Genomic DNA, 105,427 nt, shown 5'->3' on the forward strand with positions numbered 1-105,427 from the left:
GCGGGCTTATACCCCAGAGGTGAGACAGCGACTCCTACTTATGTGGCTGTCGCGACAAACCGGGGGAGACCGATCGTAGCAGCGTCCGTACGCACGACTTCAAGTGCCACGGCGGAATCCGCGGCCATAGCCCTAGCCATCCGAGACGCTGAGGCCAAGAGCCAGTCGGCTTATATACTCACAGACTCGCAAGACGCCTGCCGGCTCTTCCTTCGGGGAGTTCTACCGGCCGGGGTCCTTCTCATACTAGGACCAAGCCTCCAAATGGACCACGGGATAACCTGGTGTCCCGCGCACACCGGAGTGCAAGGCAACGATCGGGCGGATCGTCTGGCTCGAGGTATAACAGGCCGAGCCGCGATACATACCGCTCGAACGGACGCCTCTCTGACACCCGGCAGCACACCGAGAGACATACTTGAGGCACAACGACTAGGAAGACGAACCAAAGCTCCACCTCACCCCAAGCTAAACGGGCGACAGGCGAGGGACTGGCGCCGAATACAGACAAACACCTACCCACATTTACATAGACTGCACGAAATATTTCATAACAAACACAGCGACAGATGTCCATGGTGCGACTCCACCCCGACACTAGAACACATCACTTATCAATGCACGCAGCGTCCGGCAGACGCCGTCTCGCCGCTACTTGACGATACACTTAGCAATTGGTCGTGGGAGAGGCGACTCTCCGAACTGGACTTGGGAAGCCAATTGGCGACCCTCGACCAGGCCCGGCGCGCCGCAATAGCCAGTGGGGCCCTGGAAGAGGGGCTCCACCCACAGTGACCAAGCACGGTCTTAATTTAAATAAAGTTGTTTCTCTCTCTCTCTCTCCATCGCTACACTAGCTGAACGATCTACGCGACGGGGTGAGCGCACCGCTTGCGTCGAATCGGTGTGGAAGATCACGCTTCTTGGGCGTTGCACCTTTGCGATTGGCAACAGAGCGGTCAGGCCATCGCGGAGTGCAACTAGCTCTGCCAGTGCCGAGGCAATGGGTGCATCCAACTCATAAGAACTCGTCTGGTTTACATATGGATAAGAAGGACACACCAAGGAAGTATGAAGAATTGCCGAACTCGACCCGGCATCCACATAGGCACTTAGGTATAGTTCCTGAACTCCAAACAAGAACGCACCAGCACGGTGGTGCTCACGGAACTTGAGTTTCAATTAGTCACCTGCCGAATGCAACAAAGTGGGTTGTTGTTAGTACCCTGGATGCTAGCGGCGATAAGGATTGGTCCATTAAGGGGAAAGTCAGGTCCATGTAAAACGCCAAGACAGCAGCCGCAGGAACCCTACTGTGTTTTATCGCCCTCGCTTCGCATCTTTGATGAATGAGCTCATCAAGTGTGTTCACCTGAGCTTCTGCCTGAAGTGTCGTGATAGGTGTGAGCGTTGGAAGGCCTGTAATCACACGCATGGCTTCGCGGTTACGGTTTTCCAGTCGAGCCCATTCTGCTTCGGTGAGGCACTTTGGTAAGATCAAGCGAGGCTGGAATATGGTGCAAACCAGCTGCCGAACAATAAGAGTGCGAGCTCCACCCGATCTCTGGGCGATGCGACGAAAGAGATGAATCATGCTAGAAGCGGATCTGTGGGCAGAGCGTAGCCAGGGCAATTCCGATCTAGATGCAGAAAAGTCCACTCCAAGCACTCGAACTGTGGTGACCTCTGCCAAGACGCGACCATCGAGCGCAAGTAGAAGAGGGGCTTGGTTAAGCTTTCGACGGCCCCAGCGGTTAGTAATGCTTATGTAGGAGGTCTTTTCAGTTGACATCGTGAGCACCACTGACATGCACCAAGCAAGTGTTGTATCAAGTGCTGCCTGCAGTGCCCGCTCTTGATGCTTCAAAGAGTGATGGGCGGCCCATACCGTCAATGTCACAAAAGAGCGCGTAATCAAAGCACGCTCCGTGTGTCACGCAAGCCAGCGAGAGAAGCACGCCGGTCCCGCGGCAGCTTCAACAGAAGGGGAGAGCGCATACGCCTCAAACAGCCGACGCGACCAACGGAGTCTAGACGTCTAGAAGCATCGACGAGGCGACGGTAACCAGAGAAAGAGAGAGAGAGAGAGCGTGCGCGCGCCGAGACACCTTCTCACCCGTAGAGTCGAGAGAGAGATTACTAAAGCGTGAGCGTGCGCCAAAAGGACGAGTCATCACCCCCCTCGACGACGCGCCGACGGCGGCGGTTGAAGATGCGAGAACTGACTAGAAGATTCCCAGGCTTAGGCCATGCTACAGGATCACGACTCCGATAGGAAGGTTCGAGAACCCCCGGCGGAGACTATATAAACGCCATGCGGGAATCAGAACGGAGAATCAGACCGCGCCGGTGAATAGATGTAACGTGAAGACTGACTGTCTGCGGAAGAAGGGGATTCCCCGGCAAGCTAGTCGACGAGTTCATCGAGCGTCTGCATTTCCGGAAGTTCCTTTTTCGAGATTTGCCTCGAGCTACGCTGAGATCGTCCGGCTCAAGACCAGCACGGGTGAATACGATTGTACGCTTAGTGTTCCTATTCGTTTTGTACTTTTCGTGTTGGACTCTTAGTGCTTGTCGTTAATCATTTTCCTCTGTTTTGTGAATATCCATCTGAATTGCATTGTGATATGTCTAGCCTAAGTGTGCACGTGTGTGTGTAACTGCCTTGTGGGAAGAATATATTTTGTTCTGTTTGGCAACTCTGGGCTCTGACTCGGTCTTTCGACAGCAACCGGCGTTCGCTGGCGCTCCAGTGGCCCATTACTAATTGTCCTTGCTTTCGTGGGATTATTTTCCGAAGCTGATAAGTCGGTTTTAGAATTTTGTCCGGCGTCTGCGCCTCGTTCACGGGGTCTGTGACAGTCACATCATCAGCATACATTAAGAATCGTACGTCCAGACTATTTGACAGCTCCCACACTATCGGAAGTAGTGCAACATTAAACAATATCGGCGCAAGAACGGATCCCTGCGGCACTGCACGCTTCGTCGTAAACTGTCCATAGTTCTTTCCGAGAAGAGGACGGAAAAGGAGTGCTCACAAAGAAATAATTGTATGAATGCGCAAGCACGGCAAGGCAATGGAATCCACTGCAGGATCTCAAGTAAAGCCTCATGGCTCACGTTTTCATATACACGATGTATGTCCATGGCATAAATGACCGCACAAAGAGCGATGAAACGAAAAATCTTAGGCCTAACGTTAATAGACAGGAAGAGAGCGATGTGGATAAGAAAGCAAACAGGGATAACCGACATTCTAATTGATATTAAGAGAAAAAAGTGGAGCTAGGCAGGGCATGTAATGCGTAGGATGGATAACCGGTGGACCGTTAGGGTGAATTACAGAATGGATACCAAGAGAAGGGAAGCGCAGTCGAGGACGGCAAAAAACTAGGTGGGGTGATGAAGTTAGGAAATTTTCAGGCGCAAGTTGGAATCAGCTAGCGCAAGACAGGGGTAATTGGGGATTGCAGGGAGACGCCTTCGTCCTGCAGTGGACATAAATATAGGCTGATGATGATGATGATGTACATTGCAAGCAGCGCCCGCACGTGGTTGGCGCAACCACGAATGAGTACCGCAGTGGAAAGGTATTCTAAGCCGTCTTCAGTGCCTAGCTTAGGTCGAAATCCAATCTCTGCTGGGTGATACCACCGGAAATGCTCAAGCCACCACTGAGGCGCGTCGCCACCATTCGCTCCAGCAGCTTACATAGCGTCACGGTAAGGGCGATCGGTCGCAGGTTCGCGAGAATTCCAGGTGGCTTTCCCTGCTTCGGAATGGCCACAACAGCCACGACGTAGAACCACGATGGCCACGACGTAGGAACTCCTCCGGAGTTCCACACAGTACTTATATTGTCAAGAAGCCACTCAATAGCAGGTCCCTCCATGTTTTGTACACTTCGTACGGTATCCCATCAGGTCCAGGGGCAGTCTGCGGTTCAGCCTTGTCGATTGCCGCCAATAGTTCAGCCATTACGAACGATGACTCCATGCCATCAACGTCTCCCTTGCAAGGAACTCCTCTCACATAGGCCGGAATGGTGAATGAGCGGGTAAATGTGGGAGGCGCCCTGTCGAAACTTGGATACAAAGATCGCGCTACCTCCAGGGTGAATACCGCTGGGTCCAGTCCTGATCCAAGACACGCACTGGAGACTGAATCAGGAATATGTGGACCTCGCTCCATCGCCCGGAAAAGCCGCCACACCAAAGCTGTAGTAGACAAAGGTCCAAGCGACGCACACCATTCCATCTAGTTGCTCCGGGAAAGTCGCTTTTCATGTCTGCGAGCCACTGCGGTTGCGAGGTTGAGATTGTAACGAGCAAAGCTGGAGTATGGAGAGCGAGACGCAACACTCTCCGCCCGACGACGCTCTGCCCACAGACGTAAAAGTTGTAGATCCGGTGCTGGACGGGACCCATTGACCCATGTGCACAGTGTAGCACTGGAAACTAAAGTCTTAATGATGTTCAAGGGGTCCACATGAGCAGCGTCAGCGTTTGACGACAACCACACACTTAGTTTAGCACGGAATAGATCGCAATTAGTTACATGACACTTAGGGCGTAGGTGCCGAGGATAGTCTGGATGTATGCCTATATGGTATAGTGGTCACTACCACAAGAATATGGTTCCCGATTCCAGCTGACTGATGCATGACCTAACCACCTAGTAAGCTCCGGGAAGTAAGCAGGGACGCTGGCGTGATCCCGACGACGAGTTGATGTGGTTGGGGCGTTAAGAAGCACGAACTGGGTGTATACAAAAGTTTCCATGATCATTTGACCCCGGGCACTAGTAGCGAGATACCGCCATGCCATATGCGGTGCATTGAAGTCACCAGACACTAATATTGGGCGGCCGGAGTACGCGTGACGCAGGTGACGCAGCCATCCTAGACGGATTTGGGTATTGCTGCCACTGTACGGCCGCACATAGCAGGATATCAGAATGACATCTGTGTGAGGAGGGCGAATCAACACGGCAACCACTTCCCGCCACTGAGTGCACCACTGTGATAGTGGGATAGGTATATGCTGATATTTTCTATTCGCATACACTGCCGCTTTGCCAGGAGTACAGAGGCACCAGAGCGTCGGTCCACAATAGAAGGGGTAGCATATAGGGTGAAAGCATAGAGGCATGGGAGTGAGTTAGTCTCCTGAAGAATCAAAGCGCAGACAGAAAGTTTGTTCATGCGTATGCACTGGTTGAGCTCACCAACTTTTCCTGTCAAGCCTCGACAGTTCCACTGAATGACGCGTGGAAGTTACTGGCTGGTGACGAGGCCAGCTACATTCGAAGGTTAGCGGCTAGCACAGGCGAGAGAGTTTGCAGCTGTTGAACTACAAATTGGAGAAGTTCTGTTGTAGACCGAGCACCAGAAGAGGCAGGCACAGGCTGGAATGGCAGGGATTCCTGTTCACACGTATTCATGCTTGATCGAGTGACTCGTTGGCGTATTAGGGCTCGACGCTGCGTTAGGCGACGTAGTTCTTCTCGCAGCGATGCTAGGCGTTGCTCTAGCTCAGCTGAGGCAGGCTCCATGTCAAGTTCATTCATCGGTAGTCGTGCAGGCATGTCAGATTTGTCTTTTCGGCGGCCCCGCTCAGCTACCTCACAATCAGTTCGCCGGCTAAGAGTCGGAATGGTGGTTTCAGCTTGTTTAAACGTCAGTATCGTCTTCCTCATGTACTGCTAAGCGATTGGATGTGAGAACGCCACCAGTCGGTGTCAATGAGTTCGCCGCCTTGGTGTTTCTCCGTTGACTCTTACGCTTAGCCTCAATCGCACGTCGCTTCGTGGGGCAGGCCTTGTCAGCGATTTCACGGTCATTCGATTTACATAAGCCACACTTGCGCGTGGTGGCTTCTTACGGTGCCATGCTGGAGTCTAATGCGCGTGGACACGAGACACACATGTGTACCGGTCGGAAACACTTGTAGCAACGGACCACTGCTGGTCGATACGGGCGGAACTGTAGAAGACAGCCGTAGTAAACAACGCACTCAGGAGGCTCTGGAGGACCCCGAAGGGTGACTAGGTATGTGCGTCTTTGGGCCATGTAACTGGCACTAACCACCTAATGCGAGTAGCAAATTAGGTCCTTCACCAAGCTCTTTGGGTTTTCTCCAGGGTCCACACCGGCCACAACATAACGCCGAAGGTCCGAACCAGATGTCAGATAAGCTTGTACGGATATTGAGGATGTTTCAGAAGTGGCCACAGCCGGCAGCGACCATATACGTTCCACGTTTTGGAGGGAGCGTACCCAAACTGATCCAGTGTTCGTGGCTCTGTGGATGGCAATGCCTTGAAAGTTGTTTGTCTTGATTGATACGACCAGCGCAAAAACTGACACGAAACACGAAAAGGTCCAAGCGCTTGTCCTCGTCACCTCTTTTTGTGTTTCGTGTCTGTTTCCGTGATATCAGGATATCACGGACGCCGAAACAGTGTCCGCTTTCAGTGCAAAGTTAGAACATACATCTAACCTCTAGTACCACCCCCATTGCCACGCACACTCTCTCATTTGAACGCTAGCTCCGTCTTCTTAGATTCCTGCACTTATACCATGTATTTCCTTTCCTAATATTTGCTGGTGATGGCCTATGAAATGTGTACCGGTTTTCTTGGTGAAAGGGATGGCTTATGCTGTTGCACATAACTTCGTTGTTATACTATCGCTTGCTTGCTCCTTTATTCCATTCCCCTTTTTTTTAACAGATTGCAATCCTGTGCCTGGTTGTGCTTCGCGTTTTTTTTTTCAGTATTAGTTAATGTTTCCACATTGCGCATGATCAACAAGGCGTTGATTCTCTTTGCTTGACAAACTGGTTGTAATCCTTCATCGTGGTTGTACTTCATTTCGTGTGCGCAGCATGCATGTTTTTGAAATGTTAATTTGAATTTGTGCGTGACTTTTGCTTTAAATGCCTTGTACAAGAGCGCATGTTTACAAAATGTCATTTTTCTAACATGACTGTCTCTTTGTAATGCCCACCTGCTATGCTCTCAACTGAGAGTGGCAGTATTGAAAATAAATAAAAATAAAAAATATGGAATACCAACTAGCACGGTCTCACACCTTACTTCAGTTTGTCTTGAGGCAGTAATTCAGGGCATGTTAGAGCGCCCGGTTAGAGAACGACGTAACGTCAAAGCAAGCCAGGGGCTTGATGGACACATTGTAGAGGGGTTCCGACGCACGCAACGAGGGGAACTCTTCTGGAACGCCAGTAGATCCCGCGTAGACGCCGGGGGCGCCCCCGATGTGGCTGATGCAGGAGACGACGCGTCTATTTGGCGTTTGCCAGCGCTGGTAGAACCTGGCGCATCATCCGTCGGCACAGAAATGTCCATGTTGGTAGGTGTTGCAGAACAGTCCTGAGACACTGTTTGGCACTGCATTCACGGCAGCCATAAGCGGCGACACTATCGAGCACTGTTGTAGAATCGCTGGCGCGCACGAAGCGAACGCACCTTGTTGTATTGTCGTACGCGGGACCGAGCGACGCTGCTGGAAGTCAGGCCTAACTCCTGCCTCTGATACTCAGAGGGGCCGGGGCTCCCCCTTAGCTCAGGCCTTGAGCCGGGCTGTTGACCACTCGACGAGGTGCCAGGAGGCGTCTTGATGCCGCACAATGCAATGAACTGAGAATACAGGGGTATAATCCCCCCAGAAAGGTCAAAACAAGAGCTCAGTGAAACGCAGGCTGCTCTCCGCGTTGGCTTGGCTTGCGGCTTGTTCCGGTTGCAAGTTTCACTAGTTGCCAATTTCGCGGATAGAGGCCTCACCCCCGCAGGTCGCTGTTCCTAGTTTTCCAGAGACGGGCTGGAACCACCGCGGCCGACGAAATTGAAGGGGGTAGTGTTGCGGCTAGGGGGCACAAAGCGTCTAGGACTCGGTGCTCGAGACTGCCGTCGCTGTGGAACCGCAAGGTGATGATGTCCTGCCAGATACGCTTCGATTTCCCGAGGGCGCTCGCCGTAGCCGTGGGCAATGCGCGTCAGGGTGAAAGCCGTGAAGACCCTTTTGGCGGAACGTACAGTCACGGTAAAGGGGACCGGCTTCCCCACAGTGGCATCACAGTGGACGACTATTGGCCGTGCGCCACACCTTCGTCTTCCTCATGTTCAGTCGTGGGTTACTGTATTTAGCCGTACGCGGAGTTGCGGTGCTTGGAAACCGCGGTGCTGCCTGTCCCGTTGTAGACGAGAAACCGACTGTAGTTGTCACTGGCGCGCACACCGCTTCGGCATAAGTGATCAAGGGCGATGCGACAGGTTGCATTACCTGTTGAATTTTGTCACGAACCACATCTGTAAGTGCGTCACATTCGGCTGGGGACCCGCTTCTTGCAACACTTGGAGTTCTTCCCTCACCACACGCCGTACGAGGTCTGTGAGACTCACTTTCGTTTCCTGTCGCGAGGGAGCAGGTGGTGGTTGTGAGACGCTCATATTGCGACGACCACTGCCGAAGCATCCTCTTCATGGTTGATGCCTCACGAAGGAACTCCGCTAAAGTGGCAGGAGGATTACGCGCAAGGCCGGCGAGAAGCTGTTATTTGACTCCCCGCATCAAGAGCCGCACCTACTTCTCCTCGGACAGCCGAGATATTTCTTCGACGAACATAGCAACGCCCTCGTTTGGCGTCTGGTTTCGTGACGCGAGGCTTGTTCTTTCCTTTCAGCGCTGCTGTAGGTGTCGCGAAGCTGGCGCCGAAATTCCTGCCAACTCGTCAGGGAAGATTCCTGGTTCACATCCATATGTGCGCTGAATCCTTGAGTGCAAAGTAGACGTACCGGATCTTCTTGGTGTCGTCTCAATTTTTGAAGCTGGCGACTCGTTCGAAGTCATCGAACCAATCTTGAACGTCCTCGAATGCGTCGCCGTGGAAAGATCGAGGCGTGCGTGGTGCATAAGCAACCCACGGGACAGGAGCAGTTTGGGTCTCTTGCGTCTGGCCTGCCGTAGCGGTGGACATTCTTCTCGATGGACTTGCTAGCAGATCGAACTCAGGTGGCAGTCCTTGAAGGCGACGGTTTCTTCGGGCGACTTGGGGTGCGAAAGCTAGTGGCTTCTGCACCTTCGGGTCCAGATCGCCCAGGGTGTCGCCTAGGTCTACCCAGCACCTCCACCAGTTTGTCGCGAGAGGAAAGCCGAGGGAAGTCCGCCGGCAGCGAACGGCACCTCTACTGAAGCGGCCACAACAACCAACGTCGTTCACGTCGTCTCCTCCACACACCCAGTCCGAAAATGGGCACCCGATCTGCTGATGATTATGAAATGAACATGTAAAACACGCGTGGTAATGGGCGCCCGATCTGATAATGATGATCATGGAATGAACATATAAAACACGCGTGGCAATATAAAACCGACTAGCTCTATGAGCCGTTCGAGCGTGGGCGTCACGGGCCAGTTTCTCGTCTTCTTCCCTCGTGACAGCTCACGCTTTGAGACACTGTGTTAGAGTGCACCGTCTATACCGGATCGGTCCACGTTCCCCAGTACTTTCCTCGTATCAGCTAACGATACAGAGAAACTGCGACGCTGCACCGCCTTCATGATTGGTCCAAAAGGTTTTCATCGCCGGAATGCAAATGCCATCGTCGCTTTAAGTACGCCACATGACATGGCCATAGCGTCCGACTGTATAGACCGTTTCACTGATTACAAACATAGGCACGGCTTCCGGTTTCGCCCACTGACGTAGCTGCTGAATGTAACTGGCAAAGAAATGCGTTTTAAAGCATAATCCCTCAGATTTGCAACACTTTTGGGCCTCGTGTCGCAGAAAATCCGGCGAAGGCGTCGGCATTGGCGCCCGCGGCCGAGAAAATATTCCCCAACCACGTTTAGGTATGGCACACCCTTCTATCATTAATGTTGCTCACACCTTGCCTTGCATTCTTGGCAAAGCTATTCCTCGGAATTTTGAGAATGACAATCCACAAACAAATGTCATGAAACAAAACACCCACAGCGCCTGCCTTTTATGTTAAATCTTCTCAGACTGAAATATTAAAAGTGCGAACCAAATACGGAAACCTGAAAATGGTGTAATTTCTTTGGTGCGGTTGTGCACTATCTCCGGGATCGGCCCACGCAAGAGGCCGCGTTTCCACCAGAAAGCTCGCCTACGTGCATAGCGTTCGCCGCCAGTGTTCGCCAGTAACCACTACGGTTGCATAAGCTGCAGTCGTCGGGAACCATGAGTAGCAGTCAGGAATCTTTTAATGCTATCGCGTTCCACTCTTAAAAGCGAAGCTTAAGCGTCCTCCCAATTTTTACCATCTATATGCATAACCACACTTTTACAAGTACAGTTTCCAGTGAGTTGCACGAAAAAAAGTATTATGCTATGTTCAGACTACGTTCGTAACGTGCGTAACAGATCTTTCGGCGTATCGAACATAGCGGCTGTAAAAAACGTTTTGGCAGTTAAGCCGACACCTTTGTTCACATTTACTGCTGCGTGAATTATGGATTGTACGACAGGCCAGTCAAATTGGGAGCTGCAGAATCGACGTCACCAGCGGTCCAATATAACTCCTGTCAACATGCGAGCGCTGGCCGAGATCGAAGAAATTCACGCTCAAAACGCGCTTATAGTCATGTACTCAATCGCCTGAATACACGAAGACAATGCAGAAGGGTTTGGGTGTGGCAAGTATTTCTCGACAGGGCCGTGGACGGCAACTTTCACAACCTTTTCGCCAAGCTCCGAGTTGGTGGCGCTGCGATTTTTTATAACTTCATGCGCAAGTCGCCGCAGAAGTTCGACTTCCTTGGGAACCTATAGTGAGACCACTCATCGAGGTTCGGAGCACGCATCCGCGGCCATCGACTTCCTCGGCGGAGCGTCTTGCCGACGTTGTTTGTCCCTGAACGTTTTCAGAGGCTCAAAACGTCACAATCCGTGTTTCGCTTGCGCCTCGTCCCGTACCCAAGGTAAATACACGTGGTAGCGAAGCTTCCATAGAAGCCCATACGTTCAAAACATGGCGGCCTATCGGTGGTTCATGGTGCTTAGCGCCATCTGTGGGAGAAGGGAACACTTCCGGCAGAAGAAAAAAAAATCATTTAACGTCAAGACAGAAGTGATGTCATTTTGTTCTCATAGGCGCGAAATTTGTTTTCGGAGGCCTGCCATTAGAGCTGTATATTCAAATACCCCGCCATTCGACTTGATGGGCGTTCCGAGCTTTCTGTGCGGAAAGCAATGCAGGAAAAGGTCAACCGTACGGGTGTCGAAATCGCATCGCTGCACAGAACATACTTTCTCTGGAGGCCGACGAACGCTTTAGGCGTAGATTGGGTAGAGTGTTCGTCCTTTCGTCACACGCCAAGCCCGTCGGCCAGCGCTGTCCCACGAAAACAACTAAAGTGAACAATTATCTGGCAGTCACAACTGACTACTTTTGATTGAATAGGTTAAGAAACAATGAAACTACAGGCGTCAACAAATTCAGACAAACGTCGACAAGCAAAGCGTGACAATATGTGACGGGGGCGTTTTGTAACAGGTGAACTTTACGAGTGCCCCTTTCTGCCCACTTCAAGAGCTGCATTGCATTGCAAGTGATAGCGGCGTCAACGCCCGCCGCTATCGATGGGCGCTCTCACGGTGGCCGCTGAAAAAATGTATTTATTGATAACGATCAAGCAAAATAGAGTTGTATCTTCTTTTCTCGCCATGCATATACAGAATGGATTAGGAATTTTATTTTCCTTGAATGAATCTAACTGCGTCTCGCTTTAATTAAAAACGCTTTTTTCTTTCCCAGTGTTTATTCCCTCTAAACATAGTCGCGCTTCAATCGCTGCTCCCATAACCACCCTTGCTAATGTCGGTGACAATTGGTTCTGAACCGCTTTTCGCCCGAAGCTTCGCGACCTATGTGGATCGACCTTGCCGTACCTATGTAGAACACAACAAGCGGCATGTCGTAATCTGCGTTGAGCACCCGCAGTAGAAATCACACGATCGTCGTCACCGTTGTCTGGCTGCTATCGCCCCGCGCGCTTGCTTCAGACACATAGTTGTTCGTCTTACACAGATACGTTGGTCCTTCTGGTAATGCTTTGCGTAATCCCAAGCAGTACAAGGTAGCAAGCTACCAGCACTACGATTCCCATAACATCGATTCCCACATTGCGTGGGATCCGCTTCATTTTTCTTTTTGGTGGCCTTTCGTAGCTAAAGAGCGCAGTTCGCAGACATCTTCACCAGTAGCAGCGTCAACAAGTTTATGTCTCCAAGAGATACTGCGAAAGTTAGCTATGGACGTAATATAAAATAAAGGCCTTTGCGCAATAGAAAAGCAATTATCCTCACCCTATATGTTACGCCCGCTGCGGGATGACGGCCTCTCCCAGCGTACTCCGGTTATCCCTCTCTTCCGCTAGTTGATTCCAACTTGCACCTACACATTTGATAATTTCATCGCCCCACCTAATTTTCTGCCGTCCTTGACTGCGATTCCCTCCCCTTGGAACCCATTCTGTAACTCTAACGGTCCACCGGTTATCCATCCTACGCATTACATGGCCTGCCAAGCTCCATTTCTTGCGCCTAATGTCAGCTAGAATATCGGCTATCCCCGTTTGTTCTCTGATCCACACCGCTCTCTTCCCGTCTCTTAACGTTAGTCCTAAGATTTTTCGTTCCATCGCTCTTTGTGCGGTCCTTAACTTGTTCTCGAGCTTCTTTGTTAACCTCCAAGTTTCTGCCCCATATGTTAGCACCGGTAGAATGCAATGATTGTACACTTTTCTCTTCAACGACAGTGGTAAGCTCCCAGTCAGGATTTGGTAATGCCTGCCGTATGCACTCCAACCCAATTTTATTCTTCTGTGAATTTCTTTCTCGTGATCAGGGTCCCCTGTCAGTAATTGACCTATATAAACGTACTCCTTTACAGACTCTAGAGGCTGACTGGCGATCCTGAATTCTTGTTCCCTTACCAGGCTATTGAACATTATCTTTGTCTTCTGCATATTCATCTTCAACCCAATTCTTACACTTTCTCGATTAAGGTCCTCAATCATTTGCTGTAATTTGTCTCCATTGTGCACAGCTGTTTAGGCGTTTTCAATTCTCGATATATTGTGGCAAAGAATTTAATTCTGAACGACAGGGCCCACTCGGTGCCGGCGCTGAGCCTCTGCTCGGGCAGCTCGTTTAGCAGCAGCGGCAGACGAAGCATTTCCACCGGTTGCGTTGCTCATTGTTCAGAAAGAAAGCGTGAACACGGGAACGCGTGGCTCGCGCGAAGCGCACTCTCTGGCGGCGTGGGCGAAGTAGCGCATGCTCAGGGTGGCCGAAGCCCATGCCTGGTCACCGCAGGCACTCCGCTGTCCTCCTCACCCTTTCGCCACACTCCTCCACTACCGCCTCATGATTCCGCTGCCACCTACTCTTCCGCTTTCCTCTTTGCGCTCTCTTCACTATCACGGTCTTTCATCTCCCGCTGCGCTCCACGTTCGCTTTCACCCTTCGCTGCGCTCGTTCGCTCGGTTACGAGGGACAACGCGGACGCTCGCCAGAGGAACGGGCGCCTAAGAGCTGCGCTCTAAAATTATGCGGAGCCCACGCACTGTGGGAATCGATCTAAGCGAATCTTTCTGCGCTGTTTGCTTTGATTGACAATAATTAACGGTGATGTTGACGGTGAATGTTTAATTTTTTCAGCATTGAGTCCAACACCAGAGTGTTGAGCTGATGTTAAACGTTATCTTGCGTGCACCACTTCTGTTTGTCTGCGTAGTACGCAGAACACACAGCGAGGCCTGAGGCGTTGTTGTGCGCCATTGTTCAAAACCTATGAGAGAGTTGAGCGTTGTCATTGCCTCACACGGCACATCGCGTCGTGGCAGAAGTGTTAAACTTTAACTGAAATATGGACGTACAAAAACCACAGTCGGATTATGAGGCGCAGCTTAAAGGCGGACTCTGGATTATTATTGACCACCTGGAGTTCATTATCTAAGAACAAGTGCAGTTTTGTATTTCGCCCCCGTCGAAATGCGGCTGCCGCGGTCGGGATCCAACCCGCGATCTCGAGCATGGCCGCCGCGGCGGGTACAGAAGTGTTGATTTGACGTGCGGCCACTTCCGTAACGTCGCTTAAACGCTACGCTGATTTTGATGCGGCTTTGCGTCTGTACATCGTGCGTCATTTGTCCGCTTGACAAATTTTGATGGTGTTTAATTTTAGAAACAGCACAAACACACCGTACCGCACCTTGAACTTAAATTTATCCAGTTTGTCCGCAACCATTGTCGTGTCTAGCAGTAGCATTCCCTCGCCTTCTCACGTCCCCTTTTTCCTCTCCTCCCCTCCCCCCATGTATGGGAACTGAGAGCGAAGAGTGGCAAGCCTGTCATGCACTCGTTTCATGACTGCGTCGGTTCTATTCATTCTCTCCCTGCCACATCTCTACCATTCTATCTCCCCTCTGGAGTGCTGCACGTTAGTAGAAATGTAAGCGCTGCAGTTTCTTCAATGCTTTTGCTGGGGGTCACAAATAATTACAGCTGTCAACAGGGTATTGTGGCGACGCCAAGGGAGCTCCAGAGGCCATTGTGCACATGCGACGCGATGGAAAGATCCAAACAAGTTTCTTGCGTCGCCTTTCCTCTGTGCCACGCTCCTGCATGTATATGCATGCTCTGAACCACCTCCAGACGCGGCGTGCAAGGCAGCGACATGAAGCTAAACATTTAGACAGAATTGCTTGTCTGGTTGGGAAAATTTATTAAGACTTAGAGAGTGACTCGAACCAAGTAAGGGAATTTATTAGCTCGACGTTTCGGAGCCAATTCGGCTCCTTCTTCTCTTCAGGGGGTATTCTTTGGAGGTGGCGGTGTGCAGCTTTTAAAAGGTTCATCGTAAGAAAAGAGGAAGGGCACCTGTTCTTGACAGACGGAAAAGGCGAAAGGGTGGGGTGGCTGCGGCGTTGCTGGTCGGCTGGGATGACCGATGCTGGGGGCGCTTTACCCGCGGGGGAACTACAGAATGAGTTCAGGCCAGGCAGACGCTTAGAGGATAATATGTTTATACTAACTCAGTGCATGAAGATTTCAGTAGCTCAGAAAAAAACCTTTATGGATACCATTTCTAGATATTAAGGGAGCCTATGACAGCGTAGACAGGGAATTGTTATGGGATATTCTTCAGCACGAAGGCGTAGATGACGATTTCGTGGAGCTGCTGAGGGAGATATATAGAGACAATCGAGCACAAGTTGTATGGGAAGGTCGAAAAGGCAATGAAGTGGTGGGAATTCACCAACGACTGAAGCAAGGATGTTCTCTGTCTGCATTGCAGTTCGCGCTTTATGTTAAGAGTATAGAAAGACGACTGGAAAACAGCGAGTTAGGGTTTGATTTATCCTACATGCGTAATGGGCAAATGGTGCAACAGAAGGTCCCTGGACTGATGTACGCAGACGACATTGTGCTACTAGCGGACAATAAAAAAGATTTACAGATACTTGCGAATATCTGTGGCAACGCAGCGACAAATCAATGCCTTAAGTTTAGCACAGAGAAATCGGGAATTATGTTCTTTAATGAAGAGACAAGTAATTACGGGGTTCCAATTCAACAGCAAGTCATACCCATAGTCAAGCAATATAAGTACCCCAGCGTACACATAAACAAAGGAAAGAATTACTCAGGCAACCACCAAGATAATCTATAAATAAAGGGGAAGCGGAATGCAGCAATAATGAAAAACAGAGCAACAAGTCATACCCATAGTCAAGCTATATAAGTACTTCGGGGTACACATAAATGAAGGAAAGACTTACTCAAACACCCACCAAGATAATCTGAAAATAATGGGGAAGCGGAATACAGCAATAATGAAACACAGAGCACTGTGGGGCCACAATAAGTATGAGGTGGTGCGTGGAATCTGGAAAGGAGTAATGGTGCCAGCGCTAACGTTCGCAAATGCCATTCTATGCTTAAAATCGGATATCTTGTCGGGGTTGGAAGTTAACCAAAGATCAGTAGGCCGGTTGGCTTTGGGAGCGCACGGTAAAACGACAAATGAGGCAGTGCAGGGTGACATGGGTTGGGCCTCTTTTGAAGTCAGAGAAGCACAGAACAAAATTAGCTTTGAAGAAAGGTTCAGGAACATGGATGAAAATAAATGTGCGGCTAAAGTGCACACGTATCTGTACGTGAAAAGCGTACAGATGAGGCATGTGTATCTTCAGTAAAGATCCAGAAACCATTCAGCACATCCTAATGGAATGCGACGTGATTCACCCAGCGAGAACCGTAGGTAACGTACAACTTCCAGAAGCGCTTGGGTTTAAAGTGGAAGGAAACATCAACCGATCAGACGTAGAGATAAGCAAGAGACGATTAGAGTACTGGTGAAAAAAAAAAAGCAGAGAAGAGATTGATACGAGCTGATCTCTTAAAAGCATAGGCAGCGGTACAAGGTAGATTTTTGGGGAAAAAAGACAAAGATTAATGAGAGGTATACAAAAATGCGAGATAAAGAACGCGCATAGTATACCTGAATAAATCAAGCAGGCTAGGTGACTATTTGTCGCCGCCCAGTTTCGAAGGGGATGCCATTAAATCATCGTCATGCCGTTGAAGGAGGGGTGGTTTTCAGTGGCATTCCCGCGGGTAAATCGCCCCCAGCATAGGTCATCCCAGCCGACCAGCAACGCCGCAGCCACCCCATCCTTTCGCCTTTTCCGTCTGTCAAGAACAGGTGCCCTGTCGAGTGTATCCCCACCTTCCGCTCTCTCCCCCTTCCTCCTTTCTTACGATGGAGCTTTTAAAAGCTGCACACCGCCACCTCCGAAGAATACCCCCTGAAGAAGGAGCCGAATTGGCTCCGAAACGTTGGGCGAATAAATTCCCTTATTTGGTTGGAGTCACTCTCTAAGTCTTCAAGGCAGCGACAGCAGCAGCCCTGGGAAAGTCGAAGGAAGAGGCAACGAAAGCTTCGCTTTCACGCCTCTCCCATCTTTGCATAAATCGACTGTTATTCCAGCTCCTGCCGCTTTGCCCCTGCACGTGTCTTGCAAGGCTCTTCTAACTTCATTGCTAGTAATAGAAAGAGCCTCTGTATCCTGTTCATCACTTCTTCCAATGAATGTTGCGTGGCTGCTCTGGGTACTTTACAGGTTAGCACAGATTTTTCTGCTGCTTTTACTATATCATCGAAGTTGCTGATCATATTGCGCTGCTTATCTTTCACTGCATATACGATGTTTAAAGCATTGTAACACGCTTGCATGAAAAACAGGAACAGGCGACGGTGCCTAACAAAAGAAGCTGTAGACATGAGCGAAAAAATACACTTTGTCGCCAACTCGCCTGGTCGTCCATCATCTTTAGGTGCTTCTCTCGTTTCTCCAGCTCATCGGACAGAGCTTTCGCCTCCTTGCAGTACCTGAGCACGAAATATGGTCCAAGTGTCAACATGAATGCCAAAGGCAGTGGATGCGCTGCTCCTATCATTTAGCTGGCGATAGACGCTCCGGATTTCAGAACGTGCTCTCATGCGTGCTGTCGCTTTGCGACTCTTTTCCGCCGCCAACGGAGGGCCGAATAAGTGAGCAGGAGAGGTGCTGTTGTTGTATTTATACAGAGTTCATTTCCTGCACGCCTAAATGCGAGTGCCCAAGGTACGGACGTAGCTTCGCTTCCAAACCGTGCTGCACAGGCTGCTGTGTCGACGGCGGCTATTCCATTTATCTTCTTCAAAGCAAGCACGTGTCATGAAATCACATGAAATCCGCATTGAAGCAGAGTTGCAATACTCTCTTTTCGCGACCCACTCAGATCTCTCGATTGCGAACTTGAATGGAAAATAGTAACCTTAGGCAGCGTCTTATGGAATTCGTGCCTGCGCCTCATAAAAGCTTACATCAGCGACTTAAGTGGATTACAGCAGAACTGTCTCCACAGTCTCTGTGGGATTGTCATAAGCAAGGGACTAACCCCTAGAGATCAGCTGTTATGGAAGAAGTTGAGCAACTTATTTGTTAAAGATTATGAGACAGGCATACGGAGTCGCTGCGGGGGTAATCTTAAATATGTGTTTCATATATGTTTTCTCCTGCATATTTTAACTTCCTTCCAATGTAAACCTACCCTTTAGCTTTACCTTTATGATCCGATAGGCTATATAGGTGCTACGAAGACATTTCCGCAGTGAAATTAATGTTTTGAAATTGTAACTCATCGCACGATTACCTGTCCAGCTGCTGTTCGCTGTGCGCTAGCTGAAGTAGGAGTGCGTCCACCCTCGAGGCGTGCTTCTCCTCCATGAGCGAGGCGTCGTTGCCGAGTTGCAGCCGACGGCTGCCGTGCAGCTTCTCCTCGTAGAACGAGCGCAGCTGCATCAGCTGGCCCTCGAAGTGGACGCGCATGCGTTGGTTCTCCCCGGCGAGCCTGCATCCGCATCTTTCATGTCTCATCATCCAACAGAGCTTTCAACTTGCCTTGTAAGGAAATGCTTAATTACCATACTAGATGGTAATAAAGTAGTAGATGGTATATATATATATATATATATATATATATATATATATATATATATATATAGGGAAATCAGAAGCACAACTTCGCGGTTATCTAGGGTTTATTATTTTCCCAACAGTTTCGGTCGGTGGACCGACCTTTTTCAAGGGGTCGGTCGGTCGGTCCACCGACCGAAACTGTTGGGAAAATAATAAACCCTAGATAACCGCGAAGTTGTGCTTCTGATTTCCCTAAATACGCTTGGCCCATTGAAAAATCCAGTTACTATATATATATATATATATATATATATATATATATATATATGTATGTATATGGTATTACCTCAGATGGTTACTTCTCATAAAAATATTTCCGTGCATCTTTCACAAACTCACACTTGCACATGCATTCAGAGTGTTAATTGCCTACATAGGAGGAGCACGCACAAATTAATCTGGAATAAAGAACGCCTAGATACTGATTCATGGATAACACATATGTCGAGTGTGCGGCATGTTCTACGAGAACCGAGTGAAAATGCGAACGGCGGAGCGCCTAGCTAACGATTAGCAATGAGCATCCTTTAAAATTATGGGGTTTTGCGTGCCAAAACCACGACCTGAATATGAGGCACGCCGTAGTGGGGGACTCCGGAAATTTTGACCACCTGGGGTTCTTTAACGTGCACCTAAATCTAAGTACACGGGTGCTTTCGCATTTCGCCCCCATCGAAATGCGGCCGCCGTGGCCGGGTTTCGATCCCGTGACCTCGTACTCAGCAGCCCAACACCATAGCCACTGAGCAACCACGGCGGGTGCAATGAGAATCCTTTACCAACTCGTAGCTGTCACTACATTTGCTTTGTAAATCGATGCTTTAGGTTGGCAGCGTTCCTTGTGCACCTTAAATGACGGGTTGATGCTTGCGTGAGCGGCGTTCGCCGGTACACAACTGTTCTGCCACCTGCGCATTATGCCTCTCGATTCTGTACGAGATAAATCTTAGGAGATTAGTTCGCTCGCAACGAGAAATTCGGCGTGCAAGCAGCTGGCCGCTTCGGCCTATTCGCAGGCTTCCTTTCAAAAGAGGACAATATGCTTTGCGAGCGAGAGCCGCAGGCAGTTGATTCAAATGCGCTCTAAGCCATTGGCATATTAGCTGTAAAGTAAGCAATTGTAATCAGCGCAACTTCGTTGATTCAAGATAACAGACAAAGAGACAGCAGAATTCAGCGATTGCATCGGCTCTGAACTCACTTACTGCGACAGCAACACACTCCCACAGTGTAGACCACGGTCTTATTTTTGCTTGCCTGATTCAATGCGAAGCCTTCTTGTCCGAATCAATGCGGTTTTTGTCGTTTATGTGGCTATTTTCATCGGCTGATCTCGCAGGATAGTTTAGCCCAAAAAAGACAATCAGTAAAAAGAAAGAAACCGCGGTTTGGATAGTTAACACACATGACTTCTACCCTAATTGAATTACGAGCTTTGTGTCACGAAAGAAAATTCGTAGAACTTCATTGCGATGATGCCATTGCGCCTCTTGAGAAGCGGCTTTGCATCAAAGGCCGGGCGTCCCTTGCTCCATGTTTGAGGTCGCACTTATAATAGTACGAACTTGCGCTTGAGTGCGGTCTTATTTTGCTTAAATTGTCATAGGATTGCTCTCTGAACGCTCTAGAGGCGCTCACTGCGCTCGCTCCGCCCCAGGTTCCTGCGGATTTCTAGAGATGCTGGGTACATACCCAGGCCATACATATAATGTGGGCATTTATTATGCGTTTATTCCTCACCTGTATGTTCTCATCGTCACACCTTTGGGTTGACTCGTCGTCCTCGGTGTGTGCTCACAATCACAGTGTGCTGCGTTAGGTCTTCGTCGAGGCATCGGGCTGAATAAACGTCGTTCCAACCGTGACGTCATAAGTTTTGGAGGTGTTCCTCGGCTCTCCGTCCTCTTCCCGCTCAATCTATATCCGCACAGGTCACCGCTTGCGCCCACTGTCCGCCAGCACGTCGCAGGACGAGCAGCCCTACCCTCACCATCCCGACATCGAAAGATGCACCTTCTCTGATCATCAGCGGCCACCCAGCGTGATCCCAATTTGTTCGCTGTTAATCGGGGTGAAAATGTCGAGTACTGGTTGCACGATTACGAGTGCGTAAGTTCTGGAAACCAGTGGAACGATTTTCTCAAGCTCCGCCATGTCTCTTTCTATCTGACGGGTGGGACGAAGGCCTGGTTCTTCAACCATGCAGGTCAATTTCAGAGATCAGACCAGCTTCAAGCAGCAGCTTCGGCAAACTTTTGCCACGCCGACGTTTCGTTCCACCCTTGCGAAGAAAACTCTCATTGTTAGCAAGCTACGTGAGACCTACACATCGTACATCTAAGACGTTGTTGCACTCTGTCGCCGCGTCAATTCTGCAATGACCGAGTCGGACAGGGTACGTCGCGTACTATATAGGTGTTGGGACTGTCGTCTTCAACGCGATTGCCATCCAAAGCCTCGCTACCGTTTCTGACATCGTCATGGCATGTCAGCGCCTCGACGAACTCAAATTTGTATGCTTACAGCCGGACTTTTTTGAAAGCCGTTGTACGGCAAACCCTGAGCTCCGTGTCATGATCCGGGCGATTATACGCGAAGAGTTGCAGTCTCTTGGCGTGAGATTGCCTTCGGTGTCTCAAACTCAGCCTCCTGGTACAGCCTTGCGCGACGTCATTAAGGAGTAGATGGGATCAATGACCTGCTCTGCGCATGCGAATCCACTTGCCGCTCTTCAAACGTACGCGCAAGTTGAACCAACGTCCGCACGATGCCGTTCGAGCCTTCGTTGAACCGACGTCCTATGTGGCCACACTACCTCCCGGCGAACACAGCCCTGTTTACTACCAGCCTTGTCGTCTACGTCGTCCTGTGTGCTATCACTGGGGCTATCCCAGCCATGTATCACGTTTCTGCCGCAGGCGCCAACGTCGTCGGTATGATTTGTGTGAACGCGATGAATTCGCTGGTGGGGCCTCTTACCAACCCCGGCGTCCGCCTCGCCTCCGCAAATCTCCGCCCGCATCAACCAAGAGACAAAATCGCTACCATTCCACCAGGCGCTGCTCAATTTCTTCCTTTTGCCGCTTCTCATCATCACTTAATTCGGCACGTCTCACTCACTTCTGACCTAAAACTAAGCGATTCAGTTTTCGGAGGAAAAGCTGCGCTTATCGACACAACTAAAATTTCTCTAGCGCGCCCTTACAATATATTATCCGTAATCCTTGAAGGCATGCACGTCTTAACTATGGTACACCCTAGAGCACTACACGGGCCGATTTTTTCAGCCCAGGCCCGGCCCGGACCCGTTTTTACTTTGGGCTGCCCGCCCGAGTCCGATCAAACCTTTTATGGCAAAACCCGGGCCCGGCCCGGGCCCGGAAATAATCTACGTTACCCGCCCGGCCCGGCCCGCCACCCCTTTACCTTAGACCCGAGCCCGACCCGAGCCCGGCTCGAAACCGGCCCGAACCCGGCCCGAGACCAAAAAATCCATGTTTTTCAGAGTTCAGACGCCCGAGAATAACTCACTGCACGTTACATGCACACCACCAGAAAGCCCGAGCCCGACCCGGGCCCGCGTCAAAAACCCTGAGCCCGGCGCGGGTCAAAAAGCACACGCCGTGCCCGAGCCCGGCCCGAGCCCGTGAAAAAACGGCTCTACCCGGCCGGGCCCACGGGCCGGGCCGGGCCCGGGCTTTCGGGTAAGCCTAAGCCCGTGCAGTGCTCAAGTACACCCTATCGCGACTTTGGTTCGCACACGCAGTCATTTCAGTTCGCATCTCAAGAAAGTCACAGCGCCTTACGATGGACCGACGCTATAGACAGCGCTCTGAACAGTGCGCATGTTCAGTGACGGTATCCGCCATCACGTGCAATTTTCTGTGTGGCCCCTGTGCTCTCACCAGCTCATTTTAAGATGAGATTTTATTTCTTCTGCTTCCACCGCTATCTGCTGTCAGCAACTGTCGTTCACATGACAGACACCGACTACATGCTTGACAATGAGAATTGCAACCCGCTTAGCCTGCGGAACCCGCCGTGGTTGCTTAGGGGTTATGTGTTGGGCTGCTAAGCACGAGGTCAGGGGATCGAATCCAGGCCACGATGGCCGCATTTCGATGGGAGCGAAATGCAGAAAACACCCGTGTAGTTAGATTTAGGTGCACGATAAAGAAGGACAGGTGGTCCAATTTTACTGGAGTACCCCACTATGGCGTGCCTCATAATCAGATGGTGGTTTTGGCACTTAAAACCCCATAACTTAATTTTTTTCTCACTGCGGTACATACAGAACTACCTACAGGCCGCGAGCGAATACGTCCCCTTACGTCCAACGACATCGACCATGGTGACGTCTTAGCGTTAGAGCGCTGCACGGGCTCGGGCTTACCCGAAAGCCCTGCCCGTGGGCCGGGTCGGGCTGGGTAGGGCAGTTTTTTCACGGGCTTGCGCCGGGCTCGGGCACGGAATGTGCTTTTTGACCCGGGCCTGGGCCGGTCTCGGGTATTTTGACGCGGGCCCAGGCCGGACTCGGACATTCTGGTGGTGTGCACGTAACGTGCAGCGAGTTATCCTCGCGCGTCTCGACTCTGAAAAAGCTGTCGCCCCGGCGCAGCTGGAAGCTCGCAGTGCTACTCCTGTGTACTTCCCTTTTCTTCTGCCGCCGTATTTTGCGCTGTTTGAACAGAATGTAAAAGTCCAGAAAGACCGAACTCGCCTCAAACCAAAGGATGCCATTGTATTCCTTACCTAAATCAATGTAATTAATGCTTTCAGCGCGGTGCAAGCGCGTTCGCGACTTGCTGATTCTTCAAAGGCGAATTGGTAAAACGATAACTGGTAAGATAAGATAATTCGTCACGCAGCTGAAGTATGGCACTGCGTCCATCCATGATTACACGCATGTTCTCAACCGGTCGCCTAGTCGCAGCGCATTACGCTGCACCATGGAGGAACGAGAAGCTTTCTGTCTCCATTGACTCCATCCATGCGCTGCTGCGCTCACGACCGGTCATGGCTGCGCTTTGGCTAGAGTGTACTAGAATACGGTTGAGTGGGACGAGCGGCTGGGGCGGCGCATTCTCTGGAGTGAGGCGCCCGACGTGGAAAATACTGTGGCGGCGCTGCGATAGAAGTGGATTGGGCCGCATCAAGGTCGCGCCGTTGAAAACTGCTGGCGATACTGCTCGGCCGGGTAAGTCGTACTACTTTGCGCGCTGGTATTTGCGTTCAGACCGCTCAAATGGTGTTCATAATTGCATATGACATGTATTTATGCCTTAAGAATAAATTCCTTTCATTCTTTTCCTTATTTTATTTTTTTAAATGCCGCTGGGTGGTCTTTTTCGGTCTCGGGCAGGGTTCGGGCCGAGCTCGGGCCTAAGGTAATGGGGTGGCGGGCCGGGCCGGGCGGGTAACGTAGGTTAATTCCGGGCCCGGGCCGTGCCCGGGTTGCGCCATAAAACTTTTGGTCGGGCTCGGGCGAGCAGCCCAACGTAAAAACGGGCCCGGGCCGGGCTGAAAAAATCAGCCCGTGCAGTGCTCTACTTAGCGTTCCTTTCTGCCTGCTGCCTTACTAAAGGCATCTCATTTGCGTCTCATGTGGTCCGATTGAACAATTGATATGCTCTTGTCTCAGAGAGCAAACGGGAATAGCCGATATTCTAGTTGACATTAACAGAAAAAAAAAATAGAGCTGGGCAGGCCTTGTAATGCGTAGGGTAGATAACCGGTGGACCATTAGACTTACAGAATGTGTGCCACGGGAAGGGAAGCGCAGTCTAGGACGGCAGGAAACTAGGCGGGGTGATGAAATTTTGCCATTTGCAGGCGCAACTTGGAATCAGCTAGCGCAAAACAGAGGTAATTAAATATCGCAGGTAGAGGCCTTCGTCGTGCAGTGGACTTACAGACAGGCTCATGATGATGATGATGCTCGTGTCTCAGCACCAGAGGAAATTCTCCTTCTGTAAGGCACTACAATAGCTTTCGCTACCGCTCCAGAGCCAGTATTGTTGTTCCCCTTGAACCTGCATCTTCGAATAGCCCTTCTTCTAGTCAATCCAGGACTTTCCTCCACCTTTGCAACAGCCATCAACAGCGACCTGGCAACTTCGCAGCAGCAACAGCTACTTTGCTTTGCGGAAGAAACTTGAGTATTTATTCGGTGCCCATTCTTGTATTACAGACCACCTCTGAGGAGCTTCCCGACAACCTAATGCACGGCTTCGTAGACAACTTACGCAGTACAAGCTGGACAACAGCGTTCCATGCCAACGCGCTAACCGTCCTGAAGGTCAACGCTGGGTACCCGTTCTTCCAAGATTCCGTCGAACTCTCATCCTAAAGGCCATTCACGACGATTTGACTGGTGACCATCTTGTTTTTTACAAAACCAAAGACCGCATTCAAGGTCGTTTCTAATGGCCTGGTCTTTAATGATCTTTAAAGATTTGAACATTATGCCATTCATTCAGACTCGTAATAATAATACTGCAGTTCTAATTTACAACATAGCCTGCACTAGCATACCCTTTCCGTCATTGTACCTAAAGTGGGCCCGTAACCCAAGATAGGCGAAGTGCATGAATTTAAAGCCCATATCCAGAAAACTAAAAGCAGAAGCCGGTGGAGGTGCGGTTCCTATTCGTCGAAATGCCTACGATCCGCCGCCGCCGACGACGACGTTGCAAGGAACACCTCGACGATGCCGCAAAAAGAAAAAAAAACGTGGCCATTCGTACGCCGCCTCGAAGCCAAGCAGACGCCCAACGCTCTCAAAAAAGCCCAACGAAGCGACTGTCACAGCACCGGGACAAAGCGACGCAGCCGTGATCCGACGCCACGGCCTAACCGCAACGCCAGGCCGAGAACCACCGACCTCCACGTTCTTATTTATGGCCAAAACGTCATCACCGCCCTAGTCGACACAAGGGCCGGCTACTCTGTGGTCAGTGGACAGTTGGCCACCAAATTGAAGAAAGTAAAGAATGCTTGGGAAGGCCCCCAAATCCGGACAGCTGGAGGACACCTCATAACTCTGATTGGACTCTGCACGGCAAGAATTACCGTTCATGACCAGACCTACCCTGCGACCTTCGTTGTCATCCAACAGTGCTCGCGAGAGGTAATTCTCGGCATGAGCTTCCTGAACCAGATGTGGAATGAAGCTCTGAGCCGACTAAGCGACGTGTACAAGGCGCGCGTCCTGCCGCCGTTTACAGAACGTTCTACGGGTCCCGCCACTGAGATTTCCCTCCTCCTCCCCAGCGCCGCCGTTGTCCTTTCCATCAACGCCATCCCGCGCCACCACTGACATTTCTCTCCTTCTCCTCCCCAGCGCCGCTGTTGCCCTTCCCCTCAGATCGCGAGGGGCAGTATAGGAACGCTGGCATGATGATCGGCGTCGGAGCAAGCTGTGGAAGAAGAACGCGCGAGCAGTGGCACGAGCGCGAGGTAAGCGCCAGGTGAGCTCGCTCACTTTTTCTGTACCTCACAGCGACCTTGAAACATAGAGATTTAAAGCTTAGAAAGACTACGATAGCATGACGACAATGGTATGAGGACGCTGAAATGACGATGATGCAATGATGACAACGGAATGAAGACGACGTATGACGTCAGTCTGATGACACTCTGGAATGAGGACGATGGCATGACTACAACGGCGTGACGACGAGGGCATGACGACAGATAATAAACTTTATTCAGGTCCTGAGGAGCGACCCCCTTACGGGGGAGGAGCCACCGCGGGCCACTCCCACGTCGGGACGGCCTGAGCGCCCTCTGGATGGCGACAATGGGTCGATAATAAAAGGACGGCATCACGACAACGACCACGTATGTATGACTGTATGACGACGTACGATGGCTGGCGACGACGGTATGATGACAATGGAATGAAAACGATTAAATGATGATGACAGTGTAAAGACGGCATCATCATTACGACAACACAGTGATGACGAGATTGTGAATACGGCGTGACAATGATGACGGCATGCCAGCGAAGTAATGATCACAGCGTAATATAGGCGATGAAATGACGACGATTGAATAACGACGGCATGACGACGGCATAATTGCGTTAGAGCTTACGTCCGTGCTTCCGTACGTCACCTGCCAACACCGTGCCGCCTCGGTTTGCTCTATATCCGGGGCTGATTTCCACTACGTTCGGTATACAGGCCAATACGGTGCGCGGGCCTAAGACCCGGTGCGCGGGTCTCAAGTCCAACCTCCATGGAGCGAAAAAGCGACGAACTTTCGGCAGCGGCCGCTCGGCTACGGCCGGCCGTCGCCCGACGTCAAAAAAAAAAAAAAATGACTTCGCCGCCGATCCACTCTCTTCAGATATTCGCCGCCCAGCGAACCGCCGCCGCCGGAAGTCGTCGCGCGCGGCGGAGAGCATGGACCAATCGGGCCACAGCGCAGAGTTTGACTTCCGTCGGCCGCCCGTCGACGGGAGTTTTGGTTGTTGACGCTTGGCTACTGTTCGGCTATTTCCTACCTTCGTTTCAAACGCTTGTTTTCCAGCGCTGTTTCACCTCCTTGTTGGTTGTTCTACCTCAATGTTCTAGTGAATAATATATGGTCACTGATTGCTTTGTGTAGTCTATGTAGTTAGAGGCTTCGCTTCCCGATGATGCTCTGCCCATGCATACCCGCAACATGATGCCTTGCGTACCGCCGTGTTGTGGAAAGGCGTTTGATTGAAGTTTGCAGGGGGTGAGGGAGAGCGAGATAACACGTGTCTTTCAGTGAACCTATCCCCTTGCGTGTTGTGGATTGTGCCGTGGTTTTGACCAGTGCAATGTCCGTCACGAAAGTTTTGGTGCTATTGGTTACGATGGTCTGAGGCCTCTGTGTGATTGGCTGGTTTGCGACTCTTTGTGCAACTGAGGGTTTAAAGAGTCGTCTTTTGGTGGTCTGAGAGAGAGCAAGGAGACAGCAGCCCACGGCGCCATCTCACCACTGCAGACCAGGCCAGGCAGGCAGGGTGCCGACGAGTAGTATGACATCATTTGGTATGTAAGCGTGCACAGTGTAAACTTAAAGCAAAAGCCAAATTAATAAAGCCAGTTATTCCTCTCATCGTCGTCGTGCCTGCCGATCTGCACTCGCCTCCCCCATCATCGTCGTCTCCCTGGTGCGCTGATGCGTCTGAATGTTAACAGCTGCGTCACTTCGCTACGACATGCGAATCTCGGACGCCGTGAGACACGTCGATGCACAGCTCTCGGCGCGATCTGCACCGCACATGCTGGCGCTCATAACCGGGCTATTATGACCCGACCTTCTTGCGATTTGTTTAAAAGTGCTTACTAACAAGATACTATCCACCAGGAATAATCTGGGATTTCGTGAAGTTGTTCTTAATGATGAAACTTTAAAACCTCGAATTAATGATATTCGCGATTTAACGAAGTTTTTCGCTGCAAGTACAACTTCGTTATATTGAGGTTCGACTGTATTTCTTTCCCATGCCTCCTACGTTGCATGGAGATTTGCATTAAGACTTAGAAATTGACTCCAACCAAATAAGAGAATTCATTAGCCCGACGTTTCGGAGCCAATTCGGCTACTTCTTCAGGGGGTATTCTTCGGAGGTGGCGGTGTGCTGCTTTTAAAACGTCCATCATAAGAAAGTAGAGGAAGGGGGAGAGAGCGTGAGGTGGGGAGACACGTAAGGTGGGGAGACACAAGTGCCATGTCAATTGTCTCCCCACCTCACGCTCTCTCCCCCTTCCTCTACTTTCTTATGATGGACGTTTTAAAAGCAGCACACCGCCACCTCCGAAGAATACCCCCTGAAGAAGGAGCCGAATTGGCTCCGAAACGTCGGGCTAATGAATTATCTTGTTTGGTTGGAGTCAATCTCTAAGTCTAAATCAATTTTCCAACCAGACAGGTAATTCTGTCGAAATGTTTAGCTTCAATGGAGATTTGCGGCACTGCCGCCTTAAACGAATGCCTTCTTTGCCACTGCTGCGCCGGCAAAGCCTGTTTTCTTTATGTCATCCAAAAGGGGTCCGGCCTTCATAGGTACTCACTGGTCACAGTGATCCCGGAGGAAGTCGTTCTTGCGCAGGATGCAGTCATCTTCCCCTTGACCACCGACGATTGCACGGCTCGTCATTCCAGGTACACCTGCACTCACCGGCGAGCCCTCCAAAGCAAGCTGCAGCAACAGAAGCGCCACGAAAAAGGTTGTGCAGCCCGATCCACATGCTCTGTATTTGATAGCTCTTGGAATATAGGGAAGTGTGTTGAGTCGCGTCACAGCAAGCAGCAGTGAGTGAACATATTCACCGTGGTCGGTTAGGCCCGTGTACATTTGCTGTAGAGTGCAAGTGTACACTGACATCTGCAAACGCGCAGCGGCTGCTTCCGTATTGAATCTGACGTGGATTGTTTGGGCAATGTGCGACTTGCTTACCGCGCAAATAAACTGGCAACCTTTGCACGTCTGTGATGAAACGCAAACCGCTAGCGAAGCTGCTGTCACTGCGTTGCCAGTGGCAAGTGCCCCTTTTGTCTAGAAAGCGACTCACCGCTACGTGCAGCTGCAAGCGCTCGAAGGCATCCAGCTTGGAGCGCAGCACGATGCTGGCGTCGCGCATCTCGGCACAGAGTGTCACCAGATGGCCGGCTGGCACCAGCTGCCGATGGAGCTCGCCTTCGAGGCGGCAGCGTTCCTGGCGCTCGCGCACTAGCGCCCCTTCCAGCAGCGCCACCTGCCTGCTCACCTGCAAATACCAGTGGCAGAAGCTTATATCGCTGCTGCCGCTTGCGTTGTCACAGCGATTTCCCAGTTGAGAAAGCTTTCGTGTGCCTCGGCGACGGCGCGATTTCCGTCGGAGCGACGCCGATAGTGGCGCCTCTGCGTCTCAAGGTATTCACGCGCCCCCTGCATGGTTACGATAAAACAATCGATAAAACGTCAAATGTTTACATTTTGTTATCTATTTAAAAGTGGAATAAGTAGCAGGCTATATGCGTTTTCAAAAGCGTTATACCTTTAGGATTACTTAGTCCACATCGGCGGAGACGCTGCCACAACACTTCGTAAAATAGACGTTGGGCAGAAAAGCCCCTATTTCGATGGCGTTTGTTGTCGCCCTACCCAAAATTGCTCCGGTGTCTACCATTCCCCGAACAACTTAGCGGAACCCAGACGCGGGAAGCTGCGCCTATCGCGGTGGTCTCGGAGTCAATGATTTTTCTTTTTTTCGCCGAGTGGAAATTGCGTCATGTGAAACAGCCTTTACCCAAAAAGCTAACATGCATGTTCAGAAAATAAATTAAATGTATTATAAGACCCAAAACAGAAACCACACTGAGTAGGCTCATGAAATAAACACCACGTTATATGGGGCTGAAACAGTTTTATGTTACAGCAACGTGCTTAATTCTTTCTTTACCATGAAGAAATGGCCGCTTCATGTAAGCGTTAGTAAAGATATTTAATTGAATTTACCATCAGGGTTACAATAAGAAGCTACTTATAAATAGGAAGCTCATCAAAGCACTTTCCAAATATTTAAATTGCAAAAACGCATTTTAGGGTGTACGATGACATATAATTTATTAAAAATTAACTCTACTGAAAACACAGGAAATGTTTACGATTTGGTGCTTATAACATAGAAAATATTGTACCCCGCACCTCCACCACAATGTTACGCGAAGGACGAGTCAGTAAGACGAGCAACTATTTACAGGTTGTATTTACAACAGCGGTTGCAGCGCTGACCGGTAGCTCGTTTTTCCTCTTCTTTTCTCGAGTGATGGCCCCAGCGCGCCTCGTTCAAACAATCAAATATCACACGCGTGTAGCAATATAAAAGAAGAGTTCCGCCAGAACAGGTCAAGTCCTTTCTCATGAATAGAACCGCTACTATTCAGGTAGGGCAGATTCGGTCGAGCGTGTACGAACTGGGGGCTCGGAGTACCCCCCAGGGTTCAGTCATCTCACCACTGCTCTTCAATATAGTCATGAAGGGTCTTTCAGAAAGGCTGGACGGCCTCCCGGGCATAGGTCACGCTCTGTACACAGATGACATCACTATCTGGTACTCATGGGGCTCCCTAGTGCAAATGGAGCAAGCTCTACAAGCAGCCTTGGACTAGACAGAGGCTTACCTCACGGACACAGGTCTCAAGCTGTCTCCGAGTAAGTCGGAGCTGTTACTTTACAGACCGGCAAGGCAAGGGGTTAAGGGTCTGACACCGCTAGACTAGCTACCCGTGGCATTATACGCGAATAATGGGCAGAAAATTCCTAGAGTCGACTCAGTCAAGATCCTAGGCCTGCTCATAGATGCCAGGGGCTGTAATGCCAGAACAATTACCCACGTTACAGCCAAGACGGAGAACATGTTGAGGTTAATCGCTAGGGTGTCCAACCGAAAGAAGGGGTTAGGTGAGAACAACCTCCTTCGGATGTACCACGCGTTTCTGATGAGCCATATTAACTATGTGGCGTCAGCTATAGTAAGGACCAAAACGGAAAAGACCAAGTTAAATACCCCCATGCGCAAGAGCATCAAGAAAGTGCTAGGCTTGCCGATTTCCACGAGCTCCGACAGGCTAGATCAACTCGGAATGCACAATAACATAGACGAAATCATAGAGGCGCAGGTAACTGCCCAGGTTGTCAGGCTGTCGTCGACCAAGGCTGGCAGGCAAATAAATCCTTGACGAGGTTGGCATGGCTCCTAGGATAATGGAGGAACGGCGAATTACACTGACACGGGAAACGAGAGAGGGGCCCTTCCCGCGAAATGTACATCCACATCATAACGAGGGTAGACGTAAAGCCCGTGCACGAGCCATCTTGAAGAGAGTTAGGGATGACATAAACTCTTCGCTCTTTGTCGATGCGGCGCAATACGGCAACAGGAGAATTTTCGCGTTGTCGGTTATAGACGGGCGGGGAGTGCTTCGCTCATCCGCCTCGGTAAGGGCGGCCACCCCGGGTATAGCAGAGCAAATCGCAGTTACGCTGGCCTTGTGTGACCCAGAGAATTTCTACATTTACACCGACTCGAGAGGCGCAATCGGAGCATTCGAATCGGGTAACCTCGCACGAGAGCCGGCCTCTATTCTAGAGAAGAGGGCTTGCCCCGGTTATCATTATATTACATGGTTCCCCGCCCACATGGGGACGAACGTTCTCGAGGGCTTCCCAAACATCAACGAGGTGGCCCACGACCGTGCGCGAGAACTCACGCGCCGCGACGGTCTGGAGGCTCCGGAGGGGCAGGAAGGGACTCAGCAGAACGATCCACTTCTCACATTTAATGAAATTACTAAACATTACCAACTTGGCAGGAGAGTCTATCCTCTTCCTCACCCGAAGCTCAGCAGAGGTCAGTCAGCTACTCTTAGAATGTTGCAGACGGGATCTTTCCCGTCGCGGGACTTCCTTAGTAGGACATACTCAGACGTGGACCCTGGTTGTCCCGACTGTAATGAAACCTTTTGCTCTATGGCTCACATGCTCTGGCGATGTCCCGCGTTACCTAACGACCTACTCTCCAGCGAAGCCGAATGGGAGGAGGCCATCAGAAGCACGGTACTCCGAAAGCAAGTCCAGGCTATCCAGAGGGCCCAGGAAAGGGTGGAGCGTCACGGCGTTCTGTCCTCTACGTGGGCGTGTCTGTCTGTCTGTCTGTCTGTCTGTCTGTCTGTCTGTCGGTCGGTCGGTCGGTCGGTCGGTCGGTCGGTCGGTCGGTCGGTCGGTCGGTCGGTCGGTCGGTCGGTCTGTCGGTCTGTCGGTCTGTCGGTCTGTCTGTCTGTCTGTCTGTCTGTCTGTCTGTCTGTCTGTCTGTCTGTCTGTCTGTCTGTATGTCTGTCTGTCTGTCTGTCGGTCTGTCTGTCTGTCTGTCTGTCTGTCTGTCTGTCTGTCTGTCTGTCTGTCTGTCTGTCGGTCGGTCGGTCGGTCGTTCGGTCGGTCGGTCGGTCGGTCGGTCGGTCGGTCGGTCGGTCGGTCGGTCGGTCGGTCGGTCGGTCGGTCGGTCGGTCGGTCGGTCGGTCGGTCGGTCGGACGGCCGGCCGGCCGGCCGGCCGGTCGGTCCGTCCGCCAGAACACATCTGATCACTAGAGGCCGGATCTTTAGGCATTAAAAAAGCGCGTTTTAGGCGCCAAAAATAGGCAGACAAAACAACGTTTTAGGCCTCCAACGTCGTAAATATAGGCACAATAAATTTTTACATAAATGCAAATAATTTCAAACGAATACGTGTGCGGCCTATATCTACAATAGGAAATCAAGAAATGTTATTGTCTACGATAGCACAAAGGCGCCAACAGTTGAACATAGCCATGTAATTGTCCCATAAAACTACTGAACTAATGTCGATCAATTGGCTTAATTCAATAAGCACACTGCTCATATTCATGTTCAATGGCCACTGTACTCGACCGTCGCATATAGTGAAACAGGCATGAAAGAGAATACTTGAAAGCTGGGAATACTGATTTAATAAACCGATACTTAATCTCTGTCTGAAGCAATTAAATTAAAACACAACAAAAACAGACGAATAACAAATGCAAGAGAGACTACGATTTATTAAGAAATTAGCATGTTCTTACATGAGGACTGTTAGGTACAACTCTTGGCAATTTTCTCATATACAATGACATAATCCGAATTGTACAGGCCAGACGTCCCAACACTGCCAAATACACCTCCGCCCATTTGAAGTGCACATCTTGAAGAAATCGGTTTGGAGAGCACGCGGAACGTAGTCTAAGAATCACTGTTTAGATTGTGGAAACAATACCAAACTACCACCATCTCCAGATTTTTGGATTCAAAATTGTGCCTGTTGTCACTGAGAATGATCTCGTACGCTGAGGAGGAACGCCCGACGGCGGTGAACACCTTAAAAACTAAATTACAAACAAAACAAAAGCCGCGTGCACATCACATTTTCCTTTTGCTGTTCACACTCCTTTCCCCTGACGGCTCTCCGCGGTTTCGCATTCGCCAACCGCTCGCGCAATATCAGCGCGTCGGCGTATGCTGGCCGGCACGTCTCATTTCAATGCTGCTAGCAGTTGTCTTCCGGGAGTTGGTTGAACTAAATAAAAGACTAGGTTGAACCCCATAGAGTTCCGAACAGTCAATGGTGCCCAGTAACATGAATAACCGTCTCTAACTGCACTCGAAAGCGAAAATTGAGGCTAAATAGTGTTCATATAGGCGCCGATATTGAAAATAGGCATTTATAGGCATTTAGGCACAAACGCCAAAATAGGCATTTATAGGCACTATAAAAACACTATAAAAGCCCTTCTTAACCTCTAATTCATGCTCATATATCAACGTGGGGCGATAGGAGCGCATTGGACAAAAAAGGCATTTGCCTAAAATCCGGTCTCTACTGATCACAGTGAATGTGGACGTTATCGCGATTTGCATTGAACCACTGTAGCGACACACCGTACTGGCAACGCCTAAACGAGTCATGTATGAAGCTTATATGCGGCCGGGCTCTTTTCTCGCCATTGCGATGATGATGATGACTTATTGGCATCCCCTTTGAAACGACGCGGTAACGAATCGTCATCTAGCCCGATTGAGCTAATCAGATAATCTCTAAATGCTTATCAGTCCAGCATTTCGCCTACATCTCCTTAGTATTTTCTCAATTAGAACCTGTATCTACCTTGTACAGTTACCTGAGCCTGTAAACTATTCGGTCCCATGAATATCTTCTCTGCACTTTTCCCCCAATACTCTAAACGTCTCTTGCCCATCTCGACTGCTGACTAGTTAATGCTGCCAACAGCTTTTAATACCAGCGGTTCTGGAAGGAGGACGTCACCTACGGGTCTGGCTGGGTGGATTATTCCATTATGATGTGCTGAGTGATCTCTGGATATTTACTGCAGCATACACATGCCTCATCTAGTTCCGAATATTGGCTCCGGTATGTTTTGGTCCTTAGGCAACCAGCTCGAACCTCAAATAGCAAGGCACTGCCCTTTGTGCTATCGTACAGATTTTTCCTTCTAATTTCTTTCTTCTCATTCTTGTAAATCTCCATGGTCCTTTTTGTTTTCATTCTTTGCATCCAATTCACGCTCTCTATTTCTCTCACTTTCTTTCTGATGACTCCTGGTTGTTTATTTACAGTTTCGATTATCCTGTACTTGGTTGCCAATTTCCTTGACATCTTCCTCCCTTCTGTGTCCACGCTTTTCACGTACAGATACGTGTGCACTTTAGCCGCACATTTATTTTCATCCATGTTCCTGAGCCTTTCTTCAAAACTAATTTTTCTCTGTGCTTCTCTGACTTCAAAAGAGGCCCAACCCATGTCGCCCTGCACTGCCTCATTTGTGGTATTACAGTGGGCTCCCAAAGCCAACCGGCCTACTGATCTTTGGTTAACTTCCAACCCCGACAAGATATCCGATTTTAAGCATAGAATGGCATTTGCGAATGTTAGCGCTGGCACCATTACTCCTTTCCAGATTCCACCCACCACCTCATACTTATTGTGGCCCCACAGTGCTCTGTGTTTCATTATTGCTGCATTCCGCTTCCCCTTTATTTTCAGATTATCTTGGTGGTTGCTTGAGTAATTCTTTCCTTCGTTTATGTGTACGCCGAGATACTTATAATACTTCACTATGGGTATTACTTGCTGTTGAATTGACACCACGAAGTTACTCGTGTGTTCATTAAAGATCATAATTCCTGATTTCTCTGTGCTAAACTTAAGGCCTAGATTTGTCGCTGCATTCCCACAGATATTCGCAAGTATCTGAAAATCTTTTTATTGTCCCCTAGTAGCACAATGCCGTCTGCGTACATCAATCTAGGGACCTTCTGTTGCATCATTTGTCCGTTACGCATGTAGGATAAATCAAAACCTAATTCGCTGTTTTCCAGTCGTCTTTCTATACCCTTAACGTAAAGCGTGAAGAACAATGGTGACAGAGCTTGAATCCTTGGTGAATTCCCACCATTTCATTACCTTTTCGACCTTCCCATACCACTTGTACTTGATTGTCTCTATATATCTCCCTCAGCAGCTCCACGAAATCGTCATCTATGCCTTCGTATTGAAGAATATCCTATAACAATTCCCTGCCTACGTTGTCATAAGCTCCTTTAATATCAAGAATTGCTATCGATAAAGGTCTTTTCTGAGCTATTGAATCTCTATGCACTGAGTTAGTACAAACATATTATCCTCTAAGCGTCTGCCTGGCCTGAACCCATTCTGTAGTTCCCCCAGTACATTGTTTTTCTCCACCCACTTCGACAGTTCTAATTTTATGGCTTGCATTGCCATTCTATATATCACCGACGTTACTGTAACTGGCCTGTACGAGCTGGTCTTATCCTTATCTCCTTTGCCTTTGTAGATGAGATTCATCTTGCTTTCACGACATCCAACGGGAATTTTCTTGGTTCTAATCAATTGCTCTATGACATTAGTCAGCAGTACCTTGCTCTTTGGACTAAGGTTTTTGATTATCTGTATTGGGATTTCATCGGGTCTTACTGCCGTGATATTATGGGACATTTTCAGCTGCCCTTTTCCAGTAAAAGCTTTCTATGATAAATTTTGATCTCTCAGGCTTCTCTGTTGTTGCCGGATCTATTGTCTGAACTACGCTTTCTTTCGTGCCGAAGTTATCCCTAATAAAACATGTGATGTATACTGCAGCGCATTGTCTCATTCGTAGATGTTACCGTCTTCATCCCTTATCGCACTTATCACACTGGATACGCACGCGCCATTTAGTGGCCCCACAGCAAAGGTCGTGCGCGGCGCGTGTGTAAATATATACGGTGTTTTTTTATATTATTATTTTGTTTGTATTATACATACTTTTTTTTTACAAAAAGGCAATGAACGTTGCGAACATTACTTTTTCGCAGATAGTTCTTCGGCGAAGCCGTTATACTTTGCAGCTGATAATGTATCAGAGGACAATTTACAAAAATAATAATTAACGTTTTAAATTCGAACCTTTGGGGCAGTTGTTTGAGTGGGAAGTTCGGAGACAGTCACATTTTATCGCAACCCCATCTTTTTTTTTAATCTTCAAAATCACACCTCATTAAAGAAATTCATCATCGAATTTCGAAGCTCAATCCAGGTAATACCGAAACCGAGCTCGTCGTGTGCGCAGAAAAAGCGGCCCCGACATCCGGTGACGAAAAGCGCGGCGAAGCTTGAAACTGAACGTCGCGGCCATTCGCGGTAGATTCTGACACGGCGCGTTTTGCCAGGCAAGCATCGAGATTCGTCTCAAACTTCGACCCGGGGCGTTTCCACCTGACGTAGCTGCGGCACGGTTTCAATATTGCTTGGAATGAGTGTTGAAATTTGCTGATCAATGTCACGAATTAGGCGCAATTTACAAGATTTTAAAAAATAGGGGCGCATTAAAATGTCTGCCTCTAAATGTGCCATATAAACAACTGCGTCCAAGGCTATCTTAAAATAGTAATTAAAATTTTTGATTAATAAGTCCTTCGATACTCACGTTATTAAGCTGCAAGGTGTCCGCCTCACCGAATAACTTATCTTCAAAAACGCCCGTTCGCTACGCTAATAGCCTTTTTATAATAAATCTGTATAGTCTAAAAAAAAACACCCTGTATATGACACGGGTTCAATTCCGCTCAGCACCGGATAAACTGGAAATCATCATTATGTCACTGAAGAGCAGCACATGCCCCAAGTTGGTGGCAAAGAGGTACGCTGAAGAGCGGCACACCCAGTGACCCAAGTTGGTCCGACGGTTGGTTTCGAACCTGGTTCTTTGAGCCAGAGTGTCGAACCGAAACTTTTTTTTCCGGTTTTGGTTCCGGTTCAGCGAAAACGGTTCAGTTCTAGTTCTACTCCGTAGATGAAAAAATAACGGTTCAAACCGGTTAGAAACGATTCAAGTTCGTTTGCATAACAGAAGGATATTGACAAGAAAACAGCCTAAACTTCATTTGTACAGAAACCCGACAAGAGAGAGAAATAACATATATTTCCACCAGCCAGTTAACGCGCAGAAGATGGTCTTTCTCCGCAGCGCCTCTATCCGTCGGCCGGGATCGCGAAGGACTCAGCGGCAGCTAGAGCTTGGCTGATGATTTCGCGTTGAGTCTTGCTCTCCGGATTGCGCAGTAAGGCCTCCCAGGATTCCATCGTGTTTGAGCTACCATATAGTGCTTCGCACGTCCACATCATGTGTACGATATTCGCTACTACATTGCAGAATCTGCACTGTGGTTTGAAGGCTTCTGGATGGAATTTACTGTATAGCGCGGGAAGACCCCTGTCTGCAGCTTCCGCCATGCTACTTCATCTTTCTTACTGAGCATGCGGTCCGCCACCGGAAAAGCCTGTCTGCTCATTCTGTGATGCGTCGTGATTTCCTGATAGGTTCTCTGTTCCTCAGTCCTGTCTACGTCCTCAGCGGGTGGAAGTGCCCCAGGGGCCAATGGGAATGTGAGACGGCGGGCGACCTTGTGGGCTTCTTCGTTTCCCCTGAGACCCTGATGCACGGGCGCCCACACGAGCAGTAGTCGCTCCGTGGGCCCCCTCGCTCCATTTAATACTTGGGCGGCGGCTGCCGTAAGCCGTCCTGATTCGTAATTTTCGATCGCATTTTTGGAATCGCTGATGACCACCTTGACCCCCGGGTCAAGCCTCTACGGTTGTGACCCCGCTGAACCTACAGCGCGACACCGGGAATCTGTCCTCCTTGACTGCTACCGCCACGTGGCAGTCCTATCTCTATATTTCGCCTCGTCCACGTACACGACGCCGACCCTGCCTTGGTACTTCACCTGTAAAGCCTCCACTCTATTCTTCCTTCTACCTTCGTGAAATTCTGGATTCGTGTTTTTAGGTAGTGGCGGAACATTAAATTTGTCCTTGACGTGCCGGTCTATATGCCGCGATCGTCTTTGCTCCTGCTTGGGCTGATATCTCAGGCTCTCCAGTACCCTTCTTCCTGTCTTTGTCCTGACTAGTCGGTGATGCTGCGGCGTGAGCGCCACCTCAACGAGTTCCTCAAGCGTGTTACACACTCCGAGTTGCATTAACCTCTCCATGGACGCGTTCGGAGGAAGACCAAGCGCTACTTTGATGCCTTTCCGTATTATGATTTCAATTTTCTTGCGTTCCGATACCCTTAGTCTGAGATAGGGAACAACATACACCCCTCTGCTGCTGATGAAAGCTTGCTCTAGTTGCCGCAGATGACCTTCATGCCAGATTGTCTGTTTGAGATCCTTCTTATGAGGCGACACGTTTGGTTCGCGCTGGTTTCCACTCGCAATATCATGTCAAAGTTTTGACATCCGCCTGAATAATTAGGCCTAATACCCGAATTTTTTCTACCACGGGGACCTCTTCTCCGTAGACATGGAGGTGGATGTTCGCCTTATCGATCCACCCATAGCTCTTCTTTCCAGGTGGTCTTAGAAACAGAACTTCCGACTTTTCTGCCGAGCCCCTAAGCCCCTTTGGTTTCAGGTACTCTTCTATTTGTTCGTATCGCAGCTTGCAGAGATTCCTCAATCTCTCCGTCACTACCTTTGCCCATAATGTTAGGTCGTCGGCTTGTATGCTGTGACTGATTCCTTCAATCGCCCTCAGTTTCTTACGGAGTTCCATCATCACCACATTGAAAATTGTCAGCGATAGCACAGACCCCTGGGGCATCCCTCTGTTTCCTAGTTTTATCTTCTCGATAGACTCTTCCCCCATTTTCAGAGTCGCTCTCCTAGCCGTGAGGAAATCCCTGACATAGTCGTATATTTTCGTGCCCACATGAAGGGGACTCAGGTTCTGTAATATAGAGACGTGCCTGACGTTGCCAAAAGCTGCGCAACATTGAATCCCAAGATGACTCTCGTGCCCCTTGTGTCTTTATCTAGGACTTGCTCTTTTAGTTGTAGCATTACATCGCAGGCCGACAGCCTCAACCTAAAGCCAAACATGGTGCCCGCGCACAAACATCTGTCCTCCATGTACTTATTGAGACGTGTTTGCACCACGTGCTCCATAAGTTTGCCCACGCAGGAGGTGAGTAAAATGGGGCGTAGGTTTTCAAAACCCAGTTTTTTGCCAGGCTTGGAAATAAAAATGAGGTCCGCAAGCTTCCATTCCTGTGAAATGAAGCCCTGCTTCCAACATTCCTGCATGTAGGCAACCAAATTTCTGATCGATCTGTCATCCCGACAGAAAGCGGGCGCGAACAAACGGCCGAAGTACCTCTCACTCAGTTTCACGTATACCCGCGAGCGCCGGGAGGGAGCATAACTAACCCAAGATGGCGGTTCCTAATCATAGGACGACAAATGCGCTCTCGACTCTCCGCATATGGCAGTGGAACTGTCGTTCCTACCGACTACGGCATGCTACCTTACAAGAATTTCTCAAACAAGACCCACCCGACCTCATAGCACTGCAAGAAACAAATACACAAAACGTCCGGCTACAAGGGTACAACGCCCACGGACAAACAAAATTCGCTGGAATCCTCATCAAGAAGAATCTCACCGTACAGGAATTGGAACCAGTCAACACACCGATCGAACACACCTTAATAGAAGTCATACCGGAGACGAAATCACACAAGAGCCTCTTCCTAGTGATTGTGTACAGCCCTTCCAGAGGCCACCTTTCAGACTTCGATCACCTTGTCCGAGAAATTAAGAAACGCACCGACGGTCATCAACTCGTTATAGTGGGAGACTGCAACGGCCTGGGGATACCAGACCACCACGAAGAAAGGAGCCCGAGTACACGACACTGCACAACAGCACAGACTCACCATCTGGAACGACCCACTCCAAACCACGAGGATAGGCATTAATGTCTCCAGAGACACAAACCCAGACCTCACATTCACGCTAAACGTGCCCTTGGCAGAATGGAGCCGACTCCCAGAAACCCTGGGCAGCGACCACCACATCCTCCAACTGACCGTGGCCCACACTCGCAAACCCGCCAGGAATGTAATGGCCCGGGTAACGGAGTGGAAGTCATTCAGAGATGGGCTAAATGTCGAGACCACCATCGAGAACATAGATGACTGGCTGAAGAAAGTCCTCGACACGCGGATCGCCACAACAAGAGAATACAGCTTAATGAAGTCGCGCCAGCTGTCGATACACACCTCCTTCACCTCTGGGAAGCCAGAAGAGCTCTCCTCAAGAGATGGAAGAGACAGAAGCTAAACAAGAAATTATAGAAGCGAATCACCCTCCTCACCGAGCAAGCGCAGCCATACGCGGAGAAATTTGGAACGCAGAACTGGCGCGCATTCTGCGACAAACTCCAGGGAACATTGATCACAAAGACGACGTGGCACCTCCTGCGCACCCTTCTCGATAATGGCTCTACAAAGACGCAGCAGCGGCAGCACCTCTGTAGGCTCGTGCACAACCACGCCGGATCGGAATAGAACCTCCTTCGAGAAATTCAGAAGAAGCTGTGTGGTGACCCACCCTGTAATACGACGGCACAAGGCAAAGCCTTACGGTGGAAAATCAAACCCCGAACTTGACTAACCCTTTACGCAGGCTGAACTATCTGCAGCACTATCGACGCTCACCAGAAACACCAGCCCAGGCAAAGATCGTATCATCAACAAGCATCTCCGGAACCTTCCGCAGCAGGCCACTGCAGCCTTACTCCAGTACTTTAATGTATGTACTTCAATGTACTTCCGGTACTTTAATGTAGCTGCCTGGAAGCACTCGGAGATCACCATGATCCCCAAACCAAACAAACACCTAAGCATCGAGAACTTACGCCCAATTTCCCTTACCTCGTGAGTAGGGAAAGTTTTCGAGCACATGATCCACAACCGGCTAACCGCATACCTCGAAGACAACGCATATTTTCCGAACACTATGTTCGGATTCAGGCAGAACCTGTCAACGCAAGACTTTTTCCTTCTACTCAAGGAAGATCTCATCGACCACCTGATCACCCGAAGCAAATCCTCGATCCTAGCTATCGACGTAAAGGGAGCTTTTGACAACGTCAGTCACGAAGCTATCATCTGCTACCTTGAAGACCTGGGCTGCGGATCGCCGACATACCACTATGTCAGGAATTTCCTCAAGAACAGCACGGCCACAGTGGGAATAAACAAGCTCCGCAGCAACAGCTTCCGACTACCGAACAAAGGCACCCAGCAAGGGTGCGTCATATCGCTGTTGCTCTTCAACGTCGTCATGATCAAACTACCCAGCCTCCTCGACGCCATACCAGACCTACGACACGCTTTTTATGCAGATGATATCACGTTATGGACAAGGGCCTCGAACACCGGAACGCAAGAAACACGCCTACAAGAAGCAGTAAATACTATCGAGAGCTACTTGCAAAAATCCGGCCTTCGCTGTAAAAGTCGGAACACCTCGTCCTGAAGCACGGAGGAAGATTATTTAGGAGTAGCTCCCGTCAGCGCGGGCGCTCGCGTGCGACCAGATAACGTCACATTAGTATGCGCCGACGGGGGCGCATGCAGTGGCGGCGCGTTGCGGCGCGTCATGCAAACAGCAGCGAAAAAAAAAAAAAGAAAGAGAGAGAGAGAGAGAGGCCAGAAGCCCGGTGGTGCTGCTCGGGCGCGTTCTCTTCGGCGGCGCCCGTGTCTCCCGCTCCAAGCAGACGACACGGCGTTCGCTTCAGCGAGCACGCCTTAACGTTGTTTTTGTGGGCTTTTAAGTGAAACAGCAACTGTTCTTGTCGGTGTCTGTTCGAGGGCCGTAATACTTACAGCGCTGATACATGCAGTGTACCCTTATTCGGAATTTGCAAGCCTAAGATGGGGACGCAGGTGGGACGCCTGAGTGCCCTCAGTAGAACTTGTGGAGGCGCGCGGCCGAACGGGAGCAACGTGCGCGGCCGTGAACGGGAGTAACACACGTGAACGGTTGCCCTGGCAACCAAGACGGCAATAATTTCTTTCTCGGCCGCCAGGTGCCGCCAGCATGATAGTGGCTCCGCGGGCTTGTGACATTTTCTGGTGGCCGCAACTGGCGGAGTTTCCACTCCTAAAGGTTTCTTGCTCCGTGTCCTCAAGTCAAGAACAAGAGGCAGACCACCCAGCTACGATGAACCTGATCCCAGCGTCACCCTCATTGGAAGGCCCATCGCAAAAGTTGAAACCCTACGAGTGCTAGAGATACACATCCACAAAGACGGGTCCGGGGTGGCCGCCCTCCCGCGATTACAACGAACGATGTCACAGCTCACGCATCTCGTCAGGAGAGTTGCAACCCATAGAAGTGGCCCTAAAGAACAACACACGCTACGTGTGATGCAAGCAATCCTGACCAGTCGAATAACATACGGCACGCCCGACCTCGTGCTGAGGAATGCAGAGGTAGAAAGACTTAACATTATAATACGCAACGCCATCAAAATCGCCCTGGGCCTCCCATCCACGGCTTCAACCACGAGACTTCTCAAGATGGGCGTACACAACATCTGGCAAGAGCTAGCTCAAGATCACAAAGCCAGTCAATTAGAACGACTGAAGCTCACACCCACCGGAAGATCAGTGCTTCAACGGCTAAGCTACGGTGAAACCTTCATAGCCGCCATGGACCGAAAAGAAAGAATTCCCCCGAACATCCGCGAATCCCTGCACATAGCACTAATTCCACGCAACATGCACCCCACGTAACATAAGGAAAGAAGTCAAGCCCGAGTGGATACCCTAAGGTGAAGACAAAGGCAAGATCCGTACGCCAGATACACCGACGCAGCCAAATACCGACAAAGAAACGCTTACGCCCTGTGCGTAGTAGATTCCCAGGGCAGAGAGCTAGCGTCTGCCACAGTTTGCGCACAAAACCCTGAGACTGCAGAGGAGGTGGCGATCGCCTTAGCAACTACAAGGTGTATGGACGCAGCTAGCTGTCGTCTTTTCCGACTCTCAAGCAGCTGTCAGAAACTTCGCTAAGGGTCGCGTGTCGACAAAAGCCCTAAAGATGTTCAAGCGCCGAAGCACTCCGATCCCGTACACCTGCGTGACATGGGTTCCTGGGCACGAGGGGCTGGAGGGGAACTAAGTGGCACACACCGCGGCCCGCGATCATGCCTGCCGGGCCAACCCTTCCTACTCTCGAGACGCCCGGCCAGCGTCAGCAGGGGCAGAGACCGTACCTATCACCTACTCAGCGATCCTTCAACATCACAGGTTGGAACGCAGGCTGTACCCACCACCTCATCCAAGATTAAACAAAGAAGAAAGCACCACACTCAGAAGACTGCAAAGTAACATTTACATCCACGGCATACTCATGCATAGAATCTACCCGACACTACAAGGATATATCTGTCCAATTTGCGGCGTAATGTACACCTTGGCGCACCTGATCCTTGAGTGCCCATGGCACCAAAACACAGACGCATCGCCCTCACGAAAAGACTGTAACGCCAGACAAGAAAGCGAAGACCTCATCGAAACGTGGGATGCCAAGTTCGTCTCCGAGGACCTGGAACAACAACGACGCCTCGTCGCCAGGGCCAAGGAGGCAGTGAAGGCCAGAGGGTTCCTGGAATGAGGAGACCTCCTACCAGGAGTATCCCACCCGGGATACTGTTTCGAAATTAAACGTTTATTTCTCCTCCTCCTCCTCCTGTCATCCAGATTTCTCAACACCTTGTTAGATACCTTGTGAGGCCCTGCCACTGACTTGGTTCGGAGTCTATTTCAGCCCTGACCACCGAAATAGATTTAAAAAACTCGAGAAGCGAGCGACTCATCCAATACCATCAGAATTGGAATGCGCTTAAGCTTCGCCTTTAAGAGTTAAGGGCGATAACATTCAAAGATCCCTGGCTGCTTATCAGGCTTTTTTCTCGTGTATTCAAATTACAATCCGACGCTATCATGTCTATAGGTTGTAATTAAGTCAGACTTTACAATTTTTCTTACGGATTTTACTTTGAGAAATTCAATTTTTTTTTCACGAACCCCTTGCGCCACGTGGAGGGCCTGTATAATCGGGGTGGTTCGGGATGAATTTCTCCGCCGCGGATGCCTCGGACGCCGATGCTTACGCCGAAACCGACACCGACGCCGACACCAACGCCGGATTTTGTGCGATACGGGGCCCTTAACGCTATCGCGTTAAAAAGAAACATATACGGGCTCTTCAAGCCACCAGTAAATAACAAAAAATAAGCAGATCTAAGGCAAGTGTTGGAATCTATTTGAACCGAACCACTAGCGCGGCGGTTCAGTAAGTGCTTTACAATTAACTACGGTGCGTACAATTCTCTTTTACGTCGACTGTCACGAGGAGAGTGGTGATGAGAAGGTGGGTGGGCGTATGCGGCATAGAGTAGTTCGACACATACGTATGCAAATATATTTAGGCATTCCATACCTCTTGAGGCACTTAAACATACCCATTCTGTGGAAATGACCAAGAATAGGCCCATCGCCAGTGGCACATATCCAACGGACCAGGAATCCATAATTCAAATATATTAAGCTTAAGAAAGTCAAATGAGCCGTTCCAATTATTAAAGCGTCTGAGCGTTCTAGAGATTCCTAAGAGCCGTCAATGTAGTTACAGGTTTTATTGCTGTGATTTATGTTTTTATGTTACGTAGAGCAGAGGTGTCCTCAATGGTGCTCAGTGCCACTCGATAAGAACATGAAAGTATGCCGTTGGAAATAACGCGTTCTTCCACTAAGTGATCTGTGTGCTTTAGAGATCCATAATAGCCAACATGATGACGCAGTGAGGGTAAAAGCGGACCAATTCAGGCTGGTTCTCGCAAACAAATATGCAGCTTTCGAACAGAAGGATGAAGATAACGTAGCGGTAATGAATGGAACCGTAACTAGGCTGATCTCAGAAGCAGCAATTGAAGTGGGAGGTAAGGCACCAAGGCAACCAGTACGTAAGCTCTCCCAAGAAACAAAGGACCTAATAAATAAACGGCAAAACATGAAAATGTCAAACGCGAGAGATCAGATAGAATTCCCTGAACTATCAAAACTGATCAAGAAGAAGAAAGTAAGGGATATTCGAAATTATAACGGGAAAAAGATTCAGGAAGCAATAAAATATGGACGCAGCATTAAATCAGTGAGACGAAAACTTGGCATAGGACAAGGCAAGATGTATGCACTGAAAGATAAGCAGGGTAATATCATCAGCAATTTCGATGACATAGTAAAAGCAGCGGAAGAATTCTATACTGACCTGTACAATTCCCAGAGCAGCCAAGCTACTTTCATTCGAAGTAGTGATGAACAGGATACAGAGGTTCCTTCTATTACTAGCGATGAAGTTGGAAGGCCCTTGCAAGACATGACCAGGGGAAAAGCTGCTGGAGAAGATGGATTAACAGTCGATTTAATCAAAGATGGAGGAGATATCATGCTTAAAAAACTTGCGGTCCTTTATACGGAATGCCTCACGACTTCAAGCGTACCAGAGAGCTGGAAGAACGCCAACATTATACTAATCCATAAGAAGGGAGACCTCAAAGAATTGAAGCATTATAGACCCATTAGCTTCCTCTCAGTATTGTATAAAATATTCACCAAGATAGTTTCCGATAGAATCAGGGCCACGCTTGACTTCAGTCAACCAAGAGAACAGGCTGGCTTCAGGAAGGGATATTCTACAATGGATCACATCCATGTCATCAAAAAAGTAATCGATAAATCTGCGGAGTACAATAAACATCTCTATATGGCGTTTATAGATTATGAAAAGGTATTTAATTCAGTAGAGATACCAGCAGTCCTAGAGGCATTGCGTAATCAAGGAGAACAGGAGGCATACGTGAAAAGATTGGCAAATATCTACAAAGATTCCACAGCTACCTTGGTTCTCCACAAGAAAAGTAGCGAGCTATCTATCAAGAAAGGGGTCAGGCAAGGAGACACAATCTCTCCAATGCTATTCACTGCATGCTTAGAAGAAGTATTCAAGGTCTTAGACTGGGAAGGTTCTTAGGCAGGGAAGGCAGGGAAGGCAGACAGGCTCAGTATTCAAAATTATCGCCCCATATCAATTTTGCCGCACTTTTCTAAGCGACTTGCAAAAATAATATTGATTCAGTTATCATCCTTTTGTGATAAATATCGCATTATCACGAAAGCTCACTATGGCTTTCAAAAAAAAATCAACACAGCACTTCTAGACCATAAAGACCATATACTGCAAAATTTTGAAAGGAAGCTACTGACAATAGGTATATTTATAGACTTTACTCAGGCCTTCGATAATATTAACTATAACTTATTATTAACAAAGCTTGAAACTTATGGTATCAGGGGCCTCCCACTGCAGTTAATTAAGTCATATTTAGAAAAAAGACGGCAATATGTGCACATAAATAACTTTAAATTGTTTTCTGGAGAAATAAAAACAGGACTCCCGCAAGGAAGTATTCTTGGTCCGCTGCTTTTCAATTTATATATATACGATGTTGTTCTGATCTATCCGAAGGCAAAATTCATCATCTATGCAGACGATACTAGTGTGTTTATTTCATCGGCATGTCACTAGCTTAATAAATAGCGCAAACGAGTTACCCCAGAACGTATCCACGTGGTCTACAGAAAATTATCTAAAAATAAATTCAAATAAAACAAAAGCCGTCATTTTTTATGCGAAAGGCACAAAGATTCTACAAAGCCACACATTAAAGAAGAACAAAGGGAGCATAAAAATAGTCAATGAAATTAAAGTATTAGGCACATACTTCTCTAGTACGCTACACTGGGATCGACATGTAGACTCTGTAGTCAAAAGCTTAGCCGTATCACAGGAATGCTAAACAGGAACAGATATTGTCTACCAACATCCGTAAAAATATTAATTTACCACTCATTATTTGCATCACACATTAATTATACACATCTTGTGTGGGGCACAACAGAATCTAACCTAAGGAAAATACACTTACTACAGAAAAATATCATACGTATCATAGCAAACGTGCCATATCACAATCACAGTGAGCACCTCTTTAAAACACTACAACATACCCACAATCTACTCCCTATACAACCGCTCTCTCCTTCGTATATGGCACTCAAACCCAAACTCTGAAAGCAGCGTATTTAATGAAATTGCTTGTCTGCAAAAAAATACAGCTGCCTATATTACCCGTCATGGACAATATTGGTCTATATACCCCCTTCAAGAACGAACTATGGCTTGCAAATGACGAAAAATAAATTACCCCGACTGCTTAATTCATTTCATGACGCCGGCAGTGACATCATTAACCTAACATGGCCAGAACTGTTGTCACTTATCCGAACCTTCTCCTAATTAACTAATCAAGCGTAATTTCTTTTTTCACCTGTATTCATATATGCGTATTGTTAAATTTTTGTAATGGCACAATTTTTGCTCATCCTATTCTTTCTCCTAATCATTCCAATAATTATCTAGCATTCACCTTTAATTGAGCATCGTCAAGTGTACGCAATTTTCACTTTTATTTACGTATTGCCAAGTGTATGTAATGTGGTGGTGTGTACTATTTGCATTGTTTTACTTGCCATTGTGCAATTTCCTTGTTCCCCTATTGAAAACTCTCTTCAATTGATTAATTATTGTACTTTACCATTCATATGTAATGTTTCTGCATACGGTTGATTGCGCGACTCACTGCCACCATCTAACAGGGCACCTCAAGCTGCCTCACTGCAGCTTTTATCTTAGCCCCCGCCATTGTATCTTTAGGAATGGAAACAAATAAATAAAGAAAGGCTTAGGAGTGAGGATCAACGGCGAATATCTCAGCAACCTATGGTTTGCAGATGACATTGTACTATTCAGCAACAATGGGGACGAATTACAACAAATGATTGAGAACCTTAACCGAGAAAGTGTAAGAGTGGAGTTGAAGATTAATATATATTATGGGGTTTTACGTGCCAAAACCACGATCTGATTATCAGGCACGCCGTATTGGGGAACTCTGGAAATTTGGACCACCTGGGGTTCTTTAACGTGCACCTAAATCTAAGTACACGGGTGTTTTCGCATTTCGCCCCCATCGAAATGCGGCCGCCGTGGCCGGGATTCGATCCCGCGACCTCGTGCTCAGCAGCCCAACACCATAGCCACTGAGCAACCACGGCGGGTCAGGTTGAAGATTAAAATGAAGAAGACAAAGATAATGTTCAATAGCTTGGCGAGGGAACAAGAATCAGGATCGCCAGTCAGCCTCCAAAGTCTGTAAAGGAGTACGTTTATCTAGGTCACTTACTGACAGGGGAGCCTGACCATGAGAAGGAAATTGACAGAAGAATGAAATTGGGTTGGAGTGCATATGGCAGGCATTGCCTAATCCTCACTGGGAGCTTACCACTGTCGTTGAATGAGTGCATATGGCAGTGCATATGGCAGGCATTGCCTAATCCTCACTGGGAGCTTACCACTGTCGTTGAAAAGGAAAGTGTAAAATCATTGCATTCTACCGGTGCTAACATATGGGGCTGAAACTTCGAGGTTAACAAGGCAGCTCGAGAACAAGTTAAGGACCGCACAAAGAGCGATGGAACCAAAAGTGTTAGGCTTAACGTTAAGAGACGGGAAGAGGGCGGTGTGTATCAGAGAGCAAACGGGGATAGCCAATAATCTAATTGACACAAAGAAAAAAAATGGAGCTGGGCAAGCCATGTAACGCATAGGGAAGATAACCGGGGGACCATTAGAGTTACAGAATGGATACCAAGAGAAGGGAAGTGCAGTCGAGGACGGCAGAAAACTAGGTGGGGTGATGAAGTTAGGAAATTTGCAGGCGCAAGTTGGAATAAGCTGGTGCAAGACAGGGTTAATTGGAGATAAGTGGACATAAATATAGGATGATGATGATTATAGCCAACATTATATATACAAGTTTTTTGTCGTGATTTCATGTTTTATTTAGCAAAATACAGGTGTTCTCGCTGGCAGTATATTTTTTTCGGTCAACATTCAGTTTCAGTGAACTGTAGCACCGCATTCTACGGAAAAGAACCATACGACCGCACAAGGCCCTGATTCCACATTCAGATATACGATAATCACACTAATGGCACCAGTACTCATATCAGAAGAAGAAGACGAATAACATCACAACATTGTGATAAGGCTACCATAGCAAGAACAACTTTGTAGGAAAGCAAAGTCAGAACTCAATGAGGCACTGGAAAACTTAATGCCCAAAGAAACGGATCATGTTTCGCAGGAATACGGACAAGCGGCCAGGGTGGGCCCGGCTGTGACAACCGCGAGGCTGGCACTCCCTTCCAAAAGGAAGAATGTCGGTGCTGTTGAAGCAGATGCAACTGGAAATTTCTTTCGAGGTGCAGCCTTCTTGTGTGGGCCCGCACACCTAGCACCGACTCAAGATCATAGTCAGGCTATACTTGATGTCAATAAACAAGGCCACGAAGGAAGGCACAGCACAGAAAGAAATTCCAGGACTCTCTCCTTAAGAATCTAGACACAGAATCAATCGAATATCTCACTAAAGAAATCAACTCAATTTGGAAGCAGGGCAACATCCCCCCGAGTGGAAAACATCCCTTATCGTCCTAATACCCAAGCCCGGCAAAACCCCCAGCATAGATAATCTAAGACCGATCTCACTCACATCGTGCGTTGGTAAGGTCGCGGAGCATGCCATTCTCAACCGCCTTACCAAACACCTAGAAAACAGTGGGATCTATCCACACGCTATGATTGGCTTTCGGGCAGGGCTATCCACGCAGGATGCTATGAAGCTCATCCGGCATCAAATCATCGGCAGCAATTCCAGAGACCTGAAAGCTATCCTAGGACTCGACCTCGAGCGGGCATTCGACAACCTGTCACACGAATACATTCTCAATACCATCTCCACCCTCAACCTGGGCCCCAGATTACACGCATATGTCAGCTCATTTCTAGTCGACAGGACAGCAACGCTTAAGGTTAGCGGACTAACGTCGCAGCTTCTAACGCTAGGCAACAAGGGGACACCTCAGGGGTCCGTTATCTCTCCTACCCTCTTCAACCTAGCCCTAATAGGCTTGGGCAGGGAGCTCAGCGCCATCGAAGGCATCAAGTACACAATATATGCTGACGATGTCACTATATGGTGTAACGGTGGCAGCGACGGCCACATTGAATCGACATTACAAAGTACTCTTAATACGATCGAGGATTACCTAGAGCCAACGGGACTTAAAAGCTCCCCAACGAAGTCAGAGCTTCTCCTTTATACACCAATTAGACCTGGACCCAAACCAAAGGGCTGGGTCTACGCCAAAGACCGAGACATCAAACTTCACACTAAAAGCGGAGGAGTGATTCTCATAGTAGAGTCAATCAAAATTCTAGGTATGACAATTGAGGCCAATGGCGCTAATACCAAGGCGATGAAGAAGCTTATCACTAAGACAGACAACGCCATGAGGCTAATCAAAAGAGTCGCCAATAGACATCATCATCATCATCATCATCATCATCAGCCTATATTTTATGTCCACTGCAGGACGAAGGCCTCTCCCTGCGATCTCCAATTACCCCTGTCTTGCGCTAGCGTATTCCAACTTGCGCCTGCAAATTTCCTAACTTCATCATCCCATCTGGTTTTCTGCCGACCTCGACTGCGCTTCCCTTCTCTTGGTATCCATTCTGTAACCCTAATGGTCCACCGGTTATCCATCCTACGCATTACATGGCCTGCCCAGCTCCATTTCTTCCGCTTAATGTCAACTAGAATATCGGCTATCCCCGTTTGTTCTCTGATCCACACCGCTCTCTTCCTGTCTCTTAACGTTAGTCCTAAGATTTTTCGTTCCAACGCTCCTTGTGCGGTCCTTAACTTGTTCTCGAGCTTCTTTGTTAACCTCCAAGTTTCTGCCCCATATGTTAGCACCGGTAGAATGCAATGATTGTACACTTTTCTTTTCAACGACAGTGGTAAGCTCCCAGTCAGGATTTGGTAATGCCTGCCGTATGCACTCCAACCCAATTTTATTCTTCTGTAAATTTCTTTCTCGTGATCAGGGTCCCCTGTGAGTAATTGACCTAGATAAACGTACTCCTTTACAGACTCTAGAGGCTGACTGGCGATCCTGAATTCTTGTTCTCTTGCCAGGCTATTGAACATTATCTTTGTCTTCTGCATATTCATCTTCAACCCAATTCTTACACTGCCAATAGACAACAAGGTCTCAAAGAGGACAATTTACTCAGGCTCGTACATGCATTCGCCTTATGCCACTTCACATATGTGGCGGCGATGCACAAATGGAAACCCTGTGAAAAAGAAAAGCTAAATATCCAACTTAGAAAGATCACCAAGCAGGCACTGGGTGTCCCGAGTTGCACGAGCACGGAACGCCTAATGCAGCTTGGCACACATAACACACTTGAGGAGATCGCAGAGGCACAGGAAAGAACTCAGTTGGCTAGACTGGCGGGTACCAGGTCGGGTCGTGCCCTGCTCCAGGAGTTAGGCTTCGACGAACCTAAAATCAACTCACTAAACACAGACATCCCGTTGGACACGCGTCAACGCTTCGAAGTCAAACCGTTACCTCGCAATATGAATCCGGAACACAACACAGAAAGGCGACTATACCGGGGCGCTAGTCTTCTCCGCAAAATTCATAAAGAAAAGCAGAGCGCTTGTTTTGTCGATGCAGCAAGACATACAGACAGAAAAGCTTTCACGGTAGCTCTCGTGGACAACACGGGCAAGACCGTCAACTCAGCCACGGTTATCACAAACAGCCCAGAAATTGCCGAGCAGACAGTAATCGCCTTGGTGTTAACGGATACCCGGAGGCCATACATATACAGTGATTCTCGTAGTGCAGTCAGAGCCTTTCAGAAAGGTGTAATCTCGCAGCAAGCCTTACATATCATACAAAAGAGCAAAATCCACTTTCATTCAATCTGCTGGTTCCCTGCACACCTGGGAAACATAGAGAAGGCCCCCCTGAATCTCAACGAGATGGCCCACAAGAGCGCGCGAGAACTAACCCTCCGCAGCGCCGCCCTCACGGGTCCGGACCATTTCCAAGAGAACAGGGACGCGCCACTGACATATAACGAGATCACTAAACACTTCTACCTCAGCCGAAGGGAATTTGCTACACCACATCCCACACTCAAGAGACCACAAGCACTCACTTTGAGACTACTTCAAACCAATACATACCCCACACCCAAACGCCTACACTACTACATGGCGGAACGATTCTCCTGTACACAGTGCGCGAACTGTAATGAAACACTTGACCTCAAACATATGCTCTGGCCATGCGACCGAACTACCAATGCCGATTACACTCAGGACCTGGCCAAGTTCGAGGCTGCCATTCGCAGTCCGGATCTGGTTGAACAACTTTGGGCAGTCCAGCAAGCCCACGACGCGGCCTCGAAGCTCAGTCTTCCGGTCCCGACGTGGGATTAGCCCTTCTATGAGTCACCCCATAGCCTTGCAGGACCAAATAAGGTTCTCCATCCATCCATCCATTCTTGAGTAGATCATTCTAGAAGGGAGCCAACCGAGCAGACTTACTCTACATGTGCTCCCGATTCAGCTTGCAATTCCCTGCGGATCGCCCCCTCGCAACGCCTGACTGTACGCAGCATTCGACTCAGCTCAAGAAACGCCATTTAGACAGACCACGCGCACCGACGTGAGTTTATTCTTCACGCAAGTACTAATCCTGAAACTTGCAAGGCGACGGCCGCGCCCAGCCAAGCCTACTGACGATTGCCGAGCCCCGCTGCCCGAGGCCACGCGCCTCGCGCCTCGAGATCCACGTGCACGCGGGGCCGCCCGCCAACTGCTTTCTTATGTTTTTTCTCTCTTCAAACATAGCCGCAACCTAGCGTTATGGATGTTGACCGAACGAACTCCATAGCAGGAATAACAAATATTGAAACAGAGACGAACGACACGGAGCCGACGTTCGACAGCAATAGCGGAAAAACACTATGCCAGACCGGACCTTGGGTGATGCTACTAGGGCGACATCAGAAGAAGAAGGAATCCATCGCAACATCGAAGACGCAGAAGGAGTTCTCATACGACCACAGCAAGGGACAGAACACGAATAATGGAAAATCGCAACAAGCTCTTCAAAAACCATGGGGCCACAACAACGCAAGCAAGCCACGTCCTTGCTGGCCAACGACTCCACCGCTACCAGAAAACCATTACAAGATCGCTTACAGACCTAAAGCCGGTGTGAAAGTATCAAACTGGAAAGACGGAGTGATAGCAAGAGGATTAGCCCAAGCATGCGGAGTCACACCCCAGGAGCTCTACGCCAAAGTGATCATACAGACACAATGGCAACAAAACTTAATTCTGGCAAGTACCGAAGAAGAGGACTGCGCACTTAAACGAGCATAAATAACAAGCATCGAAATAGGACAAGCTACATACGAAGTCACACCATACCTCAAGCCAATTCCGGGCACTGTACGTGTCCTTGTTCACGCAATAGAGGAAGGGACCACCGACGAGCAGCTAGTAGATCTACTAGCAACGACCAACAAGTGCAAAATCATGTACGCTAGAATGCTGGGAAGGTCGACGTCAGCAGGGATCACCTTCGAAGGCCCGCACGCGCCGTTCTATGTTAAAGTTGGATGTACGCTCACCCGCTGCAGACCCTACAGAAAGTCAGTCCAGTACTGCAGATCCTGTGGGGAGATAGGACACAGACAAAACGTCTGCCCTAATCCAAACGACGAACTATAATATGTGACAACTGCGCAGAACACAACGCTGATCTAAACAACCACCAATGCGAGCCGAAACGTAAGCTCTGCAGAATGCCCCATGAAACGGCGAGTAGAGATTGTCGAAGGAAGCTGAAACCGGCCCCGCCACCATTGAGAGTCAAGGAGCGGTCAAGATTGAGACAGAGAAGCTTCTGGTACCAGGCCAGCGTAGTAACTACGAATGACAACGAGCACATGATTACCATGTCACCATCGCCACAGTCACCGAATGAGACCGAACAGACAAAAAGATCCAGATCCAAGTCGAGATCGAGATAGAGGGAAAGAGAACAGAGCGTCCCCCGGATAACGGCAACCGGCGTGGAATACGACAACACCCAGCGCAAGGTAAGCTGGGCCAACGTCGTCACAGGGCACAATCATACGTCGAGTGAAAGTAATGGCGTGCAAACCACAAGATACTCGAGGTACGAAGACGCGATAATGATTATCCGAAGACAAAACGTTGATTAATTGAAGCGAGAGCTAGAACAGCAAAAGAAGGAGGCACAAGAGAAGGGACCCAGCACAGAAAAACAGCTCGAATACCTCATGCGAGAAATACAACTACGGAGAGAACAGATCCCGCAATCGCAAACACCACTACCGCGGCCTTCATCACCACCACCACTATCATGACCAACACGACCAGAGCCAGCAACACTGTCTAACCTAGCGGTGATAACCCAGAACGACCTCAAGACACTTGAAGACCGCATTAACGCCAACGTGACCGTCATGATGGAAACCATAATGTCCAAGGTAACGCAGCTTATGCAAACCACGGTAACACAAATGATACAGACTGGGTTCCAATCTCTCAAGAGCGAAATGGAGAACCAGATTCAGGCATTACAGACCAAAATTACACAATCGGGAGAAAGTTTCAGTCAACGCATCCACATGCTATAAAAAAGAGATAATGCTCGCAAGAAGCCTACAGACCCTGCGAGAGAAGCCAAGATCATGCAGACCCTAAGCGAACAAGATGGCGAGGCTAACTAAAGATAAAGATGACTACAAGCAACACCTACGGCTCAAAATTTGGCAATGGAACTGTCATTCTATCCGTCGTAAGAGAAGAAACCTTGTACAATTCTGCACGCAGTTTGATCCAGATAACATAACCTTACAAGAAACCGAAGCTCAAGACTTCAAGGTCAGTGGTTACCTCACTCACGTCACCAACGGTAAGACGAGGACAGCAATCCTGACCAAGATGGCCATCAACGCTCAACGAAACGACATCCAACACCGCATCGAACACACCCTCGTCGAAATCTTACCCGAGAAAAAAACAGCAGCAAAGCCTCTTTGTGTTAAGCGTGTACAGCCCGCCAAAGGACCACCTAAAGGATCTAGACAGGCTAATGCGAGAAGTGAAGAAGCTGAGCAAGGGTAATGGGCTGATAGTCGTTGGTGATTTTAATGCTCTCCATGTGGCCTGGGGTTATGCGGCCTCAACGAAAAAAGGAGAAGATGTACACAACGTAGCCCAACAACACCTCCTCACGCGGCTCAACGACCCGCAGACACCCACGCGCATCGGCCACAGTGTATCTAGAAACACTAGCCCCGACCTCACGTTCGTACACGGACTCAAACAGTATGGTGGAGCTGCAGGACGAGAATCTGGGTAGCGACCATTATATAGTGCAAACGATCATCCCGCACCACAAAGCGGCGATGAAGATCGGAAAAGCCAAGATCACGGACTGGCAGGCCTTTCACAAAGACGATAGCGCCATTAATGCGACGATAGACGACGAAGAAATATGGATCAGAGGAGTCGTGGAAAGAGCCGAGAAGCATACGAGGACAATCCAACTGTCGCAAGACACCCCCGTGGTCGTCCCCCACTTACTCCACCTGTAGGAGGCGTGGAGGGGACTCGCGAAACGCTAGCAGCGTAACAAGTGCAACCGGAAACTGAAAAATTCGAATCTCCAAGCTGATCAAGGAAACGCAAGAATACTCTGAACAACTTGAAACAAAGAACTGGCGCGAAACATGTAACAAACTTCAAGGAACTTTAAGCACCATGCGCACTTGGGTGGTACTCAAGGCTCTCCTATCAAAGAAGGAGGACAAGAACGCCGCAAAACAGAAAGTGCACAGGCTCATACAGAAGCACCCGGGGAAAGAGGAAGCCATTATCAAAGAAGTGCAGGAGAAGTTCCTCGGTTCGGAGCGGAACATAACTGTAGATTCGTACTTTTACGAGTATGGAGGCAACCCAAATATAGAACTGGATCGGCCCTTCACAGAAGCAGAAATCGAGAAGGCCTTGAGCAAGCTCACCCGCAACACGGCGCCGGGGTACGACAGAATAAACAACAAGACACTCCGGAACCTTACGGATCCTCTGTAGACGCACTCTTAAAATACATCAAGGAGTGCTGGGAACACGGTAAAGAACCACCGGAATGGAAACATGCCGAGATAACCATGATCCCTAAACCCAACAAGCCCATCAGCGTGCAGAACCTTCGACCTATGTCCCTCACCTCGTGTGCTGGAAAACTCTTCGAGCACATGGTGCACAACCGCATGATCGAACATCTCGAAAACAATGGACACGTCCGAAACACCATGTTCGGATTTATAGCTTACCTGTCCACGGAAGACGTGTTACTGCAGATCAAGGAAAAAGTCATCGACAAACTGGACACGCACATCAAAAGAGCCATCCTCGCACTTGACGTGAAAGGGGCTTTCGACAACGTGTCACACGAAGCCATACTGCAACACCTCAACGTATATAACTGAGGGGGAAAATATACAATTACATCAAAGCTTTTCTGAAAGAACGGACAGCCACAGTGGGGATAGGCAACTTACGCTCTGAGAAATTTGACATACCGTGAAAGGGAGTGCAACAAGGCTTTGTCATTTCGCCGATGCTTTTCAATCTGGCAATGAGCTCGCTACCCAAACAACTGAAGCAAATAGAAGGGATTGGTCACGCAATGTATGCTGATGATCTCACCATCTGGACTACAGGAGGGTCGACAGGTAAACAGCAAGACGCCCTGCAAGAAGCGGTTGACACAACGGAAAACTACCTGGAAGCATGTGGACTGACGTGCGCACCAGAAACGTCGGAGATCTTGGTGCTAAGAAAGCGCACAAGAGGCCGACAACCGCAGCAGATACCAGACCCGGAAGTAAAGGTGGAAGGCGTCATGATTCCACAGGTTACAGCGCTCCGCATCCTCGCACTCCTGATTCAAAAGGACAGGGCCTGGGGAGAACAGTTGGAAAACATCCTGAGAACAGTGCAACAAGTAACCCACCTTATCAAGAGAGTGACGAGCAAAAGTCACGGACTCAAGGAAGAAGACTGCACGAGAATGATACAAGCGCTGCTCACGAGCATCGTCACATACGGGACTCCATACGTTGACATGAAGAACAGTGAACGAGACAAACTCAACGCCCTCATCAGAAAATCCTACAAAATTGCCTTGGACCTGTCCCCTTCCACGTCCACGGCGAAACTACTACAAATGGGAGTCCATAACACGTGGGAAGAGCTCGTGGAAGCGCACAACGTCAACCAACTGGAGAGACTAAAGCTGACAAAGACGGGAAGAGCCCTGCTCCAAGATCTGGGCTAGCAAGTCGAGGATGAGAGGCACCTACCCCAGCGTATCCCACACGAGGTCAGAGACCAGCTACACAAAAGTGCCATTCCCAGAAACATGCATCCAGAGTACGACAAGGAATGGAGACAGGCGAGAATACAAGCGCTCAAGCAAATACTCGAACGCACCAACAGCAAAGAAGAAAATGTGAGATACACGGACGTCCGATTTGCAATCAGCGTGGTCGACGAGAAGGGCAAAGAACTTACAGCCACATCCATACGTGCCAAGGACGCGAGCACAGCGGAAGAGCTGGGCATAGCCCTGGCCATCGCAACGTGCAAGAAGACCCTGGTTACCGTGGTGACGGACTCGCAAGAAGCATGCAGAAGGTATGTGAACGGAAGGATCGGAAATGCAGCACTTGAACAACACCGAGATAGAAGCAGCACACATCCTCTGGACACCGGGACATGAGTCTCTCGCGGGGAAAAAGGCGGCGCACTCCGCGGCTCGAGATCATGCACGCTGAGCCATCTCTGACACGCAGAGAACACAGACCAACGACTGTGACGATGATAATGAACGGATATCCAAGAAGTACTCGGATATCTTGGCGCACAACAGGAAGCAGAGGCGTCGCTACCCGCCCTTGCATAAGACGATGAGTAGGAAACAAGCGGTGACCTGGAGAAGACTCCAGGCTCGAACCTACCCGCATGGAACACTGCTGCACGCCATTTATCCGGGCACCTACGGAAGAGACTCCAAGTTCTGTCCGCCGGACACGCCCAACACCTTGCGCCATATGGTGCTGGGGTGCAGAAATAACCGAGAAGTACCACCATCATCATCACCACCAGGCGATAACATGCAGGAAGAAGCGGATTCAGAGGAAGAATCGGAAGACATCTGCTGGTGCCACAAGACCCTGACAACCAGCTACGGTTGGTGAACAGGGCTCGGGCGGCGGCAGCGAGCCATGGCTATCTGAACTGAGAAGGCCACCCACCTTTAGGCTCAAGAAGCCTGGTACGTCGACCAATAAAGTTTATTTCTCTCTCTCTCTCTCCTTGAGTACCCTTGAAAGACGTCTTTTTCCGCGCAATTTTAACTCACCCTGTCCAATTTCCCCTTCGTCCTCTCCTATCTTCCCAAAGATTTTCGTGTACCAAGCGGTCAGGCCGAACCAGTTTATTATAAGTAAACATTTGGAACACAATTTAAGAATAGTACACGGAGAAACCTTCGCTTTAAAAATTCAGAGCCCTTCCGCTACTGTGAATCTGGAAGCCAGCGAAGCTCTATGGTGGGTCTGCTGTAGTGAATATTGCCCCCACGATGAGTATGGGCGTATCCTCGTTGGGCATTGCCCAACTGTACATGTCTATCATGAACGTTCCGATTTCTTTCGTAGGAGTTGCAGGGGGAGCGTACACAGTCGGGATCATCATACCGTCAAAACGTTTTATTAAGACGGCTACGCCAATCGCGACGCGCTCACAAGCGCTAACGCACTGACGTGGTCGGCAGGCTGACCTACATCACGTAATGAAGAAACAAACGTAAGATGCGGCGAAAACCGCTGTATAACGCACACTTTTTTTTACAATCCTAATTTTGATAACACCACTCACCCGGCGTTTTCATACGACTCCACGATGCGGCGCTGAGGGGGAGGGACGCATAAAGCCCCTTAATCTTTCAGAAGTAGCGCAATTCTTTGATCTTGCGGCCACCGTTCTCGCCCCGACGTTTCCTCATCGCCGCCTCCTGTCGCCCCAGCCTCTTCCGCTCCCCCATTGGCCAATCCATGTTACGTGGAAGCACGCGTTACCCTTTCGTATATTTTTTTTCTTTCCAGCGCGCTTCGACCGCCATTCTCAGACATGTGCGATGAAAGTGCTGAACGCACAAACAGATCAAACGTGTTAGGGACAAGAACTTCATTGTCATGGCATGCTGCTGCGCCTACAGTTGCCGCAACCGACAAGGCGAGGGCAAAATGTCTTTTTTTTTTTTTTTTTTGCCACACGGCGAGCGCAAAATCTTGCTGCAGACTTGGTAATGAGCCGTCTCTCATCGTCGCGTTGCTGTTTCCAAAACGGCATTATTAAGGCCAGTTACTGACTGACGAAAAAATCTCGCCTCATAAATTGCTCCGCAGGGCTCGAACGAAGCTTTCCACGTCGTCTGTTACGAGTTTCCCGCCGTCTGTTTCGGCAGGCTCGACATTGGCGGCGCCACTGTCGAGATCACGCTAAAGCCCCTATATATAAAAAGTAGCGCCATTCTTAGATCTTGCCGCCACCGCGCTCACCCCGGCGTTTCCTCCTCGCCGCCTCCTGCCGCCTCAGCCTCCTCCGCTCCCCCATTGGCCAATCCATGTCATGTGTAAGCACGCGTTGCGCTTTTGTATACTTTTTTCTTTCCAGCGCGCTCCGACTGCCATTCAGGGGCCTGTGCGATGAAAGTGCTCTACGCACAAACGGATCAAACGTGTTAGGGACAAGAACTTCGTTGTGATAGCATGCTGCTGCGCCTTAAGTTGCCGCAACCGACAAGGCGAGGGCAAAAGGCTTTTTTTGTTTACCATCCGGCGTGCGCAAACGCTTGCTGCACACTTGATATTTGCGCCGTCTCGCATCGTCGCGTTGCTACTTCTAAAACGGCATTATTAAGACCAGTTACTGACTGACGAAGCAAAATCGCGCCTCAAAAACGCCTCCGCAGGGCGCGATCGAAGTTTTCCTCGGTTCCTCTGGTAGCGCGTTAGCTGTCGTCTGCCACGGCTGGCCCGACGCAGGCGGCGCCACTGTCGATATGGCGCCTCGATCGCGCTGGTCGCACCGAGCGCGATAGTACACCCTATTCTAGCCACTGTAGCGATAGTGGAACGGAGGAGGAGGAAAGTGGATGACGCTACTTTTTATATATAGGGGTTTTAGATCACGCTGCCCGTGCCAAGCGGGACAGTGGAACGGAGAAGGAGGGAAGTGGTCGGCGCTACTTTTACATTGAGGGACTTCAGGGACGCATAGAATGCATAAAGCCCCTTGATGTTTGAAAGTAGCGGCGCTTTTTGATCTACGCCGCGACACCCTCGCCGGCGTCGTGAAACTCCTCTTTTTCTCCCCCTCTTTCGCAGAGCCAGCGCATCCGCCACGCTAAATGGCTGCGGCGCGCGATACTACCCCGTCAGGTGACCCTGACATCATGAAAACGGCGAGAAACTTGCTTTCGCGTGCTTTTAGTTTCTCCCGGCCGCGTGTTTCTATTTGCGCCCAGGCCCAGCGCTCTACTGCTGGCGCCGCCATGCGCCGCTCGCGCGTACCATGTTTCTACCCGCCGCCATTGGAAAGGAGAACACGCTGGGCTGGTGGTGACTAGGTACAACTGTGGCTGCTGTTAAGGGATCGATGGTATTCCTAAATAAACGCATCACTGTTTTGATGATCCAAATATAATCTCACTATCAGGGAGGGAGCAGTCTACCTGACCGGAGCAGTATGTTTTATTTGGGGTGTTGCTACGCTGCGCTCCGCAACCCACCAACGACCGCCGCTTCGCATTGGCGCCCGGCACCGCGGCTTCTGCCGCGGCACCGGGGCACTACCGACCGCGCCGCCAAACTGAGAGGAAAAAAACAAAATGATGATACTGTACTGGAGATTATCGGTACTGGCACGGTAAAGTGTGAAAGAGGAGGTCGACGAACTAGGAGTGCGCGCTCGATCGGTGTCCAGCTGAGACTGCTCCGTCTTCTTGTACATCAGTCAGACGCCCTGTGGACTTGCAAGAACATCCCGTGACATTTGGTGGAAGTGCTGGGTTAACGTTTTCCCCGACCTGGAGCTCCGCAGCCGTACGTTGCCATCTGCGGCCACAATGACCGACGACGCCGGCCCTTAGCAATCCGCTCCCGCCCCCCCCCCCCCCGGCTGTTGTGTGTTCTGGTGCGGTACGTCAGCGCGACCCTGCCATCTTCAGCGGCACCGACGATCACGACGTGGAGGACTGGCTTGCAGAGTATGACCGCGTTAGCGCGCATAACAAGTGGTCTGATCGCGACAAGCTGACCAACGCCATCTTTTATCTGACTGATGTGGCACATCTGTGGTTTAGAAACCACGAAGCCGAATTTCCAACCTGGTCAGCTTTCACCGAGACCCTCACTTCGGTCTTCAGCCGTCCCGCTGTGCGCAGACTCCGTGCTGAACACCGTTTGCGTGGTCGCGCTCAACAAAGCGGTGAAACCTTCACGAGCTACATTGAGGACGTCATCGACCTCTGTAAGCGCGTGAATGCGTCCATGACCGAAGCCGATAAGATAAGGCACATTATGAAAGGCATAGACGACGATGCCTTCCATATGCTCGTGGCCAAGAACCCTACGACAGTTGCACAAGTAATTGAGCTCTGTCAAAGCTTCGACGAGCTGCGCAAGCAGCGCCTTTCCACCCGTCGCACCAGTGTGCAGTCCGCGGACCTCTCGGCCTTGGAGCCTGGATGCCTTGGCGCTGATCACTCTGGCTTGCTGCCGAAGATTCAACAATACATTCGGGAAGAAGTGGCTCGCCAGCTCTCTCTTGTAGCGTGTGTTGCTGAGCCTGCTTCCACGCTAGAACCATCGCTCCGTCGTGTCATCCAAGCACAAGTTTCTGAGGCGCTCCCACCTCCCTCTCCACCGCCGCCTGTGACTGCGCCTCTGACTTACGCTGCCGCTCTCAGCCGACCTCCTCCGCGACCGCTGCCTACTACCTCCCGACCCGCCGCTAGTTTCTACTCGTCGCCACTTCCGGTACGCCCGGTCCACGTGCCCTTATCGTCTTCCGGACCTTCTCTTAACCCTTGGCGTACTCCGGACAACCGCCCTATCTGTTTCGCGTGCGGTATTCCGGGACATGTTGCGCGTTTCTGTCGCCGCCGTGGACTTTATTTTCGTTGTGACGTGCCGAACCTCGGCTACCTTCCCCAAGAGCCTTCGCATCGTTCTATCCCTGATCCCTCGGACTCGTATTCTCGTCGCGCCACCTTCAACTCTCGTCGGTCTTCTTCCCCTCGCCGCCGTCCCCTTTCACCCATGCTTCGCCGTTCCAGCTCTGGTCAGGAGGAAAACTGACAGCCGCAGTTCCCGAGGCAAGAACTGCGCCATCGTCGAAAATTTCAAGGCCTCGTCTTTCTCCTCCTAACGAAATCGCCGTATTTGTGGAAAGCGTCGCGACAACAGCTCTTGTCGATACGGGGGCTGCCGTTTCTGTCATAAGTGAAGACCTCTGCCGCAAACTCAAGAAAGTAACGATTCCTGTACCAGATATTTCCCTACGCACGGCAAGCTCGCAGCAAGTCAAGCCTTCGGCCGCATGTACGGCTCGTGTTATGATTCAGGATGAACTATATTTTGTAGAATTCGTCGTTCTATGCCGTGCTTCGCATGACGTTATTCTGGGTTGGGACTTCCTTTCCGCACATCATGCTGTTGTCGACTGCGCTCGCGCGCAACTGGCTTTGTCTCCGTTCCGTGACACTACCGTCGACCTCCCGAACCGTTCTCCTAAAGTGATCGTCACCGCTGACGTCATTATCGCTTCTTTTTCTGCCGCCTTGGTGCCCGTCTCTTGTGACTCTGCCCCCGCCACGACAGCTCTTTTTACACCATCTGAAGACTGTGCGCGTCGACCGAACCTTCTACTCCCGTTTGCTGTCGTCACACTCACCGATGGTTCCGCTGCCATTTATGCGTGCAATCCATTTCCATGTCCTTCAACTCTCTTACACGGTGAATGTGTGGGGCGTCTAGACACTGTTGACGTCATTAGTCCATTTGACCTAACTTCCGATAGGTCGCCACTGCCTATCGGTGCCATCACTTCTGCTACCGCACCAGCCTCGCGTTTCCCCAATGTTTTCTTGCATACCATCGACGACGCGCTTACGCCCACTCAACGCAGTGAAGTTGTTGAACTTCTTGAACGTTTTCGTGCTTCTTTCGACCTCGGCCAACCTTCCTTGGGGCGCACGACAGCGGTTGTTCACCGTATTGACACCGGTCACCATGCTCCGCTGCGCCAACGTCCATACCGTGTTTCCGCAGCCGAACGCCGTGTCATTGACGAACACGTTGACGACATGCTGAAACGAGGTGTGATCCAGCCCTCCCACAGTCCTTGGGCGTCTCCGGTCGTGCTGGTGCGGAAAAAAGGATGGCTCAATCAGGTTTTGCGTCGATTACCGCCGACTCAATAAGATTACCCGCAAGGATGTTTATCCCCTACCACGCATCGACGACGCCCTGGATTGCCTACAGGGGGCTGAGTTCTTCTCTTCACTGGATCTGCGCTCCGGGTACTGGCAAGTGCCGATGGCTGAAGCCGACCGCCCAAAAACGGCTTTTGTAACTCCTGATGGATTATACGAGTTCAATGTAATGCCTTTCGGCCTTTGCAACGCACCTGCAACTTTCGAGAGAATGATGGACGCTATTCTCAGGGGTCTTAAATGGCACACATGCCTTTGCTACGTAGACGACATTGTGGTCTTTTCTATCGATTTCGATACGCATCTCGCCCGCCTTGAGCAAGTTCTTGCCTGTCTCACGTCAGCTGGGTTGCAACTCAATTTAAAAAAAAAATGTCATTTTGGTGCCCGTAAGCTTACGATCCTAGGCCACGTCGTCTCCAAAGAGGGAATTCTGCCTGATCCTGCCAAACTTCGCGCCGTTGCTGAGTACCCCAAGCCCACTACTCTAAAGGAACTACGGAGCTTCATCGGTTTGTCTTCCTATTTCCGGCGTTCCATTCGTAATTTTGCCTCGATCATCGCTCCCTTGACGCAGCTTCTTAATGGCTCGTCAGACCTGTCGGCTTGGAACTCGGAGTGTGACGAATCATTTATGAGGCTCCGCCGGCTCCTCACGTCCCCTCCAGTACTGCGCCACTTCGACCCCAATGCGCCTACTGAGATACATACGGATGCTAGCGGTGTCGGACTTGGCGCCATTCTCGCCCAACGCAAAGATGGCTTTGACGAGTACGTTGTCGCATATGCCAGCCGCACCCTAACGAAGGCAGAATCCAACTATTCTGTGACGGAAAAAGAATGTTTGGCGATTGTTTGGGCAATCAGCAAATTTCGTACTTATCTTTACGGCCGTCAGTTTGACGTTGTCACTGATCACCATGCCTTATGCTGGTTATCGTCCTTGAAAGATCCCAGTGGCCGCCTCGCTCGTTGGGCCTTACGGCTTCAAGAGTATGACATACGTGTCATTTATCGCTCTGGACGCAAACATTCAGATGCCGACGCCCTATCCCGTTCTCCGCTACCTCCTGCCTCAGTTTGCTCCTTACCTCCCACCTGCGATTTGTCAGCTCTTAGCTTCAACGACATGCCGGCCGAGCAGCGTAAAGATCCCTGGATCTCTCTACTGCTGGACTTCCTGTCTCACCGCTCACCTGCGTCTCTCTCACGCGCCGTGCGTCGTCAAGCACACCACTTTGCCATCCGCGACGACCTTTTGTATCGACGGAATTACCTCACCGACGGCCGTCGATGGCTGCTCGTTATCCCCAGTCACCTGCGCTCACACATCTGCGCCGCTTTCCACGATGACCCCCAATGTGGCCACGCCGGCGTCTTCAAAACGTATTCCCGTCTTCGTCTTCGATTCTACTGGCGAGGCATGTACAGATTCGTTCGCCAGTACGTCCGTTCATGTGCAACGTGTCAACGCCTCAGAGTTCTGCAGGTCCCCTGCAACCTTTACCCTGCCCTGCTCGACCATTCGACCGTGTTGGAATTGATCTTTACGGCCCCCTTCCAAGCACTCCGGACGGTAACCGGTGGATCATTGTTGCCGTAGACCACCTCACACGGTACGCCGAAACATCTGCGCTGCCAGCGTCCACCGCGAAAGACGTCGCTTGCTTCCTTCTTCGCAACCTCATTCTGCGACACGGTGCTCCACGTGAATTATTAAGTGACCGTGGGCGCGTCTTTCTCTCCAATGTCATCGCGGCCCTGCTAAAAGAGTGCAACATCGTTCATCGCACCGCTTCCGCCTACCATCCACAAACTAACGGCATGACGGAACGTTTCAATCGTACGCTTGGCGACATGCTTGCCATGTATGTGTCTGGCGATCACTCCAATTGGGACCGGGTTCTTCCTTTTGTCACTTACGCCTATAACTCTGCCCGGCAAACTACCACCGGCTTCTCTCCTTTCTTTCTTCTCTATGGCCGAGAACCTTCCTGCCTCTTGGACACCATTCTAACCTACCGTCCTGACGCTTCTGAAGTGACACCTGTTTCAGAAGTAGCTGCTTATGCTGAAGAATGTCGCCAACTAGCCCGCTCGTTCACCGCCCAAGATCAGTGGCGCCAAAAATCTCGCCATGACGCATCCGCTCCTAGTGCCCGCTATTCTCCCGGAATGCTTTTTTGGCTTCGGGTCCCGGCTACTTCCCCCGGCCAATCCACTAAGTTTTTGTCCAACTACCACGGTCCCTACCGCGTATACTGCAGCAAGCATCACCTGTGAACTATGTCATCGAGCCGCTCGCGCCGTCTTCTGATCGCCGTTGCCGAGGGCGCGAAATAGTTCATGTAGCACGGCTTAAACCGTGTTACGACCCGCCGATGCTGTCTTTTCCCTAGGTCGCCAGGATGGCTTCTTTCTGTGCGGGGGGTGATTGTACTGGAGATTATCGGTACTGGCACGGTAAAGTGTGAAAGAGGAAGTCGACGAACTAGGAGTGCGCGCTCGATCGGTGTCCAGCTGAGACTGCTCCGTCTTCTTGTACATCAGTCAGACGCCCTGTGGACTTGCAAGAACATCCCGTGACAATACTAAGAAAAAAATAGCCAAAGCGGGATTCGAACCAACGTACGCCCGGTCTCAAAGCGAGCGTCGTAGCCACTTAGCCATACAGCCACTTTTTTTTTTCCTTGTCACATGGAAATATTAGTATTTATATGCGAATAGTTGCGTTACATTTATGTACACATAAAAAACAAATTCACACACGCTAGGCAGTCCAATGAAAGTTCAAAAATCGGGCAAACAAACAAAAGCGTCCATATACGAATTCCATTCAGGAACGGGATCAAATGTTGCAAGTTGCAACCACACTCCGCACTTGAGCAGCCTCTTCTCGAAAGACAGACCATACAGCCACGCCTCCAGAGCATGCATTCATGCGAACCAAATGATTGCGTTCGAGCACCCTCGGCGAAAAAAAAAAAAAAAACACCTAGAAACATGGTACGCGCGAGCGGCGCATGGCGGCGCCAGCGGTCGAGCGCTGGGCTTGGGCTATATTGAACTAGAATATACTATTCTAGTTCACTATAGCTTGGGCGCAAATAGAAACATGCCTCCCGGCCGCCTTGTGCTTGCCAAGCGGTGGTCGCCTTGCCGCTGCGAACATGTGTTTCCTAAGTTTTTCAGTCTTTCGGTAGGAATCTCAGCTTCCTTCTCCGTGGAAATGCCTTGCTGCAGCGCGTTTCAATACAGCAGCAGGTCAGAGAAAGGGCTAGCCTTATTTTCTATCCCCCGAGGAGAAAGGAATGCCGCGCGCCGGAAGCAATGGTTCCATGACATCGGGAGAAAGGATTTCGCCCCTTACAAGCATGTCGTTCTTTGCGAGGTGAGTGTTACAGCTTTTCTTATATTTGTCGGTCAAGTTGCATGGAGATTTTAAAGCACTTTGCATAGCCGGACTCTTCGTTCAGTTCAATACTGAGCTCCTATAAGTGTGCATATAGTTTTTTTGTTGTTATTTGTTTTTTTGTTTTTTTTTAATGAGTCGCTGAACTTTTACAGCGAAGCTGTTAAGAGATAGGGTCCCCAGAATCGTGTCCGCGTGTAGAAATACTATCATCATCAACATTCGCTTTGGCTCCATGTGCATTGCGGTTTCCCGCCAGTTGTGCCCTAGCACAGGTGTCAAAACGGATGATGGATGGCCCATTGTTATGGCCCTCGCCACCGCCGATGCCTCTTTCACAAGTGTCGCGATACTCGGCGGCGGCACGTCCCACCAATCATTGTGCCCCTTCGTCTGGTGACGTAAAGATCGCGCTAGCGTTGTTATCAGCAGTTGCCCTTTCGGCTCGCTATGGGACGGACGCTCGCTTAACCACATCTTCCAGGATCCGGACGTCAGGATCCTGATGATGCCGTGCAGTATGCTGCGGATGTCATCGCTGTGGCTCATAAGGTAGTCTATGACGATGGGGCTGACTTGGCGCAGCAAGAGCATTACTTGGCCATCGCGCCGGGCGAAAACAAGACGCCGGTGTCCTTGCTCTGACGAACATGCCGAAGACGCTCAATATAGTCAGTAATGATAATACATAAATTCACTGTAGCAGACCCACCATAGTCACAGCTTCACTGGCTTCATTCTTGACAGTAGTGGAAGGGCTCTGACTTTTTTTTTACTCTTCGTGTCATGACAAAGCTTTTTTAGTGTTCTTGCGCATGCGTTTGTTTTCACATGTATGTAATTTATAAGTTAATGCCTGTAACTCCTATTTTGTAATTGTGTGCATGTGCGCGCGCGCGCGCGCGTGTGTGTGTGTGTGTGTGTGTGCGTGTGCGTGTGCGTGTGCGTGTGCGTGTGCGTGTGCGTGTGCGTGTGCGTGTGCGTGTGCGTGTGTGTGTGTGTGTGTGTGTGTGTGTGTGTGTGTGTGTGTGTGTGTGTGTGATCCTGGCGCCTGGTACTTGTGAACCAAAGGATCTCTTTTACTCTTGCGTGCTGCTTGTATCTTTACAAAGTTACAATACGGCGAGCATTTTTTGTTTTGGTGTTTACGTACACCTTATGTTGCGAAGGCACGACCCCCAATATACCGGGTGTTCAAAATTAAGCTTTAAGGAATTTTTTAAAATCGCCTGTGACAGGTAGCACAATTCTTATCGTTGACCTGGGTTATTCGATTAGGCGGACATTAGTAGCACGAGAAACCAAAACACATATTCAACTAATGAAAAAATGAGTAATTAACTTCTTAGTTAATTACTTTACGACACATATTGCAATTTACGAATTGTAGCTGGTGAGCTTGTCAGGCGTATCCACTTAGAATGAATCTCCAGAATGACACCAGGTTGGAGATATGCGCCATCAAACTCGCCGTAAAAATGCACTGTTGTTTACTTACTTTTTTACGAAAATGCTGTTTTATACATTGAAGCACAAAAGTAACTGGAACGCCCCCATGTATTTCGTCCCACACTTTGGGAAATATCTCGTAACTGGTGTCATCCTGGAAATTCATTTCAAGTGGATGCGTCTTGCAATCTCACCGGCTACAATTCGTGAAGTGCAATATGTGTCGTAAAGTAATTAACTAAGAAGTTCATTAGTCAATTCTTGTTAATTAAATGAATATGTGTTTCGATTTCTCGTGCTACTAATGTCCGCCTCTTTGAGTAACCCAGCTCAATAATAAGAGTTATGCTACCTGCCACAGGCGATTTTTAAAATTCCGTAAAGCTTAATTTTGAACACCTTGTATAAGTAAACAAGTGGCGTTTTCTTTTAGTTACATGTATAATAAAAATGTGCATGCTTGTGCAGTCTTCATTTCCAAGAGTGCAAACAAATTCAAATGGAAGAAATTTGCTTCTTACCATGCGTATACTCAGAGATCACGGTCATGTTTCAGTTCCATTTTACGAACCATCAGTTTTAGCCAAAAATATTGCAAGTATTGCAAGACCAATGCAGTTCCTACTTTGTTCTCGCATCGGCCACACCACGTATTTTGCACAGTAGCATTAGCACAAAGGTTTTTAGCCCACTCAATCGCTTCGGCAAATTCACTTTAAATAAACTATCATATTTCTTCTTGGTTGCCTTCTGTGAGCTTTTTTATGAGCCACGATTATGAAACAAATTCTCGTGTATAGCATTGATTCTAATGCGGCTGCAGCGAGCCACTGGAGGGTAAAGCGTGCCGTGCGCACCGCGCCGGCCCGGGGATGGGAGAAATCCGATGATAATTGAGGAGGAAAGCGCGTGCGCGGAGGAGAGTGTCGCTACTTTCAAGATCAAGTGGTTTTGGGGTTCAAAGAAGGAGCGCCGCCGGCCTAGCCTCCCAGCAGGGCTCAACTCTAGTCGGGCGGGGAACGCGGCATAAAAAAAAAAAAGGTCGACTGGCGCAAGAGAAGATAGCGGGGGCTCAGCCGGCCCGGAGGGAGGAGGGGCCGTGCGCTCAAAAAGACGACGACGCTCGAGCCAATGCTGATGATGATAGTTTTTTTTTTTTTTTTTACACGCGGACACGATCCTACGGGACCCAAGCCTTTAACAGCTTCACTGTAAAATCACGTTGCTGAAGCGCAACTCGTAAGCAACAAGTAATTTCTATCGCACCTCCTTCAGTTTAAATATCAGTGTGGGCAAAAGCGACTGCCCAGCTAGAATGCGCTTCTTAACATGAAGTCAGCTGAACATCATCCATTTCAAGCGTTCACGATTTTATTATTAACGCGTCTGCCTCACAACGCGACACGTTGAAAACGGCACTAAAGCGGGGCTGTCACTTGTAAAATCATGGGAAGCTCGCATGCGTTTATAAATGAGACAGTGTAGCTGAGCATATAGTCGAGCCACAAGTGCAGGCAATGCATGGATGAAAAAGCTTCAAGGAGGTGGTCTACCTTACACATAAACCATATTTTATTCTTTTTGGTTTTGCTCCAAAGTGAAAAAAAGAATTGCCTTCTGGTACAGTACCGGTTAGCATAAAAATAAAGTTGTTTTCCGGTTTTCTGTTTTTCGTTCTGTTCCGGTTCGATACCCTGCTTTCAGCACATCATCCAGATGCTCTAGCCATTGTACCATAGACTGCCCTGTGATCGGCGAGAAAACGGTTGGACAGATCGCTAACGCAAAGCGCATGAAGTATCCTAATGGCATTAAAGAAATGTTCAGAAATATACAAATTCCTTCCAGTGCGATTTCGTGCAACCGATGAAGGTTGCAAAGTTCGATCTCATAAAAAGAAATTCTGGGGTTTTACTTGCCAAAAGCACAATATGGTTATGAGGCACCCGTATTGGGAGACTTCGGGTTAATTTTGGCGACCTGAGGTTCTTTAACGTACGCCCAATGCACGGTAAACGCGTGTTCTTGCATTTCGCCCCCATCGAAATGCGGCCGCCACGGCCGGGATTCGATCCCTCAACCTCGAGCTTAGCAGCGCGACACCAAAGCCACTACACCACCACGGCGGGATCTATTTATTTATTTATTCATTCATTTATTCATGATACCTCAAAGGTCCCATTACATGAGGGGTGGGCACGTAGAAAAATGGCGGGAGAGCTTAGCTGGCGTGACTTGAAAGATGGTCTTCAAAAGCAGCTTTGAAACGGGAAATGTCGGTGATGAGGGAGATGTCAGAAGGAAGGGTTATCCATTCTCGGGCTGTATGCAGAAAAAAAGAACGCTGATATGTAGTGGAATGGGCGCGTGGTAGATACACAGCATTGGGATGCGTATGGCGGGAGATACGATGCGCTGGAATGATGATTTGGTTACCTATGGGCAGCGAATGAAAGAACCTAAAAAATAAAAAAAGACGAGCACTATTGCGGTGGGAGGCGAGCCAGGGAGGACACAACCGGGATTTTAAGGCTGAGACACTTGTATTATATGAGTAGTCAGAAAGAATGAACCTGGCAGCACGGTTCTGAACCGATTCAAGGGAATAAATCATATTAACCTGGTGGTTGTCATAGATAGCACAGACATATTCTAGTTTAGAACGGATCAGGGTTTTATATGCAAGTAGTTTAATTGAGGGAGATGCTGAAGACAAGTTACGGCGTAGATAACCTAGTAATCGACTGCAGGAATTAGTTAAATGATTAATATGGTGGGTCCAAGTTAAATCACTCGATATATGCATTCCTAGGTATTTCAATGTGTCACACTGTGTTAAAGTACAGTTGTTATGGCAGTATGAAGGCACTACATAATTATGACGTCGATGAAAGGACACGTGGGAACACTTACTGACGTTGAGGGACATGAACCATTTGCTGCACCATGCCTGGATTTGGAGGAGGTCTACCTGAAGAGCGGAGCAGTCTAAAGCATTTGTTATTTGACGGTATAAAACGCAATCATCCGCAAAAAGGCGAATGTTCGATGATAAGTGGAAGGTCATTAATGTATATGAGAAAGAGGAGAGGCCCAAGAACAGAGCCTTGGGGCACACCAGATATAACAGGGGATCAGGTTGAAGAGATCGAGTTAGCGGAAACAAAGTGAAGGCTATGAGTTAGAAATTCACGGATCCAATTAACAATGTCTGGTTGAAGGTTGAGGTGGGAGAGTTTATGCAGAAGAAGGATGTGTGACACTTTATCGAAAGCTTTCTCGGAGTCCAAAAATAGAGCGTCAATGGGGATGTTGCGATCGAGATGAGAATGTAAATCATGTAGGAACAGAGCAGGTTGAGGGTCGCAAGAATGAGCTTTGCGAAATCCGCGCTGGTTAGGATGAAAGAAATTCACATCTGACAGAAAAGTGGCAATGTGTGAACGTGCTCCATGAGAGTAGAACACTGGTGGATCGATCTCATAAGCGATGTGTGCTATATAAAAGAACGTTTGCCTCCTTCCGGTAGATGCCACATATATTATAGGCCTGCATTATGGGCAACAAATCTTCACTGTTTGTTGTACACACACTGTAAATAAAGTATGTAGCCATACTGCAACCTTCTTGCTTTACTTGGCTACATACTTTATTTTTTGTAAACAAAGTATGTAGCTATATTGCAAACTTTACAATATATCGACCGGCACAAGAAATTATTATGAAACTCACTGCGGAACAATTCGTCCGAATTAAAGTATATCATCTTCAGACTCCCTGCCAGGATGGTAAGGTGCGCCCCTCTGCGCGCTTGTCAAAGATCACTGTCCCTTATTGGAAAAAAATAAAATACTCAGAAAATGAGTTTGCTCCTCAGACTACGCTGTATTCAGTAAGGGCGCCTTGAAATCGGCCCAGCAGCTTGTGACTAATGTTTGATGGCCGGGGTACGGAAAGAGCAGGCCCGTATTTAAACATTCGTTTGACAGGAAAAAAAAAGTTGCTCATTTCTTGCTAAAAAAGGCCAAAATTGCCTTTTGTCTTGTTTACGCACTGAGATGTACTTATGTAGCTTGGTATCGTTCTGTATGTGCTTATTTTTTGTTTCTCTTTTCCTGTTGTACATCGGAAGATGCGGCCCTTTAACCTCGAAGTACCTAGTCTAGCTAAACTTAATTAATGAAGTTATGGCGTTTTACAGGCCAAAACCATGATTGGATTAGGTGGCATGCCGTAGTGGGGACTCCGAATTGTGTTTGACGACACCTGGTGTCCTTTAACGTGCACCCAATGCGCGGTACGGTTTTTTTTTTTTTTTATTCTGCCAAATGCGGCCAGGATTGAACGTGCGACCTCGGCAGCAAAAACACCATATCACTGAGCTACCACGGCGGTGTAGGTAATCTATATAAATCTTGTCAATTTTCAGATTTATTAGGGTACTGCATTGATACATGCTATACTCTATGGCGGCGCATACCTGGCTCTGGCAGTGGGCCATCTTCTCGTTGGCGTCTCGCGTGACGCGCTTCACATCTTCCTCGTGCAGCTCCTTCATGGCCAACATCAGTGCCTCCTGGTCCTCCGCACGGATGTTGAGCGTGTACACAACCTGCACACAAAGCGCCGTGCCACCACTGGAAGTAACCAGGAAATTCCATTTACCAGGAATACGAAGAGCAAACTTAAGCCTCATTAAATCATTTCAGTCTCAGCCGTCAAATGCTCCATCGTGTCACCGTCACGGTTTTCGTCAGGGGAGGGGGTTTCCGAGTCGTTTTCCCCTCAAAAACGGGTCGCCGGTGACGCAGAGCGGTGCTCTGTATATACGTTTCCGCCGCCAGCACGGTGACGGAGCCCCGCCCCTACAAAATTGACCAATCAGAAATTAAGAAGCCGTCGCTAAATACAGCCATTTTACAAAGCTGAAGCTGGCCACAGCAGCGGCTGGTAGTTTGTTTACATGCGTTCCACGTCTGTCACACCGAAAACTCAGCTGTGCGTCTCGTTGGTGCTCAAATATGCAACATGGACAACGCCGAAGGCCGAACTTGCGATTCCTGCACATGTTTCGTCGCCCCCACGTACTTCTTCGTCGCCAAGCTTTGCGCGCTTGTTGCTGTCTCCGTTTGCAAAGCCAGAACAGCAGCAGAAAACCGCTCAGCATCACGAAAGTAAACCCGTGGTATACAGTGTACTAGAATATAAGGGTAGTGGGCTCAGCGGCGCCGGGAGCGTGAAGCCGCCGATGTCAACTTGTAAACGGAGCTATACATTGAAATCAACGGGGGGACGCCTGCTGCGCCACAGGGAAAGCGCATGTTGCCACACATTCAAACATGGCGGCGTCGTAGATCAATGTAGCGTCCTTTCCGTTTGTGTTTCGACGCCGCGGTGCTCGCTGTGCATGTTCTCTTCGTCGCATGTGTAGCAATATGCGCTTTCCCTGTGGCACAGCAGGCGTCGCCTCGTCGATTTCAATGTATAGCTCCGTTTACAAGTTGACATCGGCGGCTTCACCTCGCCCCGTTGCCGCTGGTGCGCAGTGATACCCTTTTATTCTAGTGCACTGTACTTGTGGTTGTTGTGGCTCGCCATTACACAATTTATTCTTAGTTTATGCAGACATTACACCGACATCAAATTATTTGACAGATTCAACGCATAATGTAGATTATATTTTTCTAGGTTTAGGCGAACTTGGGACCGGTCAGTCAACACTGTAGAAAACCGTGCTGCTGTAGACGTCGCCACCGTCGTTGCCTCTTCGTACGCTGCTCCGTCGCGCCTGCTGTACGTTATTTTTTGTTTTGTTTTTTTTTTGTTTTTTTGTTTTTTACGTGGCGGTGACGCGACGGAGCGTTTGACGGCTGTGTGAATGAAGCCTCAGGCATAGACTTGGTGTGGTTGTGGCTAAAAAATGAGCACGTTTGTTCCGCTGATTCTTCTTGGTCACGGCAATTGCAGAGATCACAGCGAACGCGAGTGCACATAAAACACACTACAGTTGAGCAGAGTACAGAAATACACAGGCACAATGGCTATATTAATAGCTCCCCACAAATTCTGGGCAGCGCTTAAATATCTGAAATCCGTGTCCTAGTTTCGCTCAAATACATTATGGCAATACACTGTGGTCTCGTTTAAAATATTGTTACTGATGAGGCGTGTTTATTTACAGATGATGGATGAGAGTCTATGAAAGCAGTCCAGCACCGGTTTCGTTCTACGCTTCCCCACCCAAAAAGATCCGTCGTCCTCCTCTTCTTCCTTTCGCCTCAACCAAGGCGTTACATTCCCCGTTTCGCAGACGAAACCCACCATGGGAGTTGGGGCTGAGTGATAGTGTGATATCACTTGAGGCGCGTAACATGCGCAACTTGAGTAGCGCTAGAGCGGCGTCCTGGTGACCTTACACGGGTGACCACATACGTTATATCACTAATGCGGTCAATGATGCTGAAGGGACCGGTACACTGAGCCAAGAACTTTCGGCATAACCCGCCTCTACGCTAAGGGGTCCACAGCCACACCAAGTCACCTTTTTCGAATGAAACTTTGTCACCGCGGTGGTCATACCGCTCCTTGGAGCGATCTTGTGATGCTAGTGTACGCGTACGAGCAATTTGTCGGATTTCTTCAGCACGGCACGAAGTTTAGGCAACTCAGTCCTCTGTATGGAGTACGTGTAAAGGGTAAAATGGTATCGAGACAGGTGCGCGGTACTAGAGCGTAGAGCAGCTAGAAAGGTGTCAAGTCCGTAGTTTCGTGCTTCGCTGTATTGTAGGCATAGGAAATAAACGGTAAGATGTCATCCCAGTTCTTATGATTGGATGATATCGTACATACATAGCCAGTATGTTGGTCAGGGTGCGGTTGGTTCGTTCGACAAGGCCATTCATCTGGGGATGATATGTTGTTGAGTGGCGGAACTGCGGAGTGCACAGTCTAAGCAATTCTTCCACGGGGTCGGCGACAAATTGGCGACCACGGTCGCTGATGATTACACGAGGCGGATCGTGGCCAAGAATTACGTAGCGTAACAAGAAGGCACCGACGCAAGCAGCTGTGGAGGAAGATATCGCAGCGGTTTTCGCATATCTAGTACGGTGATCGACACAGACGACGACCCAGCGGTTGTTGTTCGAATATCGTGGAAACGGTCCTAGCAGGTCGATACCAACTTGCTCGAAAGGTGTAGTAGGTGGCGCTACCGTGATGAACGAGAAGAAAGGGAGTCGAGAGGCCCGATTTTTATTAATCATATCATATGAGTATCATATCATATCATATCAATCATATCATATCTTATGTTACAGGATGAAGAAGGCCTTGCGGAGCGCTTGTAGGTCGCTTGTGACGCTGGCGCTTATCGCTGCTCGACACGTATTGTTTAGTAGAATGTCGCATCTTAGGCCTGTAAAACCACTCCTGTATTCGATGTAAGGTGAGAATGAATCCAAGATGGTCTCACGTCGGATCAACATTCATGACACGGAGAACGTCAAATTGCAGGCTTTGGGGAACACCCAGTAAATACCGCGCGCCACTTGCTGAGTAATTTGTCTTGTATAACAGTCCATCCCGAAGAAAAAAGCAACCACTGGCCTTGGGACTGCAGGCATCGGCGAACAGGGGGTCGAAACATAAGTCATTACACTGTTACCGCTGGAAGACGGGGCGTCAAGAAACGTGTGAGAGACAGCAGCAAAGCAGGTGTCGAGATTGTCCGCGTTATCCTCCGTTGTGGACAGAGGAAGGCGAGAAAGGCAATCAGCTTTGGCATGACGTCTTCCACTTTTGTACGAAACAATGAAGTCAAATTCTTGAAGCCGTAAAGCCCAGAGTGCTAGACGACCGTAGGGGTCGCGGAGGGTAACAAGCCAACATAAGGAATGACGGCCGGTTACAATTGCGAATGGACGCCCGTACTAGGTAGAAACGACACTTCTGAACAGCAAATACAGCCGCTAAGCATTCTTGCTCTGTCACAGTGTTGTTTCGTTAAGCCTTGCTGAGAGAACGGCTCGCATATGCAACCACATACTCTTCATTATTATGGCGCTGAACAAGCACTCCTCCGATGCCGATTCCGCTGGCGTCACTGTGCACTTCAGCAGGCCGGAGCAGACGGATCGTAGTGACGAAGAATGGGTTCTGATGTCAGCAGAAATATGAGTTCAGAGAATGCCGCGTCGCATTCAGGTGCCATTCGTATGGGCTGTCTTTTCGCAAGAGACTTGTCAATAGATAAACAATGTCCGCGAATCACGGCACGAACCGTCGAAAGTAGGAGCATAATCCCAAGAAGCTGCGGAGTTCCTTTAGTGACTGAAGTGGCTTAAAGGCACTGAGTGCTTCTATTTTCCGGGAGCCTGGCCTGACACCATCTTTGTCAACTAGGTGACCAAGGACTAACGCTTGTCGTTCGCCAAACCGGCACTTCTTAGAATTTAAAACCAAGCCGACCTTTTCGACGCAGTCTGAAACGAGATTTAAACGGGCGTTATGCTCTTTGAAAGTACGCCCGAAAATGACAACGTCATTTCGATAGCAGAAACATACCTCCCATTTCAAACCGCGAAGAACCGAGTCCATAAATCTTTCGAAAGTAGCGGGAGCATTGCAAAGCCCAAACGGCATAACATTAAATTGATATAGTCCATCGGGCGTCATGAATGCAGCCTTCTCCTTGTCAGTAGGGTGCACAGGGATCTGCCAATACCCTGATCGTAGATCTAGTGAAGAAAAGTAGAAAGCCGAATGCAGGCAGTCGATGACATCGTCTATCCGAGGTAGTTGATATACATCTTTTTTGGTGAGGGCGTTTAATCATCTATAATCAACGCAAAACCTCAAAGAGCCTTCTTTATTCTTAACCTAAATGACACGTGCTGCCCAAGTTCTGCACGATTCTTCAATAGCGCCCTTCTGCAGCATATCCTGAACTTGTTCGGCAATAACTTTGCGCTCCGATGTCGACACTCGGTAAGGTTTTTGCCGGACCGGATGAGCAGAGCTTGTATCGATCCTGTGCTGAGCTCGAGAACAGGGTAAAGATGGACGCTTCTCTTTTCCGCAGAAGTCAAACACAGAAGCATGTCTTTCCAATAGCTCCACCAATCTTTGTCGCTCGTGTAACCGTAGGTTCTTACTAACCATGCTCAGACACTGCGACTCGTAGGAGCAACTGCATTCGCAAACGGCCAAGCATTTTTTACCTTCTTCGTCGTTAACGGCAGCGATAGAATTTCCGATGGCATCATCAAATAGAGCGAGCATCATTCCTCGAGGAAGTATAACAGGCACTGGCGAACAGTTAAGTGCCCACAAAGACGTGGCTCGGTTGTTAATCGACACCATACAGAGAGGCACGAAGATGTCTTTCTTAGTACACTGACCGGTGAGAGGTTGAACGATGACATCAAAGGGCCATACGGCAGAGACGGAAGCAAACACGGCAACTGACCGCATGGACCATGGTGGCACTGTCAGTTAATCGGAAACAACCAGTGTGCTTTCCGCGGGCGGCAGCTCGTCACCGAGGGCAGGAACAACTTCACTGCTGACCGAAAGTTCACCGCTGCCACAGTGGACGAAAGCACCACACTCATGGAGAAAGTGAATACCGACAATAACTTCGTGTGTACACCGCTGCAGAACCAGGAACTCAGTTGTGAACACCTTTGCGCCCAACAAGACGTTAACGACGCAAACCCCCAGAGGATGAAGTATTTCTCCGCCGACACCACGAAATCGTGTAGATTCGTGCCAAGAAAACATAACTTTGCGGCCAAAGCGATCTTTGAAGGAACAACTCATAACAGAAATGGTTGCACCAATGTCCACTAAAGCCGTTGCACATACTCAATATATTAACGCGTGTATTTTGTTCTTAAGCATCGTAACTGGCGGAGGCATTTGAGGTAAATCATTTTGTGCGACCTCACCTCCATCGGTCGCGCCGACTAGTTTCCCGGCAGTGGCGGTGGTGAGAGCCGCCGTCACGGTGAAGGCGAGCGGTGCAGTCGGGCGGACGGAGGTGTCAAACTACGGTTAGAAGCGGGAGAATTATTGCGCCGAGGTGCTCCTGGAATAGGCGGACCAGGGATCATTGTTGTAACCATTGCCGGTGCGACGAAACGTTGATGGCGGATCGTATGGTGATGCTTCCCTGCACCGACGACAGAACCGAGCTATGTGTCCCGTAGCACCACAACAATAACACACAGGAGGTTGGCGATATGCATTGTACTCCTGAAAAGCAATGTCGCGACGCTGTGGGACAAATGCATCTTCACACGGCTCCTGGGGTGTAGCGGCCGGCTGACAAGGATAGCTGAAAGGGTGTTCGTACTTCGACTCTGGGTAGTGATTGCGCTGCGGCCTCGGCGGCGAACGATAACTGTAGTAGTCCTCGACGCCAGTTGCATCAATAGAAACATGATGAGAGGGAACCTGGATTGGCGCAGCATCATAAGGTGTCGAGTACAGGTGTCGGGTGAACTCTTCCCGTATAATTTCGCGTACTGTAGACACGAGTTCAAAGGACGTGTAGTCGTCAACATTTGCAACGGTAGTCCCATTCGGTAACCGACCGAATCGTAGGCGTGATTCAGATTCTTCATCTTCAGGGTCTCGAATGTACGATAATGCCGTATGACGTCAACTACTGTAACAAGGTTCTCTTTGCCGATGAAGAAGTGACATACATCCTCGGCAATTCCTTTTAAAAAGTGGCCGACCTTGTCCTCCTCTGACATGCGAGGGTTGACGTTCTTGCAGAGCTTCAATATAGCCTCAATATACGTCGTGCACGTCTCGCCTTGGATTTGGGCTCTTTGCAGCACCGTTTGTTCAGCCTGCTTCCTCTTCGCGACTCAGTCCCCAAAACACTCCGTTATTTCGGACACTAACCAATCCCACGTCGTGAGGTCGTCCTCATGGTCGCCAAACCACACAAGTGCTGTGTCCGTTAAGAAACACACGACGTTGGACAGCTGAGTTGCCGCATCCCAATGGTAATAGTTGCTCACCCGTTTGTAGTGTGTGAGCCACTCATCTGCGTCCTCGCCAGATTTGCCTTCGAATGTGCCAGGCTCTATCAGGTGCTGATGCTGCCAGGGACCAGCCGCGGCTGAAGCAGGCATCGAAGGGCCCGCTGCAACCAGGGCAGGGGCTGCATGCAGCTGCAAGAACTGGTACATTCCGGGTTCCGTCTTCACCGCGAGACATCTCGACCACAAGTGCAACGGGGGCAGTCCACAAGGTCACGGCTTCGGCGTAGATGAGGTTGTTGCAGAACCGTGTTGCCTTGGTTGAGGACCCCGCACCTCCACCACAAAATTACGGATGAAGCGTGTTTATTTGCATATGATGGGATGAAAGCACCTGTTTCGTTCTGCGCTCCGCACCCAAACGAACCGTCGTCCTCCTCCTCTTCCTTTCAGCTCAACCAAGGCGTTACAATATGTTGAATTTCACTGTGTACACAGATATGTGCCACTCAAAAGAAACGCGTCAGCAGGTTATACTCGTGGAACACGCGTGAAATGGTGCAAGTAACAAGAGCGATATCCCTAGTCTTGTTACTTATTCTGGTAACGAAAATGTGCCTGCATAAGGAATGCCTTCTGTCTTTGGCCTATACCTTGCTTCATGGTTAATCATCGTAGGAATTTTAAGCATGAAAGACTTTAACTGCCGTTGTCGGCGACCTTCAAGTGACCTTGAGCCAAAAGCCAGAACCGTTATCCGGCCACTTAAACGAGAACATCCGAGCATCGTTGCGAGAACACAACGAGATCATCCGGTCAACCAGTCGAAAGTTACTAAAATGCGGTATCTCGCCCCCAACCCTTTGTACAGGACCGCATTACATACGCTAGTTACTGCCCAAACAAGTTACAAAAAATATTGCTTCCGAGTTCTTTCTAATGTTTGTTAACGATATCACTCAAGCTGTAACTTCTAGTACGCTGAAGTTTTATTTGTGATTTCCAATAGCGACGTTCAAAAGGCAGATACACGGCCCCATACACTTGACGGTCATCTTTTGGCGCTGAGACAGTGTTGCCTGTGCTCTTTTGAACGCCAGCGGTCCGTGAGTTCCGCGGCGCGGGTTTTGCGTCACCTCGAGAGATCGCGCCACGCTGCGTGGCGCCTGCTTCAGGCGCTTTTCTTCTTTTAGCTGGGCAGTACGCTCTGTCTCCCTTGCCGTCTTTCGCTCCCTGTCGTGCCGCCTTCAGCCGGTTTTCTTGTTCTAGCTAGGCAGCGTCCATATGGACCAGTGCACAGTAAGGCATGCTGCGGTGTGGTGCGGTGTGGTGTGGTGCGGTGTGCTGTTGCGAACATGCATGCACTACATCCATTTTAAGATTGTGGCTAGTATCATCTCCAACCAATCTGCTTTGCCGGTAGCCATTTCACATTTCATGCTTACATCTGCTCTCGATTACAGGAGAGCCAGCAATTTTTGGCACTACTTACTGAAAGACTGAGATAAGTGTATCTGCAGCAACCATTATTAACCCTGATATCATTTCTAACGAATCCGAATAATTCGTTCAGCGAGTTTTCCTAGGGACAGTGTCACATATGCACTCTTGCCTTCATATCTATTTGTTCGCCTTCGACGCTTTGCATGATAATGACTTAATACCTAAACTGCTACCGGTTGGTACTGAGCGCAAAGTAGTCCAATGGCTACCACGCTATCTGAAACACGGCATGCGTGATTGCTGGAGAGTGTGTCTAGTACCATTTGCATGACACTGGAGTGTCATCCCTTTGGGACACCCGACTTTTCGCAGACGACTGCGTCATGTGTGCAAACATAAATAACCGAGACGATCAACCATATTAACTTTAACGATGCATTACGTGAGGTTATTTTGCGGTGTAACAAATAAGGTTAAATGATCGACACCTCGAAAACGCAAGCATTACATTCAGCACCGAAAGGCAGCCTCTACTTTTTAAATGGCATTGACCTTATAAAAACAGAGCAAGTACTTGTGTTACACAATCTAAGCTGGGACGTGGAAACCTACCTTTTCTACACCGTAAACTACACTCGCATCCTCTACAGTAACATGGCTTCAGAACGGCGCAACAAGGAAGACGAAAAGACGAAAGAACACACGAACACAAGCGCCGGGTTCGTCTCGTGATCGAGCGCCGTGCGAGAATTGGACGGAGCAGCAACGGAAGCGCGCCAGGCTGACTGCGAGTCGACCGACCCCGAAGTCATCGTATCTGCAGGTCGCTTTCAAGATAAGGCGCGCGCTGCTGCTCAAACAACGCAGTTGCTACCAGAGTACAAGCCGCCCCCACTCCCTCCCGCACTGCCTTCCCACTTTCCTTCCTTGTGTGTGATTCGGTTCACCGTCGCATCATAGAGAAAGAAATTCAACAAGAGCGGACACTTCCATAGAGCCCAGCGGCCAAATTGACTGCAGCGCACCAAGCCGTCGGCATGAATACCTGAACCACACATCCGGTATCGGGCGCGCGCGTTTTGAACGCTAGCTGGCACGCGTTACGCCAGCTGCGCCGATCGGCGCGGCATTTTCTTGCTTCTGCTGCTCAACTACGCTCGGTCTTGGCACAGAATCGTTTTATTATGTAGTAAAAATCACTGCGAACGATTTTTACAAGCCTCCACCGAATCTGTGCAACGTCCAGTTTCATAAAGTAGACGCAAGACGCATTGTGAAATGACGAAACGTTTATTTTGCTCTATATTAATGCTCGTTCCGGGCTTTTTGTACATTAATCCAACGTTGTGGCACCAGGTAAGCAGCAGTAGTTTCCCTACGAAGCTCCACCGGACACCAGCTGAAAGAAGTAAATTACATGTGTCATTTTGGTATTTCGACATTATAGGAATACTGCGTGTAGAGGCGAAACGTACGAAAGTGGTGAATGGGCGGCATTACAAAGAAAAGAAATTCGCTTTTACATATCATCATCATCATAATCGGCCTGAATTTATGTCCACTGCAGGACGAAGGCCTCTCCCTGTGATCTCCAATTAACCCTGCCTTGCGCTAGCTGATTCCAACTTGCGCCTGCAAATTTACTAACTTCATGATCCCACCTAGTTTTCTGCCGTCCTCGTCTGCGCTTCCCTTCTCTTGGTATCCATTCCGTAACTCTAATGATCCACCGGTTATCCATCCTACGCATTATTTGGCCTACCCAGCTCCATTTTTCCGCTTAATGTCTACTATAATATCGGCTATCCCCGTTTGTTCTCTGATCCACACCGCTCTCTTATTGTCTCTTAACGTTAGGCCTAGTATTTTTCGTTCCATCGCTCTTTGTGCGGTCCTTAACTTGTTCTCGAGATTCCGTGTTAACCTCCACGTTTCTGCCCCATATGTTAGCACCGGTAGAATGGAATGATTGTACACTTTTCTTTTCAATGACAGTGGTAAGCTCCCAGTCAGGATTTGTCAATGCCTGCCGTATGCACTACAACTCAATTTTACTCTTCTGTAAGTTTCCTTGTCATGATCAGGGTCCCCTGTAAGTAATTAACCTAGATAAACGTACTCGGGCCTTTACAGACTCTAGAGGCTGACTGACGATCCTGAATTCTTGTTCCCTTGCCAGGCTATTGAACATTACGTTTGTCGTCTGCATATTAATCTTCAAACCCACTCTTACACTTTCTCGGTTAAGGTCCTCAATAATTTGCTGCAATTCGTCCTCATTATTGCTGAATAGGACAATGTCATCTACAAACCGAAGGTTGCTGAGATATTCGCCGTTGATCCTCACTCCTAAGCCTTCCCAGTCTAAGAGCTTGAATACTTCTTCTAAGCATGCAGTGAATAGCATTGGAGAGATTGTGCCTCCTTGCCTGACCCTTTTCTTGATATGTAACTTTCTACTTTTCTTGTGGAGAACCAAGGTTGATGTGCAATGCTTGTAGATATTTGTGAATATATTAACGTATGCCTCCAGTACTCCTTGATTACGCAATGCCTCTGTGACTGCTGGTATCTCTACTGAATCAAATGCCTTTTCATAATCTATGAAAGCCATATAGAGAGGTTGATTGTACTCCGCAGATTTCTCTATTACCTGATTTATGACATGGATATGATCCATCGTAGAATATTCCTTCCTGAAGCCAGCCTGTTCTCTTGGTTGGCTGAAGTCAAGTGTTGCCCTGATTCTATTGGAAATTATCTTGGTGAATATTTTATACAATACTGAAAGCAAGCTAATGTGTCTATAATTCTTCAATTTTTTAACGTCTCCCTTCTTATGGATTAGTATAATGTTGGCGTTCTTCCAGCTCTCTGGTACACTTGAAGTTGTGAGGCATTGCGTATAAAGGGCCGCAAGCTTTTCAAGCATGATATCTCCTCCATCTTTTTAGTAAATCTACTGTTATACCATCTTCTCCAGCAGATTTTCCCCTGGTAATGTCTTTCAAGGCCCTTCTAACTTCATTGCTAGTTATAGAAGGAGCCTCTGTATCCGGTTCATCACTACTTCGAATGAAAGTAGCTTGGCTGCTCTGAGCACTCTACAGGTCAGCATAGAATTCTTCCGCTGCTTTTACTATGTCATCGAAATTGCTGATAATATTACCCTGCGTATCTTTGAGTGCATACATTTTGCCTTGTCCTAGGCCAAGTTTTCTTCTCACTGATTTCATGCTGCGTCCATTTTTTACTGCTTCCTCAGTCTTTCCACGTTATAATTTCGGAAATACGTTACTTTCTTCTTGTTGATCAGTTTCGACAGTTCAGCGAATTCTATCTGATCTCTGGAGTTTGACACTTTCACTGACACTGATACGTCGAAAACGCGACGAGCGATTCCCAAGAGTGATACGGGAGTGTGTTGCTTGCGCCGGCAGAACGCTCAAAAACCAAGAACTTATGACTCGAAAGTTCCATCTTATGAACGACTAAAAACAAACTGTGCACCAACGCATTTGTCTTGAGTGCGAGTAGAAGGCATGCTGCGAGCGTCTAGCATGGTCTGCGTCTAGCAGCCTGTGTTGTGGCCACCTCTGTGTACGTCGCGTACCATCGCGTCGGCTGAGGCTAAGGTGTCGAAAACGCGCAGCCACCCGTGTATTTGTGTTCTTAATGTACATGAAACAATGCCCGAGAATGGAGGAATGCTTGGAAATCAGATGTTCATATTTTGTGGCAGTGTTTGGGATGAGTGGGGTATTTTCTACGCCATGTATGTAAAAGCGAATTGCTTTTGGTTGTGATGCCACCCATTCACCACTTTCGCACGTTTCGCCTCTATAGATGCAGCATTCCTATAAGGTCTAAATACCAAAATGACACATGCTTGTAATTTACTTTCTTCTGCTGATGCCGTCCGGTGGAGCTTTGTACGGCAACTACTGCTGCTTACCTGGGGGGCGGGGGGGGGGGGGGGGGGGGGGGCTTCAGCCCTTCCTGAAATATTTTCGTGCTGGCATGCACCGCCGACCAAAACTACCACCAACGCCGAAAATCATTCTGGATTTTGTCTACAATGCCTTTTTCACGCTCGAAAAGACATTTCGGCACGCACATTGCGAACTAGTCGCAACGCCCTTGCACCTGGAGTCACGTAACGCAAGGAGCGGCATCCGAGCACAAACTTTCAAGGGCCTTTTGATAGCGAGCGGGCGCGTTGCGGCATCTCGCAGCGGCCGCGGAATCTACGGAGCGCATGGATTTCAATTACGAAACTTTATGGGTATAATGTTCTCATAAACTTTTGACGCGAAAGGTGCACTGACATTTCCAAAGGCGTGCTTTAAAAGATTTTTCATTCTGGAACTTTATGGGGTTAATGTTCTTATAAACTCGGGCCAACATGCGCGCACTGGAGCCCTCGTGTCGAAGCCACTCCAGAAATGGAAGCACGCGCTCGCAATCTTCCACACACACGAAAATACTAAATATCACCGTGACTGTCAGCTGGCCGATGATAATTTTCTCCAAACATTTTTAGGAAGTGCACCCAATGTGATCGATCAGCTGCAACAGGGCAGGCCAAGTAAAATATGAGAAAACAGAAGAAAGTAAACGACCCATTATTGAGGATTTTTTTTTTTTTTTTTGCGGGCGACAAGGTCTGGCTTTCCATGGCCACAGGGACAGTGGTCCTATGAATTTAAGCATAGGCCCCGCTGAAAATACAGGTATTTTCAGAGCGCGTCTTCGTATGCGAGCTGATTGTGGAGATACATATCTGAAGAACCATTTGGAAAGTTTCCCCAGTCATGCCTCGTATTTAAGCCCAGATGCACAAAACCAAATTATGGAAATTTGTGGTGAAATTATTAAAGAAAGCCTAGATGCAAAAGCAGGCTGCTTCTCCATACTTCCTGATGAAACGACGGACATCGCTGGAATCCAACAGCCTACTGTTTGTGCAAGGTACCTAAACAAGTATGCCAACGACATCAAGGAAGTGTTTTAGTTTTAGCACCGGAATAGATGCCCATCTCTAATTGCGACTGCAGGTTCTATGTAAATGTGTACAAACTGCTGCAGATTCTAGTCACCCTTCCAGTGACCACTGCCAGCACAGAGAGAACCGCAGCCGTGGCCTAGTGGTAGAACGCCCGCCTCGGCTGCGGGAGGCTGTGGGTTCGATTCCCACCGCCGCCGGGCACCCACTGGTTCAAAAGGGTACAAGCGTACCCCGGCCTGGCGTTCGGCTTCCTTCAGGGGTGATACGCTTGGGAAAGGAGCCTGCGCCCTGAATTCCCGTCGAAACCAACGTGAGCACGGAAACTAGGAACACTGCCAGCGCAGGTTTAATAAGACTTTACTAAAAAACTACTTGCGCTCTACAATGTCTGTGGAACGCATGGTTAGGCTGGCGCTTCTATACACCCACAGAAACGTTGGCATTAACGTGTCCTAAGTCATTGACCGCTTCCCTCAACTTCCCCGCCAAGAGAAGTTTGTCCGTTAGATAGCGAAGCAGCAAAAATCAATGCAAATAAAATGCTGTTTCTTCAGGTCCATAAGCTCGTAATTATGAAAACGTATGACTGTTCATTAGCTTTTAAAAACGCAGAAATTTTCGCCGTTTATTCTAGCAGTTAGCATCATAATCAAAATTATCATGCGAATACGAAAATTACGAGAACATAAATAACCAATTTTGACCGACCTTGCTCATTGAAAGCCCGGCCCACGCGGCGTTTGCCAAAAACACACTCGGATATTGGGTAGTTCAACGTGCCGCATCATCTGTGGCTTTCGTTTGTCCTTTTCTTTCCTTTTTAGCTACCTGCTTTTATTTCTTTTTTGAAACGAAGCAATGCCCTCCTTTAATTTTGGGTGCACAATAATTGTTGGCGCTGTGTAGGCAGTTAAATTACACCTTTTCGTACTGATTTATGCATTATTCCTCTATTATTCTACCCATATGGTGCTGTAGCCTGTCGCGACCGCCGCATGGCCCAAATACATATCACGATTTCTGCGATCATAGTTTTGTTCTTGCCTGGATCATCTATCTTTCTGTGCGCAAAGCTTACTATGTGTGACTGTGCAACATGTTTATATGTCTTGTTTGACGCATTATATACAGTGACGTTTGCTTAAATACGTATATTTACTGAAGACTTATACGTATATTTAAATATCGTGTTGCGAGGTTTTGTGTATACAAGCAGCGAACTTTGTTTCCAGCGAAACGTTTTTGCCCTTTATCAAGCTGTATCTTCGCATTTGTATATTCCATTTTATCTTCGCATTTCTAATGTATATTTTTCAGAACTCCTAATTTTTATTTGTACTCACTGTTGCGAGTATAATCTCGGTGTAATTACAATACACTACCGATTACAGATGCTTCTGCGCAATCTATTGCAACGAAGGACAGCGTCATTGAGGTTTTTTCCTGGCCTTTGCATATGTACAAAAATGTAAACAAGGTTCTTGAATGACAAAGATTCTTCAAAATATTTGTCCTCAACTTATTCATTTCATGGCCTTTACGTTTTTCATATCAGCTGCATGCACTGCTTTGCTGGTTTCGAACTGATATAGTTCTAAAGTTCGTGTGATATTTTCTTCACATATTAAATAGACAAAAAAAACATGGAAGCATTGATATCAGTTATTTCTGCCACAATTTTTGGGACATGCGAATATATTCTTTTATGAAAGAATACATATTTTACTTGACAGTGCATAGCGTTCAATAATTCGTTTGCAGCATCTAATATACAATGGCATTGGCAATGCAGTTATTATTCATGCATTTGATCCCTCGACAAATTCGATAAAGAGGAGGCCACGCTGCAACCTGAGCTCCCCCCCCCCCCCCCCGAACAAAATTTCTGGCTACGCCACTGCCTGGTGCCACGACATTGGATGAATGCACAAAAAGCCAGGAACAAGCATTTATATAGAGCAAAATAAACATTTCCTTTTTCACAAGGCGTCTTGCATCTACTTTATGAAATTGCACGTTGCACAGATTCGATGGAGGCTTGTAAAAATCGTTCGTAATAATTTTACCAAATAATAGAACGATTCCGCACCAAGACCGCGCGCGGTTGAGCAGTAGAAGCGAAAATAAAAAATACCGCGCCGATCGGCGCAGCCGGCGTAACGCATACTAGCTATAGCGTTCAAAACGCGCGCGCCCAAAACCAAAACCGGAAATGTCGTTCAGGTTTTAATGCCGGCGGCTTGGTGCGCTACAGTCAGTTCGCCCGCTGGGCTCTATGGGAGTGTCCGCCCTTGGTCGAATGTCTTTGAGTGTGGGGCAGTCGTCGAGATTGAGAGCGTTTCCCGTCACATGATCACAACACAGTTTCGCCGCTGTTGGCGACGGTCCACCGTTGACAACCTACCACCGTAACCGAGGCCACTGCAGGATGGCCTTTCAACAAACGCTCGTCCCATCTATTTTCCTGCCAGGGTAGGGAGATTTGGCTAGGCTTCGAGGCGGAGTCGGACTTTAGCTCTAGTCACGTGATTTCACTTCTGACATTTGCATCTCCGAGTCATACGGCCGGCTTGTGTGCTTGTCTTGAGCCCCTGATTCCGAGGAACGCCGGAACTGCCCGAGTCGGGAGGATGGATGCCGCAGCAAAAGATACGTGCAACCTTGCGTTAGCCGTAGCCGCCATATTGCCGCATCGCTTTCTTGCAATTTTGTGAGCGGGTGCGTCACAGTGGCCTTTCTGTCGCATGCGTTCCGTCTCTTTTTTACATTTATTTATTTATTTACAATACTGCTGCTCTCAGCTGAGAGCATAGCAGGAGGGCAATACAATATATGGAACGTTTGCAAAACAATGAAATATGCAAACAAGTGTAGGAAAAGAGAGGTTACAGTAATGCATTACAGTAACAAATACTGTTTACATGAAGACAGACAGTGAACATCACTCTAGTATAACTAAGATTTAACAATATTGGTACCATAAAGTAACAATTTCACAAAGTATTAAAAAAAGTATGCCATCTGGTTGTGACAATTCTAGTTTTTGTTGCCTTCAATTTTATTTGCGAATTCCGAGAACGATTTGGTGTTTGTGATAGATGGGTGCAGTTGGTTCCATTCTCTAATGGCACATATATAGCACAACATTTGTTTCATGTGGGAGCTTTAGAATAGGAGCACCCAATCCTAGGGTGTCCCTAATGACTAGCGTCACTGCCCATGCGCTGAATGCAAATCGCTTACTTGAGCTTGGGTTCACACTCGGGTAATGTGTGGGTGGCTAGATTAGGCTTGATGTGCTGCCCAGGCGGCGTTGTCGAAACGCCGGTCAACAGCGCCCTGCATGCCGCGTTTATCGGTTTCGGATAGTACGATAAAACGTAAGGCCCTGCTGGTGAATGTAAGGCGCCGCGGTATATCTGTTCGCCCGAGCTGCGCTGCGTTGGTAATTTCGGAGAATCTCGTGCATGGGAGGCATGCCTTCCGTCGAGCAAAAGGCAATGTGCTGTGCACGAGAGCTCGTAGACGCACTTTCGCCGGGCTGCTACTTTCGAGTATATGCGCCATGCACACGATGCAACGGCACAATGCGGCAATGTGCCTCTTCACTTGAAGCACATCAGCTTAAAACCCTTGAACAATGATGTGATCAAACCAATAAAAGAATGAATACGCTGCTAAAGCGTTACCACTGTGACTGTGTCCGACCGGTTCTGGTGCGTGCCGACGTCGCCGTGAGGTTCCGTATAGATTCCAAGGGCGATAAAATTGTCGCCGCGCGCCGTATGCGCGAGTGAAAGCGCGCGGGGGACGCGCGCTATCACGGAGAGCGAACGCACGGCGGAAAGCAAACGCGACCGTCGCGCGAAAGGCCGTGGGGGTATGGGAGGGAGGGAAGCGGGGCAACGCTGTGCTACGGCACCAAATGCGTATCTTGCAACCGGGCACAAGGGGAACTGGCCACTCAATCTCCCACGCGAAAGCAAGAAAGCGGGAAGGCAGCGCAGGAGGGAGGGGGGGGGGCAGCTTCTACTCTGCCAACAACTAGCTTGCACTGGCTGTGGTGGCGGTCGCCCGCACCGTCTCTTATAACTGGCCACTCAATCTCCCACGCGAAAGCAAGAAAGCGGGAAGGCAGCGCAGGAGGGAGGGGGGGGGCAGCTTCTACTCTGCCAACAACTAGCTTGCACTGGCTGTGGTGGCGGTCGCCCGCACCGTCTCTTATCTCCACACGGCTCTGACCTTTGTATGCGCCATGCATTCGCCGCTCAGTTTCCGTTGAAGCGATAGACCGCGCACGAACCTTCGCCCGCTGCGGCGGCTGCGCTTAAAATTAATTATGGGGGTTTACGTGCCAAAACCAGTTCTAATTATGAGGCACGCCGTAGTGGGGGACTCCGGAAATTTAGACCACCTGGGGTTCTTTAACGTGCACCTAAATCTAAGTACACGGGTGTTTTCGCATTTCGCCCCCATCGAAATGCGGCCGCCGTGGCCGCGGCGGCTCCGCTTGCTGCCAGCGTTTTGACAGTCGTTGTCTGAGGTCATTCAGTGTGATATATTCATGTTTGCTTGTGCGCGATGACACCACGCTTGTCAATTCAGTTAGAAAGCGAATGTGTCCAAGTTTATGCAGCCGATAAAACTATTATCCCTACTCCGAATAGCTATCTGCTAATTTGCTATCGCAATTGATGCTTTGCTTTTCGGACGAAACTGCGACATATTTTTCTACGAGTGTCAACTTAGTGCCTCGCATAATATTAGAGAGGGTTGGTACACGACGATGCGTACGCAGCACGCTAGCGCATTGCGGAACGTGGCAGCGCGTGTCGCGACAAGGCTTTTAGTACATGTATGTAAACCCACGTATGTAAACGTACGTAAACCTGCTTCGAAAAATGAAAGAAAAATAAAAGCGCTTGTTGTCTACAGTAAATCTAAGCTAACCTAAACGTGCTAGCCGGATCCCTAGCAAGATTACGGCGCATTAACCACCATTTTGCGAAAACGAAGAGTATCCATCGCGCTGTCACGGACAAACGAGAACTACGAGAGCAGCACGTCGAGGCACGTACACGCGGAAGAAAGGGATGTGCGCGTACGCGGCGGCGACGTAGGCACCACGTACCGTTCGTGTTCTGCACATGCGCACTATGCAGAACGTGGCGCATTTAAGTACGCAGTACTAAAACTGTGTGCTGTCTGGCGCAGGCACGTTTGACTCGGCTCGTGCACGCTAGCCCCTTGGCGGAACAAAAATAGCCAGCCGCGCCGCAGTCGGGGCCCGCAAGGACGGTGCGATCAGCATTTCGACAAACACAGATGTGAACCGCTGGAAAAGAGAAGGTGGCCCCATAATGGCGACGGCGCCTCTACAGAATCATTTTAACTAAAGGGCAATGCAGAAGACACGATGTTTCCCAATGAGAATGTGTTGCCAAGAAGACAGACACAATGGGGACCGGGTTGTCTCTTAGCAGTGCCCACCAGCAAAGTAGCACGAGAACATTGAACTGATGGTGCACATGCGGATGTGCTCTGCGAAGACCTACAATGAGTTTGGCGTCAAAGCTACTCAGTTATGACGCATATTTACAAATCTGCCCGAACGTCGCTTCGATTCAACCATTGTCTCCCTAGTGGTCGCTGACTGTGCTTTACGCGGCAATAGGTACTATCTTAGCGTTGGCAGCGCGCCGTCAGATGCTTCCGGGCGCCAGCTGATGCACTAGACTCGCGTCAACGTCGACGAAGATGATCAATTTAGAAACAATCGATTCGGTGAGCTTTTATGATTGTCTAATTAACGTTTATGTCACCGAATTATCTGGTTACGAGTAGCATAACATATCATAAAAACAGAAAATTTCAAAAGTGAGCGTCTCACTTTTGTAATTTGACTTGAGTGAACTCCCGTAGTGATTACCAATTGCAAGTCTGTAGCGTGAGGACGTGTACAAAATTAGTAGCTACGGCGTCAGAACGAGACAAAAGTAATTATCTACACCACTCTGTCTGCACATGCAGCAATTGTTAGCACATTTCATCGTCTCGTACAGTGGCGCACCGACGGGGGGGGATTCGGGGGTTGGAACCCCCCCCTGAGGCCGACTTAACCCCCCCTTTTGTTTAACCCCTTTTCTTTCGTTACGCATTTGAGTACTGCAACTAAGATGTAAGACGCGCAATCGTCTGCACACTCGCAAAAAGCGCATTTTATCGACAATTTCCCGTGAAGAAATCGAAATTAGTGCTGTTTAGATGGTATTGGCAAACTGTCAACCCCCCCCTGGCAGAGATCCTGGGTGCGCTACTGGTCTCGTACATGCCACGCGGCGTATCTCCGCTACATGAAAGCATGTAGGATAACTGAATAATTGTGCTGAATCCGGCCTTTAGTTCTATGGCAGCAACACATTCGCGCACCGTCAATATAATTCAGCGCTCCCGCGCTTTCTTACGAAAATAGTTCCCCAGTTAAGCTACGCTAAGCCGACAGCGCTCAGGCTGGATAATCTTGATTGGGTGTTAAACGCAAATGCGGATGGGGCGGATCACCTTGTCAATTTCACCTGAGGCAGAAAAGCTGGCATAAATACTAAGAAACTGTTCTACAGTTTATCATTTTCTTCTTTTCAGCATAATATTTGTACAAAAGTATGGGGCCTTAATTTGTTTATGTACTTACAAAACAACGTAACAATTTCTACCAGTGAAAGGGGTCAGTAAATGAGACGCGCGGAGGTATCCGGAAATTGCGTTAGAAGGGGCTAACGAGTGCATGCATATTACCTTCGTCAGCTGGGCTATCTTCTCGGCCATCTTCGTGAACAGCTCGGGTGACATGCAGTCCGCAGGCATCTTCATGTCGGCGGCGGGCAGCAGAGTGTGTGGCCGGCCCCCGAGGAGCGTAGGCATTCCCAGTTTAGCTACTTGGCACGACGCCTTCGTCGCTGGGGCCTAATTACTTGGCGCTTTCGCCGCCGGATGTCGCCACCATACTAGTCTTTCAGCCGCCGCACGTGCCGTCAACGCGCTGCAAGAGCCCTCGCTCGCTCACGCGGCTATTACTGGAAACGCATCGTAGGCGGTGACTGATAAATATGACGAGGGTCGGTCAGTTCACTTGTGCTCCACCGTACCTGATTTGACGTGAATAACCCCGGGATATATTCCTTTCTACAACAAATAGTTTAGAGCATGAACGCTGGGATAATTCAGAAGCACACAAAGCAGATTTCGCACGAACATTTCTAAAGAACAAATACCGCCTGCCATTATAAAAACTGCTCTCTGAAATTACCGTTGCGGAATAAAATATAGTTTTCCCAATATTCTGGGCTATTAATTTCTGGTAACGATGAAACAAAAACACAAATATATATATATATATATATATATATATGTGTGTGTGTGTGTGTGTGTGTGTGTGTGTGTAATCTTTTGCACAAACGAGAAAAAACAAAACAAATGTTTGTTTTTGTATGAACGAATCATAAACTGAAACTGAAAATGTATGAGCGTTGTGACAGTGTTCAAGCTTTTAGAAGTGTATACTCGCTGCTCAAGTATAGAACTATTGAGATTGGATAACCAATGGCGACCTGTGAAATGAAACTATGCGAATGTTTCGGTTTTGGTCCACATTTATATACCGATAAAAATATGGTCAGTTACCATTATATACTTCTGTCGATATCTATTATTTACTGGCTGTTGAGAAAGGGCTCAATTTTATTTATTTATTTATTTATTTATTTATTTATTTATTTATTTATTTATTTATTTATTCATTCATTCATTCATTCATTCATTCATTCATTCATTCATTCATTCATTCATTCATTCATTCATTAGAAATACTTTCAAAGTCCGAGGACATTACAGACAGGAGTGGGTAGTACATACAGTAGTGTGCAGAAAATACAAGTTTACCAATAACAACAAAAAATGTCACAGTTTCGCCCTAAGGGCGAAGCAATGAATGCGATAGCAACACAGCAATGTCATACGAAGTAAGGTGAGCGGCCTTGGTAGCAATATGAATTGTAGTAAACATGAGCTGATTAAGTAAGCAGGTGTGCTGCGGCGTAAGTAGACCGACATGAAGAGAGACTCGATGACCACGAGAAGGCGCGTGTGAAACGGTGGTATTGATGAGAAGCGCTTCCCGTGGGCAGCGCGCGTGCGAAGGGACACACCTGTAGCGCTGCACTGCCGATTCGGGCAGCATTGCATGTGTAGCGTGCGAAACTGAATGAACAAGCGTGGTGTGAGCGCGCACAAACAAACATGAATAGATCACACTGAATGACTGCAGACAACGACTGTCAAAACGCTGGCAGCGAGCGCATACGCCGCGCAGCGGGCGAAGGTACGTGCGGTCTATCGCTTGAACGGAAACTGAGCGGCGAATGCACGGCGCAGAAAGGTCAGAGCCGTGTGGAGATAAGAGACTTTGCGGGCGAGCGAACGACGAGCGCGGTTGTTGGCAGAGTAGAAATGCGCCCCCCCTCCCCGCGCTCCCTCCGGCGCTGGCTTCCCGCTTCCTTGCTTGCGCGTGGGTGATTGAGTGCGTTGGCTCTCCGTGATAGCGCGCGTCCCCGCACGTTTCCGTTCGGGCATACGGCGCGCGGCGAAGATTTTATCTATAGGGAACCTCACGGCGACGGCGACGACGACGGCGACGGCAGAAATCTGGTTGAAGTGTCCATATAATTGCTATCGCAATAAAAATCGGGGTACCTTGCACTAGTAGCGCAAGGCTACACACTGATCGGTTCCTAGCTGGTCATGCCTATATGAGGTGTATAAGCGTTTCCTCGTGGTTCGTGGCATCAGGGAACGCCTCGCGAAGCACTTGCAGTCCGAGCACACGTAGGGGAAGTGGGGCGAAAGTAGAGTGTACTAGACAATGACCTTATTCTAGTACACTCTAGCGAAAGCCATGCGCAATTTACGGGTGGCGCGCAGCATACGAAACGCCGGGATGACGTCACGGTGCGCGGCTGGCTTTTCGTGAAACGCGCACGTTTTACCGATCTTAAAAATTGGAAAAAAATGTCGCAGTTTCGCCCAAAAGGCGAAGCATCAATTGCGATAGCAAATTAGTAGAGAGCTATTCGGAGTAGGGATAGTAGTGCATTCAAGAAAGCCACTCTGCTCTGCAAGCAGTGAAGGCGAATAACATTAAGAAAAGTGAAATGCTACATAGCACACGGTGCAACGGTTAATACAAGACACAAGCCGATGCCGCATCTGCTATTTCAGGAGAGGAATTTAACATGGCAACGTACAGTAGAGAATACTGCTACAAAGATGTTATGCTAATAGACAATGACGGGCATTAAGTATGAGCAAAGAATCGGTTCACCTTTATGTTTGGGTAAGGAAGAAGAATGATATCTAGCAAGAATGCGGAATTAAAAAGCTTGCATTCATAGAAAAAATTTATACTTGGCACAAATTGAATTTGACAAGGCCAGGAAGCTGATTAAGGGAGGGCAAACTGATGGAACTCTTTTGGCCAGCGTCGTCCATGCTTGTTCAGAGGCTGCAGGCGCATCTGAACAAGAAGAATTTCTTTTGATCAGGTACCTGGATGACTCTGCCAATATCCGTGCTGGTGGAATGACGGCTGAGGCTCTTTTCAGTCTTGATACAGTCCTACGTAGACTTGGTATCTCATCCAGATACTTCTGGATCCGCTTCTTTGTTCGTGGTGTGAAAGCCTTGCGAGTTCGGCTCCAGCCGCTTCCTGTTGGTGTAGATATATGAGGGCTCCTGTGATGAGGGCCAAGATGTGCTTGGTGCAGACTCTGTTGGGGCAGAACAGTAACACATCAGATACAGCAGAGATTAGCCAAACTCGTGTAGCGCTTTTCTATGTTTGAATCAATTATGCTGCACCGTAAATATGAACAAAGGTTCATATTATCTGTTACAAACAAATGACAACGTATCTCAAGACTAGCAAGCCAATACAGCGTATATCAAGCATATTTATTTCTGAACCCGATGTTGTTTACCTTGTAGTAGCAGCAAAAGTCCACACGATGGCCTTGTAGCAGGCAGTAACTTCTCTTTAGTATAGTGTGTTGCTTTACACTGGTGCCGTCCTCTTTACTTCATGCCTGGAAGATAAATTTTGACTGCATCAGAAATTGAAAAACACAATTTGGCAGTATGAAATGCAAAAAGCTGTGACGTACATATATATTGTAATGGTTTGTTGCTGCAGAACCCATGCAAATGTACACTGTTTGTTCTAGGGTGCTTCATCAGCATGTTAATTAAATATTGGTACTGTCCATAAAATTTATGTCTGCCTAACTACAATGCGTGTCAACACCTTACGTATTATTAGGATCACAAATGAGAACATTTTTGCGCCCATTTATACACTAGAAGAGATCACACTGCTGGTTCCACAAGCGAAGGCGTGAAAGACATAAAGCCATTAGAACTGATGTATTCTTTTTCTGCACGAACGTGATGCACCACTTAACTACTGCGAAATAAATGCCCTAAGGTAAACCAAACTGAACAGCAAGAACATCAGAACCAACAAGTACGAAATATGGGTGAATTATCATGCGTGCAACTATTTAATACATTCAATTCAGTACTTTCGTTTCAATTTGCCAAAGGGTTATTCGGTTTTGTGGTCGAAATATGTTTTCGGCGGACTCGAAAAAAAAGAAAGAAATATATATTGACCAGGCTAACCAGGCTACTCAGTCGCCTATAGCCACGGTTACAACGAGATAATAATATGACGCGTGTTCCGATATCGCTCTCTCTTTCGTGGTTGTATGTATAACGACGGCCTCGCAACTAAAGGTTTATTTCAGAAACTGCTACGGAGGGTCCTGACTACCCATATGTAATACAGGATCTAGTTCATTAACTTGTCGCCGCCTGTGAATTAACGAAACGAATATTAAATAACGATTTAAGCAGCGATGTTAAACGACTCACCGGTATTGCCATCCTCAGTCGCAGCAGAATCCGGCTCCCGTTTCGATGCATACTTGTTCCGCATGGCTAACGACCAAAACCTAGCTTTCGAGCTTACATCTCAGCTCGCAAACACGTCACTTCACCCCAAATTAAATAACGCAAGGTTGTGGGGATGCGCGACTCTCACGCGTCTCCTGTAATCCGGCTTCACCGCGTGGTTAAATGCCGATGGCGGTCGTGGTGGTTGCGGCGCATTGCGAGAGATGGCGCGAGTGTCGCGATGCTAACGCCACCGAACGGCGGAGTGACTTGGGAGAAAAGGGTAAACGGTGCTTCCTCTTTGGCTTGGGATCGGCGACGAACACGCACGAACGCTTCGCGCGTGCGCCGGCCCGCTTCGCGCGACCGTCGCGCGAGGCTAAGAGCAGGACACCGGTATGGACGAACACGGATCGTTCGAGCGCGCCACCGTTCGCGTGACTGTACACGTGAACGACTAGGCGATGGTATCATAGCATGAGGCGAACGTATTCGCTCGCTATCGGGTCGCGGTGAGTCGGACTTCCTTGATTTGTCGCGCGCCCGTGTGAATGTTCTATTGGTTGTAATTCGGCTAGTGTGCATTAGTGTATGAAAGGTGCAATAAATGCACTTTTGATTGTTTGCACTACTGTGTTGTCGTTCCTTTGTCCCAAGAGCACATGTGAGACCCCACAAGGTGTTGAAGCGCCATAAAGTGGTTTTAGCACAAATAAGCAACCAGCATAAGTGTACCAACCAATGAATCCGTGCTTGCCGTGTACCCGAAAATACCGGCAAAAATTGTAAATCCAGGCGAGAGGTCACGTGGGAGGTCGAGGATGATGAACGTTATTTTGCGTTTATAATGGCAAAAACGATAGTGTTACTACTCAGCAGTACAGTGTATAATTATAATTAGAAATAATAATTTTGTACTCTCTGTCATAAAATAAAAACACTTCGATAAGTGTGGCAGTAAGTTTGTAGGTTAAAATTGCGCTTACTACGGCTCCTCTAGCGGGAGACTGCGGCAGTCACCGGGGCAACTTTTTGACGGCGCGGTCGATTTTTCCGCCCTCTGTGGCCATTTGTTGAACTTGAGAGTGTGCGGGCCCTGACGACGCGCGCTACTCTGGCGCCATCTCTTAGTCATCGTCGCCGCACTACACTTTTCTTCTCACGCTTTCGCCATAGCCTCCTCCGCTATCCTCCTCGCACCTTTGATCCCCTCCGCTCCTTCATTCTTCGCTTTGCTCGTTCACTCGGTTACGCCGACGCTCGCCACATAATCGTGCGCCTAAGAGCTGCGCTCTAAAAGCCAGCTGCAAGTGCCAAAAATCTCCGGCGACAAACTCCAAGGCACCCGCGTCGGCAGACGGAAGCCAGCGTGCTTTTATAGGTCGATTGTCCGCACAACAGCGCGCTCAAGCCTTCTCACCCACTAGTCGGTGAGTGCTGCATTGCTTCCAGGAACGACATACTGCCCCGGAAAAGCCATTTATAATTAATCGCGATCAAGGAAACGCACAACTGACGCACACTCAACATGGACCTAAGCGCACAAATCAACGCGCGAAAGCCCCGGCACCTTTACAAAACGTTTCCAGCGATGTGCGGCAAAGGGCAGCACAGAAAAATTAAAGAGGCTCTCACACGTGTTCTGGTTTTGCGCAGATGTGCGCCGTTAGTGTGGTCGCTTCGTGTTTGGAGCGGAAGACACCGCGCACAGGGAGAGGAGTTGAAGGGGAGGAATTGACGGTTACAGACTTGCAACATGGTGCTGTATACCCTTCAGGTCACTGTGTTGATTTTAGATTGTCTTGCTCGGTACAGATCAAGTATTCTGTATGAGGGGGTGCTGATAAGTATTGTACCTTACTGAGAATGAGATAGAAAGCTGCCACGCGATTCTACATATTTCCACGGGAAGCACTTGGGACATCTGTCCTTTCTTAGGTCCCTTCAAATAAAATTATTCTGTCTGTTGGTGTAACCACTCATTTGCAGCAATAGTTTTCTCCAGAACAATCTCAAATCTTTATGATTCGGCACTTATCGAAAACCTGAGTACAACCATACGAGGCTGCATCAGTGGCCAGGTTCCTCCCACGTCCCGTGCCTAGAGGCCGCGCATGTTCCCCAAGGCGTTCGTTGGGACACCTTCCCATCTGTACCACGTAGTTCCGGCGTTCCGACCACAGGGCAGCGTGATTTCGTGCAATGCACCGACCGCACAGCCGCCCAACAGCTGCGCGTGCTACTTGCCGCAAACTTAGCATTTCTGCTCGGTCCAGTTGACCTTTCAGCACAACGCGCTCACACAGGTTTCAGGGAGGAATGGATGGATGGATGGTTGAATGCTAGGAGCGCCCCTTTGGAACGGGGTGGTGGCTTTCGCCACCAAGCTCGTTGCTATATTGCCTAATGTCCTACCTGTCATAAAAAAAAAAAACACGAAGAATCTCCATCCCCAAACTTTCGGAACCCCTATTGGTAACGTTGTTTTTGTACGTTGTTTGTCGCTTCCTTACTTTTCTCCACCAATTTTCCAATCGCCTCTTACTAACGTTTACGGTGAGCATGTTTACTTTCCCCCTGCTTTCGCTGAACCCAAGCACTTCAAGGAGGCCAGAGGTGCCTAAATCGACCGCTGGGCAGATATCTTAACATTTTAATGGAACATGCTCCATCGTTTCCCTAGCTTTACCGCAGCCAGCACATGCTGCTTCTTTATTGTAACTCGCTTTAATGAACCTTTTCGCGGCGATCCCGTGGGCGCTGCCATATTTGATCACGTGGTGACGCATCCATTGCTTGCCTCAACTGCCTCCGTTGCCTCCTTGTTTACAATGGAAGTGTATGACGCCGGTGCGGCTTAGAAAACCTCTGTTTTCGGAGATATCGTAGACGATGACTAGGTTGACGACACGAAGCTTTGATCACAGCTTCAGAGAACATACAAAAGCGCTTTCGGAGCTGATTAAGCTATGTCCAAACGGCGCAAGCAGTGTATATGGAGCTTCTTCTAAAAGCGGGGCTAAATATGTATTCCAAGCTTCCCGATTATGAATTCAGTCACGATTGGTGTGTTTTGCTCTTTGTTCTTTATTCGGCAAATATTTTGAAGCAGTGGCTTGTCAGTTTCTGACACAGTGAATTTCCTCGGTGCAGCCACTATCTGATTATTTTCTGCCTAGTCGCTCGCGGGTGTGCTCAGTTCCGATATATTTGTTCTTGCTGCGCATGAGGCTTGAAACGTAGCTGTTTTGTACATTGTAATACCTTGTAACAAATATCGGTAATACCTTGTAACAAATATCGGGATTACAGCTAGTAACTCGCTTACTCTTGTGAACCGTCACGAAACATTCAGCTTCGACCATTCGTGCGTCATAGGTGTAGTCCGTCATTTATTGTGCGTATACAGTGCGCAAATATTCAAGTGTGCGCCCATTCACTTATTCTTGATACGTAGGCGATAGAGTGGGCGTAAGTTTTCCTGCCATTTGGACAGATGTGTATAGATAACGTGCGCGAAACTCACTATGACAGGAAGCGGTGCTACTCCCTTTGTCATTGTTTAACGAGTGGTACTCACTCTTGCCGACGTTCTGGGGATGAAGCACTTTCTTTGAAGGTTAGCGATACAAGGCTGGCGGATGAGCAAATTTCTGTATCCTCGAGGAAAGCCGTACATCACGAAGTGCCGGTAACACGTTCGGACAGTTGCAGGAGCGGTCCGCGAACTTGGTCACACAGATTCATTCTATACCTTAACATGTCAGTCACTATTTTTGCAGCCAACTACTGCACACGTCTTCAATCCACATGATTCAATCTAGCATGATTGGAGCACAGTGTGTTAGCGAAAACTCAGTTGCATTTCCGACAGCTGATCGCACAGAAGCAAGGTAGAACCGGTAATGGTTTCGTATTCGTGCGCTGTCGCTGAGGAGAGGTATGGCGCGCCGCCGTGAGCGCCATCTCGTTTCTCTAAAACAAACTGCTCCGCGAAAAGGGTCAATAAGTGCGCGTTCTAAGGCATCCCGATCTCGCTCCGAAAAGAGCTTCCCTTTGAGTTATCGTAATTGTTTCTTTCCTGATTTAATTTTTTCCTCTTGAGTAGTTACTCATAGAAGCCTTCTTTTCCATCGCCGCCACCCATGAAATTGTCTCAGCCTCTCTGAGTTTGCGCTTGACATTCTTTGTTGCCATGTTACTTGCTGGTAAGCTTCCTACTTCTTTTCCTCCACTGTGAATCAATGTTCTTCCTGCACAAATACCTGAACACTCTCTCAGCCCATTTACTTTCTTCAATATTCCAGGTTTTGGCAGGTAAAACCCAATAATTTAATTAATTAATTAATCTTCCATAATCCTCAGTCCTTGTTCATAATTAATTTTAGTCTGCACTTATGCCCTCACTTCAAAACTTGTCCAGCCCATATAACCATGCACAGCTTCATTTCTAGTCTTCCCGAGGCGTCCCACTGATCTGGATAATCAGCGCAGGGACACTGGATAATCAGCGAAGGCACTCTTGAAATGTTTACGTTCGAGTGGCCCATTGGAGAGACTGTAGTTCTTATGGACGTTGACAACCTTCCTGTAATTTTTTTTTTTCATTTCATTGCTTTTTGGTTTTATAACGCTGTACTACGGCATCAGCTAGGCCCCATATTCAAAGCGATCTGCAGTCGGGGGTTGAGTCTAGGTGCGACGGCGGCTCACACCTTTGTGCGTGCTGCGTTCTCGCCGCTCAGTTTGCGTTGAAGCGATAGACAGCACGAAGGTATCTTCGCTCACTGCTGCTGCCGCGCTTCATCACGCCAGGGTTTTGACAGCGAGTGTGCGTGGTTATCGAGTGTGAGGCGATCATGTCTGCCTGTGCTCGCCGACACCATGCTCGTTAATTTAGATAGTAAGCGAATGTTTGCAAGTTTATACGGCCGATAAACTACTATCCTTACTTCGTATAGCTGTCTACGCTTTTGCTATCGCAATCGATGGCTCGCCTTTCGAGGGAAACTGCGACTTTCTTTTATCAGATTGTCATTGCCTAGTTTGGCAGTTTTGCACCAGATGGCATGTTACGGAAATGCAGGTGATTTATTTACTGTTCTTGTTTTGTTTCTTTCTGTCTGCACCAAAAAAATTAAAAAATTAAATTATGGGGTTTTACGTGCCAAAACCACCATCTGATTATGAGGCAGGCCGTAGTGGGGGACTGCGGAAAATTTCGACCACCTGGGGTTCTTTAACGTGCACCTAAATCTAAGTACACGGGTGTTTTCGCATTTCGCCCCCATCGAAATGCGGCCGCCGTGGCCGGGATTCGATCCCGCGACCTCGTGCTTAGCAGCCCAACACCATAGCAACTAAGCAACCACGGCGGGTGCGTCTGCAACAACGTTTTCGTACAAAAAATTGCTGGCTGATTTCGTCAACTGCGAACGTGCTTCCAAAATTATTTTGCCTTTTAGATATAAAGTATTTTAGACAACAAACGCAGATAACGTGTTTTTCCCCCTCTGGAGCGATGTCACAGAAAGGCGTGTTTGTGCGACTCATGCTGCTTAAAACATACCAGAATAAAACGTTTAGCGTCCCGTGTGCACGAATAATAAACGTGCTAGAAAAACCGCCACCAGCTGCACACGTATAGCATTTGCACAAGAAAAAAAAGTCACAGTCCCGCGCGGCATACGCAGCACAGTCCCAGCGTAAGCTGGTGGAGCGGCTCAAGAGAAGCTCCGATTTGGGCAGCAGGCACAACAGGGTCTTCGCGGCAGTCTGTTAGCCTCGTTTTGACGGGAACGATCTGAATTGCAAGCCCGGCGTCGACTGCGAGCTGCGGCTTCTAATGCTCTCTGCACAGCAGTCTGCTGAGCCCGATCAAGCCTTACAACTGCAACTTACATGACGGGCACGGCACGCTGCGTTTGCAGGCACCTTAACTAGATAGCGCCACCTTACTGGCGGAGGCTCTGCAGCGTGTTGATTGCGCGCCTCGTCTGAATCGCATCTCGTCGTCTGCGCCTGCGCACGTTGCGTTTGCAGGTACCTTACCTAGATGGCGCCACCATACTGGCGGAGGCTCGGGTCGTCTGCCCCTGCGCGTTTGCCTTATAGGCATGGAGGAAGGAAAAAAACTAGGAGGGAGCGTCACGTGACAATCTTGAAGCCTAGTCATAAAAAATTTAGAGGAATGGGATGATGGGAAATAGGCCCTCACGTGATAGGCAAGCGGTAGATTTTACTCGGCTCGCTTCGGTGGCTTCGGTTTTGTCTGCTGCGGGGGTTTCGGAATATGCGCACATACTCGGCGTGGCAAACGCGCGCCGAGGTTAGTGAAGGAATTCGAGTGTGTGAAGCAGTTGAGTCTCGCCGCTTAATTAGCAGACAGGCGCCAAGGCTGTTGCGAACGAAGGCGTCGGTTAACCGGCATTGCGCCAAACAACCCGGGAGGACCACCTCAAGGACGACTGGTTGCGTTTCGGTGTGGTTTCAGGGAAACGAGGGAACCTTTCGCCCTGCAAACGTGTGAAGGCAACCAAGCCGCCCTTCCGACGACGATTCGTTACGTTTGACGACGTCTTCTGGGAAACAAGGATGGCTTTCGCCCCCGCAAAATGTGCACGCGATTAAGCGAGCGTACAGGGTCCGAAGCGACTGTCCCTACGGGGAAAAAATGCGTCCCGTCTTGTGCCCAAGGATGGACTGGCGAGCCGGAGACTCCGAACATATTTAGGGCCGTGCCGGCCCGTAGCGCAGTCGACACTTTTGCTCGAGATCTGCTCAAAGTCTTCGGCCTCTTAGCAGACCGGCGAGAACTCCCGTCAACAGTAGGCGCACCTGCGTGAAGTGTTTTGTGCCAGGATGCCCTAATCGAACAGAAAATCGGCGCGATGGCCTGTCCTTCCATACGTAAGCACAATGAACGTTTCTTTTATTTATGAAAATGGAACTGCAATATTCGCGATCGTTAGTGACTACGTGCTCGTGTGAAATATAACTGACGAAATAGTGGTGCAATACTATTCAAGCCATTTTTTTTCAACTTTGTCATAACTCCCACTAAGTGTTAAACATTTATTTCTCTTTAAAGTACTTTTATCAGCTAGCGTACACTCCTAAAAAGGTACGATGTGAAACTATTTATTGTCGAAGAATTAGATTTCCTGCTATAAAAATTATTATTGACTGAATTTTGTATGTATTTCTTGTGGCTGAAAGCAATCAAAATTGCAATAAAACTAATTAATTGAAGAAACCATGAAAGATTAGTCTTCACATAACATACCAAGTTTTGCAATAGTCGTCAAGAACAATAATTTTGTAGAGAATATTCTGCTCGTAGTAACTCGGCTTGTGAGTGCGAAGTTCAAACATCATGTTGCAAAGTTCAATCACTCCCCATGTTGAGGCTAAATATCATTTTCTTTTTTTTTCAGAAGATATAATGTTGGTTGACATATTTTAAACAGGTAAATGACAGTTGATATGAAATAACACAGTTTTACTTTAAATTACAGGAGTGAACATCATTTTCATTAATTTATTAGTAGTACCCTGAAGGCCTGGAGGCATTACAGAGGGGGCATTACATTACATTATGTATGTGTTACAGCTATATCTTTGATAATTTTGTGTGAAACATGCACTTCAAAGTTACTACAGCTCCATTTCCCCCGAGATTCAATTAGCTGTATGTGTATTTTACAAGAACACTTAGATCAAAGATAGTTTTCTACACAAGGGGATGCGGTGTGTAGGGAAAGCATGCACAGATCATGCGAGGTCTTTTGCATGACTCTGCAAATGTTGTGTAAATGCATTGCACAGCAAATGTTATTGTTGGACCTTAAAAATATCTGGTCGGTTATTCTTTAACTGCTGACGCTTGCAAAGGACGATGCCACAGCAAGGATGGTCA

At 48.8% G+C, this 105,427-nt stretch overlaps 1 protein-coding gene across 1 annotated transcript; it reads right to left on the minus strand.

Annotated features, from left to right (window-relative positions):
• Positions 1–3,616: 3,616 nt before the first annotated feature.
• LOC119456488 (protein FAM184A-like) lies at positions 3,617–93,426 on the minus strand. Its single transcript, XM_049660941.1, has 9 exons — positions 93,301–93,426; positions 73,538–73,669; positions 29,137–29,331; positions 28,636–28,763; positions 18,255–18,452; positions 17,373–17,448; positions 7,492–7,662; positions 7,219–7,413; positions 3,617–3,772 (listed from the first exon to the last, which is right to left on the minus strand). Exons 1-9 carry the CDS (start codon positions 93,424–93,426, stop codon positions 3,617–3,619), a joined length of 1,377 nt encoding a protein of 458 aa, XP_049516898.1.
• Positions 93,427–105,427: the final 12,001 nt, after the last annotated feature.

Source organism: Dermacentor silvarum, chromosome 1 (genome assembly GCF_013339745.2).
Source record: "Dermacentor silvarum isolate Dsil-2018 chromosome 1, BIME_Dsil_1.4, whole genome shotgun sequence".
In the NCBI taxonomy this organism is placed as follows: Eukaryota; Metazoa; Arthropoda; class Arachnida; order Ixodida; family Ixodidae; genus Dermacentor; species Dermacentor silvarum.

What these genes read in the sequence shown, in the direction of transcription:
- LOC119456488 (XM_049660941.1), bottom strand. Translation starts at nt 93,426, where the DNA reads ATGCCTACGCTCCTCGGGGGCCGGCCACACACTCTGCTGCCCGCCGCC. An exon ending in AGATAGCCCAGCTGACGAAG is followed by an intron (nt 73,670 to 93,300) that starts GTAATATGCATG and finishes CTTTGTGTGCAG; the next exon opens with GTTGTGTACACGCTCAACAT. An exon ending in AGAAGAGTTCCCCTCGTTGC is followed by an intron (nt 3,773 to 7,218) that starts GTGCGTCGGAAC and finishes ATTCCGAAGCAG; the next exon opens with GGAAAGCCACCTGGAATTCT.